At 43.4% G+C, this 122,364-nt stretch overlaps 1 protein-coding gene across 1 annotated transcript; it reads left to right on the forward strand.

Moving 5' to 3' along the window:
* The first annotated feature begins 57,796 nt into the window (after positions 1–57,796).
* ACSBG1 (acyl-CoA synthetase bubblegum family member 1) lies at positions 57,797–121,518 on the forward strand. The gene is made up of 12 exons (XM_030191580.1): positions 57,797–57,985; positions 62,922–63,010; positions 64,386–64,506; positions 68,894–68,974; positions 76,571–76,720; positions 84,300–84,476; positions 87,086–87,267; positions 91,962–92,195; positions 95,588–95,805; positions 101,687–101,826; positions 109,029–109,275; positions 121,442–121,518. The coding sequence occupies exons 1-12, from the start codon at positions 57,812–57,814 to the stop codon at positions 121,516–121,518; spliced, it is 1,890 nt and encodes a 629-aa protein (XP_030047440.1). The 5' UTR covers positions 57,797–57,811.
* Positions 121,519–122,364: the final 846 nt, after the last annotated feature.

Below are 122,364 nucleotides of genomic sequence, written 5' to 3' on the forward strand. Positions count from 1 at the left end.
ACCTATGGTAGTTGTTTTCGGTGGACCTGGTAGCTAGGGATTCCTACATGTGAGAATATGCTTGTCCTTGGAGAAAGCGATGACACATACCTGTAACAGATATTCTCTGAGGACAGCAGGCCATTCATTCTCACATATCCTCCCACCTCCACTTGGAGTTGTCTCTTTTCTGTAGTATGCTATAGTATTGTACAGATGGTCCCGGGCTCTTGTGATGGGTGGGAAGGCACTCACGTATATGTGATGGAGACACTGCATGTGCTCTTAAAGCTCGAGTAGCTTGTTTAAGCTCTGCACCGGATGACGTGGATGACATCATCCACATGTGAGAATGAATGGCCTGCTGTCCTCGGAGAATACCTGCTACAGGTAAGTGTCTTTGCTTTTTCCACTCAATGCTGGTTTAATTAAGTCTATTTGCAAAAGACAGCATCACAATCACACGCTTCTGCATGTGATAAGAAAATCAATTTTCTATGCAATTCCTTTTCTTATTACTATTTAAGAATATAGATATATTTTTATTATGTTTTCTGCATTAATATGATCTCCAGTTACAGGGTGCCTTAAAATATAGGGGCCTTTTTTATTAAGCCACGGTAGGGCTACCGTGGCAAATTGGCCCTACCGCTGGGCTTACTCAGGAGGCCGGCTGTAGTTCCGACTTCTGCCGCACGCCATTTCATGTGCTAGGAACATTTCTTTTTCTAGCGCCAGGGACTTACCTGGCAGTAACTGGGCAGCGCCGCATGCTGCCAGGTTACCACCGGGTTAGCGCGGCAGCCATTACCACTTCTTAAATAGGAGGTGGTAAGGGCTCTGGGAGTAAATGGTCACGCGCTAATGTGCTGACTTAGTGCACGACATTTACGTCCCCTTTGAAAAAAACCTTTTACCTGCTGTGGTAAAAGGGGGCCTTGGCATGTGGCAAACCTGTACAACAATGCCACTGTGGGCCCCATAGAGCATTAAGTACTGCAGCATTATCTGTTCATATTATTCCCTGTATACCTCTGTCCTGTTGCAGATGCTGCAGAAAAACCAAAGGTTTTAAAGAGTTTTAGAAATGACTTCAGTAGTAGTAGTATAGTCCATTTAAGCGGAGTAAGAAATTGGTGTCATAAGAAACATTCACCGTGGCATAAAAAGATTTTATTTTCACCACAGAGCATAATTCAGACACCCGTCTTGGAATTCACTTAAGTTTATGTGTGAATTTGTAATTAGTCATTGTCGATTCGGCATATGATTTGCATTAAAAACAGTTTTATGAGCTCTTTAAATGAAAGTTTAATTCGATCATCTTTGGCCTCTTTGATAAACTTTTATCTTCTTTTTTGTCTGGCCCTCATCTGTCTCTGAATTTTTAGCAGCTTGGCTGTCCCCAAGCAATTATGCATCATAGCCTGATCAGGGTCAGACAGCAGCAGCCCATCAATCTGCCCTTCTTGAAAGGCCTTGATGTATTTCTGCATGTTCAGTAGAAACAATCACAAACCTCCATCACATGTAAATGGCGCAGATCATTAAGAATATCATTGAAATATACCGGATCCTTTGGTTCATTTTCATTGTTTCCGAGGGCATTGCTAAAAGTGATGAGTTTGCAGGGGGCAGAACGACTTTCTTAGGTGCAGCAGATTTTGACTCTTCCAAAGAGTTACTAAGGACATTTTCTTCAAAACTGGGCTCTATATAAAAGTTACGGTCAATGTATATGAATTCAATATCATTGTACACATTTTTTGATTGATATGCCATTTTTGTCTAACAACATAATTTCTGTTAAAGAATACTAATTATGTTGTTAATGAACATATTTATCTAGTATTCTTTTACCCACAAAAATCCCTACAATAATACAGCAAGAAAATGCCTCCCCCCCCCCTATTTTGATACCCTCAAGTCATGTTTACTAAGGTGCACTAGGATTTTTTTATTGCACGCTAATGCTAGAGATACCCATATATTCCTATAGGTGTCTCTAGCATTAGCGCGTGCTAAAATTAGCGTGCCTATAGCACAGCTTAGTAAACAGAGCCCCTAAGGGCATCTGATTTTTAGAGCAGGCTATGGTTATCTCTCCTTTCTAGATTACTGTAATTCCATATATGCAGGATTACTAAAGAAACTGATTTACAAATTGCAACGTGTGCAAAATAGCTGAATGGTTAATTATTTGTAAAAGTAAGTGGGAAATGGAACCCCAATATTAATCTCTGCATTAGATTCTGATGCCAAAACATATATTCATTTTACATTTTTACAAAACCGTATACAGAACAAACCCTCACTCCTTATAGAATAGACTTTTTAGTATTCCCAATTAAGGGGATGTTTTACTAAAGCTTAGCTCGAGTTATCTGCAGCAGGGCCCATAGGAAGAAAATGGGCCCTGCGTCAGATAACTTGAACTAAGCTTTAGTAAAACACCCCCCTAAGGGCTTTATATTCTAGGGCAGGGAAGAGGCTTCATATTTCCTTTGATTCAAGAGATTAGATTGGAATAAACTGGAAGACTGCCTTTCCTAGTGTGGCCTCTAAACCGTACAATCAATTACTCACTCTTTTGCAAGACATAAGACGCTTACGTCTTTCTATCAACAGGTTAATACTTTACTATCATTTCTGTTAATAGGATGCTTTATCTTAATGCATATTTTCTAGCAAAAGAGGTGCTGGTGTTCAAATGCAAAGCCATCTTTCAGGATGGGGTGATCACTGAGGGGCCTGCCCCACAATAGCCAGGCACCTTGCAACTTACCACTGAATCTATGAAAAGGCAGAACTGGTGTTAAGAATTTTCAATAATACATGGGGACTATGAGTCAGTTTTAGTAGGCAATGAAAAAGATGCCATTACTCAATACCCCCAAGTACCCCTGATCTTAACTGCTTTATAAGTTGCTAATTATACTATCCTGTGTTGTTTTAATATTTAAGAATGCAGTGATTTGCTTTGTCCTTATGAGCTGTTAGAGAATATATATAGAAATTAAGTTACATTTAATTGATTGTAGTCATTTATACCTGTCTGGGCTGCCTATGCTCAGAAATTACTGTGGGAAAGCTGCAAGTCCAAAACATTTAACACTTAGAGCTAATCACAAGCCATCAGGAACATTTAGCAAGTTTTAATTCAAATGTGTTTCATCATTTGGGGTTTAATTAACCTAAACTAGAACTTAGAAAGGTAGTCATTGGGTTTGGTAAATAAAAATAATCACATCCTAAGTTTAAAAAAAATGTTCATGGTACTGAGGCCCTGCATATCTTGGAAAAGTTACATAAGTACCATTTCTGCTCTTTTTCAAATGAGCTTGTACTTGGAATTGTGTCATACATCAGAATACACATGGCTTTCATTGTCACTTTCCCAATAGGTAGATGTCACCAATGTCTGGCACTGGCCACAGCCAGAAGGATGCTAGGCTGCATAGAGAGGGGTATAACCAGCAGAAGGGAGGAGTTGATGCCCCTGTACAAGCCGTTCATGAGGCCCCACTTGGAGTATCGTGTTCAGTTTTGGAGGCTGTATCTTGCTAAAGACAAAAAGACTTGAAGTTAAAATTGCTCTCCTGGGATGTCTGTGAGACCAGTCTACTAAAAATGCTGGCTCCTCCTACATCCTAATGGCATAAATCTCAACGTTTTGCACCTATTTGTTTTTTTATTTTTCAAAAATGGACCAAACAACAAAACATCCAAAAGAGAAAACCTTGTTCAAAACAGCATTTTGAAAAAAAAAAAAAGAAAGACATTTTTCTTTTTCGATAATGACCTTCTTTGTGTCAAATGTTCAAAGTTGGAGTTAGATGTCATGTCAAAAATGCCCCTCCATGTTACTTATTGAGCATGCTCCACCTTGTGGAATCAGCTCTAACCAAAAACAATAGATTGCAGACACCATATTGACGCCTTTAAATATGTTTGGAATTCATGCATGCAGTCCAACTCCATAGCAATCAATGGATAAAATACAAATTTTTATTTAATTTGATTGGAATTATTAGCTTGATATTTACACAAAAAGCATCAGAGCAGTTTACAATAAAATTATAACAGACTTCAGAAAACATATTAAAATAAACACATAAAAATAACACATATACAATTACCCCTCAGAAAAAAAAGAAATCTACATAAAACACGAAATATCACTCTCTACAGTTTTCCAAAGAAAAGTCTCACTTATACAATTTCCCTAGAGAATTTACAAAACCTACTAATTATAGATCAGTGCACTACAGATCAAAATGCAGGTGCACATATAATTTCCCAAGCGAAAACACAGAATATCATTCTTTACAGCGTCCCAAAGGAACTTACAAAAAGCCAAGTTTTTAAGGCCTTGCAAAACATCAGGTAACTATCAATGCTTCTAATTTCTTCTGGCAAGGAATTCCACAGATGAGGGCCAGAATAACAAAAGACCTGATTCATAGTGGAAGATAATTTAACCAGAGATAGTGGAGGAAGTTCAAATAAGGTATGCTGATAAGAGCATAACTGTCTTCTGGGAACATACCTTTTGACCAGATACATTGCCCTTGATATGAGTAATGTTGAAAAGTACACACAGGCTTTCACAGTAGATATACTTTTAGCTGGGCTAAAAAGGGATGTTTCCGGGAGTGTGCTTACATCCAGGGGTAAAGAGAGTTCACACATTTACATTTTCAAATGCATGCACATTATTTTTCCCCCATTGGCCAGCCACACAAATAGGAAGGCAGGAACTTTGAAAGTATGCAGGTGCAAAAGTTCTCATGTACTTTGCCCCTGCTGTTTCTGTTGCTATGGTTGTGTTGGAGAAGTTAGACATGTATAATTCGGAATTCTGTTTCACATGCATAGGATGCTCCTGTGACATACAATAGGCTTCAGAATTGCCTGCTTTAACTGCCTAATGAAACTATATGGCAATATTTAGCCACTCTGCATGGGACAATTTTGAACCTGATGGATCTTATTTATTTATTTATTAGGATTTATTTACCGCCTTTTTGAAGGAATTCACTCAAGGTGGTGTACAGTAAGAATAAATCAAACATGAGCAATAGACAATTACAGAAGTAAAAATATTCAAATAACAATACAAATTATGGCGTGGAGGGGCATAATTGAACAAAAACGTCTATCTCCATGGGCGTTTATCTCCGAGAATGGGTCCGTGAAGGGGCGGACCGAACCGTATTTTGGAAAAAAATAGACGTCCATGTTTTATTCGACAATTTGTGAGCTGGGCGTTTTTGTTTTTCAGTGATAATGGAAAATGAAAGCGCCCAGCTCAAAAACGAATAAATCCAAGGCATTTGTTCGTGGGAGGGGCCAGGAGTCGTAGTGCACTGGTCCCCCTCACATGCCAGGACACCAACCGGGCACCCTAGGGGGCACTATTACAAAAACAAAAAAAAAGGTAAAAGAGCTCCCAGGTGCATAGCACCCTTCCCTTGGGTGTTGAGCCCCCCAAATCCCCCTCAAAACCCACTGCCCACAAGTCTACACCATTACTATAGCCCTAAGGGGTGAAGGGGGGCACCTACATGTGGGTACAGTGGGTTTAGGGGGCGGTTTGGAGGGCTCCCATTTACCAGCACAAGTGTAACAGATGGGGGGGGGGGATGGGCCTGGGTCCACCTGCCTGAAGTCCACTGCACCCCCTAACAACTGCTCCAGTGACCTGCATACTGCTGCCAGGGAGGTGGGTATGACATTTGAGGGTGAAAATAAAAAGTTGTGAAACGGTATATTTTGTGGTGGAAGGGGGTTTGTGACCACTGGGGGAGTCAGGGGAGGTCATCCCCGATTCCCTCCAGTGGTCATCTGGTCATTTAGGGCACTTTTTGGGGCCTTATTCGTGGAAAAACAGGGTCCAGGAAAAGTGCCCTAAATTCTCGCTAAAAACGCATATTTTTCTTCCATTATCGGCGAAAGGCGCCCATCTCTGATCGCCCGATAACCACGCCCCAGTTCCGACTTCACCACGCCTTCAACACGCCCCCATCAACTTTGTCCGCATCCGCGACGGAGTGCAGTTGGAAACGTCCAAATTCGGCTTTCGATTATACCGCTTTATTCGTTTTTGTGAGATCCGCTTCAATTTGGCTTTCGCTGTCTTCATTCAACTGAAACAGCGCTTGCTAAAGTCTCCAATGACATGTTCCTAGCCATATCCAAAGGTCTGTTCTATCCTCATCCTTCTCGATCTATCTGCTGCTTTTGACACTGTTGATCACCGCCTACTCCATGATACGCTGTCCTCACTTGGATTTCAGGGCTCTGTTCTTTCCTGGTGTTCTTCTGATCTATCCCATCATACTTTTAGTGTATACTCTGGTGGATCCTCCTCTACTTCTATCCCACTGTCAGTTGGTGTACCTCAGGGATCTGTCCTGGGACCTCTTCTTTTCTCCATCTATACGTCTTCCCTTAGTACTCTGATCTCAACACATGTTTTTCAGTATCACCTTTATGCTGATAACTCTCAGATCTACCTCTCCACACCAGAAATTTCAGCAGGAATACAGGCCAAAGTATCAGCCTGCCTGTCTGACATTGCTGCCTGGATGTCTCACTGCCATGTGAAACTAAACATGAGCAAGACTGAGCATCTTATCTTTCCCCCTAAACCCTGTCCTCTTCCCCTATTCCTCTATCTCTGTAGATAACACTGTCATCCTCCCTGTCTCTTCAACTCGTAACCTTGGGGTCATCTTCAACTCCTCTCTCTCCTTCTCTGCACATATCACCAAAATTTGTCCTTTCCTTTCTGAGCACATTACCAGAACCCTTATCCACACTCTTATAACCTCTAACTTAGGGTATTGCAACTTGCTTCTCACTCTCTCCCCTTCAGTCTGTTCAAATTTCTGCTGCACGACTTATATTCCACCAGTGTCACTATGCTCATATTAGCCCGCTCCTCAAGTCACTTCATTGGCTCCCTATCCGTTTCTGCATACAGTTCACTCTGCAGCAAATCAGTACCTCTCCACTCTTATCTCTCCCTATATTCCTCCCCAGGAACTCCATTCACTGGGTAAATCTCTCTTATCTGCACCCTTCTCCTCCACCACTAACTTCAGACTCCGTTCCTTTTATCTTGCTGCACCACATGCCTGGAATAGACTTTCTGTGCCGGTACGTCAAGCTCCATCTCTGGCTGTCTTCAAATCTAAGCTAAAAGCCCACCTTTTTGATGCTGCTTTTAACTCCTAACCCTTACTCACTTGTTCAGCACCCATATTTTATCATTCCAACCTTAGTAATTCCTGTATCCCTTATTTGTCCTGTTTGTCTGTCCTAATTAGATTGTAAGCTCTGTCAAGCAGAGACTGTCTCTTCATGTCCAGTGTACAGCGCTATGTGCGTCTAGTAACTTATGTAGTAGATTACGTAAGTCACATAAAAAAACAATCAGATAACACTCAAATATCAGCGATTATGATACCCTTGGGCCAGCCCTGGGCTGCACAACTGAGGCAATGAAGGTAGTAGGGAAAGAAAGGAAAGGGAAGGGTTGATGCTGGACTACAGAATGATAGGAAATCTGGACTGTGGATGGGTAGGGAACGGGGAGATGCTGGATCTGGGGCAAAAGGGCCTTGAGCTGCCTTGGTAGGGAGTAATGGGGCACACACAGCAGAAGGTTTGCCTAGGATGTCAGATACCCTTGGACTAGTTCTGTCCATATTCAAATGGGATATCTTCCTGTACCTACAAGAAACAGCTTAATTGTAAAAGGTCCCAATATTTAGAGCGGGGTTGCTGAAAACCGCTTTTAAGCTCCATGCATAATAAAAGCCAGCAGTTCTGTGCTACTGCCCTTACTTCCAGCTCTTATGCTTATAAGTTTGGGATTTTGGCAAAGAACAGCAAAGTCACATTTGAATTGGAACCTAATGGCTGGCAGATGCACATTAGCTGCTGGAAATCTGAGTCATATCCTAATTTCATTATGCTTCATTTTATGGACAGACAATGAGTTTCTTAGAGAAGGCCTGTGAAACAAGAGTGAAGGCATTCAGAGGGCCTCAAACTGCAGCACACTGTGACCCGATTGGCTAAATAACAAAATGCAGCAAAACAATCTGCATATGAAAGAATCATTCCATCTCATTGAAATTCTTCACATGCGTGTTGCAAATGGAAAAAAATCAAGTTTTTAAAAAACTGTTTAACAATGTAGAATTCAGAGCAACTAACTGATGCAGGAGAAATGGGTTTGGTGAAGCTATAGACTGTCTTTACTGCCCTTTTACCCTTTATTTTCCCACAGACTGGGTAGTTAGCACTGGTGTCTGACTTCAGCTAAGTAGCTGATACAGGACTAAACCCAGGATAAATCAGTGGGCTGGAGAGAAATTAGCAGTATGTCTCTTAATACTGACAACACAAAGAAGGACACTTTAGCTACCAAGCAATTGGATTCTGCAGAAAATCATGAAACCAGGTAAATGTTCCTGTTGAGGATATTTTGTACCTTTGCAACTTGCAAAAAAGATAGTGTCTAATTCTGTGACTGCTGGATGGACTACATTGCACAGACTTTTCTTGCAGTGCTGTTTTAACATATACACAGTTTAATACAGATCCCATTAATCTCAGTGGGGATTAGTTACTAATTTATTAAGCTATAAGGGAAACTTACAAAAATGAACTGGCACTGAAAGAAGGTTTTCTTGAAGTAATGGCTTAGTAAATAATATGCAAATCAGAATCATTAAGGGGAATTTCATTAGCAATATCCGGCTAGTGCCATTGAAAATCCACATGTAGCAGACTTATATGTTTAATGGCAGCTGCTAAACTGTTTGAACATTGGGCCCCAATAATAAAAATAATAATCTCATGCCCAAAGAACAGTCATTTACTGATGGCTTAATTATTCAAGTATATGAAAAACTAATCAATCTGTGATGGCCTTTTGATTTAAGTGCCCGCCTGATGTGTGTAGAGAGGGAATATTTCTGTTTTACAGTGCTTGTCAGTAGCCGGTTATTTTTGTTGTTTGGTTTTTAGAAGGGATTTTCAGGTGATTAGAAGGTTTTTTTTTCCTGGGTAGGAGAAGGCTAGAAATAGTGTTAGCATCAAGGCTAGGTGGTGGTACCTTCTCAACCACCCCACCTTACAATCTTATTATATTCTTCCTTTCATGTATGTATGCACCTTAATGCAATACCGAATGTAATTCTGTTACCGGAAATGGCAATCGCCACTATGGCAAATGTAAGCCACATTGAGCCTGCAAATTGGTGAGAAAATGTGGGCTACAAATAAATATAGACTGACAAATTGAGTTTGGTTAGATGGAATTATTTGCCATTAGTTAGAATGAAACGCCCCCACCCCCCCCCCAAGAAATAGGTCATTTATTTCTGAATAATTGATTTTTAGTTGATTTTGCTTTTTGTACCCTAGCAACAAGAAGCAAAAAAAAAAACCCCAAAACTTTTTATAGTCTGAAAGAACAAGGCAAACCATTCCATATCTCATAATAACAAGTAAGCAAGCAAGTTTTGACACTCATTCATCAGGCTTTGTATGCCACAGTTCTGTGGTTACGAGTTTATTGCCCCATATGCTGTTTCAGGTCAGAGAGTGCCAAACAACTGAATATTTCAGCACTGCGCACCATCCGATATGCAGAGACCAGGTCAGCTGCTTTTCAGTAGTCGGTCCATTGTTGAATCATTTGCCAGGGCATCTGTGTCTCTGTGCAAATTTGAAACAATTTAAAAAGTATCTGAAGATGCATTTATTTCTTCTTGCTTTCCCTCCTGATTAAGTAGAATGAGCTGTCCTGATTCCGGGGATGTAGTAGCGTAGGTTGTGGCAGTCACTTGTTAGTTTGTATATATTTGTTTATTTTATGATTATTTTTTACTGTACTCCACTTAGTTGTAGGCAGATTATAAATTTATAAAAGAAATAAACAGGACTACAAATAAGGAATCAAAGTAAAATGTGGAGGGATAGATTTCACAGACAAGACGTTGGTTGATTTGTACCTATGGGACAGCTGTGGAAGGGAATTTGATAGGTCCTCAATTTTTTTCACCAGGATGCTGTGAAAAGTTGTGGGCTCCTTTTGTGAAGCTGCGCTGGCGTCAGTACGTGTTTTTGACGCATGCTGAGATCCTCTTTTACCGCAGCGGGTAAAAGGCAGGTCATTGGGGTTTTTTCAGGAAATACTTGCCGCGTAGCTATTTTTTTTGGGGGGGGGGGGGGGGGAAGGGAACAGCGCCACCCATTGAGCTGGCGGTAAGGACTCCCACGCTAACCTGGCTGCTGCGGTTGCCTGGTGGTACTTCCCTTTTAGCGAGCAGTAAGCCCGCATTGGACTTACCGTCACTTTGTAAAAGGGCCCCTGTGTCACCAAATCTATTTGCCACTGTTATTACTTCTACCTCTGTTCATGCAGGTATTCTGATCCACAGTGAGGACTTTGTTTGGTGTGAAAAATCACAGTTCAAAATAGAGGAAAGAAGAGACTAAAACAATCTTATAATATAACACTTATAACTTACCAGCATTCTTAGTATAATTATTAACAAACAGTTAATTATCTGGCAGAGTATGCTCTCACGGGAGTAAAAAGCCTCAGAACCCTGTTTCCACTGCCTTAAGTGGTAAGACCAGTGGCGTACAAAGGGGGGGCGGTGGGGGCGGTCCGCCCCGGGTGCATGCCGCTGAGGGGGGGTGCTGCGCACCTGTCGGCTCTTCGTTTTCATGCTCCCTTTGCCCCGGAACAGGTTACTTCCTGTTCCGGGGCAGAGGGAGCATGAAAACGAAGAGCCAGCAGGCGCGCGGCACCCCCCCCAGTGGTGTGCACCCGGGGGGGGGGTTCTTTTGCCGGGGGATCGGGGTTCTTTCGCTGGGGGGGGGGGCGTCACGCTGTTCCAGGGGGGCGCTGCACCCGGGGGGCGGGGCGCATCAGCGATCCGCCCCAGGTGTCAGCCCCCCTAGGAACGCCACTGGGTAAGACTATTGGGGTATATTCCAGTCATCGGCATAAAAAAACCTCACATTATAAAGCATTAAAAACCCCACACAGTGGAACTATCCTCTGGTAAACTCAAACATGTGACTGATGAAAAACAACATGAGAGCACTCTGTCACATAATTTACTTTTTGTTAATAATTATACTAAGAATGACGGCAAGTTAGAAGAGTTGTATTATAAGATTGGTGTAAAAAATGCCTATAGGTTAACTCTCTCAGGAAAAAGGAGCATAGCTGATATAGGAAGAGGTGACAAGGCTTCAGTAAGGATGTATATGTTTTTTAAGTTCTGTTATTTTTTTCTACAGTTAATAGCTGCTAGCCTTGAACTACTGACCTTTAGGTTAGAATAAGCACCTGTGTCCTAGGAACAGCTATTCTGTTCTTAGGAAGATAGCAGTAGCCAGTCCATTCTAAGTTGTATCTTGTACATACGTATTGCCATACTAGGACAGACTGAAGGTCCATCAAGCCCAGCATCTTGTTTCGAACAGTGGCCAATCCAGGTTACAAATATCTGCCAAGAACCCAAAACAGTACAATACATTTTATGCTGCTTATCCTAGAAATTTTAAGTCATTTTAATAATGGCTTATAGATTTTTCAAGCTAGCCAAACCTTTTTAAAACCTTGCTAAGCTAACTGCTTTTACTACATTCTCTGACAACAAATTCCAGAGTTTAATTACATGTTAAGTGAAGAAATATTTTCTTTGATTCATTTTAAATTTACTATTTTGTAGTTTCATTGCTTGCCCCCTAATCCTAGTATTTTTAGGAAAGAGTAAACGAGCAATTCACATCTACTTGTTCCACTCCACTCATTATTTTATAGACCTCTATCATATCTCCCCTCAGCCGTCTTTTTTCCAAGCTGAAGAGCCCTAGCCGCTTTAGCCATTCCTCATAGGGAAGTCATCCCATCCCCTTTATCATTTTCATTGCCCTTCTCTATACCTTTTCTAATTCCACTATATCTTTTTTGAGATGTGGTGACCAGAATTACACATAATATTCAAGGCGTGGTTGCACCATGGAGCGATATAAAGGCATTATAACTTCCTCATTTTTGTTTTACATTCCTTTCCTAATAATACTTAATATTCTCTTTGCTTTCTTAGCTGCCACCACACACTGAGCAGAGGATTTCAACGTATCATCAACGATGAAACCTAGATCCCTATCTTGGTCGGTGACTCCTAATGTGGAACCTTGCATTACATAGCTATAGTTCGGGTTCCTCTTTCCCACATGCATCACTTTGCACTTGCTTACATTAAATGTTATCTGCCATTTGGATGCCCAATCTCGTAAGGTCGTCTTGTAATTTTTCTCAATCCTTTTGCAATTTAACAACTTTGAATAACTGTGTGATGTCAGCAAATTTAATTACCTCAACAGTTACTCCCATCTCTAGATCATTTATAAATATGTTAAAAAGCAGTGGTCCCAGCACAGACCCCTGGGGAACCCCACTATCTACCCTTCTTCATTGAGAATACTGACCATTTCACCCTACTCTCTGTTTTCTATCGTTTAACCAGTTTTTAACTCACAATAAAACACTACCTCCTATCCCATGGCTCTTCAATTTCCTCTGGAGTCTTTCATGAGTTACTTTGTCAAATGCCTTTTGCAAATCCAGATGCGCAATGTCGACCGGCTCACCTTTATCCATGTTTGCTCACCCCTTCAAAGAAATGTAATAGATTGGTGAGGCAAGATTTCCCTTCACTAAATCCATGTTGGCTTTGTCTCATTAATCCAGGCTTTTGAATATGCTCTGTAATTTTGTTCTTTATAATAGTTTCTTCCATTTTGTCCATCACCGACGTCAGGCTCACTGGTCTATAATTTCCCAAATCAGCACTGGAACCTTACATTGGGCACCCTCCAATCTTCTGGTACCATGCTTGATTTTAAAGAGAAATTACATATTACTAACAAAAGGTCTACAAGTTCATTTTTCAATTCTTTCAGTACTCTGGGATGAATACCATCCAGTCCAGGCGATTTGCTACTCTTCAATTTGTCAAATTGCATCATTACATCTTCCAGGCTTATAGAGATTTCAGTTTCTCTGACTTGTCAGCTTTGAATACCATTTCTGGCACCGGCATCTCTCCCAAATCTTCCTCGGTGAAGACCGAAGCAAAGAATTCATTTAATCTCTCCGTTATGGCCTTTTCTTCCCTGAGTGCTCCTTTTACCCCTCGGTCATCTAGCGGGCCAACTTATTCTTTTGCTTGCATCTTGCTTCCAATACACCTGCAACACAATCTTTTTTTCAAAATCCCTCTTTGCCTTCATTATCTGTGCTTTGCATTTGACTTGCCATTCCATATGCTATTTCTTATTATTTTCAGTCGGATCCTTCTTCCATTTTCGGAAGGATTTTCTTTTAGCTCTAGTAGCTTCCTTCACCTCACATTTTAATCATAGAACAGCTTGTATACAATTGTGCTACAGAACTTGCATGTAGCCAGCTCCTCCAAAGCATGGTAATGGCAGATAAAAGAGTTGTAGATTGGGAGGGGTTGAGGGAAATGTGCACAGGTCACAGGAAAGGTTGTGGAATTGGGGCACAAAGGGCTCCTACACAGTGGGGGAGGAAAGGTTTTATTAGGGAATACATTGGCACTATTTTACACACTATTTGGGTTTTTGTGATGTTCACAGGGGTACTTGTGATAAAAGTTTCACTTACACACAAGAAATGGATCTGGATGAATTCATTCTTTGCAGCCATTGCATACTGGTTGGCTTTTAGGTATGTAAAGTCTCTGACTTGCACTGCCTGCATAGCCTCCCCCTCCTCATTGCTGTCTTAGTTTACCAGGGTTAGTGCCTCTGGTTCAGGCATCTGCTGGTTGATGGCAAGGTTGTGGAGCACCAGGCAAAAAAAAAAAACAGTAGAGGAAAAAAGAAACTCTCACAGATGGTGTCCAAAATTCTTTTATTTCAATAATCTTCAAGAACAACAAAGGATACGGTGATTCAGCCAGCATTCTGTTGTCCAAGTGCTTCCTTTCAGGAATTACCAGTGGAGACGTTCTCTGATGATACGACCAATTTCTAGACCCCTGATGCAGGCCAGTAGGACTGAAACATGAGTTGTGTTGGGTCTCCTTTGTTGTTCTTGAAGATTATTTAAATAAAAGAATTCTTGACACCATCTGCGAGAGGTTTTTTTTTCCTCTACTGTTTTTTTGCCTGGCGCATCCCATCCATGGAGGTTCTTCCTTAAGGTTCTGGAGCATGCAGCAGACCAAGAAGATATCATGTGCTTTGCTAGAGCTGTAGAGAAGTTCTCCACCTGACCATTCCAGGCACCTGAAGTGAGATTTTAACATGCCAAATGTCCACTCAGTTGTAGCCCTGGTTTTTCTGTGTGCCTTATTATTATCTTTCTTCAGCTGGGCCCTGAGGGTGGACAATGAAGTCATCAGCCATGTCCTGAGAGGATAGCATCTGTCACCTGCAAGGGATAGAGAAGAGGCTAAATGAGCACCAGTTTATCTAGTGTAATGGGGATTGGTACATCACAGCCTTGATGATCCCAGAGGCTCACAGGGCTGGTTGTTGCACATAGAGGGCATAATCTGTTGGGAGAGAAAGAGCAGATAAGAGACAGTAAGATTGTGTGGGAGGGAGTAGTGAGCTCACCAAGCAGCCATTCCCCAGTGATTTTGCCACTCTCAAAGCGACCATGGATGTTAGATTGTGGCTGAATGTAGGCATAGTGATAGAAGGCTGGTTAGCAGGTACAGAAATTAGTTACATGTTGGAGGCATTGAAGACCACCTGCATATTAATGGGATGGTAGAAATTGTAATTTTTCCCCCATTGTTGGGGACATCCTACCATGTAATGTACCTTGAATCTACTATGAAAAAAAGCGGAATACAAGACATATAATAGAATATAAATAGAATAGACATGTGGTTCCTATAAATGGCCTCCTTGCTAGCAGGTAATGTAATGGCAATGTATGTGCAGTCACTAGCTCTTAGCATGAATAGGAATTGTGTCAACTCAAAGAATTCTGTCTAAGTTCAGTGTTTCTTCTGCTCATGATCAGGGAAGAAAGTACATTGAGTGTCTCTCCTGAGAAAGGCTTGTGGCAACAGCTATGCAGTGTGGGGTGGCTAGCTGGCTGGAGCCTGCTGTTGCTCTGAGGTGTGTCTGAAAATTTCCAGTGGCAAAAAATGCTAGTGCTCTGGTGATCTTCAGGTGCACCAGAAGGGCTTGTCCGCTCCATGCATTGGGCTCTATGTCCTCCTCTAGCTGATTGTACAGGTACACTATAGTCTCATTATCAAACTTGAATCCATGGATACACTGCTCCTTTTTCAAGTCCATGAACTGCATTGTGGGCCTGTCCTATGAGCAAAGACCCACATGTATCCTGCTTCCACTCCTGCTTGTATCTGCCATTAGTAGCGCCCAGCAACCACCACCAGGAGCATCCAATAGCCACCACCATCAATATAACCCAATAACAACCACCAGTAGCACTCAGTGACCATCACCAAGGTACAGGATTACACACACATAAACACACAAATCTCCTTGTGACCTTGGGCAAGTCACTTAACCCTCCATTACCTCAGGTATAAAATTAGATTGTGAACCTTCCAGAGACAGGGAAATACCTAGTGTACCTGAATGTAACTGACCTTGAGCAACCACTGAAAATGGTGTGAACGAAATCCAAATAAATAAAATAAAAAAATAAATAAAACATAATTCTATAACATAAGTTGACATCCACACTCCTACATTAGGTGCACCCACTTATGTCATATCAATAGCAGGTATAAAGGCAAGCATCTCAATGAAGCATTTTAGTGCTTAAGTGTTCTGTAAGTTCCATATGTAAATGTTAGTTCTGCCCATGTCCTGTCCATAATCCTTCCCTGTGAATGCCTCCCTCGCCTTTACATGCTTAGCAAGTTGTGCTTGTCATTTATAGAATAGCACTGAGTGCATATCTAGCACGTATGACACTTAAATATAGGTGCAAGATATAGACTGAGGATGCATGGAGGAAATTCTGTATCTGTGCTTTCAATTAGCACAGCTGGCTTTTAAAAGGCCTAAAATATAGGCACTTGAACTTATGCTAAACATCACTAAGGCTTTCTGATCCATCACATTTTCAACATGTGAATTAAAATCCATCAGAACTGAAAGACCTTTCTTATGATTCTGCTAGACAGGCAGGGGAATGTTTGGGACTTGCTTCTGATTGGCCTGTCAGGGGTTGAGCTGACATCTGAAGCAGCAGATGTCAGAAGCCTGATCTATCTATTTAAGCTTACCTCTCCCTACAGGCCATGCTTTAGCGTTTGATTGTCTTCTGAAGCCTGTTCCACATTCTCTCAGTCTGTGCTGTTGCATACTGTGTGTTTGTTGGATTTTTGTCTTCTCTCCTTGTAATTTGTAGCTTCTGTGTTTGCTGGGTGTTCCCAGCGTGAGCTTGATTGTTTCACTCCCCTGCACCTGAGTCTGTTCCCTGCTTGCTGGTGTAGTGTGGTCTGTGGTAAGCTTGTCCCTTGCATCATTCCAGTTCGTTTGTTTAGTTTCCATTTCCTCAGTGTACCCTTTATGTGCTGAATTTAGTATTTGCCTTTTGTAGTCATGCCTCTGTCGGCAGCCTCCCTGTCCTTGTATTTGCTCCTGTTCGTTTCTTTAAGTTTTTCTTTGTTTGCCTTACCTTTGTCTGTCGTGTTTGCCCTTCTTCCTGCTGTTTGCTGTTCCAGAAGCAGCCTTCCCTTAGCCTGTTTTTCCCCCTTGGTTTGCTGAGTCTGTCTCCCTCACTTTAATATTTCCTTATCTCTTGTTTGTCCTATTTGTCTGTCCTAATTAGATTGTAAGCTCTGTCGAGCAGGGACTGTCTGTTCACGTTCAAGTGTACAGCGCTGCGTACATTTAGTAGCGCTATAGAAATGATAAGTAGTAGTAGAAATGATAAGTAGTGGTGAGCTTTGCTCCTTGTCTGATCTGCATATGTTAATCAATTTTCTCTATTTGCTTCCCTTTACCGTTGTGCGCTGTGTGGCACAGCCTTGTGTATTCCTATATGCAGCTTCCCTTTACCCTTGTGTGCTGTAGGGCCAGCCTTGTGCATTCTTGTGTGTGGATTCCCTTTACCCTTGTGCGCTGTATGGCACAGCCTTGTGTATTCCTATAGGTGACTTCCCCTTACCTTTGAATGCTGTATGGTACAGCCTAGAATATTCTTTGAGTGGCTTCGTTTAGCCTTGACTGCCGTGTGGCACAGTCTTGTGTATTCCTATAGTAATTTCTGTTTGTCGCCCTTTCCCTGGTGTCTCTAGCTTGCGTTGTGTGTGTTGCTTGTGCTCCAGTCCCTCAGGGGACCCCTCATTATTCTTTCTCCCTTCCCAGTGTATGGCTCAGTTCCTGTTCGGCCGTGAGGCCCGCACACTTGGGCTCTGTACGAGTGGGTTCCCGTTCGGCCGTGAGGCTCGCCTTAGTGGTCTATCTCCCTTTTTCTGGTGGTGCTAGTTGCTTGTCCTGTGTGTGTGGAGCTTGGTGGCTGGGGTTGTGTGTGGCGCCTGTTTGGTCCACCCCAGGCCTTGGCCAAGATCCTTCCTAGGCCTCGGCCTGGGCTCAAGGGCTCACAAACAGATTATCAATCTTGTGTTGTGGACTAGGTTAGGGTTAGTGATTTTCAGGTTATTGTTTAACCTATGTTTATGTTTTGAAGAAGCTTTTTTTCCCTTATTTTCTGTATGAGGATTTTTGGTTTATATTATTTTTAAATATTTCAATAAACATAAATTAAATAAGATAAAAAACAAAAGAACTGAAATATCTTCAAAATCCATCTGAATACTTAGGATTATGCCAGTTAACTTTACTGAACCCCAGAAGACAATAAACTAATAAAATACCAAAATCAATATGTAATAACATAATTTATTAGACTGCTGTTCAAAAATAATACTGTCATCAGGACACCTTATAATTCATCTAAAACCTAAACACAAGAAATGATGAGGTGCAATGACTTACCAAACAACTCACCTAATAAAACACTACAGGCCTGATATTCAGACCGCAGGAGTTAGCCCGGCTAATTTCCGTAGTCAGCGCTGAGCCTGGGTATTCAATGCTGGGCCATTTCCGGTGACTGGCATTGAATATCCAGTTTATTTTTGGTCAGTTCAAATTTAACCAGTGAAGCCAATATTCAACGCTGGCCAGTTAAGTTTGTACCAGCCACAGATAGGCCTTATTCATGTTTTTGAATATTGGGGGGTTCATTCTTACCAACAAACATTCATAGCAATGAAATATGAGATACATCTAATAGTTTCCTGGACAAAGTAGAAAAAAATCATGGTAAACCAAGGATGCACCCCCTCCCCTTATCCAATCTGGGAACATGTAAATACAAATAATCTGATGGACACTTCTAAGAACCTGCCATTTCCTCAACTGAGGACAGCCATAGATAATTCAATGCTTCTACATCATTAAAATTATGATGAATGTGACATTTGTTGCACCCCCAAACTGACATTGAACGAGACACAATAAAAAGAACAGTTATTAAAAAGCAAAATGGAGTAATAATGGAACCATAGCACAGATGGTATGTAAACATTTATCCTGATGCACCTTTCACCCTCCACCCTTCTTTAATCTATTTTCATATGTCCCTTGACGCACACCCCTATTCCTTAGACCAACACATATTTGACAAAATAACAATTTACCAACCCATTAGTCCAGAACAACCCCAAAATGTATCTCAATATGTGTGACAAAGGACATGCCCCTTTAATGTGCCCACTTAGGCATAGGGTTTACATCTGACTTTTCAGCCTAGGAGAGTGAGGATCACACAGCATGCGGGCAGAGCTACCATCTCTGTAGAAAGACATAGTTCTCCAGTTCCTTTAGCATAGCTGGGACAGCTCCACAGATGATGCAGCAGGAATAGCTTGCCAGTAGAAGGCGAGGGTGCAAAATGCCACTGTTTGCTAAAGTCTGATATCCATGCTAACTGTAGGCTGATAATTCACTAAAATGCGTGCAGAGGGTTTGTTCCCTTTGAGTTGGGCGAACGGTGCTATTACCTATTTAGGGATATGAATACCGGTTGATCTATCTACTGTACATACAGCATGAATTATACTAAGCAGAGATTACAGCTAAGGCACAATTATCCCCTCTTGTTGATGGGACACACTCACCTTTTCAATATGACACTAGCACCAAAGTGGTTATATGTGTTTCAAATACTTCCAGTTTACTTTCTTAACAAAGATGAGAGACAGCTTAACAAGCACATTTCTCGTTTTTTTTTTATAGTGGGGGAACAAGAGAGAATTTCTTTTACTAGGGTGACTATTCCTCTTGATCAAGGTGGCTTGGATATATTAAATCTAAATGGAGTGGAGGAGTGGCCTAGTGGTAAGAGCACCAGTCTTGCAATCCTGAGGTGGCCAATTCAAATCCCACTGCTGCTTCCTTGTGATGCACCTAGTGGCCTAGTGGTTAGGGTGGTGGACTTTGGTCCTGGGGAACTGAGGAACTGAGTTTGATTCCCGGCACAGGCAGCTCCTTGTGACTCTGGGCAAGTCACTTAACCCTCCATTGTCTGCCGCATTGAGCCTGCCATGAGTGGGAAAAAGTGCGGGGTACAAATGTAACAAAAAAAAAAAAATCTTGGGCAAGTCACTTAGTCCTCCATTGCCTCAGGTACAAACTTAGATTGTGAGCCCTCCTGGGACCGAGAAATATCCAGAGTATCTGAATGTAACTCACCTTGAGCTACTACTGAAAAAGGTGTGAGCAAAATCTAAATAAATAAACTGATTTTTTTGGTTAGTGAAATGCCCCACATTAATAACTGATATAAGAAGACCAATGATTTTTCTGTTGCATCAGAGGAAACTACTCTCATCAGGGGTGTACATTTTAGTTCTATCTTGCATGCCCCACTGTGTCAGATATCTCTATTAATATGCAAATTATAAACCATTATGATGTTTGTGGAAACAGCTTTGCAAATGTCATCACTATTGCAGTGAAGTTACTCCCTTCCTTTCACTTCAGGGTAATGTCCACTTTACTCCTGGAACTACTGAAAAGCCTTTTAAATTGTGGGAAGGAAAGGGAATACAATCCCCCTGATATTCAAAACCATTTAACTGGCCAGGAACGGCACCTGGCTAGATGGTACATATCTGACTATCTCGTGATATTCTATGGTGGATAACCGGCTATCTCCTGCTGAATATTGCCAGTTTGCGACTATCTTCTGAGTTGTAAAGCTGTGTAGCGGCCATATTTGGCTGCATGAAAACGTGGGATATCTTTGGCTGGTTAAAGATAACCAGCTAGCACTGAATATCAGCTTAGCAGGTTATCTTTAAGATGGCCAAAAATAAACCAGATATTCAATGCTGATCACCTGAAATGACCTGGCATTGAATATACAGGTTTAGCACCAACCACAAGAGTTAGCTAGTCTAACTCCCGCGGCCTGAATATTGGCCCCCAATGTCTTTATTGAGTTCTAGAAGATACTGAGAAACTTAAGAGTTTCCCAAAATTGTGTACAGAGTTCCATTTGTCTCCTGTGTATGTTCATGCTTATTTACAACTTAATCATTATGTGCAAGCTTTTAGATTCTTAACTGGCCAGCGCTGAATATTGGCTTCGCTGGCAGTGACGTAGGAAGGGGGGGGGGGGGGGGGGAGGTGGGGCGGTCCGCCCCGGGTGCATGTCGCTGGGGGGGGGGGGGTGTCGTCTCCGCTTGTTCACTGCTCTCTCTGCCCTGGAACAGGTTACTTCCTGTTCCGGGGCAGAGAGAGCAGGGGAACCAACGGAGCCGACGCAGCTCCCAGCGACTGCACTCGGGGCGGAGTGGTCCTCTTGCCCACCCCCCTTGATAAGACTGCGCTCCGGGGGGGGGGGTGCTGTGCTGCACCCGGGGGGGGGGGGGGGGGGGCGCAGCGGCGAACCGCCCCGGGTGTCAGCTGCCCTCACTATGCTTCTGTTCGCTGGTTAAGTTTAGATTTGCAATTACCTGTACCATTACCATCATACAGCATACTACAGAGAGGGTCAGAGTACTCGGCACAAGCAGCCCAGATCAAAGCAGAAAGGGCTCTCAAGAATGGAACAAATGGACTTTATTGATGACCTGACACGGGCTATGTTTCAGCGTAACTAACGCCTGCCTCAGGGGTCGATTCCACCAAGCAACACTAGGTATATGAGTTATTGCTCAAAATATAGATATTGTGGCTCACCAAAATAGTAATCTGCTCTTATAAATAAAAAGTGAGTGGCTGGAGCGGAGTGCAGCACAGAGAAATCGCGCCATAACACAGCTCATGTTAGGGCATCAATAAAGTCCACTTGTTCCATTCCTGAGAGCCCTTTGTGCTTTCTTCTGGACTGCCAATACCATTATCAAACATATAAATGACAAGTGACCGACTCACCCGCGTATGCGCAGTAGAGACTTCCCTTTCTGTCCCGCCCTCACGTCAAGACGTGATGACGTCAGAGAGCGGAACAAAGAGGGAAATGGATGCTTCCTCTGCCGCTGGAGCCTGCCCTGGAGACAAAGCAACATCGCCGGCGCACCAACCTCCACGCTCCACCCCCCCATCCCCGATGTCGCCACCGCCGCTCCCGCCCTCCTCCGTATCAGGCCCCCTGCACTGACATGACAGCGCCTCTCACCTCCATGTGGAAGTGCTGCAGGTAGCAGCAGAGCGATCTGCTGCTGCCTGTATCGCTTTCACACGGAGGTGAGAAGCGCTTTCATGTCAGTGCAGGGGGCCCGGCACGGAGGGGGGAGGGAGCGGTGGTGTGAAGGGTAGCTGGACAGGGGGGAGGGCAGGGGGGAGAGAAGAGGGTTGCTGGACATGGGGAGAGGGCAGGAGAGAGAGCAGGGGGGAGGCCAAGGGAAAGAGGAGGGTCTTGGATATGGGGGGAGGGCAGGGGAGAGAGGAGGGTCGGTGGACGGGGTGAGGCCAGGGGAGACAGGAGGGCTGCTGGACATGGGGGGAGAGCATGGGAGAGAGCAGGGTTGCTGGACATGGATGGATGGAGGTGAGAATTATTACATTTTGCAAAACACAAATCTCGCCTGTTTTAACGGGCTTAACGGCTAGTCATATCATAAGTACTTATAGAGCACGCACCCCGACTTAGATTATGATAAACTTGCGCTGAGCTGGATGAAGAAGTTATACCATAAAGTACTTGGGGACCATATTAAATCATGTCTTAGGGGAATTCATGCAACTTCTGTGAACATTCTTCATTGGGAACTTTATATTATACCACGCTGGGCATTTCTGGCTAGATGCAGGGCAGATGATCTTTGTCTTAAATGTTTACAGAGCAATGTTCACATGAGTCATGTGTTTTGGTCATGTAGCAAAATGCAAAGCATTTGGACTTATCTCTGTGAGCATATCTCACATTTATGGCACCACACTATTAAACCTAAACCCTTGTTTGATAGGCCATTGCTGATGTATCCAGTGCTGAAGGGTTTGAAAGGTTTTTTGAAATGAACATCTTTAATGGCAAAGAAGTGTGTTCTACTTTACTGGATGTCTACGGAAACACCCACAGTGTTGCACTGTTGGACTCCTATTGACTTATGAGAAGATAAGTACATAAGTATTGCCACACTGGGACAGACCAAAGGTCTATCAAGCCCAGCATCCTGTTTACAACTGTGGCCAATCCAGGTCACAAATACCTGGCAAGATCCCAGAAAAGTTCAATACATTTTATGCTGCTTATCCCAGAAGTAAGCAGTGGATTTTCCCCAAGTCAATTTAATAATGGCCTATAGACTTTTCCTTTAGGAAGCCGTCCAGACCCTTTTTAAACTCTGCTAAGCTAACCACCTTTACCACATTCTCTGGTAACGAATTCCAGAGTTTAATTACATGTTCAATGAAGAAACATTTTCTCCAATTCATATTAAATTTACTATTTTGTAGCTTCATCGCATGCCCCCTAGGTCAAGTATTTTTGAAAAGAGTAAACAAATGATTCACGTCTACCTGTTCCACGCCACTCATTCTTTTATAGACTTCTATTATATCTCCCCTCAGCTGTCTCTTTTCGAAGCTGAAGAGCCCTAGACGCTCTTCATAGGTAAGTTGTCCCATCCTCTTTATCATTTTTGTCACCCTTCTTTGTACCTTTTCTAATTCCACTATATCTTTTTTGAGATGCGGCGACCAGAATTGAACATAATATTCGGTCGCAACATAGACCGATACAAAGGCATTATAATGTCCTCATTTTTGTTTTCCATTCCTTTCCTAATAATTCCTAACATTCTATTTGCTTTCTTAGCCACCGCAGCACACTGAGCAGAAGATTTCAATGTATCATCAACGCCACCGCCGAGATCCCTTTCTTGGTGAGTGACTCCTAACTTGGAACCTTGCATTACGTAGCTATAGTTCGGGTTCCTCTTTCCCACATGCATCATTTTGCACTTGCTCACATTAGATGTCATCTGCCATTTAGATGCCCAGTCTTCCAGTCTAGTAAGGTCCTCATGTAATTTTTCACAATCCTCTTGCGATTTAACAACTTTGAATAACTTTGTGTTGTCAGCAAATTTAATTACCTCACTAGTTACTCCCATCTCTAGATCATTTATAAATTTGTTAAAAAGCAGAGGTCCCAGCACAGACCCCTGAGGAACCCCACTATCTATCATTCTCCATTGAGAATACTGACTGTTTAACCCTACTCTCTGTTTTCTATCCTTTAACCAGTTTTTAATTCACAATAGGACATTACTTCCTATCCCATGACCCTCCAATTTCTTCTGGAGTCTTTCATGAGGTACTTTGTCAAACGCCTTTTGAAAATCCAGATACACAATATCAACCTTTATCCACGTGTTTGTTCACCCCTTCAAAGAAATGTAATAGATTGGTGAGGCAAGATTTCCCTTCACTAAATCCACTTCCTGGACAACAATTGCAAAGAATTTAAATCTCTCTTATCTGCACCCTTCTCCTCCACCGCTAACTCCAGACTCCGTTCCTTTTATCTTGCTGCACCATATGCCGGGAATAGACTTCCTGAGCCGGTACGTCAAGCTCCATCTCTGGCCATCTTCAAATCTAAGCTAAAAGCCCACCTTTTTGATGCTGCTTTTAACCCCTAAACCTTATTCACTTGTTTGGAACCCTTATTTTATCATCCTCACTTTAATATTCCCTTATCTCTTGTTTGTCCTGTTTGTCTGTCCTAATTAGATTGTAAACTCTGTCGAGCAGGGACTGTCTCTTCATATTCAAGTGTACAGCGCTGCGTACGTCTAGTAGCGCTATAGAAATGATTAGTAGTAGTAATTTGGGAGCCTTTTTGGGTATCCCTATCTCCAATGGCTGACAGTAGAGTACTCATTGTATAAGATGTTGCATTCAGCTTTGTCTTGGGGAAGGGTGAGAATAGAGTGTGACATTTTCAGACAAAGTTTATTGAGTCTGGTTGATAAATATATTTTTTGGTTGTATTTGACTATGTATCTAATAATAAGGATGTAACCATATTGTTTGTATATCATACAATTCAATGTACAAGTTTTTCTATTTTTAATTAATAAAAAAAAGTTTAAACATAAACCCTGGGATTCTATGTATGGTGACTAAAGTTGCATGCTCAAATCAATGTGTATTGCAGATTTGTGCATGCAACTTAATTGATTGATGAGCCAATCAGCACCAATAATTGGCTGCTAATAACCATTTATTGGCATTAATTGACCATAATTGGAATTTACTTGCAGATTGTGTTCTATAATGATCCACGTGTAAATCCTAGGATGCATATTTTTTTTTTGGGGGGGGGGCATGTTTAGGGGGCGTTCCTATGAGTTACACTCATTTTCATAGCATAATTAGCATACCTTAGGTGCCAGCATTTACGCCTGGTTTCAGTTGGCTTAAATGGAGGTCATTTAAGTTAGGCGTGGGTTAGGTGCTGTTCTATAAAGTGCGGGTATCCTTTTTAGAATACGGCTTGGCGCATCATTTTTTCTGTGCTGATTTTTCAGAGCAAATTACTGAATCTAGTCTAAAATGTGTGCTGGCCAACTCTATATAACTAACATTTCTAATGCTTAATTGTTCGTAGCTGTTATGAGTTACTGTAACATGCATGTTTTTGTCAGTCTGTTAACAGGCACAAAGAAGGTGTCAAAGGAGGAAAACATCATTACTGAGCAAATATTGTATGCTGAAATCAATAAAACTAAAGAGGAAGAATCTTCAGGTAAGGAAACAAAATAACAACGCCAGAAGATTCTTACACTTTTGGTTTGCTTGACAAGGATACTAAAATTATACATTATGAGGTAGACATTCAGCCAGCGGCATTCAATGTTTTGCTGATAGCTTTATGCCTGGATATTCAATGCCAGGTCATGTCCAGGCATAAGTGTCCGGCTAAAACTTATTTATTTATTTAAAATATTTATAGCCTGTGCTATCTTACAATTCTAGGTGGGTTACAAAATAAACGTACATAATAAAAAAAACAATACTAAGTGAATGATTTTGTGGAGAGGTAGCAGATGGGACCAGATATTTGTTGTGGTGATATAGTAGGGGTATTGGTTTTTGTATTTTTGATATGTAGTGTGTTTTTTTTGTTATGTTGTGTGTTTGTATGTTTATTAAATTATGTATGTTGTAGTTTTATTGTAAGCTGCTTAGTGTTAAACAGAGTATAAGTTGTTTAAAATAAATAAAAAAATACAAAACACAAGACAAAGACAGTAAACCTTACATAAAACTTAGCTGGTTAAGTGTGATATTCAGCCGGGAGCCATTTCTGGTCATTGTCATCACTTTGAACATTGACTCCTAAATACATACATTTTAGTATTTTCTGAATGTAGAAACATGTGTGGCATTGTGGTAAGAGACGAGGATTTGGGTAATCAGGGACTAGAAAGGATTTGGGGGGAAGAAGATAGTATAGAATGGGATGTAAGGAAAAGGCAGAGAGATGGCATGGTGTGGCGGGAACATCACTGAAAGGTGACCTGAGTAAAGAGCTATAGAGAAAGTATTGGAGAAAAGAGTAAAAAATAAAAAGTACATAGGGGAAGAAAGGGGATGGAGGATTGCGAGAGATATGAGCGAGAGAAGGATAGACAGAATGATGAGGAAAAGGGAGATAGTGGAATGCAACAAAGAAGTAAAATGAGTGAGGTAAGAGATGAGGAAGGATAAAGTGAAGAGATGGTGAAAAAGAGAGAGGCAGTGAAAAGATAAAGATGGCAAAAATGACAAGAAACGGGGGAATCACTAGTCAGTCAATGGCAGCCAGTGTTTTTAAAATGTTGACCACTGCTGGCTAAATTAGACCCTAATATTCAATGTGAGACTGATCTGGATACCTACATTGGATATCTATGTCTTTGGAAATGTCCAGAAGCTATTTATGCGGGCTAACTTGCCCAGTTAGCTATGTGGGCACCCAGTGGCGTTCCTAGGGCGGCTGACACCCGGGGCGGATCGCAGATGCGCCCCCCCCCCTGCGAAACGACACCCCCCCGGGTGCATTTTTACCTGCTGGGGGAGGTGCAGCGTGCCTGTTGGCTTCGCTCGTTCCATGCTCCCTCTGCCCCGGAACAGGAAGTAACCTGTTCTGGGGCAGAGGGAGCACGGAACGAGCAGTGCCAACAGGCGCGTGGCACCCCCCCAGCGGCGTGCACCCAGGGCGAACCGCACTCACCGCCCCCCCTAGGAACTCCACTGTGGGCACCAGCACCTAATATTGCTGGTGCATGCATAACTCTGCCCCTGGACTGCTCTGGCACTAACAGAAATCTCATTGTCCACCTGTGCAACCACGCATCATTTTTAAACTCCTGACCCTTAAAGCCTATCGACTTGGCCTCCCACAGTACCTCGCCTCACTTACCATACCATATTCGCCTCCCCGCTTACTCTGCTCTCTAATTGATCATCATTTAGTTTTACCAGCCCCCAAATTTACCCAATTAAAATCCACAAGACACCATCTTTTTCCTTTGCAGCACCATCTTTTTGGAATTATCTTCTTCTGCATATTTGTGCTGATCCCTCGTTTAATCAAGGCCACCCTCAAAGCCTGGATTTTCATGTAGGCTTTCAATCTGCTCGATTCTGTTAACTAACTAGTGGTGTATCACCACAATTTCTCTCTCCTTTTTGTTAAAAAAAATCTATATTGTACTTTCTGTCTGTGTACTGTGTGGTGTGACTGATTAGCCTTTCCTATCACATATATTGTAGTTCTTTTATCCTGTTTTTAAAACTAGTGTAAGCCATGGAGATCTGCTAGTTAGGCAGGAAGGTATAGCAAATCTAAATAAACTATAGTTATAAACTAGTGCTACAATCATGGGAGTGAATATTCAGCAATGCGGTCCAGTCAATATCAACTTATGACCCACTCAATGGGATTTTACGGGGCCAGAGCCTGTCCTGCCCAGTTAACTTGCTTTGAATATCGACCTCAGAGAGCATAGATACAGAGAAAAATGGAGAAAGACACACTAAGAAGAAGAGGAGACCCAGAAGAAGAGCACTGAGAATAAAAAGATGGTAGCTGACAACTTCTTATGGGATAGCAGAGGTAAGAGCACTTGTGGACATTATTGGGGCTTACAGTTCTGGTGCCGGATATTTTGTGATTTCCCTGACCTGATTGCTCCAAGGTTCTTTTTTAGTTGTGTAAATGTTTGTTGACATCAGACACTGCTGAGAATAAGACTGAATTCAATCAAGATGGGTGCTGTTGACAGTGTTATTGACAAATGGGGACCGTCAAAGGGGATATTTCATATTTCCTTTGTATGCCCTGGTTTTATTTTAATTGAATTGAATGTTAACTTTTATTATGATGCAGAGAAGGGAGATATATGGTTCAGGTAGAACATTGCTGGGTAGGCCTTGTGTGGATAGGTTTCTTGGTAATTTGGTGCCTTTAGTTAGATCACAAGTGATTATAGAACATCCAGCATCAATTAATATATGGTTGGTCTGGCAAACATGTGATTGATTAGATTGAAAGTGAACTTACAGTGAACTTTAAATTTAACAGTATGAGGGTAATTCTGTAAGGAGTTGCCTTGTTTTGGGTGGCAGGAATACACATAAAGGAAGCTCTTGTATGGAAAGATGACCTTAGTGGTAATACCTCAAGACTATTGCTGGGGGTTGCCAGGGCCATTTTGGATCCTGCCACTGGCAGGGCAGGAGTGACTGGGGATTCCTCCTGTCCACCCCCTAAACCACAATGGATATTTTAAGGTATGGGCGAGGGAGAGTCATGGGAGGGTGCAGGGTCTTTCTGAACTTGGGATGCCCTTCAGAATGGCGGCATTATTGAGGGAAACTTTGATGGGGGGCCCGCATGGGGGATTAGTACTATAGGTGCTGCCCCTTTAAGAGATGGCCAGGAAGCATCGGGCCATGGTTTGGCAGCCCTATACTCCTGGGCCAATGGACTAATGATGTATGTGAAGTGGCTTGCAAGAAACATTAGTCCATTACCACAGGAGTCAGCAACCTGCAGTACAGAGATCCATTGAATATCCAGGAATAACAGACGCTATAGAAACCAATAGAAAACTCGTGAGGTTTATGACTACCTATGTGGGTTTTTTTTTATTTGAAAGCTTCCTATACGTAACGGAGGGGGATTTTTTAACCTCTGGGGGGGGGGGGGGGGGGGTTCTGGAGTGTGAGCTGTGGTCCCCGGGTTGCGGGCACTCTGAAGTGGCAGACTTGTTTTTGAAGCTGCAGGAGGCTCGCTTTTTGTAGGGGGCAGCTTTAAGAAAGGCCCCAGCTCTGCCTGAGCTTCAGGGCCGAGTTGTGGGAACCACTGCAGAGGTTAAAAAAGCTCCTTGGGTTACATATGGGAATCTTTCAAAAAAGCTGTCAAATAATTTAAAAAACCACACACACACACACACACATAGGCAGTCATAAACCTCATAAGTTTGCTATTGTTTTCAATAGCATCTGCAAATGTTTGGGGTCACACAATACAGCGGCTGCGCGGGGGAGATGGCTTCAACTTTCTGATGTCATGCCATCTCCTGTCATAAAACCTCCTTGGTCCTAACTCACCCAGATATGCTCCATCTCCAGGCCAACCCAGTGCTAGCTGGATAGCACTGGGGCAGAGAGTTATGATTTTCAGTGATTATCAGAGGCTGGCCCTAGTAAGTAACATTTATCCATGGAAGAGTTTTTCCTATCCAGATAAGGGCTACTGAAACTAGACCCTAAGTTTCTATCCCCCCGATATTCAGCTGCTGATGGTGAGTGTTTTCCTGTCTACCACCGGCGTTATTCCCTGATGTTCAATGCCAGCTTCGGCATTGATTATCTGGATTTTTTTGAGCCAGCTAACACATAGCAGGTTAAGGCAATATTCAACCCTTGACTACGTAAGCCAAACCTCTTAAAGATAGGACTGCTATTTATGCGGCCTGATTTAAGCAGTTTACTTATGCGGTGAGAGGCTGAATGTCGGCACTTAACCTGACTCCTACCCTAGAATGCCCTCAAGTTCACCGCTTTAGAATTCAGCGCTAACTAGTTATTTTCAGCAAAGATAATTGGTTAAGTGCCACCAAAAATGACCAGATAGCCACAAACAAGCAATTTAACTAGTTGGTGGCCAGCTAAATCGCTTTGAATATCATAGAAACATGACGGCGGATAAAGGCCATATGACCCATCTAGTCTGCCCATCCTCTGTAACCCCTATCGTCCGGTATGTTTCTATTTTTCTGCAACTTCAAAGGGCCCACATGGGAATCTCAATTAAAGTAGACGGGGGTAGAATGTACAACCAAGAGTCTCATGTAATCCAGCGTCTTATGTTTCAAAAAAACAGAATTAAAACAGGTTTTTTTAGTATGAAAAGTCATAGACCTCAGTGGTGATTTGCTTTATAAGAGCCAGATCAACACTTAGCTTGCCTTGCCTCTTCACTGGTCTATAATGACTTTGTTTAAACTCATTTTACTATTTATTTATGAAAAAATTCTTTTGAGATATGTATCAACTAATTCAATGATTGGATGTGAATTTGCCTTAAAGTTTTACATAAGTGGGAGAAAAGTATTTTAAAACAAAATGAAAACAATTTATAAATAAATAAATAGTAAAATGAGTTTAAACTTAAAGTCATTATACACCAGTGAAGAGGGAAGGCGAGCTAAGTGTTGATCTGGCGCTTATAAAATGAGTCACTACTGAGGTCTATGACTTTTCATGCTAAAAAACCTGTTTTAATTTTGTTTTTTTGGAAACATAAGACTCTGAGTTACATGAGACTCTTCGCTGTCTATTCTCTGTGTCAAAATTATGCATAAAATAAATGAAACAAGAACAAATGTTGTTGTGGCAATCAATGAGGTAGACTGGAATTGTAATATAGTGAACTCGTCAGTTAAACTCTTCCCTAAAGAAACCGTGTGTGCTAGTCCCCCTCTAGTGGCCCTGGGCTTCTAGCTAGTACTGACATTTTTTTCAGTTGTATAGATCAAATAGAAATGGAGCTCTTTCCATGGTCTGGTTAATTATTTGGCACCTAATAATAAAGGAAAGTTTTGCTGAGGAGCCTATGGAATTTATAGAAGTGCTAGGTTCCCAAAATATTTTTTGATCTTATCCAGAGAGCTGCTACTAGAAAAATTTGTATCACATCTGCACCGTTTCACAGAGTTTGTCTTATTGTATAGTCTGGATCCAATTGAATCCAATTGAATGTTATTGTAAACGCTTTGGTAAGGCACTAGTAGCTCAACATTGTGAAAGAAGCAATGCAGTCCTTTTGGTTCTTTTCGTAAATGTGTACTCAATGCAAAAGCAACTTCATCCTGTCCGTTTGATCCACACTTTCTTCTCTTACCTTAGTCCATGGAAACCTCTGTCTATAATTGGGACTACTCAATTTTTGGCTACAAAAGTTGGAACAAGACTTAGTACATTTTAGGAAGAACCTGAAGCCATTATTTTTCAGAGAAGTCTTTGGTGGACTGCTGAATGATTGAATGCTATCTAGGTTGAAAGACTAGAAACAGCAGGGTAATGGCAAGATGAGATTTATTGACAAGAATAGTGTTTTTAATGGGTTCATTGGGAAATTGGGAAAGGTTTGGGGGTTATATAGAGGGGCATTTTTGATGACGTCTAAATTTAATTTTGGACATTTTACGGAAAACCTCCAAAAATCCAGTAGTGAACATGGCCATTTTCAAACCAGAAATGCATCCAACTTTTTGTTTTGAAAATGGACATTTGCTAGATGTTTTTGTGCTCGTCTATCTTTTTGGACCATTTTTGGAAAAAAAATTTCCAAGGGAAAAACACACAAAAATAAGCTGTTCGGATGTACCGGGGGGGGGGGGGGGGGGGCAGCATTCTTAGTAGACTAGCCACAAAGACATCCAAGCAGAGCACTGAGGCATCATAGTGGTGTACAGTTGGGTACAGTAAGTTTTTGGTGGATTTTTGAGGGCTCACACATTCCACCACAGGTGTAACATTTAGAGTGGGATATGGGCAGTGGTGTGCTGGAGCCGGCTCGCACCGGCTCGCAAGAGCCGGTTGTTAAATGTATTGGCATCTTGCGAGCCGGTTGTTGGTGCCTGCGAGCCGGCTCGCCTCTGCTCCTCCAGTCGTCCGTCTGCAGCTCTGCGAGTCCCCGATAGCCGTTTCCTTCCGCACCCCTACCTTTAAAAATTTTATTTTCCCTCGAGGCGCGCCGGCGTTGAAGGCTTGAAGCGAAGGCAGCAGGCTCAGCTTGGTTCCAGGCCTTCCCTTCGCATCATGGCTCCGCCCTCGCGCAAACAGGAAATACGTCAGGCGAGGGCGGAGCCATGATGCGAAGGGAAGGCCTGGAACCAAGCTGAGCCTGCTGCCTTCGCTTCAAGCCTTCAACGCCGGCGCGCCTCGAGGGAAAATAAAATTTTTAAAGGTAGGGGTGCGGAAGGAAACGGCTATTGGGGACTCGCAGAGCTGCAGAGGGCATACGGACGACCGGGGGAGCAGGGGGGGGGGGAGAAGGCAGATGGAGGGGAGGAGGGCAGGGGGGGAGACGAGGGTTGCTGGAGATGGGTGGATGGAGGGCAGGGGAGAGCAGGGCTGCTGGACATGGGTGGGTGGATGGAGGGGAGAGGAGGGTTGCTGGACATGGGTGGGTGGATGGATGGAGGGGAGAGGAGGGTTGCTGGACATGGGTGGATGGAGGGCAGGGGAGAGCAGGGCTGCTGGACATGGGTGGGTGGATGGAGGGGAGAGGAGGGTTGCTGGACATGGGTGGGTGGATGGAGGGCAGGGGAGAGCAGGGCTGCTGGACATGGGTGGGTGGATGGAGGGCAGGGGAGAGGAGGGTTGCTGGACATGGGTGGAGGAGAGGGAAGGGAGAGAGAAGAAATGCTGGACATGGATGGAGGGGAGGGGAGAGTGAGGAAGGAGATGAGAAGAGGGAAAAGGAAGAGAGGAGAAAAACTGCACATGGATGGAGAAAATAGGCAGAAGCTGAGGACCAGAAATGAAAAAGAAAGGAGGAAAGAAATAAATGGAAAGGAAGCCCTGGAAACGGAGTTAAGAGGACAGATAGCAGCAGAATCGGATACTGGGCCAGCATGATCAGAAAAACAGTCACCAGACAACAAAGGTAGAAAAAAACTCATTTTATTTTCATTATAGACAGTGTTTGGAATATGTTCACTTTGAGAATCAGGTGTTCAACATTAAAAGTTTATATTTATTTACTTATTTATGGCATTTTATCCCACATTAAACATGAATTAGATTGGAACCTGGGATCATTTAATAGTTTTTTCCTGGCGAGAGTAATGCATTGTTCCCCCCCCCCAGCTCTGCAATTTTGGGGGGGCGCAGAGGTGGACAGGGGGGCGCAGTGGTGGTATTCTCTGCAGCCTATCTGTGAGATGGAAAATGCTCTCTGAAGCTGCTGCTATAAGTTGTTAGTTTTCTCTCCCTGAAAGAGATACAAGCCACATCCACAAAGTTCAAACTGTCAGTGGGGAGGGGGAGGGGAGGAAATGGCAGCAGGGTTGCCAGATGGGCGGTTTTCCACAACCCACCGCGGGAAACCTTTGCCTACGGCGGGTTGCGGCTTTTTGGGCTCGTTTTCTTTTTTCTGTGCGGGTTTTGGGCGGTTTTTCGGCTGGCGGGGGTGGGGCTAATGGCGACAGAGGCGGGGTTTGTGACGTTTTGGGCGGGGTTTGGTGACAGTTTGGGCAGGGCGATGACGGTGGGGTGGGGCTGATGACGGCGGGGGTGGGGGTGATGACGGAAGGGGCGGGGGTGATGACGTCGGGGGTGGGGTGTGTGCGGCTTTTGGGCGGGTTTTGAGCGGTTTTGTGTGGGAATTTTTTTGTTTATATGGCAACCCTGAATGGCAGTGCTTGATGAAAAAGAGAGCTCAGTTTGATAGGAGATATACTATAGGATGTCATTCTGAGGCCAGGCAAAGTCTAAAGCAGGAGAAGGTATTCTCTGCAGCCTATCTGTGAGATGGAAAATGCTCTCTGAAGCTGCTGCTATAAGTTGTTAGTTTTCTCTCCCTGAAAGAGATCCAAGCCACACCCACGAAGTTAAAACTGTCAGTGGGGAGCAGTGTTGCCAGGTGGGCGGTTTTACCGCCCAATTGGGCGGTTTTCCGCGACCCGCCGCGGGAAACTTTTGCCCGCGGCGGGTTGCGGTTTTTTGGGCTGCTTTTTGGGCTTCAGGGCGGTTTTTTGAGCGGCTTTTTGCCTTTTTTCGGCCGCGGGGGGCGGGGTTAGTGACGTTTTTAGGCGGGGTTAGTGACGTTTTGGGCGGGGTTAGTGACGTTTTGGGCGGGGCCGATGACGTCGGAGGCGGGGCCGATGACGGGGAGGCGGGGCCGATGACGTGGGAGGCGGGGCCGATGACGGGGAGGCGGGGCCTGTGACGGCGGGGGCGGGGTTGATGACGGCGGGGGCGGGGTGATGACGGCGGGGGTGGGGGTGTCAGGGGCGGGGTTTGTGTTTGGGCGGGTTTTGGGCTGTTTTTTGGGCTGGATTGGGCGAGAAAAAATTTTCCACCTGGCAACCCTGGTGGGGAGGGGGAGGGGAGGAAATGGCAGTGCTTGATGAAAAAGAGAGCTCAGTTTGATAGGAGATATACTATAGGATGTCAGCTTGGTTAGCTTGGCAGAGTTTAAAAAGGAGTTGAACGGTTTCCTAAAGGACAAGTCTATAGACCGCTACTAAATGGACTTGGGAAAAAATCCACAATTTCGGAAGTAACTTGTATAAAATGTTTGTATGTTTGGGTAGCTTGCCAGGTGCCCTTTACCTGGATTGGCTGCTGTCAGGGACAGGATGCTGGGCTCGATGGACCTTTGGTCTTTTCCCAGTATGGCATTACTTATGTATTTATGTACTTATATCCTTATACTGCACAAATCTGCATGTTTGAAAATATAAGTGAGATTAAATACAAATGCTACCAACAATAAAGAGTGACAACGTGGATGCAGCAGCTCATAGGATTGCTTGCTTTGTTTTGAGAGTAGGGCGATGACAGATGTGTGGGGAAGGGGAAACTGAGACTGGCCTAACTGGTTTCAACATTTTGAAGTCACTTGAAGTCTCCTGTCTATTAAACCTCCTTGGAGCTGCCAGAGGATGGACCGTAGGAGCAGGCCAGGGAGATATGTGGCCCCAAGGAAGATGGGGAGTGCTGAAAAAGACCGGGAAGAAGGTTAACGGGGAGAGAGAAGGATACAGTAAATTCTGGACAGGGAGGGAGAAGGACATAGTCAATACTGGACAGGGAGAGGGTAAGGACATTGGAATGCAAAGAGGCAGTGCTGGAAAAAGAAGAAATGGGGATATAGGGGCACTACTGAAAAAGGGGGGGGGAGATAGGGGCTCTACTGAAAAGGAGAGGGATAGGAACACAGGGGCACTATTGGAAAGGGGAATAAAGAGATAGGGACACAGAGAGGCCACTACTGGAAAGGGGAGGAGGAGATAGGGACACAGAGGGGCACCACTGGAAGGGGGAATGGGAATATGGGGAGAATGGTGAAAAGGGGTGAGATAGAGAGAAAGAGGTAATGTTGGAAAAAGGGAGAAGATGGGTACACCAGGAGGGCAGATACTAGAAAAGGGGGAGATGAGGAGACCAGGTAGGCTTGTGCTGAAAAAGGGGGAAGATGGGGACACAGACAGGGCAAATGCTGAACTTGGGAGTAGGTGTCTTGTCTTCACGTTTGTGAGCCCTTAGGTCCCGCAAGGCCGAAAGACCTCAGAGGACAGCCGTGCACCCCAATCTTCACCCGCGGCGACCGCCATTCACCAGAGGTTGAGCCCCCAGCTGCAGGCGGTCAGCAGGACTGCTGGAACCGCGGGGTGGATGGCTGACCTGGCTAGTGTCGGGAGTAGCGGGCCAGCAGTAAACAGCCGACAGGCGCAGGATAGCTCTCTAGGCAGGTGGCTAGCAATCCACGGTCAAAGATAGCACAGTCTCTGGATAAGCAGCTAGCAATCTGTGGTCAAGGATAGTACAGTCTCTGGATAGTGGCTAGCAATCTGTGGTCAAGGATAGCACAGTCTCTGGATAACGGCTAGCAATCTGTGGTCAAGGATAGCACAGTCTCTGGATAACGGCTAGCAATCTGTGGACAAGGATAGCACAGTCTCTGGATAACGGCTAGCAATCTGTGGACAAGGATAGCACAGTCTCTGGGTAACTCCAAACAATGCAACGCAGAACCGCTGCACAGGCTTCGGGAACAGAACCGGAAGCAAAGATACCAGCTAGGTTCTGGGTTTAAATATCGCGCCACCCTGCCCTCGGGAAGAAACTCACCAATCCGGCCCTGGGAGTCGGCAGAGCCCCTTGGATTGGCTCTGCCCGAACTCCAGGCGGAGTCATCGTTCTGGTCCTCCAATCCGGGGCGAGGTAGGCGGAGCTCCAGAGCCCCCCGGCTCTGGAACAAAGACGATGTCGGCTCCGGCGCCGCCATCTTGGGCGGCGCGAACCTCGTCCCGATCTCCCTTCCCCAAGAGGCCGGCGTTCGCTGTCGCCGGCCACCGGTCCCGGCCTGACCTGCCAGTCCCGCGGCAGCGCCGGCTCCTACACGGGACCCTTCTGGCCGTCCTCTTGTGCTGCGGAAGCCGCTGGCTCCCGCTCCCCGCAGCGGGAGCCCAGGTAGGGGCGCGGGACGCGACAGTAGGATAGGGACAAGGGACACAGAAGAGAGATACTGGACAGGACAAATAGTGGTGCAGAGGAAAGAAGGATGGTGCACTTAGAGACATAAGAAATATCAGATGGGCAATAGACCCTAAAGGCAGAAGAAACAGAGAAAAACAGAAAAGAGGCAGTGGGACCAAAGCAAATGAGAAACTAAATTGTTCAAACAACAGTAGAAGAAGGTATTTTATTTTGAATTTGATATTAGGAATATGACTATTTAAAAATGCACATCTCTGATGTCTTCAAATTTGCAGCACAGATTTTGATGGGTAGAATCAGGTACTGCAAATCCCACATGAATTTGGGGTGAGAGTTCACACTAGGACTGGTTGAAAAATCTCCCTTCTGGAACGGGATCACTTGGCAGCTCTATGCACAGCTATTTGATAGTGGGGACATAAAACGAAAGATTAGTGCCAACAGATGTAGAGAAGAAATGGAAGAAGACAAGAGGCGAGAGAAGAAATGGAAAGGCCAACCTGGAAAAGAATTTGTAAGGTTGACTCATGAAAAAAAAGACTGGGACCAGCCAAATTCCCAGACAACAAAGGTAGAAAAAAATTATTTTTATTTAATTCTTTGTTAGGACTGAGATGTACCTGCTTTCTAAAAGGTACATTTTTTTCTATTTCTGTTTCTTTTTTACCAGTATTGCGGTCTGGCTTCCTTGGGCACAGAGGAATGGGTCTCTATTTCAGTTTTTGTTGTTGTTGCTCCCTATTCTGTGTTATATTGGTAGCATGGAATGTTGTCACAATTTGGGTTTCTGCCAGGTGCTTGTGACCTAGGTTGGCCACTGTTGGAAACAGGATACTGGGTTAGATGGTTTGACCCGGTATGGCTACTCTTATGTTATGTAGATGAGGGTCTGTCCATGTTCTGCATGTGTGACTGAGGTGAAGGATTCTGCTAGCATGTAGTGTCTGTGTAGGAATCTGTAACAGTGCAGCTTGTTCCAGTTCCCAATAGTAGGTATATTGGTGCTCCAGAGCCCAGTGTAATATATATGGCACTGTCTTTTCATAAGTGGGTTAGGGTTGTTATGGTGTAGTAAGTTTTGTGTTCTAGAGCAGTGTTTCCTAAGTTGGTTCTGGAGTACCCCCTTGCCAGTCAGGTAAATAAATATGCATGACATTGATTTGCATATACTGCCTCAATTACATGCAAATATTTTTATGCAGATTAATTGTGGATAGCCTGAAAACCTGAATGGCAAGGGGGTACTCCAGGACCACCTAGGGAAACACCTCTCTAGGTCCCACTGTAATATTTAAAGCACCGTCTTTTTAGAGTGTCACCCAAAATAAAAATGCTCAAGACTAGTGTTCTTCATATCCTGTAGAGTCACCACACAAACAAAAGCCCATTTGATTTAAACAAGGTGCCTAACAGTGGAAGGAATGTGTGTGCTATTCCTGAGGTGATGGTCACAATTTGAATATTTTTCCTTTGTAGTTAAGAAGACAGGTTGCCTGCTCTGGCCAGTCCAAGGACCTCTTCTGTGTCCTGCCTCATGATGTAACTGTTTCCTTGTAGACAGGATGCAACAAAGACAGCCTGTATTAATCAATGCCCTCTACAGCCCCTGAGCAACAACACAGACACTGCTGTCTAGCTGATACCAACCGGCGTCTATGTTATAAAAGTCTGCTCCCCCTGAGATCAAAACCTGGCTACGCCTCTGCCCCACGGGTCCTTGCTGACACTTGATCGATCACCAAACAAAGAAAAGACCCAAACACATGATGATACTCAGTACACTGGGAGATTAACAGAGCACCCATCGCTGGCTTGGACCCAACCCCTGGTGAATCCCCATCGGACTGAACCTGGTCAAACTTTGCTCTCCTCACCGCGGAAACAGTCACCCAGGCAATTAATAGGTCCTGCAACTCTCACTGTAAATTGAATACCTGCCCCAGCTACCTAATAAAATCCACACCCCACCACTTCATAGCAGACCTTACATCCCACTTAAACTACATGCTTCAACAAGGTATCTTCCCTAAGGAAAATGGCAACATCCTACTCACCCCAATACCAAAAGATCCCAAGAAAAATTCAAACAAAATCACTAACTACCGCCCAGTAGCATCAATCCCACTGGTGGTCAAACTGATGGAAAGCATGGTAACCAAACAACTTACTGATTATTTAAACAAATTCACAATATTACATAAATCACAATCAAGATTTCACCCCCTCCATAGCACTGAAAAAGTACTAATGTCAGGTTCTCAGGTTCAGAGCCCGCGGGGCCGGGCTCTGGAGCACACGTGAGCCCTTGGGCTGCTGACGAGGAGCGACAGCAGCAGGCAAAACCCACCACCCAACGCTGGGCATGCACACCGACACCGGCAGGGACTGCAGGCACCGCTCAGCGAGCCGGAACACATGGACTGGAACACTGGACTGGAATTCCCCGGACTGGAGGACACAGGACTGGAACCCCGGACCGGAACACTGGACTGGAATCCCCCGGACTGGAGGACACAGGACTGGAACACCGGACTGGAACACTGGACTGGAATCCCCCGGACTGGAGGACACGGGACTGGAGGACACAGGACTGGAACACTGGGCTGGAACACTGGACTGGAATCCCCCAGACTGGAGGACACGGGACAGGAGGACACAGGACTGGAACACTGGACTGGAATTCCCCGGACTGGAGGACACAGGACTGGAACATTGGACTGGAGCACACCGGACTGGTCCACACAGCTTCACCTGCACTTAGCTACTAAGCCCCCCCCAGGAGTTGAGCTCCTGGGTTCGAGTAGCCGGCAGGACTTACTGGACGACACAGGGACCAGGACTAGAACAAGCTGTAGCTGAAGTGCGCCTAATCTCGGCGGCCATTTTGAATCTCACCGAGACCGTCAGAAAGCAGTGAGGAGCACGGAGAGCAGCGCGATGGGCAGGAAAGAGGGGGCTCTTTCCTGCCCCGACGTCACTAGACCACCAGGGAACATGGAATCGTGTAAGTACGGGACGGCGGTCCAAAACTCGGACAAGACGCACCGGAGCACCTAGGTTTTAGAGGAGGGAAAAAGGAAAATTTTTTTTTCCTATTTCCCTCCTCTAAAACCTAGGTGCGTCTTATGGTCCGGTGCGTCTTATAGTCCGAAAAATACGGTACTTAGTTGGATCAAGGGTTTCCTAACCACTAGAACATATCAAGTGAAATCAAGCTCAAACATATCACCACCGTGGAAAGCAGAATGCGGAGTACCTCAAGGATCACCACTATCACCGATCCTTTTCAACCTAATGATGACTCCACTAGCCATATCCTTATCCAACCAAGGCCTTAACCCTTTCATCTATGCAGATGATGTCACAATATACATTCCTTACAAACGTGATCTGACAGAAATCACCAACGAAATCAAGCTCAGCTTGAATATTATGGACTCATGGGCAAACGCATTTCAACTAAAAGTCAACACAGAAAAAACACACTGTCTCGTCCTCTCATCCCAATACAATACGAACACACCCACAAACATAAACACCCCAGATTACACCCTCCCTATCTTAGACAACCTGAAAATTCTCGGCGTTACAATCGACCTTAACCTTACACTAGAGAACTAAGTGAAATCTACAACAAAGAAAATGTTCCACTCAATGTGGAAACTCAAACGTGTGAAACCATTCTTCCCAAGGGAAACATTTCGCAACTTGATACAATCAATGGTACTAAGCCATGTAGACTACGGAACAGAATTTATGTGGGATGCAAAGAACAAATTATAAAGAAACTTCAGACCACTCAAAACACGGCAGCTAGGCTTATATTTGGAAAAACGCGATTCGTAAGAGCCAAACCCCTCCGAGAAAAACTGCACTGGCTCCCAATCAAAGAACATATTGCTTTCAAAATATGCACCCTGGTTCATAAAAGTATCTATGGCGAAGCCCCGGGATACATGACAGACCTCATAGACCTACCAACCAGAAACACAACAGGATCAACACGAACATACCTAAATCTCCACTACCCAAGCTGCAAAGGACTCAAATACAAATCAACCTATGCATCCAGCTTTTCCTACATAAGCACACAACTATGGAACGCATTACCAAAACCCGTGAAAACAACTTATGATCACCTAAACTTCCGGAAATCATTAAAAACTAACCTGTTCAAAAAGGCATACCCTACCGACCCAACTTAAATGCCTGTACCCTACAACACAACGAAACCAAAGCTCGTAATGGTCATATAATAACTATTCCTCTCTACGATTCTCTTCCTCTCTACAATTCCCTAATGTGTCTATACACACAAACCTTATTCTACCACAACATTACTGTATTTGTTCATACCGGAATTGGCGAACGCCTTTACAGTACTATGTAAGCCACATTGAGCCTGCAAATAGGTGGGAAAATGTGGGATACAAATGTAACAAATAAATAAATAATATTGGTCAAACAAGATTTGTGTTCACTCAAATGGGAGGACAATTTACACTCAGTCTTGCCCACATACAACTTGTTCCTCCTTTACATAAATACATAAGTTGTTGGTTAGAGAGTTGATGAACACTAATTCACTGGAATTTTGAGGAAGTTTCACCTATGTTTTTGAAGTGAATTGGATCTGGGTTTTGGATTATAATGATATTCAACATATTTATTTGTATTCATCCATAATTGGTTAAACCTCAAGTCGGCTAACAAATAAGATCCAACACAGGCAGTGTTCACATTCGGCACAGCTAGATGAGCACTTCGCTGTTTGATTGCATTTAGGAAGGTAATAAGGTTGTCCTCATTTTGGTTGGAACCTCCTTTTTATTTACAGGTGCTACATTTATAGGGTCCCCTGGTGAAGGTCTGCACCCTGAAACACGGCCTGTGTTGGGTCTTCTTTGTTAGCCGACTTGTGGTTTTACCAAGTATGAATGAATACAGATAAATATGTTGGACATCCATTAATAGCCTGCTGGCTTCTTTTTAGTTCTGTGGTCTCAGACATTTCGATTTTGGTGACTTCCACTTTTGTTTTGTTTCTCTACCTCTGTTTAACATATTGTGGACCTTATTAAAAGAAATTTTGGAAATGGAATTAAGTTAGGGCCCTATTTATTAAGGTGCGCTAGTGTTTCTAGCGTGTGCTAAAAATTAGTGTGCGCTAACCGTATATACGCCCATAGGAATATTATGGGCATCTACACAGTTAGTGCGCACTAATGCTTAGCATTCGCTAAAAACACTAATGCACCTCTAGTGCGGCTTAGTAAATAGGGCACTTAGGTTGCTATGATAAATGGTACGATGATGTCTGCAGTCAGTACTTTGTGGTTTCACTTTTAGAATAGTTCTATAATTTTGCTTTTATGTTGAAAGTGTAGTGTAGTTCAGTGAAACAAACTCCTGCTTTAATGCATTGAAAATTGAATGTGAAAAATACACAGGGGTGGGAAGACTTATACAAGGCACTGTATTTTTTTTATACCCCACAGGTATGTCTTACTCCATGTCACTGAACTAACTGGTTGCAAACTTATGGTTGCTGAACTTTGCAGATAGCAAACACTGGCATGTTACTATATGATGACAGAGGAATTATTCATTTGATGCTGAGCTCGGAAATTCATTGCCTAAAGTTATCTGCGACTGATTGTGTCTCTCTTATGAAATTCCATCAGCGGTATTATCACTTTGCGAAAGCTTTTGCACATGGATTGCTTTCTCTTTTTAAGCCTTGGGATAATTCTGCATGAACTGTGATGTATGTTCTCATTTTAACTTCAGAATGCTTCCTCCATGTGTCAGAATTTATGGTGGCAGGGATCCAATACAATCAGTAAGTACAAGGCACCTTTGTCCATAAAGATCCCTGCAGAAACTTCTAGAAGACTATCTTATATATATATGTTTAAAAGGCCACAAGAGAAAAAAAAGTGGATTAAACTGACTATGTGCTATTTATTCCCATCCCCCTAAAAAGGTTATTGGTATTAGACAAGTTTGTAACCACAGTGCTATGCACTATCCCCAACAGATATCCCCACATACTCCTAGGCGGGAAGTTATCAAGCAACATTAGGGCAGTAACCCGCATTATGAGCCCCTTAATACGATTTAAAGCACACTAATGCTGGGTGCAGTGCAGTACTAAATTAGTCACCCCACGGTACATGGGAATGAGGTGCAAAACATGCAAATGCATGTGAAGCTGCTTATTACTATACTAGTAAAACATGCCCGTTTCTCGCGGCAATGAAACGGGCACTAGCACGGTTTCCTTCCGGACCTCCCCCCCCTCCCTACTCACCCCGTCGGCATTCGTCCGCCAATGTTGCGGACCTCGGCACGCCACCTTCAATCTGCTGACATTGCTCCACTCTCAACGTCATCACGTTTTGACGCGAGGGCTGGGCCCCAACACAGTGTTTTCGGTGGCTTCACCACCACAAAGGCTTCGAACCAGAAGAAAGTGCCCGGAGGACCTGACAGTGACGTCAGTGTCCTCAGAACGTTGAGGGTGAGTTTTATTATATAGGATAAATAGCATACCATGTTCAAATCCAAAATGGTGCCGTTAGGGAGTCATGTTTCTGTATAAGGGCAGCAAATGAGACTACCGCTAAGGGTCACTAGCACCATTTTGGATTTTGGTGCCAGCAAGGGCAGGAGTGAGTGGGTATCGCTCCTGCCTACACCAATAATCATAACTGATTCCATTAAGATAAAGGGTTCAAGAGGGTGGGGGAGGCATTGGTCAGGTTGTTTCCTTGGAAGGTTTGCCTGGAAGGGACACATCCATTTGAGTCTCACCACTAGAGAATTATTCAGGTTGAGAGTCACTTTTGGGGGTACCCTGGAGGGGTATTTGGTTTGGGGGCCCTATGCTAGTAATATTTTAGGCTGATGCTGACCTCTATGCATTGTGACCTGGGAGCATTAGACCATGGCTTGGCAGCCTGATGCTCCCAGGCTGCTGGGTAACGCTGCTTGTGGGGTGGCTTGCAGGCAGGAGTCAGCAACCTTCAGTACAGAGATCCCACAGGCACTGTTCCCTCTAAGCTGAGTGGGAGTCCTCCAGCTACAGTCCTGCCAGAGGGGGGGGGGGGGGGGTGCTATATCACTATCACATTTTCAGTAGTGAGGGACAGGCAATCTCTGCAGGATTGAAGCACCACCACCCACTTGTAGCATTGCAGTTGGAGGACTGCTCAGCTTAGAGGGAACAGTGCCCATAAACTGGTGACTCCCACAGTAAATGGAGGTGCAGTAAAGGCTCATCTTACTGCACTTTGATAACTTTCTTCTATTGTCCAAGGTACTGCCTACACACCCCACATGTACTGTCCTGCCCTACATACAGACCCCCAGACACACACATATTCCCATCTCCAATATTCACACATGCACACTCTATCCCAGATATCCCAACCCTCTTCCCTCTGCCCCCCCCCCCCCCATGCTCCCTGACTGGAGCTTTGAGAAATGTGGTGTTATCAGCGCGTATTTTTCTTTTTCTACCTAGGGCCCATGCAATCCTAGAAACACCATTGCTCTGGACAGATCTTGTACTAGCTGCACATTTGAATGCCGTTCTCTAAACACATTACAGAAAAAAGTCTTTTATTACTCACCAGCACAGGATCAAATATCAGTTGCAAGTTGTGAAAATAACAAACTTACAAAATCTAACATCAGTACCTCTGGTAGTAATCAGACTAATTATATAAAGAAAAGAAAAATGAGGAAAGAAAGATTCTTAGCTATAGAAAATTAGTTTTTATGAGGGGAGAGAGAGTACCCCCCCCCCCCCATTTGGAAAAAATAGGCCATGGGAGGATATGAAGCTCTCTTACCAGCATGGCTAGTTGGCTAGTTTTCAGAGTTTCTTTGTCTGCAAAGTACTTTTATAGGCCTTTAGTGAGCATTCACGTCTCCTCTACCTTGGACCAATCATAGGTGCTGCATATATGCTGGAGACTTGTAATTGGGTCTTTCATATGTGCTGGAGGCTTGCAAATGGTGTCCTTGCCACACCTCTTCTCAGTAAATTACATTTGTAACAAGTTATACCAGGTAGCTGAGTTGCCCTAGCAACAGGAGGCCCCATCAGAGTCTGTGACCAGCCAGAAATTCCTGCATGTGGCTATCAGTAAAGAAAGATGGGGGATAGGAAGCAGTGCAGCTGCTGCAACAAACTATGGAGATTTCCAGATCTCTTCCAGACACTATCCAGATTCAGATCTCCCAGCTTCTTATATCTGCTCAAGAATGTGCTTTTCATCTAGTAAAAGCCACCTACAATGCATATAATACTACTTCAAGAACAGCAGTGGTAGTTATTGGAGCTCATAGGGTGGCTTAGCTACAGGTGTGGTAGGGCAGTTGTGGGGCACTGTTCCCAGCTGAACGAGAGTCCTCCAACTTCATTGCTGCCAGTAGGGCAGTGCTTCAATATTGTGTTTTCAATCACTAGTGACAGGCAGATTCTCTGGAGTCCTGCAGAGCTTCCCTGTTCCTCATTATTGAAAATGTGGCAGTGAAACAGCACCACCCACTGCTAGGTCTATACATGGAGGACTCCTTCTCAGCTTGCTTAGAGGGTACAGTGTTGTGGAGGAGTAGTTTTGGGGGTTGGGGCAGTTAAGTAGTGGGGAGGTGAGGAAGTTGCAGAGGAATAGTTTTGGGGGATGGGGAGGTTGCAGGATGGTGAGGTAGCTGCCAGGGGGTAGTTTTTGGGCATGGGCAGTATATTTATTTAGATTTTGCTCACACATTTTTCAGTAGTAGCTCAAGGTGAGGTGAGTTACATTCAGGTACTCTGGATATTTCTCTGTCCCAGGAGGGCTCACAATCCAAGTTTGTACCTGAGGCAATGGAGGGTTAAGTGACTTGCCCAAGATCACAAGGATCAGCAGTGGGATTTGAACTGGTCGCCTCTGGATTGCAAGACCGGTGCTCTAACCACTAGGCCACTCCTCCACTCCATAGTATAGAGAGTTGGACGAGTAAAGGGCAGGGGGAGGCACTCCTTTTTCCATAGAAATGTATTGGGCCATTTATTGAAAGGGTTATTTCTCTGGAACCTTCAGTCTGAGCTGGCCTATTTTCAAACCCAATGTCATTTTACCAGTTTTCCTATATGCTAAGTTTCATCCCATTCCAATACATTTTCAGAAAGTTAGTTTGCTGGACAGACAGACATTCTTGATCCCTTTTGTAGACGTCTTTCTAACTTTCATTGGGTTGGAAAGAATAAAAAAGATAAGTTTCAGAAAATGTAGACATTGCAGTCAGGAAATAATGGCAAATTTTATTTTAAAATGTAGAGTCTTGTTCTTGTTACTAATAAACCTGTACTGATTAAGTACCAATATCATATATTAATTACACTGTTGTTCTGAGGGTAGTTTTATGAGGTGGTGCCTACTTAAAGTGCCATTTAAGGTGCCTGTGTGTAGCCCATTTTATAGACAAGTAGGTGTCTCCTTGTCTTTATAAAATACTAGTGTAAGTGGCAGGTGCGGATATTTATTCCTGCCTTAGAGCTGGTGTAAATGTCCGTGCCAGTATTTGTCAAGTATGTTCATAAAGAGTGTTCCCTCTAAGCTGAGCAGGAGTCCTCCACCTATGATCCTGTCAGTGGGGGTTGCTGTTTCACTATCACTTTTTCAATAGTTCTGCAGTGCTTTTTTTGTAGAAAAAAAGGTGCCGGTACACATTGTGGGCGGAGTCACCACACATGACTCCACCCCTTTATAGCCACACCCATGTTTGCCACACCCCTTATACCACCCATAGCGCATATAAACAGACATCATTGAAAATATTAGACTAGTATAGGAGAAAAAATAACGTGATTTTTTTTTCATTATAAATAATTTCTGTAAGCTGTTACAGCTCCAGTATACCCAGCGCAAAATAAGCAGATGTAAATTCTCAAATTGGACATATTCCAGACACTAAAATGAAAATAAAATGATTTTTCCTACCTTTGTTGTCTGGTGACTTTGTTTTTCTGATCATGCTGGCTCAGTATCTGATTCTGTTGCTATCTGTCCTCTTAACTCAGTTTCCAGGGCTTCCTTTCCATTTATTTCTTTACTTTCCTAGTTTCTTCTTCATTTCTTGCCCTACATCCGTAAGTAAAAGCTGGGTCCTCCGCAGACTTGACTGTCCAGTGGATCCAGCTTCTGCCTATTTTCTACATCCATGTGCAGTTTTTCTCCTCTCTTCCTTTTCCCTCATCTCATCTCCTTCCCCACTCTTTCCTTGCCTCCATCCATGTCCAGCATTTCTTCACTCTCCCTTCCCTCTCCTCCATCCACCCATGTCTAGCAGCCCTCCTCTCCCCGCCCTCCATCCACCTATGTCCAGCGACCCCCCTGTCCCCCCCTGCCATCCACCCGTGTCCAGCGACCTTCCTTTCCCCCCTGCCCTCCCCTGCCATCCACCCATGTACAGCAACCCCCGTCCCCCCTGCCATCCACCCATGTCCAGTAACCCCCCTGTCCCCCCTGCCATCCACCCATGTCCAGCGACCCTCCTGTCCCCCCTGCCCTCCCCTGTCATCCACCCAAGTTCAGCGACCCTCCTGTCCCCCCTGCCCTCCCTTGCCATCCACCCATGTCCAGTGTATAAAAGGATGCCGCCACTTTTGTAGAGAACGCCAGACGAATTTCATATTTAATATAAAAAATTTACTCATTTGTTTAGTGTACAAGCTGATTACCATCAATAGGGGTAGTCAGGAAGCATTTCTGTACTCAAAACACATCTACACACACAAGCAATATACAGCAAGCTTAAGGCAAATCAAAAATGCTATAGACAGACAAAGAAAAATTCAAAATGCTTACTTATTTCTTTGTTCCACTCTCCTTATAATCTTCTCCTGATATCACGTGCTTGCAGGCTGTACCATACCATAAATCCTACAGCAGAACATATGCTGCATCTGGTTCCCATTATCGGCCCCCCCTTCTTGCCAGACTTTCTGGAGCCATGCCTTTGGCTGATGTGGGCCCCATCATGTCCCAGGAGATTTAGTGTTGAAACAGCTTGCTCTGCATGTTCTTTGAAGCTTTCCACCTCTATTCTTCCATGCTTTTATTCAACATTTTCATGCTTTCATTCAACATCCTCCCTTTGAGGACTGATATTCCAGGCCTCAACACATCCGTTTTAGCTCCAGTCTGTTTCCTTTCCTCCCTTCTAAATCTCCTCCCCCTTGTTATTTATGATATGCTGTGCCTGCAAGCTCTGCCTTTTCATCATCTTTATCATACATCTTTCAATATTTCAGCTGACATATTAAAGTTCTATTTATTCTTGATTTCAGTTATCATTGTTATTTTAAAAGCATCCTGGCACATCTTTGCAAACATGCTAATACACATGTTACACAGCCTTAAACAGATTCAACTATACTAGGGTACAAAATTTATATCTCTTGAGGTATATAATTTATAGGACAGTGAGCTTCATCAAAGGGAAGTACACTGTCATTCATTCTTACTTTTCATTAGCTGATGTGGCATTAAAAATTACACAAAGTAAAAGCATAACATTCATTGAATCAGTTGTTACAACATTCTGCATGTAAGTGCACTTTATCGGGGGAATGTGTTCAGTTGTCATACTATTAATCAGACACCAACATGATGTCTGTGGGTACTTGTCCATAAGCAAGGCTTGCTTATAAATAGTCTCATTTGTCCAATGAAGTCCCTTACACAGGTATTATTGGGATCACAGTCATGGTGCCCACTCAATTTTATCATTGCAGTCCCATACATCATAGCTGGCAAGGACAAGGATGTGGGCACATATGATACAATCAGTCAAATTCAACATCTTGGCCGCTGTAACAAGTCTATTATCATATGTGTTCATTGTCCATTAACAAACAACAACAGTCCAATACCATCATGTTTATTCTTTGTCCATTTCAGTATTATTGATTCGTTGAATATCTGCTAAATGTATCCAAGAAGTATGACCTTCCAGACGGGCAGCGGTCTGAGTAAGGGCCGTGATAGCAAAAGGCCCTACATACACAGGATCTTTCCATGTTTTATGTGTAAAGTTCTTTCGCAGTACTAGATCACCTACTTTAAAAGCACAAACATCATTAGTAGTCCCTGCCTATGATGCTACATTTGTTCGGATCATATCACTTGTCAGGTTCAACATAGGTTGTAGCTTTTGCCAGTACTGAGCTGTGCTATCAGTACTTGCTGTCTGCATCGGGAAGAAATGACGTCCTGTCTGAATTTGGAATGGGGTCAATTTAGTACGCCCATTAGGTTGGGCCCTTATAACCATCAAAGCTAATGGTAACAAATCAAGCCAGGTATATGGTTTACCTGCTGTTTCCTTGTTTAAAGCCTTCAGTAATACTCTCAATTTAGTTTTTAAAATACCATTGTAGCCAGGGCCGTGCCTAGGGTCTCTGGCGCCCCCCTGCAGACTATCAGTTGGCACCCCCCCCCCCCCCCCCCCCGTCTAGCATAAAATGCCATAAATAAGTAAAGAAATATAAACTTTTAACATTGAGCACCTGATTATCAAAGGGGCCATATTCCAAACATTATAATGAAAATAAAATGATTTTTTTCTACCTTTGTTGTCTGGTGACTGTTTTTCTGATCAAGCTGGCCCAGTACCTGATTCTGCTGCTATTTATTTATTTTAGTTAAATTTGTACCCCGCACTTTCCCACTCATGGCCTACATAAAGAGTTGAAAAAAAATCCTTGGTGATCTCTCTTTACAAATACAGCACCATCTTTTAACACCTGCAGATACAAAAAAACACAAACATTTCAATAGTCCATGGTTATGAGCTCTGTGGGCTCCTGCAAGGGTGGGAGGGGTTGCGGTTTGTTTGTGTGGATGGAAGCAAATAATACTAAAAACTCCCCGCCCCTCAGGAGGCATGTTGCAAACAAAAGACTCTACCCCAGGCCAGGAAGGATCTTGAATCTTTACAGCAACCATTTAAAAAAGTGTTAATAAATCAGAAATCTGAGTCTTAGAGCAGAGCCCCTTCCTACCCGTGCTGCATAAACTTGCTGGGCTGGCAAAGCACGCCCTTGTCAGTGTGTGCAGGCTGCTGCAGTTTTAACTCACCTTGTGGGTCTCAGCTTGACTTCTTTTTGTTGTCCACAACAGCAGGGACACAGTTTGTCACTCAGGTCCGTCCAGTCTGCTTGCAATCCACAGCTCCAACCGGTTGAAAACCGGGAAAACAACCAGGTCTCTTTTTTCCCTGGTCTGTGGCAAGTGCATTTCTTTTGGCCAGCTTTACACTCGCAGGGCTGCTCCAGCTGGATGTTCCTGACCAGATGGCGACCAGAAGCAGCCCTCTTCTCCTGCCCCTCGCTTCTGCCCTGCAGCTGCTTGTAAAAGAAACAAATTTCCTTCTCCTCGTCGTCTTCGTTGGGCCTTGCTTCTCTCACTATGTCCCGCCCTCCTCTGAGGTAACTTCCTCTTTCCGCGAGGGCGGGACATAGTGAGAGAAGCAAGGTCCGACGAAGACAATGAGGAGAAGGAAATTTGTTTCTTTTACAAGCAGCTGCAGGGCAGAAGCGAGGCGCTGCCTGCAACACTGCTTAACCGATTTTTCTTTAACAGCGGGAGCGGAGCACAGCACCCCCGCCCCCCCAGTGACACCCAGGGCGGACCGGTCCGACCTCTCCGCCCTTGGTATTCCACTGAAGGCAGGGCTGCTGTCGGGGTCTGGAGGTAAACGGCGAGGGTAAGCATGGCACGGCGGCGCCCTCTAGAGGTCAGCGCCCTCCTGCCATGCTTACCTTGCTTACCGGGTTGGCACGGCCCTGATTGTAGCGCTCCACCAACCCATTGGAGGTGGGGCGATACACTGATACTTTTCTGTGTGTTAAACCCATAATCGTTGCCATTTCTTTCAAAACACTGTTATTAAAATGTGTCCCGTTATCAGAAATTATTCTAGACGGACACCCATGCCTTGGCATAATATGAGTTATCAGGCATTGTACCACTTCATGTGCTGTCTCCCTTTTACATGGAAATGCTTCTATCCACCTTGAAAAAGCATCCACCCAAACTAACAAATATCTTTTTCCCTGCACTGGAACAATCATATCAGTGAAATCGATATACCATTCTTTTGCTGGGCCTTCTGGTATTGGAAGTGTCCCAGGTGATATTTTAGGACCTCGTTTAGGTATGTTAATATTGCATACCATGCAATTTTGCACAACCTGTTGAATCAGGTTATCAATTTTTAAAGTCCAAAATCTTTGCTCAAATTGTTGCCTCATTGTTTCTCTGTTCCAATGCATGGTTGCACCCAATCAATACCTTAATCGCCTGGCTCATTGGCATACAAGGTAATCCTTCTTCTGCATTAAACCATTTACTTCCCAATTTCATACATCCTCTCTTCAACCATTTTTCACTTTCCTGTCCCTCTGGCTGCCACATTTCAATCTTATCTACATTCGTAAGTGGCCCTTCCTGTGTCTGTCTAGTATTATACAAAATCTTTTCACTTTGCTTAACCACCTCCGTTGCTGCTGCATCAGCCATTGCATTACCTAGTGCTTCAAAGGTTGGCCTTTCAGTGTGGGCCGGGGTCCACACAACTGCAGTTTTTCTACCTTCACGTTCCCTTCTTGCCAAAATTTCAAACAGCAATTTCCAATATGTGTAATGTTGTAGATTTTTACCTGCACTGGTTATCATCCCCCTACGCTGCCATTTTAATATATGATACTGTAGTGAACTTGCAACGTAACCACTATCAGTATATATAGTGACATTTTGAGTCATATCAGTGTGTTGTAAGGCCGTAATAACGGCTAAAAGTTCAGCATGCTGTGCAGTCTGGTCAGGAGGGGTTTTATATTGTACTTGCATTATCTTTCTTAGATTCTCATCTACCTGCACGCAGGCAAAGCCTGCAACAGTCCTTTCACAAGCTCCATCTGTAAACCATATTAATCCATCAGATAAGGGTTCAAAAGTAAGACAGTGAAATGTAGGGATTTCTATAGTATCGATCTCACCCTTTTGATCGACAGGAAAAAGCAGATCTATCTTATTTCTCTGTTCTTTAGTTAATGGTATTATTCTTATATCTTGTCCTAAAAGTACTGCTTGATATTTTCCAAATCTAGTGGCTGTCAATGCCGTCTGGCTAGGGCTCAACAGCGTTTTAATCGTGTGGTTGGTATGTATTACAATAGGAACAAAAGGCATTTGTGCTCTCCATTTACTTACTGCAGCCACTATAGCTGTCAGTAACTTTGGTATTTCTTTCATTCCCTTCTCCACATCATTAAAAGAGCCTGACAAAAAAGCTACTGGTGCATTTACTTCATTATTTTGATTAATCATAGCTGCCCAACTATTTCCCATGTCTTTTACCCATAGATGCACAGGTGATTGGATATCTATTACTGCTAAAGGTCCTGGAGATAACAAATCCCTCACAATCTTAGCCAGCACTATCTTATCCTGCTCTTCCAATACAATGAGTGTATTCTTTGGTGTGGCTGCGGGCAGTTTCAAATGTTTATAAAGTCTCATTACTTTTTGTGTATAATTTGGTATCCATTGTCTGCAGTAATTTAACATTCCCAAAACAGCACGTAACTGGGTAACTGTTTGCGGTACCGGGGTTTCATTTAAAATAGATATAACTTCTGGTATAATGACCTTATGTTCTGCTGAAACATTTTGTCCTAAAAAGGTGACAGTAGACTGAGCTATAACACATTTTTCCCTGTTACATTTATATCCTAACTCTCCTAATAACAAAAATAATTTTCTAGTCCAATCTAGGCATTCTGCTTCAGTCTCAGCAGACAGTAGAATATCATCTACATAGACAAACAATGACACCGTGTCAGGCAATTGACTCCTGAAATCCTTTAAATCCATCATTAGTTGTTTTGAGAATACCGATGGACTATCAGTGAAGCCTTGAGGCATCCTAGTCCACCTGTATGCCTCATTCTGTACTATAAATGACGTCAAATCCCTAGACTCTGGATGAAGAGGTATTGAAAAGAATGCATTAGACAAGTCAATAACAGTGTTATATGCATATATATTCTGGGTATGCAAAAGAGTAGCAGGATTTGCACAAATCGGAAATTGATTTTTTGTAATCTCATTTAGCTCTCTTAAATCATGTACTATCCTTACATTGTTTTCCCCTTTCGGGACCGGAAACAATGGGGTATTATACGGGGATACTGAAGGTTCAATAATACCACATTTCAATAATTTATCAATGTGTTCCAAGGTTTTGGATACTAATTTAGGTCTTATGGGGTAAGGGTCTTGCTTCGGCCCCTTTGCCCCTTCTATTAATTCTATCTTATGGGGTTTTGCATTTACGGCTAGTCCATATGGTGACTCACTTGTACTCCAAATATTTTGTGGTAATTCTTCCATAACCCTTACTTTATTTTCATTATTCAACTGCTGGACTATGGTGAGCAAACTTGGTATTTCTTTATTTCCAAAATCTAAACACAATCCTAATTGAGACAATAAGTCTCTACCACACAAATTTACTGGGCAATCAGGTGCCACTAAGAAGGGTACCACAGCCTCCCTTGAACCGTGCGGTTGGCATTCCAAGCGCACCAGAGTCGGTTCTGTTAGCCTTTTTCTTTGTTCTATCCCCGTAAATCCCACTGTTGTTCTATACTGATTTGAAAGCTTAACTCCCTGTGGTTTTGCACACAATACAGAGGTACTCGCCCCTGTATCTATCAAAAATCTCACAGGAGTTCCATATTTGCCAATTGTCAATGTAATAAAGGGTTCCCTTGTGTCTAACCTGAAAATCATTCCCTCTTCCTGACACTGGTCTGCTTCCAGTCAATAGCATTGGTCTGGAATATTCTGCCAAGTTGGAAAGGCATTTACAGTACCCTGTCTCTGTACTGCAGCCCCTGATCCCTGTAATTGCGTCGCCGGCTGCTGTATTGCAGTCTGCGGGGCACTCGCAGGTATCCCTACTACTTGTGGCATTAATCCTTGCTGCGTCTGCATTTGTACTTGGGGCATTCCTGCATTCTGATAACATTCTGAAGCATAGTGACCAAATTGATTACATATTGTTCAGATGTTATTAAAGATTTTAAATCACCTCTTTCCCTATTAGCCCTACACACAAAACTAGCTAGGACTGTGACTAATTCAAGCCAGATGATCTCTTAACATTGCAGGAATCTCACTTAAAAAAAGAGTCAAACAAAGTTAAATTGCAAAGACATTCCACATAGAGAACTAGAAACAGAATAACACATATTTTAAAATAAACAGAGATCAGAATTCCCTATAAGACAAAGAACTTATTTAAATCTAATCTAAAACAATCTTTTAAAAGGAACAAAAAAAAATTTCAGTTCTTCCTGACCTTTCTAACCTGTAAAGCCAGACACCCGAGAAATCAAAAACAGATGACATTCCTCAACCTTCAGGCTGAACCCAAGGCTGCTTTTTTTTTTTTTTTTTTCCTACATCTGCATCTTGCCCTGTTTGAGCCTTATACAAATTTATACATTTTGTCAAATGTGCCGAAAAATCAGTTTTAGGGTCCCATTTATTTGCCGTTATGGCTGAAAAATCAATCGGGGTTGGATACATCACATGCAGAGCTGCAGAAAGAGCAGCCTTAATATTCCCTACATATACATCCCCATCTGCAGTATGTGACAGCAGACGCTGATATCCACACTGCACTGCCAGTTGAGAAATACTAATACCTGATGCTGCACATAAAGCTTTAAAATCTCCAATAGTCAATTGAGTCCCTGCAGTTGCCTGTTCTATCCCATCTAACCACATACGAGCTCCTTTCACTATACTGGGAATTTTTGCAACTAAAGTTGTCACATCTACAGGGGTGTATGGTTTGTAATGTTGTATTCGATTGCCAGCTGTGTCTAAGCGCGTCATAACTGGCATGTGTAAAGCACTACTATCTAAAGCGCCGCAAATCTCCTGTTTACCTTCCTCTTCCAAATCACGTTTTATTTGGTGGAACCAATTATCCCAGAATTCCAATCCCTCTTTTACAAATGTTCCAGTCCCTATACCCGGGCAATTTTTGTTGACAACCTCTAATAATTCCTGAATGTCCTCATGTGTACTAGGACCATTTTCATCGCACGGCAAAGGGAGCCGTTTTACATCTAACAAGTGTCTAGTAGCCCCCCACCATTCCTCACCATATCTAGTATTATTCAGTCTCATAAGCTCTGCAGCCACATGCGTGCCTCGAAAAATTGGCCTGGGGGGCCCTGGGGTTAAAGATGTTGGCATAGTTTTTGTTCGCTTATGAGTTGGGGTTGACATGGTCATGGGAGGCTCGGAGTACATCCGCAGTCGTCCCTCAATTTCAAATTGTGTTGCCAAGTCATATTGTTCTGATGTAATTAGGGTTTTCAAATCAGGGTAAGTGCCTGATTCTGCACTAGATTTTCCTTTTTCTTTCTGTCTCACCCGTTTTTTCTCCTTTTTCTGTTCCCTAGTCCCCACATCACTGTCCTCATTATCCCCTCCCTTTTCACTTTCTGAATCACTGGGGGGGTCATCAAGAGCCGAATACCCAGCGCATGGCACAGGGCGCTTTGCCTTGGATTCCTTCATTTTATCAGTCGCCCTTAGGGGGCACAACGTGTCCCTGCTAGATTCATATGACGGGGGATTATTTCTTTCTGCCTCTTTTTGTATCCTATCTACATCAGCATGAAACAGATCTGCTGCTAAAGAAAATAAATTCCAAATTGTAAGATGCTTCTCTAAGCTTTTCTTCTGCCTAGTTTTATTTTTATTTTCTTGTAAGTAGCTCAGGAGAGATAATAATTTTGGACGATCAAACGACCCATCCTGAGACCAGCTCAAAACAGAATCTTTTCCTTCATATTTGACCCATTTCTCATGTATTTTTTCAATCTGTTTTTTTTCTAATGGGAATAATTCTATGACATGCTGCAAAGGGGAGCATTTTTTTGAACTATCTAAATCTAAATACATAGCATATACAGGAGGCTTTTCTTTCTTATCTGCTCCTTTCCCTTTCATTGTATTCTGACTATTACAATTTCTCCTATAAAGCCACAATCTACAAAAATATACTAATGCACTTAAACAAAGAAAATATACAAAAAAGAAAACTACAAAGCTAAACAAACTCACGCGTCTTCTTATTTCTCTTTTTAGCAAGCCCAGGAGTTATCACCTGTATGTCCACGTCAGTAGTTTGATCAATCCCACATCAATGGAGCACAGAAATCATCAGGTTTAAACAACGCTTGCTTTGCTTTCAATCCTGTAAAAAACTTCATTAACAACAACTTAATTTGTCCTTCGTCTCGCCTTCTCTTTTCCGTGTGCGGCCTACTCCTGGCTGGCTCGCCACTTTTGTATAAAAGGATGCCACCACTTTTGTAGAGAACGCCAGACGAATTTCATATTTAATATAAAAAATTTACTCATTTGTTTAGTGTACAAGCTGATTACCATCAATAGGGGTAGTCAGGAAGCATTTCTGTACTCAAAACACATCTACACACACAAGCAATATACAGCAAGCTTAAGGCAAATCAAAAATGCTATAGACAGACAAAGAAAAATTCAAAATGCTTACTTATTTCTTTGTTCCACTCTCCTTATAATCTTCTCCTGATATCACGTGCTTGCAGGCTGTACCATACCATAAATCCTACAGCAGAACATATGCTGCATCTGGTTCCCATTATCGGCCCCCCCTTCTTGCCAGACTTTCTGGAGCCATGCCTTTGGCTGATGTGGGCCCCATCATGTCCCAGGAGATTTAGTGTTGAAACAGCTTGCTCTGCATGTTCTTTGAAGCTTTCCACCTCTATTCTTCCATGCTTTTATTCAACATTTTCATGCTTTCATTCAACACCAGCAACCCCCCTGTCCCCCCTGCCATCTACCCATGTCCAGCAACCCCCCTGTCCCCCTGCCATCCACCCATGTCCAGCAACCCTCCTGTCCCCCCTGCCCTCCCCTGCCATCCACCCATGTCCAGCAACCCCCCTGTCCCCCCTGCCATTCACCCATGTCCAGTGACCCTCCTGTCCCCCCTGCCCTCCCTTGCCATCCACCCATGTCCAGCAACCCCCCTGTCCCCCCTGCCATCCACCAATGTCCAGTGACTATCCTCGTTTCCCTGCTCCCTCTCCCTCCAGCCACCCATACCCATCTGAGCCCCCCTCCCTGACCCAGTCCCCAGCTGCCTACCAGCTCTGTGCTGATGACCCTCTTCTCCTGCCACCCGGCACCGTGATGACCCAGCCTTTAAAAAAATGAACGAAGCGGCGGAGCGGTGCCCCGCGTCTGCCTGTAAAAGAAGAAAAATCACCTTGTCGGCCGGCCTTCCCTCACCGTGTTCCGCCCTCTGACGTAACTTCCTATTTCTGCAAGGGCGGAACACAGTGAGGGAAGGCTGGCCAACGAGGCGATTTTTCTTCTTTTACAGGCAGACGCGAGGCACCGCTCCGCCGCTTCATTGATTTTTTTAAAGGCTGGGTCATCACAGTGCCAGGTGGCAGGAGAAGAGGGTCATTGGCATGGAGCTGGTAGGCAGGTGGGAACTGGGTCAGGGAGGGGACCTACAAAAAAGGTGCCGGTACGCTGTACTGGTGCGTACTGGCACAAAAAAAGCACTGGTTCTGCAGGACACCAGGGAACATGCCAATCCCTAGCAATTGAAAGCACAATATTGAAGCATTCATCCCTCTGGCAGCAATACAGTTGGAGAACTCCCGCTCAGCTCAGAGGGAACGGTGGGCAATTTATGAGCAATTGTAGTATTTAATAATCTTCTGTCCCTCCTTCCCCTTCTCAAATGTAGTCCCTTCTTCCTTTTAGCCTCTTTTGTCTCCCCCCTTTTATTTATGTTGCGCTCTCTCCTCCTTGGTCTCTCTGTTTGAGTATTGTATTGCTTTCCTGTCATATTTTGTAGTTCTTTTCCTTTTTGAAATTTGTTTTAAACCATTGCAAACCATCAGACACTGCTAGTCAGTCATGACAATATAGCAAATTTTGTCCAATCTCTACCCCTGTGCATACCGACGGGCAAAGTATGCACCATCATTTCAAAGCTCATACTTATGCACTGGTCATTATTTTATAAGATGTCATTTATTTTTGTTACATTTGTACCCCGCGCTTTCCCACTCATGGCAGGCTCAATGCGGCTTACATGGGGCAATGGAGGGTTAAGTGACTTGCCCAGAGCTGCCTGTGCCTGAAGTGGGAATCGAACTCAGTTCCCCAGGACCAAAGTCCACCACCCTAACCACTAGGCCACTCCTCCACTTACTTAAAATATTACAAAAGTAAGCACATACTCATAAAAATACCCTCTGTAAGGGCATTATATGGTACAATCTAAAACAATATCAATATTCTTTGCTCCTTTAGATGCTTTATGGACAACACGTGCTGATGGTCTGGTCAAACTGAGAATGGATCACTCATGTGCACAAACTCCAATAACAGTTCATCAAATGTTCCAGGAAACTTTGGACAAATATGGATCTCTGAATGCTCTGATTAGTAGACAAGATGGAAAACTGGAACAGGTCACATTTTCAGAATATTATAAGCTTTCCCGAAGAGCTGCCAAAAGTTTCCTGAAGGTAAAAAGCAGAAACCAAAGCAATATACAGTGCACAGCTAGTGTGATCTATAATTATTTAGCATATTTAAATACAATTCTACATACATTAGCTAGTATAGACTTGGTTTACTCTGATGTGCTAAAGGTTTATATGTGCTTATTTTATTTCAAGTAACCTAAAAGGTTCATCCAGTTTTGGAGTCATGGCTACTCATCTGTGAATAATTCTTCTGAGTTACATGGAGCAGTTATAACAGAAGCTGTACCGGTAAAACAAATGGTAGTTCAGGCACCAGTTAAAGCAAACTTGTAACTAACATTCTAATCCTGAGAAAATAACCCCCAAATTCTATAAAAAATTGCATGCAAATTTGGGTGGGCTCCATGCCTAACTTTTACACGTAGCCCAAAAAAGGGGGCACAGAAATGGAAGGGTCATGAGCGTTTCAGGGTGGATTGAAGGTGTGGTTTTGAGTTACGCACATAATTATAGACTATGGGTGCTCCACGCGTAAATTTAGTAACATAGTAAATGACAACAGATAAAGACCTGAACGGTCCATCCAGTCTGCCCAACATGGTATATAATACTTTATATGTATATCCGAGTTTGATTTGTCCCTGCCTTTCTCAGGGCACAAACCGTAGAAGTCTGCCCTGCACCGATTTTATTCTCCAAATACCGGCGTCGCCACCCAATGTCCGCTAAGATTCCATAGATCCATTCCTTCTAAACAGGATTCCTTTGTGTTTATCCCACGCATGTTTGAATTCCATTACCGTTTTCATCTCCACCACCTCTCACGAGAGGGCATTCCACGTATCCACCACCCACGGCCGCCGAGAGACTGGGCCGGGCCAGGGGCAAGGCCGCCCCTGGGGCCCTGCCCCACCCCCTGAGGTCGTTGTCGTCGCCGCCCCCCTCCATCCACCACTGGGTCGGGCCCCCCTGAATTCAAATCATAGCGCCTCACCTCGACCTCGCTCCGTGTGAAAGAAGCGCAGCAGAGGCAGTCTGCAGATCGCCTCCCTTCGGGCCTTCCCTCCCTGTGTCCCACCCTCGTCTGGCGTAACTTGCGCGAGGGCGGGACACAGGGAGGGAAGGCCAGAAGGGAGGTGATCTGCAGACTGCCGCTGCTGCACTTCTCTCACATGGAGCGAGGTCGAGGTGAGGCGCTATGATTTGAATTCAGGGGGGCCCAGCCTGGTGGTGGACGGAGGTCGGCGAGTGGAGGGGACTGTGGCGCCGGGCCCCCCCTTGGAGGCCCGGGCCCCGGGGAATTTTGTCCCTCCTGCTCCCCCCTCTCGGCAGCCCTGAAACCACCCTCTCCGTGAAAAAATATTTCCTGACATTACTCCTGTGTCTGCCCTCCTACAACCTCAATTCATGTCGTCTAGTTCTACCACCTTCCCGTCTCCGGAAAAGGATCGTATGCAGATTAATACCTTTCAAATATTTGAACGTCTGTATCATGTCACCCCTGTTTCTCCTTTCCTCCAAGGTATACATGTTCAGGTCAGCAAGTCTCTCCTCGTACGGTTTGCAATGCAAATCCCATACCATTTTTGTAGCTTTTCAGTCTTTTTACATCTTTAGCCAGATACGGCCTCCAAAACTGAACACAATACTCCAAGTGGGGCCTCACCAATGACTTGTAGAGAGGCATCAACACCTCCTTTCTTCTGCTGGTTATGCCCCTCTCTATGCAGCCTAGCATCCTTCTAGCCACAGCTGTCGCCTTGCCATATTGTTTCTTCACCTATTTGCACCACATTTTCATTGGTGCAAATGGCGGTATCTAAATTTAAACGCAACTCCTGGGCGTAAGTGCTGTTCTACAAACCTGCCTAATTTTAGGTGCGGTTTATAGAATAGCGCTTTTTCAGCGCAGATTGTTTTGGCACCATATATAGAATCTAGCTCTAAGTGTTCATAACTGTTAAAATTTTTCATTTTGATATCCACACGCACAAATGGTTTCAGCCACGGATTTTGTCCTTGTTGAAAAGCTGATTCACAGTCCATGAATACTTATATACATGTACCGTAGCAGGTCCCTTCAGTTTCAAAGGGAAAGACCATGTAGGGGTTCCCTTTGAAATGTGCTTGCAGTCCTGCGGCTGCACTATATTTGTGGAACTGAAATTTCAATCTGACAAACAGAGCAGTAGAGCACCACAGTTGGTATAATTAACTGACTTGCCTGTCCTTCACTATTGAAAATGTGATAGTGAAACAGCGCCCCCCCACTGGAAGGGCTATAGGTGAAAGACTCCTGCTCAGTTTAGCGTAGGGGTAGGCAACTCCGGTCCTCGAAAGCCGCAGGCAGGTCAGGTTTTCAGGATATCCACAATGAATATGCAGGAGATAGATTTGCAAGCACTGCCTCCATGGTATGCAAATCTATCTCCTGCATTTTCATTGTGGATATCCTGAAAACCTGACCTGCCTGTGGGTCTCGAGGACCGGAGTTGCCTACCCCTGGTTTAGAGGCAGATGCAGCAACCAAACGTAAAAAAATCTAAATCGTTAAAGTCCCTAACGATTTTAAAATAACGAAGAATGCACCAAAAAACAAAAGTCACACATGCTGAGATCGGTATTGAAACGTACAATGTATCAAAGAATCACAATACACATCGTTAATCGGCCCCCAAATCATGCGCAGAGCAGCCAAGCGTTATGTTAGCTGCTCTGCGCATGCCACAAACAGTCAAAACACAGTCAAAACACAAGCACATGGCTCCAAAATCAAAACAAAAATAAAAAAAGGGTCGGGAGGGGGCAAAGGCGCTTGTCAGGAGCGTCCTGTATGGCCGTCCTTGCCCCCCCCCCCCACCTGAGGTCGCCGTTCCCCCCTGCCCCACTTCCCCCTGCATTCTAAATTAAAAAGCAAACGTACCTTTAGCAGCCCCGGCCCCCCTCCCTTCCTCACTACTCTGTCTCCCCTCAGCTCCGCCTCCCGACATCCTCCGCCCTGTGCCCCGCCCCCTCTTGGGGGTCGTCGCCGCCATTCCCCTCCTCCACCGGGCCCCCCTCCCTCTTACCGGGCCCGTGCAGCGCCTCTCTCCTCTGTCCGAAGGCGCTGCACGGGCAAGAAGAAAGCTGATGCCTGCCTTCGCCCAGCTTCTGTCGCACGTCTCTCTCCTCCTGGGCCCGCCCCTGTCTGACGTCGGTAACCTACGTAGGTTACTGACATCAGACAGGGGCGGGCACAGGAGGAGAGAGACGCGCGACCGAAGCTGTGCGAAGACAGGCATCAGCTTTTCTTCTTGCCCGTGCAGCGCCTTCGGACAGAGGAGAGAGGTGCTGCACGGGCCCGGTAACAGGGAGGGGGGCCCGGTGGAGGGGGGGAATGGCGGCGACGACCCCAAGAGGGGGCGGGGCACAGGGCCGAGGATGTCGGGAGGCGAAGCTGAAGGGAGACAGAGTAGTGAGGAAGGGAGGGGGGCCGGGGCTGTGCGAAAACAGGGTTGAAAGATCTTGCAAAGAGTGGCATGAAGTTCTGGGGACCATTTCTTCCTCCTGCCCCTGGATTTATTGCCATGAAAAATGTTCTCTGTTGCTGATCGAGAGACAGATGATGAAGCCTTTATTTTTTCTCCTTCTAAGCAACGTGTGTTTTGTTTGCAGTCTGAGGACGGGGATGCATGCCTAGAAAAAAAATATTTTTGAACTCCTTGGGGCTTGTAGAGGCTTCTGTTTATGGATTGTGCCTTTCAGTTTCCTTTTGACCAATCACAGCGCTATTAGCTCTGCTAATGCGCTGGGATTGGCTCACAGTTTGTTTGTTTTTTCACTTTACTATTTTTCCTGGCACAGAGCTGTCCTAACGAGAGGTCCAGACCTCTCGTTAGATTTCCTGCCTTTTTCCTGCGTAAAGGCAATCGGAAAAGGTTAGTGCATCTCGTTTCAATGGGGTTTTCACACTAATTGCTCATCTCCATTCCGTTTTCGTTAGCTGCTGGCTTCCTCGGTAAAAGCCCTTTGATGCATGCAACGGATCAAATTTTCCTGGTTGGAGGGTCATTAAAGGCTCATTAAGCTTTAGTGCTTCTGCCTCTAAGTGGGAACAGTGTGATTGTGGTGTTCTACAGCTCACTTTATGAGACTGAGGAGACTAATTCATAAACCCTGAGGCAGACAATCATTTGCTGAAACACTGGCTGTTTCGGGTTCTAGTTTTTTAATAAACATTGTCTCCAGCATCAGTTCTGGCCTCTGTGCTTTGTTTTGCATCAAGAAAATAGCACCAAATCCAAAAGTAATCCAAAAGGTGAGATTCCAATAGATTAATTGACATATAAATGCCTACTTTGTATTTGGTGCTATTTTCTTGATTTCATTGTTGGTGGTAAAGCACTTGCCCCTTTGTTTCAGTGACTACTTTTGAGTATGTTTGTCGAACTGTTTCCCCCTCCCCCTTTTTGGTAGCACTTTTATTGCATGAAAACTGTGGGTGTGATACACCACCTTACCAGACAATTCTGCCTCTGTCTGTGACTCAGATTCCTGCAAACATCAATGGATAGATGACACTGGAGCTCAGAAGGGTGACATGATAGAGGAGACCTTTTTTGCTGCATCATATTCTGACTGTATTATTTCATGTTGTAATCTGTCTTGAGATTAAATTGCATAGGCAAACTATAAATTCGAGATAAATAAATAATAAAAACATGTTGACAAAAGGACTGCTAATGATGACCAAAAGAGAAAATGAGTTTAAAAAAAAAAAACCACATATCCTGTCTAAGCATTCTCAAAGAGGCAATGTTAATGTTTCAAACATAAGCTTTCTTGTACATTGAAGCAGAGAGAGGTTTAAATTTCATTATTTGGCCCTCTTCCAATCACCTGTACCCTCTCTCCTTCCTGCTTTCCTTTCCACAGACAGATATAGATATTTTCAACTCATAAGCTGTTTCTTTATTTCACTTTTTCTGATCCAAAGCTTGGGCTTGAAAGATTCCACAGTGTCGGGATACTTGGATTTAACTCACCAGAATGGTTCATTTCAGCTGTAGGAGCCATCTTTGCAGGGTAGGTTTATAGTTTAGAAATATTGACTCTTGTATTACTTAATGATGCCACTGCTATTACTGAAGAAGATATGGGGAAGGGGGAGAGAGAAGAGAGAAATACGCTGATGGAAAGCAGAGACGCTATGCTAGTCCTAAACTACAGTAAGTGTATGACTTTATATTGGAATTACTGTTATTGAAAGTCAATCTTTTTATACCTATTTCTAAAGAGTTACTAAAGACAGGGGCAGTGGAATATCTTGTTGCCTGGGAAGACCAAATAAACCAAGCTCTGTCCCTGGCTCCTTATCTCCCTAGCTGAAGATGCTCAGTACATAAGTTTTGCTATACTGAGACAGACCGAAGGTCCAACAAACCCAGCATCCCGTTTCCAACAGTGGCCAATCCCAGTCACAAGTACCTGGCAAGATCCCAGAAAAGTACAATACATTTCATGTTGCTTATCCTAGAAGTAAGCAGTGGATTTTCCCCAAGTCCATTTTAATAATGGTCTATGGACTTTTGTTTTAGGAAGCCAGCCAAACCTTTTTTAAACCCCGCTAAGCTAACTGCTTTTACTATGTTCTCTGGCAACAAATTCCAGAGTTTAATTACACGTTGAATGAAGAAAAAGTTTCTCTAATTTGTTTTAAATTTACTACTTTGTAGCTTCATTGCGTAGGCAGACAATTTTTACAAGGGTTGTGTCTCCCCCCATGCCGTGCCACCCCCTGTCCTTGGCACCACCACTGCCCCTGTCCCCATCTCCTGCCCCCCTGTACCTTAAAATCCTGTCTGCAGTGCTGCAGTCTTCACCCGGGCAGTGGCACTCTTTGGCTGCCTTTGTCCTGCACCAGGACTTCCTCCCTGAATAGTCAGGGGCGGGACTGTTCAGGGAGGAAGTCCCTGTGCAGACTGCGTTCGATCTATGACAGGATTTTAAAATGGAGGCGGGGGCTGAGTCTGACAATGGATGCGTATGCCACTGACATACCTTGTTTAAATACGCCACTGCTCAACAGCACTGTGCGGTTATGTACATTGAATATCTGAGAATGACCTGCTAAGAGAGGTTAATTTTGCTGGTGTTCTCAGTGATTTAAAATGACAGCACATTCCTTCCTTGAAGAATGTATTTTTCTCTTTCACTGCTAAAATGAAGTAAATGTTGAGAATATTTGGAAGGTTTACCTACTTTGCCAATAAAATAGAAATCATTCTAATGCATTTTTTTTTTTAATTTGAGAGTCATTTACTAAAGGTTAGCACACTATCTGCCACAGAGTTCAGCTTATTCATATGGGTCCCATAGCAGACAGCACTTACCAATGCCGTTAGCGCCGTTAGGCACCATTGGTAAACAACCTTCTTTATCTTGATCTTTGCGCTAACAGAGGAATTACAACAGGAATCTATACAACCAATTCTCCAGAGGCCTGTCACTATGTTGCTGATGACTGCAGGGCTAATATCATCATGGTGGAAAATCAGAAGCAACTGGACAAAATCCTGCAGGTAGGTGAGGACCATTGTGCTTTATGATATAGTCACTGTTGTGCTTTTTAACCCTGATCTTATTTCCTCTTTCCATCGGGAGCAGTCAAGTTTTAAAAGTCATTGACCCAGGCAAAAGGGCTGCCTGAAAATGACCTATCCTGGCTTCAATTACTTGTGGGTTTCACCTGGCTTGCACTGATAGTTGAGTGAAGGCGAGGCATTCCTGGGTGAGATTATTTATTTATTTTATTTATTTGTTACATTTGTATCCCACATTTTCCCACCTATTTGTAGGTTCAATGTGGCTTACATAGTACCGGAAAGGCGTTTGCTGACTCTGATGTGAACAAATACAAAGTGATATTGTGGTAAGATAAAGTTCATGTGGCATAGCCAAATTAGGGAATCGTATAGCGGAAGAATTGTGTTATGTCCATTCCGTACTTTAGTTTCGTTGTGTTGCAGAGATCAGGCATTTAAGTTGGATCAGTAGGGTATGCTTTTTTAAACAGGTTAGTTTTTAGGAAATAGTACTCATACATTATTGGGGCAATTCTACAACTTGACGTCAACATTGGGTGCACATAGTGCCAATTCTGTAATGGTAATTATGCACCACTAAGCCATTACTGAATACTAGCTGAAAGCTGCCTTGGAGTGCCAAAATGTATGTGTGCCCACTTTCAGCAGTGGAATGACAGTCTTTCCCCCAAAAATTCTATATATGGCACTTTAAATTGTGTGCACTAATTTCACTGCACAGCCAAAATTGTGCGCACAACTTAATTGATTAACAAGCCAATCATAATTGGATGTTAAGCAATTAGGGGCACTAATTGGCATTAATTAGAATTTATGCGCACTACTTTCTAGGTGTGTTCTATAATGTGGTGTGCATAAATTCTAATGCGCACAGTTGAAAAGGGGGCATGGCCATGGGCGTGGAATGGGAGGGCCTTGGGCATTTCACAAAACTATGTGCACTATTATAGAATACACTCGATCTGCGCCAAACGTAGGTGCAGGTATTTAGGCCTGGTTTTAGGTGTCTAAATGGATGTGCCTAAATGTTAGGCGCAAGAACAGCGTATTATGCATTCTATAAAGTACGCCTAACTTTAGGCATACTTTATAGAATCAAACTAACAGTGTGATTTTACAGCGCCGATTTTTAAGGCGCCATATATGGAATTTCCCCCTAAATGCACTATGCAATGTGCACAACTGATAGTACTCTATAAGAATGTGTGTTGCTTGGTGACACACCCATAGCCTGCTCATGTGTACATCCCCCTTTCCAGTTACATGCTAAACAACTTTGGCGCATACTCTAGAGCAGCGCTTCTCAACCCAGTCCTTGGGACACACCCAACCGGTCAGGTTTTCAGGATATTCACAGTGAGTATGGATGAGATAACATAATACAATATCTTATAGTCCACTATCTACCTTTCAGTTCCGTGTGGATTACAAAGATAAATATGGAAATTACCAGAGATTAACAACAGTCCATTATGACAAAAAATAAAATTACCTTTAAAATTTACAATAAAGTTAATGACAAGGTAATAAACGAACACTAATTGTTAATTTACAGAATTTAAACAGGTATGTCTTAATCATGTGCCTAAAATGCCTGTAATCTATAGCAGAAAGCATAAAATTCAAAAGTCTTGGTGCTTGGAAAGCTAAGAGATTCTCCAATAACTTGAGCCTTTTTCTTCCATTTGAAATGTGATAACTGAATAAATTGGAAGTTCTTGTGTCTCTCACTGAAGTTGAAAAGACAAAATGACTAGCAAAATATAAGGGAGCTAGACCAAACCGTCATGTCCCCTACCTCAACGCAAGCTGCGCAGGATCCCATCAACACGCACACTTGACTGGCACTGCCCTGAGCCATGTGTGTGTAGTTCTTCTCTGGGTTTGTTCAGAGAGCAATGGTTACAGGCTCCTTAATTGCTTTGCTTCCACCCACCTGGGTCTGCTCTCCCTCTGCCTGGCTTCCCTTGCTTCTGTCCTATTGGTCTTCCAGTTCCTCCTTCCCCTGCTCTTGTCCTATGGCTGTGCTCCTTCTCCCTGCTGGTTCCTGCTGATGTCAGATGCCAGCACTTTATCAGCTGAGCTCTTCCTGGACTCCTTGCTTTGGCTTCTACTTTGGTAGCTGTTACTTGCTCAATAGTTTGCTTCTTATCTGCTTGTCCCTCATTGCTGACTTTGCCTGTACTTGGATTACTCTCTTGCCTGCTGCCTGCCTACTGACTTTGCCTGTACCTGGATTACTCTCTTGACCTGCTGCCTGCCTACTGACTTTGCCTGTACCTGGATTACTCTCTTGCCTGGTGTTTGCCTATTGACATTGCCTGTACCTGGATTACTCCCCTGCCTACTGCTTGCCTGTTGACATTGCCTGTTCCTGGATTACTCCCCTGCCTGCTGCCTGCCTATTGACTTTGCCTGTAACTGGATCACTCTCTTGCCTGCTGTCTGCCTGGCCGATACGTTCACCACCCCGCTTCCAGCTCCGTCTCGTAAGTCCTGCAGGCAGCCCGCACCTAGGGGCTCAACCTCTGGGGAACAGCAGTCAGCACAGGTGAAACCCGGGGTTGTCCGGCCGCCAAGCAGTACCTGGTCTGAGTATCGGGCTCAGCAGCGCTTTACTTGGTACAAGAACTCACAAGTCTGACACAAACACAACCTTATAAGTCAAACACAAAATCTGAATAAGATTCTGGCATATATTGGTAGTCAATGAGCCTGCATATATATTGGAGACATACTATCAGATTTTTTAGAGTAAATCAATCATAATGCCGTGTTTTGAATAGTCTGTAATTTTCTTAACAGCCAAGATAAATAGAGTAATCCAACAAGCTTAGTATCAATGCTTATACAATTAAGCAAAATTGATCTTTTTAAAGTATTTACATACTCTATGATGTTTGTGCATGGTAGTCTCTTGGGTCTCAACAGTCTTGCGAGACTTTTACAGGGAGTCTCAGCCACCATTTTTAAAATACAGCGGTGCTGGGCAGGGGGAATAGCGGTTGCACAACGGGCAGGAAAGAACATGTTCCCCCCCCCCCCCCCCCCGCAGAGGCCACTAGATCACCAGCAGCACACCTTTAAAGGTAAGACTGAGGAGGGCTGTAGTAAGTGGTGGGCATCCAGGCAGAGCCTCTGGGTTCCCTAGAGCCTCTGGGCCCTTAGGCACTGCCCGGTTGCCTGAATGGTCAGTCCACCCCTGCCACCAGGATTCTTTATCAGTCCAGACAAACAGGGCGAACAAACAATTATGTTTACTCTCTTAAAAAATATTGAACAATGGAACAAAATAGTTCAGTTGGCAAGCAATAACAGGCACTTTACACAGGGGCCTTCAGGGTTATCTTTGGTGTGGTCGGTGTGCCAGACTTCCCGTTTCTATCCTTTAGAAACCAAGAGCATATGGAGGTCTGGGCTTGCTAAATATACGCTATTCAATGGTGGCATGTTCCATGCGCCATATCAAAGACTGGTTCCGTGATAGGAGCTTCATCTCTGCTACCTCACTAGAATTAGTTTTTTGGACATGAACATTTCAGCTGGCTGTTTCATACATTGCCTCGGCGCTCTCCCTCAGCCTTGCATTGGAACCCCTTTCTTCACTTGGCTCAAGCTACATGGAGGTGGCTTTGTAAATGCTATTATTTCTCAGTGGCAGTGACACCCTACCTTTCAATTCTATACAATCCCGGTTTCCTCCCTGGTTCTTATTTGCCTGTGTTTTGAAATATGGATCAATTATAACACTAAATAAACACTTGCATACTTCCTAGAAAGTACCTGGGGAGATCAGGGCATATATCTGTTCACAGAACTTCAGCAAAAGAGATCGCTCTCACCTTCTTTCAGGCTGAAACTGGAGCAACAGTCAGCATCTGCTGGGTAATTTCAAAATCCTAGGCCAATCAGAGCCCAGAACAGTCAAGTTTCAAATAAAAACTGGTTACATCACTGCAAGGCACTTCCTATTATTTGTATGCCAACTAAAAGAAAGAGAAATCAGTCCTTTGTAACAGCTTTAAGCATAAACATGCCCCATCTGCTGGCAAATATAAAAAATATTTTTCAGACACGCGTATTGGACACGCCAAAAATTAAATTACCGCACGTGCCACACAGTAGTGAGGCGGTAATTCCATTTTGACACGTGTTGGCCGCGCCTAGACTCTTAGTAAAAGGGCCCCACTGTTTCTTCACAATGTGTTATTATCAATGTGTTTAATTATATGCAAGTATACTGTCACAGAATTTTAGAATAGCCCATTTTCTACATGTAAAAGAGGTTTAAAGACAGAAAAGCCCTTCTAAAATGACCTCCGTAATGTCAAATATAAAATAGCATGCTTTTCTTTTTCTGCAGATCTGGAACAGGCTACCTCACTTGAAAGCTGTTGTTCAGTACAAAGGATCTCTGCAGGAGAAACATCCAAATCTATACACAGTATGTAAATATATTTTTAAATATTTAAAAATATTTTTAAAAAGTGTCTTAACACTGCCCTTAAGCTTCCCATTGTCTCCTCCCAATGTCTCAATGTTGATGTCCCATTGTGATTTTCCTAATGATAATTCGATTATCTCGCATAACTTGTACAATATAACTCATAACCAAGTTGCAACAAATGTATTTTCATTATTCTTATCTTATTGTAAGCCACACTGAGCCCGCAAAGAGGTGGGAAAATGTGGGATACAAATGCAAACAATAAATAAATAAATAAATAAATAAAACTCAGTTTTCCAAGAGTTCGAGAAAAATGACAGTGAAGATTTTGAAGTAGGTATGGAAAGCAATAATCAGAACTTTGTACACTGGTAAAGCCTCACTGAAAATTGCGTTCCCCTTCTATAAATGAAAGCATACTGCGAGCTTGCCTGAGCTTGTAACGACTGATCAGGTTGGCTTTGTTCACGGCCGCCAATCAATTGTTAATGTCTGAAAATTAATATTAGCCATGCTACAGAGTTTGCATGCATGAGCCTCATTGTTGGTGACCAGATTAGATGTGGAACGCGCGTTTGATCAGGTTCACTGGCCCTTTTTACTCCAAACATTACGCCATGTGAAGATCCAGGGCTGGTTTTATTTGGCAATGCTCTCGCTTTATTCAGATCCCCAGGCCTCTTTGCTGGTTAATGAAGTCCACACTCTTCCTTTTTCTGTGTGCTGTGGTACCCACCAGGGATGCCCCCTCTCCCCTTTACTCTTTATTTTCTTTAGAATCACTGTTATGTTGCATGAGGCTCTGGATTTGTCAGGTGTGTGTATGCAAGGGGGCTCTGTTAAACTGTTGGCCTATGCGGACAACCTGCTGTTAATCTTGAGCGACCCCCCAGAGGTCCTTGCCTGCTATGCTACAAATTATTGAACAATATGGGAGTTTGGCTAGCTTCCGGCTTAATCATCGGAAGTCCCAGGCACTCCCGTTTACCCCCGAGGTCCAAGCTGAGTGGAAGGAGGAATTTTCCCTTAAATATTTAGGTGTGGATATCTCTGCTGATTTAATCCAATTGTATAATTGTAATGTATGACCACTCTTGCAGGAATCCATTCGTCTGCTACAGCTCTGCTGTGCCTATCCTCTTTTCCTTCTTGTTTAACATGATATTAGCTCCCCAATGGTGTTATGTTTTTCAGATGCTTCCTTTTTATTTAAAGGTTCGAGATGAGTGCACTTTACACAGGGGCCTTCAGGGTTATCTTTGGTGTGGTCGGTGTGCCAGACTTCCCGTTTCTATCCTTCAGAAACCAAGAGCATATGGAGGTCTGGGCTTGCTAAATATACGCTATTCAATGGTGGCATGTTCCATGCGCCATATCAAAGACTGGTTCCGTGATAGGAGCTTCATCTCTGCTACCTCACTAGAATTAGTTTTTTGGACATGAACATTTCAGCTGGCTGTTTCGTACATTGCCTCGGCGCTCTCCCTCAGCCTTGCATTGGAACCCCTTTCTTCACTTGGCTCAAGCTACATGGAGGTGGCTTTGTAAATGCTATCATTTCTCAGTGGTAGTGACACCCTACCTTTCAATTCTATACAATCCCGGTTTCCTCCCTGGTTCTGATTTGCCTGTGTTTGCCTGCTGGCGCTCCCTTGGACTATGTTATTTGCACCAATTCCTGACTGATGATGGGAAACTGCAAACTTTTACGGAGTTCCTTATGACCTTCTCGCTCCTGTCTACTGACTATTTTGCTTATTTACAGCTGAGTCATTACATTGGGAATTTAGGCTGGGTGAATCTTAGTGAAGGTGTCCATTACACCTCAAATGAAGCGTTGACACTTGGCTCACAGAATCCTGTTCCTTTGGCATACCATCACCGCTATCTGCAGGACACCACAGAAGTCTCGGATTAAGCATGGCTGACCTCTCTTGGTCTGATGATTTAGTGGTAGATATCACAGCAGCTCAGATCCAGGATGGGGTCTTGGGTATAAAGTGTTGGTTGTGGAACGCTGTGTTGTGGGAATTACAATATAAATTTATCCTTCGGTTGTTCATCTCTCCCTCTCAGGCTCACAGAGCAGTGCTTTGCCCATCTGTGCCAAATGCCATGCTTCTACAGCCACCCTGAGCCACATTTTATGGCACTGTCTGGCCATACAGGCTTTTGGTCACAGATGTTTCAACATGCTATATCTCATTGGACCTATCGTTTGTCGTTGACCCCAACTCTACTTTTTGACTTACTTCTCCTTTCTGCTCCAATACCCCCAGGATTACAAGGATTCCTACGCCTCACTGTGCTCAAGGTGAAAAGAATCCATATTACTTTGTTGGCTGGACTCTGCTGCTCCTACGCTTATGCTCTGGCGGACATAGATGATTTCTTTATTACTATGGAAAGACTAATATCACTGACATTTCTTCACCTTGGGGGGAGTGGTTTCAGCATATTTGTGAATGATTTTGAGCAAATGTTGCAGCCAGTTGCTGGTAGTGGATTAATTAATCAATAAACCCTGGCCCATTTTGTTGTCTTTTGTGCCTTGTTCTCGGTTTGCAGTGTAGGGGGTGGGTTAGGATGGGGGAGGTTTAAAAGTAAGGGGGGAGAATTCATTAATGTCCATGATTGTTTCTTTGAGCAAGTTATACTGCTAAACTGTTCTGGATTCTTGAATTGATGTTTGTAGCAAGCTCATCTCTATGGGGTCCTTTTTTGATATAATGCTAATGCTGTTCCTACAATGCAATGAAACATCTTACTATGTAGCCAAGGGGCCAAGTGCAGATATAAAGAAAGGGACAGGGACAAAGTGAATTGGGATAAATACATGGAAGACTAAACTCAAGGCAAGTTATATGTACAGTTAAACGAGATATGAGGAACTGATGTGCAGTCCAGATGCAGAGTGAGTGGATAATCAGTCACCTGCTTCCTGAAATAGAGGTAGTCTTGATTTAGATGTAGCCCCTCTGGGAGTAAGTTCCAGAGTGTGGGGGCTACTCCTGAGAAGGCTCGTTGATGGATATGACATCATGCAATTTCTTTTGATGAGGGTATAGAGAGCAGGGCCGTGCCAACATGGTAAGCAAGGTAAGCATGGCAGGAGGGTGCCGTCCTCTGGGGGGTGCCCCACCGTGCCATGCTTACCTCGCCCTCCCGTGTCCCAACTGCCCGCCCTCTTCTCCCCCCCAACAAGATCCCTTTGAAATTTACCTCCGTCCGGCAGCGAAGGCGCACCGCAGCGTCAGTGAAGGAGGCGGCGCTCCCGACGTCTCTACTAGTCTTCCCTTCGCTCAGTGTTCCGCCTTCTTCTGACGTCAAGGAAATGACATCAGAAGAAGGCGGGACATTGAGTGAAGGGAAGACTAGTAGAGATGTCGGGAGTGCCGCCTCCTTCACTGACGCTGTGGCGCGCCTTCGCTGCCGGACGGAGGTACATTTAAAAGGGATCTTGGGGGGGAGAAGAGGGCGGGCAGTTGGGACATGGGAGCGGGAGGGCAGCAATCATTTTCACGGAGGGAGGGGAGGGGAGGGGGGCGCACTTGCGCCAACTGTTCATCTGCAAGGGGGGGCGCCAACTGATCTCCTGCAGGGGGGCACCACAGACCCTTGGCATGGCCCTGATAGAGAGTGAGGATCCTTGTGAGGACCTTAGATGTCTCATTGGTGTGTGGAGGGCTGACATGTTCTTAAATACTCTGGTCCATTTTGTCTGAGGACCTTGAAAATCAAACAGAGTTTTATGTATTTGTTTAAAACATTCATAACCCACACAATCCGTAGAGCTCTTTACAATACGTAAACTCATAGTGATGAAATTACAAATCATAACAAAAATATAACCATCACTTACATACTACACCAAGGACTCCACACACAGTAAACAAACTAACATCATACCTAAACAGAGGCTTTCTGGTAACCAAATGCATCTAAGTATAACAATGTTTTAAGCTCCTTCCTAAATTGATATAAGGCCTTCAAAGACTTTATGTACATAGACAACTCATTCCATAATTTTGGCCCCTCAGCTTTACAAGAAGACCTACGATATTCATCTAGCTTGATAACCTGAAAAGATGGCACTTCCAAAAGATTAGAGTTAGAAGATCTCAAAGCTCTTGCAGGTTGGTATGCTCGTAAGGAAGAGGATAGAACAGGAGAAACCAGATTATTTTACACTTTAGGGAGCCAATGTGACATTTTTAAATTTAGCCCTGTAAGGCACTGATAACCAGTGTAGTTTTTGCAGGAAAGATATAATGTGGTCACGCCAGTCGCAGCTCTCTTTCTTAGGGGCCCTTTTACTAAGCCATGGTAGGGCTACTGCACGGGTAGCACACGGCAAAACAGCACTACCGCAGGGCTCAGGTAGTAAATTGCTGTACACCAATATTTTTATTAGTGCATGGCCATTTATTACTTCCATTTAAAATAATGGAAATTCTGGCTGCGGTAACTAGTGGCCTTGGCACGTGGCAATTTCATTCACCCACACTACTGCAGGCCACTTTTTACCGCAGCTTTGTAAAATGAAACATGTCAGAATGGAATCACTGAGATAAGAACTTCTTTGAGAAGACTTGCAACTTATTTGCAACTTTGTGCAATTAATTATTTCAGTTTTGCTTTGAAGTGAATTTTATATGCATTATTGTAAAAAGTGAGATGTCTTTTGAATAGAACAGAGCAATGATTATATACAGTGAGGCCACCAAGTTCTTGATTATATCAAAGCTTGACGGCTTGATTGGGTTGTAATTCTAATGATTATTTTGAGCATTTGCAGTGCATGATCTTTTGAATGGTTCTGTTCCAGACAAGTTTTGATGGGGGTGGGGGTGGGGGGGGGGGGGGGTTAACTGTTTATACAAGTAGGCTTGTATAATGTTAACTAGTAGTGATCAAATCATCTAAGACAAATTTACACCTGCTCCAAAGAAGGTATAAATAAATGTTTGTGTACCTCTATGTGTGTAATTCTGTAACTGTGTGTGTGTGTATATATATATATATATATATATATATATATATATATATGTTTGTGTGTGTGTGTGTACGCACATATTCTATGAAGAAAAGTAGGCACCTATTTTCCTTTATGTACATACATATGTGCTTAGGTAAGAGCACAAATGCCAGCTATAGAGCTGGTATAAATGTGTGTGTCTATATTCTAGAGATACACATGAAACATATAGAGGGGCATTTTTGATATGACATCTAAATCTGATTTTTGACATTTTGCTGAAATCATCCAAAAAAAATCAAGTGATGAACATAGCGATTTTCAACGTGTATCTTTTTTGTATCGGAAATGGCCATTTGCTAGTTGTTTTTGTGTTTTTGGATCATAAAAAAAAAACATTCAACAAAAAAACGCACAAAAACAAGCCATTGGGATGTAGGAGGAGCCAGCATTCTTAGTAGTCTGGCCACACAGACATCCCAGCAAAGCAATGGGGCACCCTAGGGGGCACTGCAGTGGACTTCACATAAAAGGTCCCAGGTATACATCTCACCTTATATTGTATAGGGAGCCCTCCAAAACCTACCAAAAACCTACCAAAAACCTAGTGTACCCCTCTACAGTCAGCCTTTCTGACTGTAGGTGTCACCATAATGTAGGTTTTTGGTAGGTTTTGGAGGGCTCGGATTTTCATCCACAAGTTAGAGTGGGATATGGGCCTGGGTCCCCTTCTCTACAGTGCACTGCGCCGATCACTAGGCTATTCCAGGGACCTGCTTGCTGCTCGAAGAGGACTGGCCATAACATCTGAAGCTGTCAGAGAGTCTGGTATGTTCCTTTCACATCTTTGGGGGCTGGGAGGGGATCAGTGCCACTGGGATAGCAAGGGGGGGCGTCATGCCTTAATCCCTCCAGTGGTCATTTGGTCATATAGGGCACCTTTTTGTGACTTAGTTGTGATTGAAACCGGTCTAGACCAAAACATTTAACTTTTAGCCCTGGACATTTTTGCTTTGTGAAAAGGGCAGACCATGTAAAAAGTAAAAGCAAACCTCTTGCTAGTTTCTTGAACTGTATTAGTGAGTATTTAACTTTTGTTATGGCATTCCCCTTATGCATCTGAGCTTTTTTATGGGACTGTTTTTTTTTTGTCTTTAGTTTTGTTTAATTAAGCAAGTATTCATATTTATATTCTTAGCAGTAACCAGACAGGAAAAACATTGGACTGCTCCTGCTGGGTATGTAGTTCTTTCTTTAGTTGTATGAAATGTCTTTCATATTTAGTTTATTTTAAGTTGTAGGTGTTTTGATAAATTACTTTATCTAATGGCCTTTTATGTATTTATTTATTTACAATTATTTGTTTAGCCCAGTGGTTCCCAAACCTGATCCTGGAGGCACCCCAGCCAGTCAGGTTTTCAGGATGTTCACAATGAATATTCATGAGAGAGATTTGCATTCACTACCTCCAATGTGTGCAGATCTCTCTCATGAATATTCATTGTGGATGTCTTGAAAACCTGACTGGCTGGGGTGCCACCAGGATTGGGAACCATTGGTTTAGCCCTTGATGCAGCCCTTTTAGGGTGAAACATGGCCATGTTGGGCGATTAAAGGAAATTGTTTGCTGTTTTGATGACTTGGAGATAAATATTCTTTTACTTTTTATGTAGTTTGCTTTTTTTTTTCTGTTGTCCTGGATCTTGCAGATCGTTTGCCTGTTAGTTTTTTTGGGACCATTTTTTGCTTTGTTACATTATGGCAGAAAAACGTTCAAGCTTTGGCAATGTCCATATCCCATCCCCAACATGTCCTTGACACACCCCCTTGTGATATGGATGTACTGCTTATGAACCACATAAAACAACTTCTTCAAATGGGTTTCGAAAATAGCAGTTTGGATGTTCTGCCAAAAATCTGTTACACTTGTGGTGGAAAGTGTAAGCCCTCCAAAATCTACCAAAAACCTACTGTACCCACATATAGGTGACACCTGCGGCTTTAAGGGCTATTGTAGTGGAAAAATCTTCTGTACCCACATGTAACTGACACCTGCAGCTATTGTAGTGGTGTACAGTTGGGTACAATAGGTATTTGGTGGGTTTTGGAGGGCTCCCCATGCAATATAAGAGGGCAACAGTGAGATGTCTGGGACCTTTTATGTGAATTCCGCTGTAATTCCCTCGAGGGTACCCCACTGCTCTGCTGGGATGTTTGTGTGGCCAGTCTACTATGAATGCTGACCTCTCATACATCCCAACGGCTTTATTTTGTGTGTTTTTCCCTTGGACTTTTTTTTTTAGTGGTCCAAAAAGATAGACGCATTGAGCACATAAACATCTAGCAAATGACAATTTTTTAAATAAAAAGATCCTTTTCTGGTTCAAAAATCGTTATGTTCATCACTTGATTTTTGGACGTTTTCAGTAAAACATCCAGAATTGGGGATTTAGCCGTCATATTGAAAATGCCCCTCTACATGTCTTTATAAAATAGACTGTAGGTACCTACATAACCTTCATACATAAAATTACCCTCTTAATGTAAAATAATGCATGTCTTTAATCTCTTGGTCCTGTATATCTTAGGTACTTTTTCCTCTTTTTTTTTACCAGTGGGAAGAATTTATAAATTTGGGAAATGAAATACTGGATTCTCAACTGGCTGACATTCTTGACTCCCAAAAACCTAATCACTGCTGTGTGCTGATCTACACCTCCGGAACAACTGGACAACCTAAAGGTGTAATGCTGAGTCATGATAATGTATGTGCACTTTTACATAGAGTAATTCATCAAGGTATGAGACTGTTGCTCTATTTGTTTTTCTATATTGAAAAATACGTTGGTGAAGTTCTTCAAGGTGACCCTGTCCAATTCATCACAGCTCTTTGCACATTATGATGTCTCATTCCAGGAAATGGTGACTTTCTGTTAAGAACAATAGTGAAGCAGTTCATTGAACCATAGTATCATTGAATCATATGCAGTCAAATAGAAACTTTACTCATGCAGTCCTTCAACCTTACTTTACGCCCTTGTGGGATTCTTGTCTAGCCCTAGTTTTTGTCACTTTGTCATGTATTTCATTATTTAACTTGTCCTATAAAAATGCTCGGGGTGAGATGCATAAAAACATATATTTAATTAGTTTAGTATAGCAACATAAACCATATTACAAAATGGAGACATTGCTCAGCAGTGGTGAACTAAAATGGCTCAATAGACCTCTACATAATTTATCAGCAGAAACAAAGAAATTTTCCAAATCTTCCCAAATTAGTACAGATCGTCTAATAACAGGAAAGAAGTAGGCAATTTTTTCCACAGTGCAGGAGCAACACATGAAAAATCTTGACTGAGTCTTTGTTCATCCTCTTGTTTGTTGAAAACAACAAACAGCCCTCTACTCTGGGAATGTAGCAAGCAAGTAGAAAAATATTGTATTTATTAGCACGTAGACAGGTCTCATTTGATGCAATCCCTTAAGAGCCAAGAATAGTATGTTAAAGTGAATACACTGGACCAATGGCAGTGAGTGGACTGCACACAAAATACAAGTCATGTGATCTCTCTTTCCTGCCAAAGCCAGAAGACTTACTGTAGCATTTTAGATTCTCTGCAATCATCCTATACTCTAAAGCAAGGTTGTCCAACCTTGGTCCTTCAGGGCCACAATCCAGTCGGGTTTTCAGGATTTCCCCAATGAATATGCATGAGATCTGTTTGCAAAAAAACAGGAAGGCAGACGATCCGCAAAATCCAACGTGGAAACAAACAAAGCAGATCAATCAGTAGTACAGTTCAAAACTTTATTATAAAGTAATGGCCCGACACAGATTGTGTTTCGCCCAAAAGGGCTGCGTCAGGGGCTTGAATGTGATGCAAGCTAAAGCAAAACAGCAGGGCAAAAAACCAGAAAATAGACTTCCTCCAAGACGGAATCTATAGACAAGCTCCAAAGAATGACAGCATATGGTCATGCTCATCAACTACTTGTGGGCAAAATACAGTCTGTGTTGGGCGATTATTTCATAATAAAGTTTTGAACTGTACTATTGATTGATCTGCTTTGAGATCTGTTTGCATGCACTGCCTCCATTGTATGCAGATAGATCTCATGTATATTCATCGGGGAAATCCTGAAAACTCAACCAGGGCCGAGGTTGGATACCCCTGCTCTAAAGTCTACAGTATAAGACATTGTAGATAATAGTTGCATACAATATTCTTGTAAAATGCATGGGTGAAAAATTGATAGATTTTGCATAACTGCCAAAGGTAATAAAAACCGACCTGAAACATTTGATAATCCAAGGCCAAACTAACATTCAACTCCACCCACAAACTTTGTACCCAGTCTTTAACCTGCCTCCTCTGGGAACCTTCCCAAAATGGCGGCATTCTGCCCTGTCCGGTGCATCCACTATGGAGAGGTAAGCTGCTGGGGGGAGGGCAGGCTAGCTAGCTAGTGGTCCCTCTGGACCACCAGGACATTTTTGATCAATGTGGGGGTGGGGTGGGAGGGGGGAAGGGGGAAGCTAGCGGTCCCACTGGACCACCAAGGTTTTTGTGCTTTGGAGGTGAGGGGCCTGGAGGTCCACCGGACCTCTAGGTCTTATGCTTGTGGGGAGGATGGGCTTAGGTTTGATATGTCTGGCAGAAAATCCTGAACCTGTCAAACCTCTTCAGTGGGTCTTCCTCATTCCTCCCTTGCTGGCAAACCCTAACACCAGTTCCGAGCTAGCGTAGGGTTTGCAATGGTAGCAGTGCCCTTGTTTGGCGTTCTGCCTGCTGATCATGAAGGAGGAATGCGGGAGACCCTTGTTTACATGCATTTGCATGCAATTAGCGTTCAGAAGTGGCAAGCGATTTGGTACACAAACTCGCCAGCTCTGATCATCGGGCGGGAGCAATGGCGCTATTGGCCTATAGCGCCTGTGTTTGCTTCTGATTATCAGCTCCTCAGTCATCAGTGCATACTTTTACCTTCAGGAAGAATGTGCAGTTTTCAAATAGCTTATGTCCCCTTGTAAATGACTTTTGGAAATTGTACCATTATACTTATATTTATAAAACAAAGTCAATTTTATCAGGCTGTCAAATCTTGGAACATTCTTGTTTAAGATTTCATAAATTACTGAAGTCCTATTTATTTAGGGAATTTTTGAAGGTCTAGTTCATTTTTTACACACTATTATTTTCTATGTTTCAACATTTTTTTAATGATGAAATTGAAAGTGAATAAGCAACAGGCTCCACAAATTGCATGTTACAAGGCCAAATCGTCCAAACATGAACATAAGAACAATCATATCATCAACAATTTAACTTTTTCCTCCCCACCCATGACCCTCCCTACCCTCCACTGCTATATACTGAGTACACGTGCTACACACTATTATTTTCTAATGCAGATTTTACCGTTGTATTATCATAGATGTCTGTTCCCTTTTCTTACTAAAATGCACTAAGGGCCCTTTTTACCACAGTGGGTAAAAGGTAGGTCTTTCTTTTTTTCAGGAAACAGCTGTGCAGCAAGTGAAGCACTTGCCACGCAGCCATTTTGTGGGGGGAGGGGGAACCCTTACCGCCACCCATTGAGGTGGCAGTAAGGGCTCCCATGCTAACCCGGCAGTAACAGGGCAGTATACGGCACTTCCCAATTACCGCCAGGTACACACCAGTGCTACAAAAATTAAAATATTTTTGCAGCGCTGGATATGACGGTGCACTGGGGGTGGGAACTACCACCAGGCTGCTAAAGTAGCCCGGCAGTACTTCCTTTATAGTGAGCAGTAAGCCCACTTTGGGCTTACCACCACTTTGTAAAAGAGGCCTAAGCCTTTTGGCAAGTTTGGAAGTGTTACTGTTTGTGATTTTATTATGCGTGTTTATTTTTGTATCCCCACTTTGGATAAAGGTGGTATAGAAATAATAAATTCTATTCTGTTCTTTAAGATGCGGAATAGAAGTTCCTTATATTATATTGTATTGTATTATGATATTTTAAAGTACGATGTCCAAATATCTGTTTTTATAGGATTGTTCTAGGAGCCACGGTATTGAGATGATCATGGTTCTTGAGTGTCATTATCAAAATCTTGGAGGGTGGGGGTTGCTAGGAGTATAAAGGTTGAAATTTTGTCTAGGACACCTAATAGCCTTGCACTGGCTCTGCTAGAACTGAGCACATCCCAACCTGGACATCTCCATTTCAATCTCTGTTGTCAGTCTACTCCTCCTGTATTTATATTGTGTATGCTTTTACTGTAAACCGCCAAGGATTTTAGATTGTGCGGTCTAGAAGTCCTGAAAATAAAATAAATTAATTAATTGTATGTAAAACCGGGCGTCACACATTTAAGCACTCATATTCGGCACTTCTACATGTACTTATACATATGAGAGCAAATATTCTAACTTCTATGTGTTCCTGCATTTAGCAGCACAGCTATCTATACTTGTAAATTTAGCAGTGTTTACTATATGAATGGCACCACTGAATATATTAATCAGTTCAAAACATCTAGATTAGACATTTCAAATCCTTCCCTTGCAGCATTTACCTGATGCAGGTCTATGGCTGGTGAAACTCAGGTGTGTACCTGTAAGTGCACTGACGCCAGGTCATTCTAGTATTCTCTAATGGAAACCGGATGCTCAGATGCCATTAAAATAAGCTCTCACCACGCAGTATGTGGGTGCCAAGGAGCTGCCCATAGTGGCAATATTCAAGTGCTCTTTGTTTAAAGGTATTCAGATATGTTAGCCAGATGTCTTTAAGCTGCAATATTTTTTTTTAGCTTGTAAATTTTATTAAGCTCAGAATCAGAACAAAATATAGCAAAAAGAGTGGAGATGAAATCAGTAATGGAATTTAAACGTGCGTGGGATAAACACAAAGGAATCCTGTTTAGAAGGAATGGTTCCGCGGAATCTTAGTGGAGATTGGGTGGCGACGCCGTTAATTGGGAAACAAAATGGGAGCTGGGCAGACTTCTACGGTCTATGCCTGATTGTGACTGAATAGATAGGGATGGGCTGGGGTGTAATTTTAAGACGCTTCAACGTTAGCTTCAGAACTTAGTACAAGTGTACTCTCTCCCCTGCCTCCCTTCCCATCCATGTCCAGCGATTCTCCTCTCTCCCCTGCCCTCACCTACCATCCATGTCCAGCATGCCTCCTCTCTCCCCTGCCTCCCTTCCCATCCATGTCCAGCGATTCTCCTCTCTCCCCTGCCCTCCCCTCCCTTCCATGTCCAGCGATTCTCCTCTCTCCCCTGCCCTCCCCTCCTATCCATGTCCAGCAATTCTCTCTTCCCTGCCTTTCCGCTCCCTTCCGTTCGTGCACCCGTGCTCCCTGAGTTGAAATTTTTGTTTACCCGAAGTCGCGGCGAACCGGCAGTGAAAGCAGCAGGTAGGCAGGCAGGCTTGTCTCCTCGTCGCTTCCCTTCCCTCTCAGCGCGTCCCGCCCTCACGGAAAGAAAATTACATCAGAGGAAGGTGGGACAAGCTAAAAGGGAAGGGAAGCGACGAGGAGACGAGCCTGCCTGCCTGCCTGCTGCTTTCACTGCCGGTTCGCCGCGACTTCAGGTAAACCAAAGATTTCAAGTCAGGGAGCACGGAGCACAAATGGAAGGGAGCGGTCAGGTGAGCCGGACGTCAGAAAAAAAGGTGCCGGCGCGTACCGTCACAAAAAAAGCATAAAATCTTCTATTGTGGGTATGTGTGTGGTAGGATGTGTATTCATGAAATACAAACAGCAACAATAAGAGATATACATAAAGAGAAGACCATCTGCTAGTAGCTCCGATTTAGTGTCCAAAAATTCCCGGAGTCTGGACCACCTCTTGCCAAACTTTGCTACCACACTCTTCTGAATGGAAGTCAGTCGCCCCATCATAATCACAAATCTCAGTCTCTTATACCACTTCCACAACACTGGTAGAGAGTGTCCATGTTGCAGCAATAACACATTTTGCAGCCCCATTAGTAGTAAACACAATTTTGGACTACTCAAATAAATAAATAAAATAAATAAAAGTTCCAACCCCAGTGCCTCCTTAACAGCCAAAATGTGTGTATCGAAAGACAGGATCACCAGATATGGAGATATGAACCCCGCTCCATGCAGCCCCCTCCAGCAAAATCCATATCCCCCACCCTGAAAAGACTGCAACCAGACCGGGGTCATATACCATTGGCATAAACACCTTAATACTGGTCTCCTGCAGCTGAACTGATATATTTGTTTTATAGACCAGACCAACCACCTCTTTCCACTGCAGGATATTAAAAGATTGATGAAGCTCACTGTCCTAGTGTGTCATAGAAGTAAGCTTCTCAAAGTGATATCCCCAAACACACTTACAGTGGTGGAAATAAGTATTTGATCCCTTGCTGATTTTGTAAGTTTGCCCACTGACAAAGACATGAGCAGCCCATAATTGAAGGGTAGGTTATTGGTAACAGTGAGAGATAGCACATCACAAATTAAATCCGGAAAATCACATTGTGGAAAGTATATGAATTTATTTGCATTCTGCAGAGGGAAATAAGTATTTGATCCCCCACCAACCAGTAAGAGATCTGGCCCCTACAGACCAGGTAGATGCTCCAAATCAACTCGTTACCTGCATGACAGACAGCTGTCGGCAATGGTCACCTGTATGAAAGACACCTGTCCACAGACTCAGTGAATCAGTCAGACTCTAACCTCTACAAAATGGCCAAGAGCAAGGAGCTGTCTAAGGATGTCAGGGACAAGATCATACACCTGCACAAGGCTGGAATGGGCTACAAAACCATCAGTAAGACGCTGGGCGAGAAGGAGACAACTGTTGGTGCCATAGTAAGAAAATGGAAGAAGTACAAAATGACTGTCAATCGACAAAGATCTGGGGCTCCACGCAAAATCTCACCTCGTGGGGTATCCTTGATCATGAGGAAGGTTAGAAATCAGCCTACAACTACAAGGGGGGAACTTGTCAATGATCTCAAGGCAGCTGGGACCACTGTCACCACGAAAACCATTGGTAACACATTACGACATAACGGATTGCAATCCTGCAGTGCCCGCAAGGTCCCCCTGCTCCGGAAGGCACATGTGACGGCCCGTCTGAAGTTTGCCAGTGAACACCTGGATGATGCCGAGAGTGATTGGGAGAAGGTGCTGTGGTCAGATGAGACAAAAATTGAGCTCTTTGGCATGAACTCAACTCGCCGTGTTTGGAGGAAGAGAAATGCTGCCTATGACCCAAAGAACACCGTCCCCACTGTCAAGCATGGAGGTGGAAATGTTATGTTTTGGGGGTGTTTCTCTGCTAAGGGCACAGGACTACTTCACCGCATCAATGGGAGAATGGATGGGGCCATGTACCGTACAATTCTGAGTGACAACCTCCTTCCCTCTGCCAGGGCCTTAAAAATGGGTCGTGGCTGGGTCTTCCAGCACGACAATGACCCAAAACATACAGCCAAGGCAACAAAGGAGTGGCTCAGGAAGAAGCACATTAGGGTCATGGAGTGGCCTAGCCAGTCACCAGACCTTAATCCCATTGAAAACTTATGGAGGGAGCTGAAGCTGCGAGTTGCCAAGCGACAGCCCAGAACTCTTAATGATTTAGAGATGATCTGAAAAGAGGAGTGGACCAAAATTCCTCCTGACATGTGTGCAAACCTCATCATCAACTACAGAAGACGTCTGACCGCTGTGCTTGCCAACAAGGGTTTTGCCACCAAGTATTAGGTCTTGTTTGCCAGAGGGATTAAATACTTATTTCCCTCTGCAGAATGCAAATAAATTCATATACTTTCCACAATGTGATTTTCCGGATTTAATTTGTGATGTGCTATCTCTCACTGTTACTAATAACCTACCCTTCAATTATGGGCTGCTCATGTCTTTGTCAGTGGGCAAACTTACAAAATCAGCAAGGGATCAAATACTTATTTCCACCACTGTATACAGTGCAGAGATCAAACCTCTCAAGGTGGGATGCTCGGTCCAAAGAAACTCCAGGGCCCCTAGGCCCTGCTTAACCGTTCTTATAGGGTGGACCTTCAGATTTTTAAGCAAGTAATCAAATCCCCTAAAGGAAGGCATTACACTGAAACGTGGTTATATTGGGTTTTTACAGCACTATTTTTTGAATGACTGGAGTATTGTTTCACATAATTTATTGCTATTTATTAGATTATTGAGTACAATGTGTTTTGATTGTTAAAATTTTTCTATATTACTTTGTACTGGGTTTTACACCACCATCTCCTTCCTAAATGATTTACTCTATGGTGGTTCCTACCTCTTATTTCAAAATTATATTTTATATTACCTGAATAGATTACCTGGACAGCAGCCCATGCCAGCAAAGCAGGAGAAATGATACCGGCAGAAATCCATCAGGAGATCATAGTCAGTTATCTCCCTCTCAGCCACATCGCAGCTCAGATATATGACCTCTGGACTGGAATCAAGTGGGGGGAACAAATCTATTTTTCAGATCCAGATGCTTTAAAGGTCTGCATAAAATTCAGCTTTTTTCACATAATTCCTACATGACAAACCCAAAGACTCTTCTTTTTATTGGGATATGTTTTCGAAGTTAACTTCTGTTCTTTTCTGATTCTAAGAACTCAAATTCAGCAACCAGCATAAGATTTGTACTGCCCTTATATTATTTTAGGGGTCGATATTAGCTGGTGGTGGCAGGGGCAGGCCAAGACAGTCTGCCGCCTGACATGAGGGGATGTCTGCCGCATCTGCTCCACTCTGCTCCCTGGTTCCACTCTCCCCCCTCCCCCCCCAGTCTGACATCTTCCCCCTTCCTTCCTTTCCCAAATTTACCTTCTTTTCCGGCTTTCCAAAAGTCGGGACAGCAGCAGTTCCCATATGCAGCCATGCCGCCGTCCTCGGCCTCTTCTCTATGCTGCAGTCCACCCCTCCTCTGAGGAAACAGGAAGTACATCAGAGAGGCGGGCCATAAGAGAGAAGGGCTTGACGGTAGGGCAGCATATGGGAAGTGCTGCCGCCATGACGTTTGGAAAGCAAGAAAAGAATGTAAATTTGGGGAAGGAAGGGTGGGGATTGATGCCAGAGGGTGGCGGGCATAGGACTGGATGCTACTCCAAAAGAGTACCGCCTGAGGCCCCCCACCTCAGATAGCCAAATGTTAGGGCTGCCACTGGGTGGTGGTCAGCATTTTGCTGACTGTTGCCAGCTTTATTTCCAGATATTCAATACTGGGTCATATCCAGGAACCTGCACTGAATATCAGGGCATACTCGGGTGACTAAAATGTAACCAGTTAAGTGCGATATTCAGTACTTAACTGGCTATGATGAATCACATAAAGATAGGATTGTGTTCTAAGCAGTCCTATTTATGCGCTATCATAGCTGGTTAAGGGCTGAATATTGGCACTTATCCATCTAAGTGCCATTTCTGATCACGACAAGCCCATAAAGTAGCCGCTTTCAGCATAGGTGCTAACCAGTCATTTTCAGGGGCACCATCTGGTTAAATGCCACTGAATATGCCCGCTAAACCCTCAGACTAGTGATTTAAATGGCCAGGAGCCATTTCTGGCTATTTATCACTTTGAATATCAACCCTATTTTTATTTATTTAAGGGGTTCTTTTACACAGGCATGCTAGCGGTTTTAGTGTGCGCTAATGATTAGCACACACTAAACACTAGAGATGCCCATAGAAATATATGGGCATCTCTAACATTTAGCGCGTGCTTATTTTTAGCACATGTAAAAAATGCTAGCACGCCTTTGCAAAAGGACCCCTTAGTTATTAGGATTTATGTACCATCTTTTTGAAGGAATTCACCCAAGGCAGTGTACAGCAAGAATAAGTCAAACAGGCAATAGATAATTACAGCAGTAAAAATATTCAAATAATAAATATGGCATAGTATGCTACATTCTAATGTCAACACTATACCCAATAACACATTTTAATAGACAGCATAAGGTGCTAGCAAAGATGAAACATATAGAAACAGAAGATGGAGTAACATGAGTTAGAAAATAAGGGGACTAATTTAAGGAAAGTTCCATGTGAAGTCAGAAAGGTGCATGAATACAATCTCAGCTAGGATAGGAGTGGATAAGCAAGTCCTGCTACAGTATGTGCAGCCGGTGTCACTCCTTGTGTGTGTGACTAGCAAGTTAGTTACTTCTATTAAAGGCCTGGTTGAAGAGCCAAGCTTTCACCTGCTTCCTGAAGTGGAGATAGTCTCGTGTTAAGCAAAGCTTTGCAGGGAGTGAATTCCAGAGTGTGGAGGCTACTCAGAGAACGCTCGCTGGCGGGTATCACATCGTGTGATGTCCTTTGGAGAGGGTGTGGTTAGGGGTACTCCTTGGGAGGACCTTGGAGGTGTGTAGAGGGAGATTCTGTTCTTCAAGCACTCTGGACCATTTCCTATAAGGGACTTGACGATCAGACATAGTTTTAAATTTAGCCCTGTACTGTACTGGTACACAGTGACGTTTTTGCAAAAATAGTGTGATGTGGTCACATCGCTTGCAACCTTCTGTTAATCTTGCTGCAGAATTCTGAATCAATTGAAGCTGATGCAGACCCTTTGTACTCAGACCAGTGTAGAGTGCATTACAGTAATCTAGTCTTGATGTTATCATGACATGCACAACTGAGACAAGACTTGTCTTCTCAATGTAAGGAGAGAGGCAGCATAGTTGTCGCAAATGATAGAAGCAGCTCTTGAAGGTTGCTTGGATTTGGGGGATCAGAGTGAGTGTTGAATCTAGCTGTATTCCAAGGTTCCTGACTTGTGATTTGAGGGGGAGTTCACATTTTCCAAAAGAGATTTTGATATCAGGTATGTGCCCACTTGTGCTGGGGACACATAGAAGCTTGGTTTTACTTGGGTTGAGGCATAATGTATTGCATTCTCTTTTCTTGTTAACCAGAAAACAGTAACTAATAGCTTGGTGTCAGCAGTTCCTGGAGCTTCCCAGTAGTAATATATATATATATATATATATATATATATACACACACCAAGTATTATGTCCTGCATTCTGTCTGATCACTGGGGACAGAAAGCTAGCAGTGATCAGCTGGAGTATTTAGAATCTGTTCTCTTTCTTTCATAGGGAACTTTGGTCAACACTTTGAAAGAGGCCCAGCCAACATCTCACATGGGAGTGCCACGGGTTTGGGAAAAGATCATGGAGAGGATAAAAGAAGTATCTGCGCAGTCTGGATTTTTTAAAAAGAAGATGCTCTCCTGGGCGATGTCTGTTAGCCTAGAGAGAAATCTCAGCAGTCCAAGGAGGTACAAACGGAGTATAAAAAACAGAGTCAGTATAAAAGAGATAGCATCCTCAGAGTCTCCAAAACAGATCATTTCCATGAGGCTCAGCAGGTGCTATAACTGGATGTAGAGCTACACAGGGCCGCCGAGAGGGGGAGGCAAGGGGGCAAAATTTTCCAGGCCTGGGCCTCCAAGTGGGGCCTGGCACCAGAGTCTCTCTCTCTCTCCTGCTTCTGACGGGACCCAAGTGATTGACAAGAGCAGGAGAGAGAAAACTGGCACCGGACCCCCCTTGGAGGCTGGGGAGGACCCGGAGGAGCATACATTGCAGGTCTTCCTCCAGCACTGCTCTTCACTGTGCCCATTGCTTGCTAAGTGGCTCCTTTTCCTTTCAGGCGCACCTGCTCGGTTTTGAAACCGAGCATGCCCTGAAAGGAAAAGCAGCCACAGGGGCAGGCAATCAGCAGAGTGAAGAGTCAGCGCTGGAGGAAGACCTCTTCTGCTGGCGGGGCCTCGGGATCCCCGCCAGGCAAGGTATTTGAACTGCAGTAGCAGCAGTGATCCGAGGGGGGCCACAGTGGTGATGATCGTGGTGGGAGGGCGGCAGCATCGACAATCATGAAGGGGGACGGCAGCGGTCCTGGGGCTACATTAACTGAAGTGCAGTAGTGCACACTAATGGTGTTAGCAAACACTCCCCTGGTGCCTAGATTTGCATGCCAGAATTTGGGCATGTTCCTGAGATGTGCATGCAAATTAATTGGCTAACAAGCCAAAGACATCAATAATTAGGTGCTAGCAATCAATTATTGACATTGATTGGCACTCATTAAAATTTGCCCACGCATCTATTCTATAAAGCATGATGCCTAACTCTAATAGTGCATAACTCAAAAAGAGGTGTGGCTATGGGTGTGTCAGGGGCGTTCCAAAAAGTTACGCACTAAGCGCAATTCTTCCTTACTAAGCGCAATTCTATATAGGGCACATGGCTTTTATAGAATTGTGCTTGGTGCCAATTTTTTTCCAGTGCTGAATTTTGAGCACTATTTATAGAATTCCCCCCACTATTAATAGATAGGTCCCATTACATAAAATGGGCCCTGTAGTAAATAACATAGTAACATAGTAGATGACGGCAGAAAAAGACCTGCATGGTCCATCTAGTCTGCCCAAGATAAACTCATATCTTGAATTTGTACCTGTCTTTCAGGGCACAGACCGTATAAGTCTGTCCAGCAGTATTTCCTGCCTCCCAACCACCAGTCCCGTCTCCCATCACCGGCTCTGGTACAGACCGTATAAGTCTGCCCTCCCCTATCCTAGCCTCCCAACCACCAACCCCTCTTCCCCCCACCTGCTCCGCCACCCAATTTCAGCTAAGCTTCTGAGGATCCATTCCTGCTGCACAGGATTCCTTTATGCATATCCCACGCATGTTTGAATTCCGTTACCGTTTTCATCTCCACCACCTCCCGAAGGGAGGGCATTCCAAGCATCCACCACCCTCTCCGTGAAAAAATACTTCCTGACATCTTTTTTGAGTCTGCCCCCCTTCAATCTCATTTCATGTCCTCTCGTTCTACCGCCTTCCCATCTCCGGAAAAGATTTTTTTGCGGATTAATACCTTTCAAGTATTTGAACGTCTGTATCATATCACCCCTGTTCCTCCTTTCCTCCAGGGTATACATGTTCAGGTCAGCAAGTCTTTGGTCATACGTCTTGGAACGCAAATCCCATACCATTCTCGTAGCTTTTCTTTGCACCGCTTCCATTTTTTTAACATCCTTCGCAAGGTACGGCCTCCAAAACTGAACACAATACTCCAGGTGGGGCCTCACCAACGACTTGTACAGGGGCATCAACACTTCCTTTCTTCTGCTGATCACACCTCTCTCTATACAACCTAGCAACCTTCTCGCTATGGCCACCGCCCTGTCACACTGTTTCGTCGCCTTCAGATCCTCGGATACTATCACCCCAAGATCCCTCTCCCCCTCAGTACCTATCAGACTCTCCCCGCCTAACACATACGTCTCTCGTGGGTTTCTACTCCCTAAATGCATCACTTTGCATTTCTTCGCATTGAATTTTAATTGCCAAACCTCAGACCATTCTTCTAGCTTCCTCAGATCCCTTTTCATGCTTTCCAATCCCTCCCGGGCGTCCACTCTGTTGCAAATCTTAGTATCATCCGCAAATAGGCAAACTTTACCTTCTAACTCTTCGGCAATGTCACTCACAAATATATTGAACAGAATCGGGCCCAGCCCCGATCCCTGAGGCACTCCGCTACTCACCTTTCCCTCCTCCGAGCGAACTCCATTTACCACCAACCTCTGTCGTCTGTCCGTCAACCAGTTCCTAATCCAGTTCACCACTTTGAGACCTATCCTCAGCCCATCTAGTTTATTTAAGAGCCTCCTGTGAGGAACCGTGTCAAAAGCTTTGCTAAAATCTAAGTAGATTACGTCTATAGCACGTTGATGATTCAATTCTCCAGTTACCCAATCAAAGAATTCAATGAGATTCGTTTGGCACGATTTCCCTCTGGTAAAACCATGTTGTCTCGGATCTTGCAGCTTGTTGGCTTCTAGGAAATTCACTATCCTTTCCTTCAGCATGGCTTCCATTACTTTTCCAATAACCGAAGTGAGGCTTACCGGCCTGTAGTTTCCAGCTTCTTCCCTATCACCACTTTTGTGAAGAGGTACCACCTCCGCCGTTCTCCAGTCCCTCGGAACCTCTCCAGTTTCCAAGGATTTATTAAACAAATCTTTAAGAGGACCCGCCAGGACCTCTCTGAGCTCCCTCAATATTCTGGGGTGGATCCCGTCCGGTCCCATGGCTTTGTCCACCTTTAGCTTTCCAAGTTGTTGATACACACTCTCTTCCGTGAACGGTGCTATATCCATTCCATTCTCAGGTGTACTTTTGCCAGTCCCTCGCGGTCCTTCTCCAGGATTTTCTTCAGTGAAAACCAAACAAAAGTATCTATTTAGTAAATTGGCTCTTTCTTCATCATTATCTACATAGCGGTTCGCTGTATCTTTTAGTCTCACAATTCCCTTTTTAGTCCTTCTTCTTTCACTAATATACCTGAAGAAATTTTTGTCGCCCCTCCTTACATTTCTAGCCATTTGTTCTTCCGCTTGCGCCTTCGCCAGACGTACCTCTCTCTTGGCTTCTTTCAGTTTCATCCGGTATTCCTCCCCGTGTTCCTCTTCTTGAGATTTTCTATATTTCTGGAACGCCAACTCTTTAGCCTTTATTTTCTCAGCCACTTGCTTGGAGAACCATATCAGTTTCCTTTTCCTCTTGCTTTTATTTACTCTCCTTACATAAAGGTCTGTGGCCCTATTTATTGCTTCTTTCAGCCTTAATAATGCACATTAATGCATGTTAGTGCACAGTAACATGATAGCACTCTGTAGTAAATCTACATTGAATGGTGTGGAGGCAGTGAATGCAAATCTTTCTCATGAATATTCATTGTGGATATCCTGAAAACCCGACTGGCTGGGCAGTGGTGTTCCTTGGTCGGCTGCCACCTGGGGCGGATTGCCGCTGTGCACCCCCCCTGGCACATCACCTCCAAGCCCCCTCCCGGGTGCATTCTTCTTACCTGCAGGGGTGCTGGGAGCATCCAAGCGGCTGTTGGCTCCGCCGGTTCCCTGCTCCCTCTGCCCTGGAACAAGAATTAACAGCAGAGGGAGCCGGCGGAGCCGACAGCCGTGCAGCTGCTTCCTGTACTCCTCCTGCAGCGTGCACCCGGGGCGAACCGCCCCGCCCTCGGTACGTCAATGTGGCTGCCTCCAGGAACAGGTTTGGGAACCACTGCACTGAATTTAAGTAATAGGTAATATAATGTAATGTAATTAATGTGTATGCAGCAGGATGGGGTTGAGACCCCATGCTATGTGGAACATCTTTGCTCTATACAGACAGTGCAGGGGTTCTCAAACCAGTCCTTGGGACACACTTAGGCAGTCAGGTTTTCAGGATACCCACAACGAATATGCATGAGATCAATTTGCACACAATAGAGGTAGGGCAAATCTCTCCATGCATATTCATTGTGGGTGTCCTAAAACCTTGACTGGCTAGGGTGCCTCCACGACCAAGTTTGGGAACCACTGACCTAACCTGTAATGAAGGAAAACTATGAAGAAACGATATAGGGATTTACACGCATTGGCTATCTGAACATCACTCTTTCTTATTATGACTGAAAGGCCACTTGTTTTTCTCACATGTAGGGGAAGTGTTCCCAGGATGTATTTTGGATGAGGTTGGAAAAGAACACATGCAGATCATATTTTCAAATCTCCATATGCCATTTTCCAAAAAAAAAAAAAAAAAAAAATCTACTCACATGAAAAGCAGGTACAAATGTACTTACCCATATTATTATTTTAAGAACGTGCGTAGTGCATGCTGCCAGTCCACTCAATATATCAGTACAGTCCGTGCAGTATAATCCCAAATCCTGTAAGTGTAATAGGTAAGTAAGATCCTACCTCAAAGAGCTTGGAGTGTAAGTGGAAGAGGTATGCGAGCCTTTGGCAACTAAACTAGAAACCTGAGTGCACAAAACATTCCATTCCAAAGGAAGGGTTATTATTTCACTTTCCCACTTTGAATTCACGTTATTATGAAAATTCAATTTGCTTTCTAATAATCTGTTACTGTATCTTTTAATATTTCCATTCAGTGGCAATCTGAAGCCTTTCCTGACTACATTAGCTGATTATTTAGTGCTTTCAAAAATCCGCAGTGCACTGGGCTTTGCTCACTGTGAAAAATACTTTTCTGGAGCTGCTCCTCTCATGACAGAGACACTGGAATTCTTCCTGGGCCTTAATATTACGTTGTATGAAGCATATGGAATGAGTGAGACCGCTGGCCCACACATCATGTCTAGTCCACAGGTCCACAAGCTTGGAAGGTAAATACTGTAAGAATAAGGATGGTAACAAAAAGCATCAAAAGAAAGATAACAACCCATTTTAATATAATTTGAAGAAGGAGAGATGGATACTTGGCCTTTTAATGACATGGTCTACTTCGGGGGTAGGCAAGCTATTGTACAGTGTGTGCCACTTTTGCCAATTGAATGACAATAAATGATCGTGTGACATCATGCATTTCCTCATTCTGTCCCGTTCTCTTCCCCACCGCTGCCGCATTAAAATTAATACCTTGAGTGGTGGGGGTGCCCAAGCCCCGTCAGTTGAAGATTTTATCTGCTTGAGCTCCCCATGCTGTCGGAGTGGGGAAGTCAGCGAAGCATCTAGCTGCTGATGCCAGCACGCCCTGGGCATGCTCAGTTAATGAACTGAGCATGCACGGGGGTCCTGTGTCAGCAGCTAGAAGCATGCTACTGACTTCCCCTCTGCTCTGACAACCACCATGCATGCCACACAAAATCTCTTGGCATACCACCTTGTGGCACGTGGTAACATAGTAAATGAAGGCAGATAAAGTCCTGAACAGTCCATTCAGTCTGCCCAACAAAATAAACTCATTTTACATGGTATGTAATAATTTATATGTATTTCTGAGTTTGATTTGTCCCTGACTTTCTCAGGGCACAGACCGTAGAAGTTTGCCCTGCACTGGTTTTATTCTCCAAATACCAGCGTCGCCACCCAATATCCGCTAAGATTCCATTGATCCATTCCTTCTAAACAGGATTCCTTTGTGTTTATCCCATGCATGTTTGAATTCCATTACCGTTTTCATCTCCACCACCTCCCGCGGACACATGTGCCATAGGTTGCTGACCCCTGGTCTACTTTATGGCATTCTTTAGGTCTATGCTCAATTTTTTTTATTTTTTTTTTATTTATTACAATAAGTAACATAACAAACTATAACATCTCTGAAATACATTTCACTCTGGAGAACAAACTCTACAGACATTATTAATAAAAGCTTTCTGTACTGTTAATTACACAAAAACATTTCAGCCCACATTATTTTCATCCTTGACTGATACACCCCTCCCCGATGCCCTCAACCCCCCCCCCCCCCCCCCCCACTGCCCCTCCTTGGCTCCCAGTCAGGTGAGAAACCTCGTTGTAGTAGCAGCTGAAGTTGTGGTGGTGGCAACACATCAACACATCAGGAAAGTTCTTCTATTTTTCAGTATGTTAGACTGGTACCTTTGCCCTGCATAACAGACATCCAGGTGCTCCGTTTCCTTAATCCCCAACATTCTAACAATCCATAACTTATTGTAACATTGTTGTAGCCATCTTGTCCCATGTTGCTTTGTAATACTTGATGTTGTCTTTCCCCTCTATTGATAATAGCACTAAATCTCTGGAATGCCCTTCTGGTAGAGCTCCTGTGTCCTGGGACTGGGTTATCTTGTTAATGCAATCACCAGGGTCCCAACAGGAGCAAGAGGGAGACAGACGCCGGCACCAGGCCTCCCTTTGAGACCGGGCCCAGGCAATTTTGCCCCCAGTCCCCCCTTTCGGCGACCCTGGAGAGGGGGCCCCAAAGTCCGCATGCAGGTTATTCTTTCTTCAACTTGAGTCAGGCCTGGGGGCCCACAGTAATGATCCTGTTTTCCACCCTCTAACGCCTGCCCTGCTGATGGGGAGCTTATTGTATAAGAGCACCTGGGTGCCCAGATTCTGTTATAGAACACTAGCGTAACCTAGTGCTGGCGCACCTTACCTTTATGGCCTGCAATTACACTACCATACAACGGAGAGGGTCAGAGTACACAGCACAAACAGTCCAAAAAGAAGCACAAAGGGCGCTCAAGAATGGAACCAGTACACTTTATTAATGACCTGACACGGGCCATGTTTCGGCGTAAACCAACACCAGCCTCAGGGGCCAATCAACCAAGCTTGCTGAATATTAAAGTTATTGCTCACAAAATAGGGTTCATCACAGTGGAAGTCTGCTCTAAAGATAATGAATTCATAGTGCGGAGCTTGGTTGATTGACTCCTGAGGCAGGTGTGGGTTTATGCCGAAACACAACCCATGTTGGGTCATTAATAAAGTGTACTGATTCCATTCTTGAGAGCCCTTTGTGCTTCTTGTTAGACTGCAGTTACACTAGCCATAGATGTGGCCTAACTGTGGTCACTTTAATGTGACCGGGATGTGCATAACTTATAGTATTCTCCAAGTCCCACATATACTTATGTACTGCCCATACTCCATAAGACTAAGTGTGGGAACAGGATCAGGCTCTTCAAATCAGACCAAAGATGTTCAATGTAAATTGCAAATTTTTATTGAGGGTGACTCAACACTGTACCACATTTTGGCACTGAACTTGCCTTCTTCAGGAGTCTTAATAAATGTGTCAGACAATCGCTATTATTTTGTCTTCAGTGATGGATGTTTTAAATATAAAATATAGTGGTCTTTAAAAAGGCCATGAGTGTTGTGAGTAGTTTCGCTTCTGGACGCCACTGGAAGGCTAGAAAGAAATATGGTACCGTGTTTAGTCACCCTCAATAAAAGTTTACAATTTACATTGAGCGTCTTTGGTCTGATTTGAAGAGCCTGATCCTGTTCCCACATTTCGTTTTATTGTGTGATTCCCTGTGGGACCTTGGTGTTCTTTCCACTCTTGTGGTTTTCCTGCATCTGCCCATACTCCACCCATGTGTATGCCCCCTTGCATCGATATGCTACAGAATAGTATTAGAATAACTTAGCGGGAACAATGCAGAATACTAGCACTTATGTGCATAAATGCAAACTTACCCATTAAAGTGCCAAAAGGGCACCTATGCACTATTACATAGTAACATAGTAGATGACAACAGAAAAAGACCTGCATGGTCCATCCAGTCTGCCCAACAAGATAAACTCATATGTGCTACTTTTTGTGTATACCTTACCTTGATTTGTATCTGTCATTTTCAGGGCACAGACCATAGAAGTCTGCTCAGCACTAGCCCTGCCTCCACCACCGGGGGCAAGAACAGTTTCATTTTTGTCTTGTTTGTAAGCTCCCTCTTTTCCTGCTAACTCCCCTATCCTAGATCTCATACCTCTTTAACCTTGAGGGATGTCTTATTTGAGACAAACTCTCAGCACTGCTTTTTAGTCTGAAGAGACTACAGACAACTTTTTCTCCTTCTAGAACTTGTGTGCACTGTCTGAGCAGCATGCTAGAATCCGACTGACACCACCACACAAGAGAATTGATGTGCAATTTCCTCTTCTATATGGCTGTGTGATCCCTGGGACTTGCTGAGACAAAGTTTCATCTAAGACACGACTTTTAATATCAAAATACATGTAGCTAAAATATATGTCCTTTGATTTCTGTGCACTTGATTCTGTGTTTTTGTTTTAGTTGTGGCAAACCAGTACCTGGCTGTAAAGTGAAATTATCTAATGAAGATTCGGATGGCAATGGAGAAATTTGTTTCTGGGGGAGAACTGTTTTCATGGGATATTTAAATATGGAAGAAAAAACAAGAGAAGTTTTTGATGACGAAGGCTGGCTGCATTCAGGGGACTTAGGAAAACTAGACAAGGAAGGTTTCCTGTATGTGACTGGAAGAATTAAAGGTAAAATATGAGGCCAACATGCCACTGAGATTAATAACTTATTCCACAACAGCTCTTTGCGAGATTTGCTTGAGAATATCTGAACATGAATTTCCTTTTGGGTACCCAATCTGTTAGAGATTGTACCTGTCCTATGAAATGATGGGAAGGGAGAAAACTCCAAAATACCACCATGCTGCTGGCATTGAACATATGAGTGTCTCAAGGGTGAATTAACTAATTCCTCAGTACACAAAACTTTACCAAGCAATTTGGTAACAACATGACTACAAGTGAAGGAGTAACCAGTAGCCAACTGGCTAGAGTAGTAGGTTGAGAATAGGGAAAACCAGGATTCAAATCTCATGTCTTCCACTGGTGCTCCTTGTGATTTGGGGCAAGTCACTTCACCTTCTATTGCCTCAGGTACAACTTAGATTATAAGCTGTCCAGGTAATAAAAACAAAGCAACTATTGAAGGAATTGGGAATGTCCCGAGCTGGACGTCTCAAATTCCATCTCAACATTCCATGTAAAACAGACCTTTGAATGGTTCTTATTTGCCACCATTATTTGGTATGTTTCCATGTTACATTCCTGTGCCCCTCACCTAGCATTTTAATTAGAATGTGGCTATTAACCACTCATGTTATTCAAACGTTTCAATTTCACAGAACACCAGGACTTTGGCTAGAGAAAAACATATGATTTAGGGCTATGAAAAGTAGCACCGAAATAAAACGTAGGTATTATAAGCCAACAGCTGTTACAAGAGCTGGTCCAAGTCTATTCCCCAAATTGTTATACACAAACTAGAAGTTAATGAGCATCAGTCAGTCGAGAGAGTGACCGAATACTACTTTGCTATTCATCTTGGAAATGTCAATGTTGGGTCTTCATGGGGTAATTTTATAAAGCATTTGGGAATGTAAAAGCATGCTTTTCATGTGGAAAATGGTTATTATAACATTGCATGGGAGTGTACACATATATAACTTTGCATGCCGACAAAAGCATTAGGGGGTCTGTGTAAATCTGGGTGAATTGTGTCCCCTGCTTCTTCAGAACAGGTGTATATGTATGTGAGAAAATTTGTGCAATGTGGGAGTAATTTCATAACATGGAGCTTATGTGAAATGTCAGAAAGCACATATTATATGCCTGATTTCTAAAGGCAAAATAGGGTCTGAGCACTCACCCCAATAGTGTGCAAATTCTCACTCAGATTTATAGCTGCTTGAAGAATGGGTCAGTATGTGTGTGTTCTCTGCTAGAAAGGGAAATGGGACTTGATACACTGCTTTTCTGAGGTTTTTGCAACTACATTCAAGGTGGTTTACATGTATTTAGGTACTTATTTTGTACCAGGGGCAATGGGGGATTAAGTGACTTGCCCAGGGTCACAGGGAGCTGCAGTGGGAATTGAACTCAGTTCCTCAGGCTCAAAGTCCACTGCGCTAACCACTAGGCTACTCTTCCACACCTTCTACTTTTTGGAGCCTTTTCTACAGAATGCCTTCCCCCTGACCCTTCGCACAGAGCAATCTTTCAGCATATCCAAACTTAAATTAAAGAGTTATTTTTTTTACCCTTGTGTCAGTGATGGGGGGTGTCTGCATTGGGCAATGCAGTGGCCAATTGCTATCTTGTAGTTTGCATGTCCCTTCGGAATCAATGATACCTATTCTGTATCTTATGGTTTTCCTTTCTGCCTGCTTGAACTTTTATTGTAAATCACTTTGATTTGCTTTGTAACTAATGACGATCCATTATGTTAATCATATAATCTATTATGTAATCCATGTACTCCATTTAATATCAACTGTACCTTTTTACTCTGGAGTGGCAAATGCCATGAAGGAACATTGTAGGCCACATTGAGCCTGCAAATAGGTGGGAAAATGTGGGATACAAATGCAACTAAAGGAGATTTTATCAAATGTCAATAAACCACAAATCATATGGTGGCAATTCTCTAAATTGGTGCCATAAATTAGGCACCACAGAAAGCCACACTTAACGCTTATTCTATAATGGCGTTTAGGCATACCTAAGTATTATAGGATACAGTTATAAGGTGACACTGGTACGCAGTCCCTTGTGTCAACTCAATGACAGGCATAACTGGGCGCACCTAAGTACACCGTGCCACATACACATCTTGTATTATTCTATAAGTTGTGCATGACACTAGGCGAAATGCCCAAGACATACCCGTGATCCACCCACATTAATGGAAACACTACAGCAGATAAGAGCCAAATGGTCCATCCAGTCTGCCTATCCGCACCATCCACTATCTCTTCCTTTCCCTAATGGATCCCACATGCCTGACCCACGCTTTCTTAAATTCAGGCACCGTCTTTGTATCCACCACCTCTACCGAGAGGGAATTCCACGCGTCCACCACCGTTTCCATGAAAAAGTATTTCCTTAGATTACTCCTGAGTCTTTAACCTCTTAACTTTATCCTATGCCCTCTCATACCAGAGATTTCCTTCATTTGAAAGAGGCTCACCTCCTATACATTAATGCCACAGAAGTACTGAAATATCTCTATCATATCCCCTCTCTCCTGCCTTTCTTCCAGAGTATACGTGGGGGGGCATTTTCGAATGGGGACGACCATCTCTAATGGCGGCCATCTCTAAGGACGGTGCCGCGAAGGGGTGGGGCAACCCGTATTATCAAAACAAGATGGACGCCCATCTTTTGTTTCGATAATACATCCGGGGGATGCCCAAATCTTGACATTTAGGTCGACCTTAGAGATGGCCGTCCTTAGGTCGTTTTTGAGATGGTTGTCCTCGGTTTTCAGCGATAATGGAAACCAAAGACATTTATCTCAAAAAACGTCCAAATCCAAGCCCTTTGGTTGTGGGAGAAGCCAGCATTTGTAGTGCACTGCTCTCCCTCACATGCCAGGACACCAACCTGGCACCCTAGGGGGCATTGCAGTGGACTTCACAAATTGCTCCCAGGTGCATAGCTCCCTTACCTTGGGTGCTGAGCCCCCCAACCCCCCCCCCCCCCCCCCCCAGGTCCGCCTGCCTGAAGTACACTGCACCTACTACAACTGCTCCAGGTACCTGTATACTGCTGCGATGGACCCGAGTATGGCATTTGAGGCTGGCATAGAGGCTGGCAAAAAAGTATTTTAAAACTTTTTTTATGGTGGGAGGGGGTTAGTGACCACTGGGGGAGTAAGGGGAGGTCATCCCCGATTCCCTCCGGTGGTCATCTGGTCAGTTCGGGCACCTTTTTGAGGCTTGGTCATGAAAAAAAAATGGACCAAGTAAAGTCGGCCAAGTGCTAGTCAGGGACACCCTTCTTTTTTCTATTATTGGCCGAGGACGACCATCTCCTAATCACGCCCCAGTCCCACCTTCGCTACCCTGCCGACATGCCCCCGTGAACTTTGGTCATCCCCGCAACGGAAAGCAGTCGAGGGTGTCCAAAAATCGGCTTTCGATTATGCCGATTTGGACGACCTAACGAGAAGGACGCCCATCTCCCGATTTGTGTCGAAAGATAGGCGCCCTTCTCTTTTGAAAATAAGCATGATAGTGAAGTGTACAAGTCTGTCCCCATACGTTTTATGAAAGAGACCACTGACCAATTTTGTAGCCTCTGCACCGACTCCATCCTGTTTACATCTTTTCATAGGTGTGGTCTTCCCACCCATTTGTGCACTAAAGCTTAGTGCACATTAATGGACATTAGCACGTGCTAAGTGTCATCTGACCCATAGATATTAAATGGGACACACAGCATTTAGCGTGCACTCATTCCATTAGTGCATGCTAAGCTTTAGTAAACAATCCCCTAAGGGACTCAAGTGTGCATTTTAGAGAATAGCACCCAGTGCTTGTGTGTGTAACTACCAGTTATTGGTGCCAATCACGAGCATAAGAGCTGTTATTATATAAATATATGCATATGATTGGCATCTAACTTTAGCCACAGCTTACAGAATTGCCCTTTATGCCAGATTCTATATGTCACGCCTAGCATGCCGCGCCTAAATCGAAGTGTATTTCATAACAATGCGCATAACTTAATTGGCTTAACAAGCTAATCAGTGTTGATAACAGCACTTAACAATAATGAGCACTACTTGGCAATAATTAGAATTTATGTGCATAACTCGCTAAGCATATGCTGTAACTCACTGCGCCTAAATTCTAATGTGCACATCCAAAAAGGGGCGTGGTAATTGGCAAGGTGTGGGTTTCCCCAAATTTACATGTATTGTTATAGAATATGGCCAGTCCACGTAAATCTATGTGAAGGGATTTACACCAATGTTTTTGTTGGTGTAAATGGATGCGCATAGTTTTAGGTGCTGGGATATCAACTAAGCTTATTCTATATACCGCGCCTAAATCTTATAGAATACGCTTAGGTGAAAATTATTTCCCTGTAGATTTTCCAGGCGACATATATAGAATCCTCCCTTTATGTGTACATGTGATGTACACCCATGTTTTATAAAATATACAAATCCACCCCAGCTCTGCCCAAACTATCCTCCTAGGAATGCCCTTCTCACAGATCATGCAAAAGCACATGTGCTCTTGGCCGCATGTGTATCTGTACACATAGGGCTACATTATATATATGGTGCCTGAAAAATCAGCACTGAAAAATGCCCGCTTAAGCAGTATTCTATAAGCCACGCCTAAAGTTGAGCACAGTTTATAGAATAAATGCTTAAGCGGAGAGGTCACACACACTCTCTCTCACAGACACACACTCGCACACAGTCTCACTCACTCTGTCACACACACACACTCGCAAATTCACTCTCTCTCTCTCATACAGTCACTCACACACACTCTCTCAAACATACACACTCCGAGGAAAACCTTGCTAGCGCCCGTTTCATTTGTGCCTGAAACGGGCCTTTTCTAATTTCTACTAGTATAACATGAATTTGAATTAAAGAAATAAACAAGCGATTAAATCCTAATAGGCAAAAACAAATATTAATTATTTAGTCCACAATTACTGATCCAAGATCTAGGAAATTTAAATTTTAAACTCAATAAATTGATTGAAACAATTGCAAACTAGAGCAGAGGGAACCTGAGTGAAGCAGCCGAGACTAAGCGCTACGATCAAGAACTGTTACAACATTATTCTTTAGAAGAAGTAAATTCTACCAATTTTCCTGGGTCAAAAAACATATAATTTGTAGAATTCAGAGAAACATTGCATTTACAAGGAAATTTTAAAAGGAAAGTCCCTCCTATTCGAAGAACTCTTGCTTTTAATAATAGAAACTCTTTTCTTCTTCTTTGTGTGTCTCTCGAGAGATCCAGAAAAATCTGTACTTTTGATCCCAGGAATAGTGAGTTCATGTGGCGGAAGTAAAGTCTAAATATGTTATTTCGACCTAGCTCCAGAGCAAATGTAACCAACAGTGTTGTTCTTTCTGTTATGACTTCCATAGAGTTCTCAAGAAAATCAGCTCCTTGTGACTCTGGGCAAGTCACTTAACCCTCCATTGCCCCATGTAAGCCGCATTGAGCCTGCCATGAGTGGGAAAGCGCGGGGTACAAATGTAACAAAAAAAAAAAAATCAACTGTCAGGGATTGGCAGGGTCCCTCGAGCTACAGGTCTCTTCTAAAATCACCAATTTCAGTAGAAATCAACACTTACTATAGTAGTCAGTAACACTCTCCTCGTTGCTTTACCAGGGCTTATTGTTCCAAGATGGCGTCCTCTATTTTCAAATAGATGTCATCGCGGAACATGTTCTGTACCATCATTCATGGATTGCTTAGAGGCCCATAAGTCCCAGAATTTTGCATAACTTGTGTGATTTTTGCCCCTGAAAGCTGAAATAGCGGTGGAGATATGAACAACAGCAAACTGTTACCTCTGTTTTATGCCTAGAGTTAATTATTACGGCTGGAGGGGAGAATGTGCCACCAATTCCCATTGAAGACAAAGTGAAGAAGGAGCTGCCTATTATCAGCAATGCAATGCTGATTGGAGATAAGAAGAAATTCTTATCCATGCTTCTGACCCTGAAGGTACCATTTCTCATCTGTTCTTTCAGGAGTACTGTGATTTTTTTTTTATTTTCACTACCAGCCCTCAAGTTATCAGCACTATCTTTAAAGGAAGACAATTAAAAAGCTTTAGTATTGAGGAGCCGATGCAGAAAGCTGTCTGTGCGGTTACCGCAGGTTTAATACACTTTTACTTTGGGATAGCAATGGAAAAGGTTTCAGCGTGAGTGTTAATTCACATGGAAACCCTGACCACACACGGTATTAGAATGACTGTAAATGCAGTGCATTTCCTGTCCCGCGGCATGCAAATTTAAAAAAACCAAAAGCTTTGGCCACATGATTATTGCAGGAAAAATTAAACCAGGGTCTGGGGCAGCATAGAAGGTTTATCCATCCTTTCTCTGCTCCACCAGGTGTTCGGCATCACCACTTCCCTTCCCTACTCCCAGGTGTTCAGCATCACTCCTTTCCTTCCCATCAGGTATCCAGTATCTCCCTGACCCTCTCCTTCCTTACCTCTCCAGGTATTTAGCATCTCTACTGTCCTTTCCTACCCCCATGTCCAGCATTGCTCCCTGCCAGACCTATCCTTGTCACTGCTGTTGGAGCTGCATCAGCACTAAAAAGAGTCAGGATGGCTAGTGCAGGTCCTTGAGCACACATATGCTTTCAAGGTCTGCTGCTTTCTACCCTTTCTGCACATCCTATTTTCGAGGGGGCAGAGCATGGCAGACCTTGCGCATGTGTATGTGCTTAAGGCCTGTGCTATCCACTCTGACTCTGATTTAGGGCTGCTGCTAACTGCCGTGCCTGCACTGCCACAGAATTGTGCCATACTAGGTAGACACCTAGTCTGCCTTGTGGTTGGTCCAAACTTGTTCATATCAGCTGTTCAGTGCAGTCTAGTTTTATCACATGTGTATTTTTCTTTGCATTATATACATGGATCCTCTTATGGAGACATGGAATAAAAATATTAAACCATCATAAATAAATAAATGAAGGCCATTAGGGGAGAAATCATGAATCTGACTTTCTTTGATGCATATGGGGCAGAAGGGTTTTTGGAATCCTCAATGACAGGGCCACACCAGCCTAATATTATTGCTGTTGCAGCAGTCAGAAGAGGAGTCAAACTATGCCATTATGATCAGTAGGATTGTTGTGGAAGATCCTTGGTGATGCTTGAAGTGATTCAGTATCATCTTAACCAAACAGCATTGAAAAGTAGCAAGGGTTTCACACATCTTTGATGGTAAGGTGTGTAACACATGAAACCAGGCTATTTTAGTACAAAATTAGTTCCTAGACCAAGATTTCGCTGTTAATCGAGCTTTCTTTCATTCTATAGCATGCTCCTTCTTTTCACCGAGTTCTGAACATTTGATTGGGTGGTTACCTCCAGGCCAGAGTTATTTTGATCTAAACCAACTTTTCTTCTCTTTTGTTTTTCATATTCTCCTTGCTGGATTTGAGCTTCTTCCGGAGAATTTCTATAGCCAAGTGAAGATTTCACTCTGTGGAACATATTACACACGTGTACCAGATCTATCCAGTCCTGTACAGAGACACATAACAGACAGTGTCTACTCTACTTTAGGGATTCTGAACCCAGTCCTTGGCCGCCCTTGGGATATACCTAACCATTCAGGTTTTCCGGCTACCCATACTAAATATGCACGAGATACAATCTCCATTGTAAGCAAATTTATCTCATGCATATTCATTGTGGATATCCTGAGAACCTGACTGGCTAGGTGTGGCCCGACAACTAGGGTTGAGAACCCCTGCTCTAGTTATTTATTTATGTATGCATTCTTGTATCCCACTGTCATCCAAAAACAGGTTTTGGTTTAAAGTGGCTTACAATTTACATTTTGATGAGTTACAATAATTGTTTACAGTTGGGGCATGGAAGAAAACTGTAGTTTTACCAGTTAGCTGTAGAATTTTTTAAAAGAGGTAGGTTTTCAGTTCTTTTCTGAATTGGAGATAGTTAGTGATGTTTCTTGTGGCTTTTGGTACTAAGTTCCACCATTTGGAAGCCATGTAGCTAAATCCTTCTGTGTAGATGGTTTTGTAGGTTATGTTTCTGCAGTTGGGTAGATAAAGAAGTAGGTATTCCCTGTTTTTCAAGCTAGCATTTCTTGGGGTAGTTTTATCAGATCTAGAATGTATTCAGGTGCTATTCCAAATAGTATCTTGTAAATGAGTGTACATGCTTTGAAAAGTAGGCATGCTTAGATTGGCAGCCAGTGTAGTGTTTTGAGCAGTGGGGTAGCTCTTTCGTATTTTGACTTCTTTGAATACAAGACTTGCTGCCTGTTCTGGACAGTTTGTAGTGATTTTAGTGTGCTTTCTTTGCATCCTACATATGCTGCGTTGCAGTAGTCTAGTTGTGATAGTATTGTCGATTGAACCATTATCCAGAAGGATTGTTTGGAAAAATAGTCTCTTATCTTTCTCAGGTTCCATAATGTTCTGAAGCATTTTGAAGTTATTGCTAATATTTGACTGTCCAGTGATAGGATTCCCAATATATTTAGTTTTGATTTGATTTGAAATGTTTGTCAGTTAATTGTGAAATTTTGGTGGGAGGTGGGATTGTGCGGGCTGGATAAAACCAGGAATTTGGTTGTCTCTGTTTAGTTTGAGTTTGAAAGTGGTTGCCCATTCTTCCATAAGGTCCAGTCCTTTTTTTACTCTGTCCAATATTTCAGTGATGCTGTTTTTGAAAGGTATGTAGATTGTGACATCATCTGCGTATATGTATGGGTTGAGATCCATTAGTTCGAGTTTTTTGCCAAGTGGTGCCATCATTACGTTGAACAGTATTAGTGAGAGTGGGGAGCCCTGTGGTACCCTGCATTCCGAGCTGCAGGAGGCTGATGTCTGGTTAGACATCTTTACGATATAGGATCTGGACTTTAGGAAACCACTGAACCATGTTGCCACTGCTCCACTGATTCCCATGTTGTTGAGCAGGGCCATTAATTTTGTGTGGTCTACTAGGTTGAATGAACTTGACATATCGAATAGTAATAGTACTATAATGTGACCTTTACTTATTAAACTTCTCAACTTCATTATATGGAAGATGGGTTTTGCCTGGGTTATGTTCAGCAGGGCTCCTAGAAATTGCAGTTTAAATAGCAGGTTATAGTGAGATTTGGGATGATCTATTATGAATCTTTAATTTCTAATGATTGGATGGTTGTCTTCACTGATTATTTCACCTTTTGAGGTGTGTTTTTGAGTAGCCAGCTGTCCAGATAGAAAATAACATGCTCACTTTTTGGCTGCGAAGCGAAGTCGCTTGTTTCTGAGGTATTGGAGATCTGTTGCCAGCTGGTCCTGTTACTTATGTCTTCCGTGAACCATGTCCACTGCAGTCCACTTTAGAGGCTCCGCTGATGGACCTCCGCTGGTCCAATCCAGCTCTCACTGCAGGGCTGTGGATTCGCTGCCTGTCTGCGATCGCCTCGTGGAGCATCCTGCTGGTTCATTGTTTGCTTGTGCCATGGCCGCTGTTTCCTCCATCGGAGCGCTAATCTGGACCGTGCCTTGTCTCCACAGCAGCACTTACGCTCCGCTGTTTCCACTCAACACACGAGCACAAGCCTCTCTGCTCCAAGAGGCGATTGCCGAATGGCCGTCCATACCCCCCCCGGCACTGGGTGTCCAGGCTCCACCAGTCCCATGTGGTCGTTGGCTCAGGTCCAGCGCTGGGATCCGGTTGAGGCGTCAGCTGTCAGCCCAGTCCCAGGGACAGGGCAAGAGTATGTCCATGGCGCTTGGCTGCACTCTTTCTCTGGTGCTGGCCCAGTCATTGGCCCGGTTCGCATTGCTGATTAGATTCGATGGGCTCACAGGTGATGTAAAGCCTCTGATCCTTTGCTGCCGGGTTGGAGCATCCTGGAACACAGTGAGCCGGCTCCAGGTCTCTTGGTTAGATGCTCCGGTTCTGCTCCAGCGGGAGCTCAGGGTCTGGTCTCCTGATGCTGGGTCAGATCAGGTGGCAGCAAGGCCCAAGCTTGGGTCCACTCCCGACATCACAGTCGAAACCCAGGCCAAAGTCTCGGCCTGCCTCTCAGATATCGCCGCCTGGATGTCCAACCGTTATCTGAAACTGAACATGGCAAAGACTGAGCTCCTTGTCTTCCCACCCAAACCCTCCTCTCCTCTTCCCCCACTCTCTGTCTCTGTTGACAACACCCTCATCCTCCCCGTCTCGTCAGCCCGCAATCTCGGAGTCATTTTCGACTCCTCCCTCTCCTTCTCTGCCCATATCCAGCAGACAGCTAAGACCTGTCGCTTCTTCCTCTATAATATTAGCAAAATCCGCCCATTCCTCTCTGAACAGACCACCCGAACCCTCGTCCACTCACTCGTTACCTCTTGTCTTGACTATTGCAACCTTCTCCTTGCTGGTCTCCCGCTTAGCCACCTATCCCCCCCCTTCAATCTGTCCAAAATTCCGCTGCACGTCTTATCTACCGCGTGAACCGATACTCTCATATCACCCCTCTCCTCAAGTCGCATCACTGGCTCCCGATTCGCTACCGTATTCAGTTCAAGCTTCTCCTAATGACCTTCAAATGCACTCAATCTGCAGCCCCCCCATTACCTCTCTACCCTCCTCTCCCCCTATGTCCCCACCCGTAACCTCCGCTCTCAGGACAAATCACTCCTATCTGTACCCTTCTCCACCACCGCCAACTCCAGACTCCGTCCCTTCTGCCTCGCATCACCTTATGCCTGGAACAGACTCCCCGAGCCCATACGCCATGCGCCCTCCCTGCCCATCTTTAAGTCCTTACTTAAAACCCATCTCTTCTCCCTTGCTTTTGGCACCTAACCACCTTCCCCATTCATGATACACTGACTACACTGACTACATAGTTTGTTACCTTTAGATTGTAAGCTCTCTTGAGCAGGGACTGTCCTTCCCCATGTTTTAACTTGTACAGCGCTGCGTAACCCTAGTAGCGCTATAGAAATGCTAAGTAGTAGTAGTAGACAGGCACCGGCCTCCTAGTCTGCCATCCAGGCAGATCTTATAGACTAATTACCACAAAACATATAAGGGATTTTAATATAACACAAGGCCATAACGGAGAATAATTAAGACAGGTGGTATAAGTGAGATAGTCAGAGGAACAGTTAAACGAACTAAGTAAAGCTGCACAGAGCCAGGCCTTTAAGAGAATTCCTTAGAAAAAAATCAGAGGCTGGGGACCTGGGGGAACCGGGTTCAATTTCCTCTGTAGCTCCTTGTAACCCTGGGCAAGTCACTTAGCCCTCCATTGCCCCAGGAACAATATACTACATAGACTGTGAGCCCATTAGGGACAGTGCAAGTGCCTGTACGATTATATGTAAACCACCTTAACTCATGCTCAAAAGAGGTAGTATATCAAAATTAATAAAGCAATAAAAATATTTTAAAATACATAGAATATGGAATACTCACATAGGAAATGCAGACACAAGTGCTTGATTGGTTTTCTTTTAAGGAATTTTATTTTTAGTAGATATTTTGTGTCCTCTGTGGTATGGGAGAAATGCAAAGCCTCTGCAAAGCTGGTCTTTTCAAGACCTCCTAAGTACTGAATCACACCACTGGGTGGCAGTAGCTAGCCACTCACTACCAGGAGCCTACACACCAGTAAGCGCTTTTAGCAAGCTGTTGAGGAAAAGCACCACGTCTAAAACATTCTTCTTGAAAAAGTAGAGGAGTGTGGTAGCCGTGATTTCTTGAAAAAGAAAACCTATTCTGAACCAGAGTCTAGTACAGTGTGTCTGCACACCTCAAAGGCAGGGAATAATCGCTGTGTTAGATAATTAGAGCTCTGAGGTGGGCAGAAACTATTGCAGAGGTTTTCAACCTTTTTCATCTCACGGCACACTTACACACTGTTAGCAGCCCATTTGCAGCCACCAACACTAGCACTGCCCCACTCCAGGCTCCCGCACATGCGCGGGGATGGCAATTGAACTGATCATGCGGGGGGGGGGGGGGGGGGGAGAGAGTGCCAGTGTCGGCAGCTAAAAATGTGCAGCTGACTGCTCCGGAGATGAGACTGTAGAGGGGAGGAAACTGTAGAGAGGACTTGTCAGCTGGCAGGGCCTGGGGATTCCCCCCCCCCCCCCCCAGATACACTAATGATGTGCGCTACCACTGGGTGGGCCTGAAGCAAAACTGGATGGGCTCCTGCCCACCTGTGGCTACACCACTGTTGTATGCAAATCTATTTCATGTATATTCATTGTGGATATCCTGAAAACCTGACTTGGTAGGCATGTCCTGAGGACTAGGTTGAGAACCCCTGTAATAGAGGGCTAAGGGACTTACCCAAGATCACAAGGAGCAGCAGCAGGATTTGAACCAGGATTCCCTTGTTATCAACCCAGTGCTCTAACCACAATGCTGCTCTACCACTTAGGAATGTTCATTCTAGATATCGTGAAATCTCTGGGGTCACCAGTAGCAGTTCTAGAAGCTCTCACATAAGTACCACAATCGTTATCATAAAAACCTGCAGTTAGTTGCAGCATGATGGTGTTAACATTGTTCAGTTCTCCTCTGACTGCTATTATACAAGTGGTAAGATGTGAACTTACCATAGTCATATTACAGTCGTTTTCATGAGAAAATTATGGCTGAGATTACAACTTTTATGGGTAAACAAATTTTTTAAAATTTTATTTTGTGCTGATATTTATCACCTGATCCACATTGATGCTGGCAGGCTGCGCCTGTGCTGGTTTTAACCCAGGGCATTTATGAAAGTGTAGCTCCAATTTCTGCAGGAAAAGCAGGATACAATGGAGCAAAGTTAAAACTAGATCAGGTAGCAAATGTAAAACATCAGCATGCCTTAAACTCCTGTGAATGGATAATTACAGAACAAGATCAAAGATCACATATACTCATCATTTATGGAACATTTTATCTCTTGCATTTGGTTGGAGGTTGATTTAATTTTTTTTTTTAAGAAAGAATTGACAATGCATTTATTCACTTCACTTTTTCTTCACAATTAACTGTTTTAGACAGACACTAGATATTGATATGACATTTTGCTCCTTTTTCATTAGCAGAAACTTTAGTTGTACGCTTTATGTATTGAATTGATTATTTATTGTGTTTATTGTGAATGGCTGAGAATTGTAGATTAGCAGTATATACAAGTACGTACTTTACATTTATCTTTTAGAGTACCTTGGACCTAGATACATCAGATCCTACCGATCATTTGACTCAAGAAGCAATTCAATTCTGCCATGAAGCTGGCAGTAGAGCCACAACAGTCTCAGAGATAGTGAGAAGTCGCGATCAGGCTGTATACAAAGCCATCCAAGATGGAATCAATAGAGTCAATGCCAATGCAACTTCTAACGCTCAGCGCATCCAGAAATGGACACTTTTGGCAACTGATTTTTCAGTTTTAGGTGGAGAACTTGGTAAGACTACTTTGCCCTGATAACAGATGGCTAGAGAGTAATAGATACACTGATGAGAAATAAGAGCACACACACTTACTAGGACATTCTAGTGATAACATTAGAAAGCTTAACTGCAGCATAACAGTTTATGTATCTAAAGCTTTTTTCACATTTTTATTTATTTATTGCATTTGTACCCCACATTTTCCCACCTATCTGCAGGCTCAATGTGGCTTACGTAGTACCGTCAAAGGCGTTTGCCCAGTCAGTGGATACCAAATACAAAGTTGTACAGTGATCGTATGATGTATAAGTGGAGGGTCGAAATGGATGAAGATTGCCTGTTGCGTTTTAGCAGTGTTATCCTAATCAACATTCAACAAACTGGAAATATTTAATGGACATCCTTAAACATGGTGGCAGGGAAGCAGAGAGGGACCCTGTGAAACAGCCTTCCCTAATACGTGCCTTATTTGCAGTAGAAAACAGTCCCTCTTATTTCAGTAAGCAAGGCAGGAGCTGTGTTGACCCTGGGGGTAAGGGAGACAGGAAATTCAGGTCCCGGGTGGGCTAAACCAAAAGTCTGGGCTGGATTTCCAGGATCTGCAGGGGAGGGGAGGGAAGGCCCAATCAATTTCCCTGAAATCTCAACCAGCATAGACTGCGCCCCAGACCTCCTGTCTGCTTCCGGGTTCCAGCCAGCAGAGCCTTAGCAAAGGAAGGAGGAGGACCAGCCAGCTGCTGTTTCAGGGAACCACACTGGGGAGATGGGCCCCTCCTGCCACTGCTTTTAAAAATAACTTTGAAGCTGTTGGACTGGGGAGGCATCCCACTGGGCTGTTTGGGCCTAAGGGAAGGAGTTCCATGGTGAACACAAATATTCCCGTCAGGTCTCTTTACCATTCTCCAGGTGGCACGGCAAAGCCCAGAATTGCTCTGACTGCTTGATTTTGAACTCTCTGCTTTAACTTTGTACCAATGGGGACATTTTGAAAAAGGAACGAGAAGGGAGAACAGCCCGAGTTGGGACCTCGGACTGCTTTTTCTTTTCTTTTGGAAGCAGCAGTGAAGACCTCCTTCTTCTTGTCCCTAATTTTTGTTTTGCCCCAAGAGGGACAGGAGGCTTATTAGGGGTTGTTTTCCTTTTGCTGTTTTAAGAATGAGAGCAGTGTCAAACTGGGGATATATGCTTATTTTGATGTGCATAAACTGTGCTGCTCACTCTGGGCCCTGCCTGTTGGTCCCTAGCCTATTCTCTAGCCCAGCAGTTCCCAAACTGCAACATGGCACCTTGGTGTGCTGCAGCAAACTGTCAGGGGTGCTGAAAACATGCCTCACCTGCTCCTCTGGCTAGTGTCTCTCTCCCTCTGCTCCCGGCCCGGCAAACCCCCATCTCTGAACACCCCCCCCCCCCCCCGTCTGCTTGTAAATGTGTCTCCCTCCAGAGGTAACCAGCAGCAGTAGTATTTCTCATACTGCTGCTGGCGCCACTCCCGTAGTCTTCCTCCTGCTGTGTTCATCCCCTGCGGCAACAGGAAGTTACATCACAGGGAGCTGAACGCAGCAGATGGAAGGTTTCAGGACTGTCGTCGTCGGCATTGTGTAAAATTCTGCCACTGTCGGGAGATGCGTTTCCAAGCAGACATGGTGAAGGGGGTGTTGAGAGAGGAGGAATCTCGATTTGGGGATGGAGAGAAACATGCTTGGAAGAAGCAGCATCATGGCAGGGAGCCTGAAGTGGAGCTGAAGACTGCAGAGAAGCTTCCCCCCCCCCCCCCCGGTTGCTCCAGGTGAAGGTGAGCAGTGGAAAAATATGTGTGGCGGGGAGGGGGGGGGGGGGAGAGGGGCAGTAGAGACCTGTGTGGCCAGGGGAAGGTGGAGACCTGTGTGGCCTGAGGGGGATGGTGGTGCTGCAAACAATTGCTCGAACATAAAGGGTGCCGTGAACCAAAAACGTTTGGGAACCACTGCTCTAGCCTGCTACAACACACCTGTTTTGACTTTGTATTTGTTTGAGAAGCCTGCTGCCCTCAGAGATTAAGGACACCTGGTAGACAGATACAGAATTGTGCCACTTGTATTGGGCACAAGGAGGTTTTATGACAGGAGACAGCATTATTATTATTATTTATTGCATTTGTACCCCACATTTTCCCACCTATTTGCAGGCTCAATGTGGCTTACAGAGTATTGTTATGACATAGACATGAGAGGATATTAGATACATTCTGTGATAAGCCGAAGATATTAGAAGATAGCGTAGGGGGTGTTAGATAGGGTGGTGAAGGAGGTATATTTATATGTTTGGGTGGGTTGTGTGGTGATTTGTATCTTTAAGGGTTCTTTTTGTAGGCTCTATTGAAGAGATGTGTCTTCAAAGATTTGCGAAAGTTGCTTAGATTGTCCATGGTTTTTAGGGATGTGGGTAGCGCATTCCATAGCTGTGTACTTTTGTAAGAGAAGGTAGTGGCATATGCCTGCTTATATTTAAGTCCTTTGCAACTGGGGAAGTTCAGATTGAGGAATTTGCAGGCTGATCTCTTAGCGTTCCTGGATGGTAGGTCCAATAGGTTTAACATATAAAGTGGTGCATCTGCGTGAATGATCTTGTGTACAGTTGTGCATATCTTGAATTCGATGCGTTCCTTGAGTGGTAGCCAGTGAAGTTTTTCTCTTAAGGGTTTTGCACTTTCGTATTTGGTCTTTCCAAATATGAGTCTAGCTGCGGTATTTTGGGCTGTTTGGAGTTTCTTAATAGTTTGTTCTTTGCAGCCAGCGTACAGAGTTTTACAGTAGTCCAGGTGACTTATTACCATAGATTGTACCAAGATTCGGAAAATGTTTCTCGGGAAGAAAGGCTTAACTCTTTTGAGTTTCCACATCGAGTAGAACATTTTTTTTTTTGTTGTGTTCTTCACGTGGGTAGAGAGAGTGAGGTTTCGGTCTATGGTAACTCCAAGAATCTTCAGGTTTTCTGAAATGGAAAGAGTGCAGTATGGGGTGGATATAGTGGAGTAGTTGTTTGTGTTGTATTGAGAAGTGAGTACTAGGCATTGAGTTTTTTCTGCTTTGAGTTTTAGCTGGAATGAATCTGCTCAGGTGTGCATGGTTCTGAAGCTTTGGTTGATCGTGTTAGTGATTTCGTTTAGATTATGTTTGAACGGGATGTAGATCGTGACATCGTCCGCATATATGTGAGGGTTAAGGTTTTGATTAGCTAATAGTTTGGCTAGTGGTGTCATCATTAGGTTGAAGATAATTGGTGAGAGGGGGGATCCTTGAGGAACTCCGCATTCTGGTGTCCATGGAGGTGATCTTCCCCATTCTGTGGGCTGAAGCCAGTGGGCAGTTTGCCTCCATATTGTATGACCCTAAACATTCACAGATGCTATTGAAAACAGTAGCAAACTTGTGCGGTTTATGACTGCTTTATGTGTGTGTTTTTTTTTACAGCTTTTTTAAATTTATTTGAAAGCTTCCCATATGTAACTCAAGATTTTTTTTGTTTGTTTTTTTTACATCTTGGAGGTCCTGGGGCGTGAGGCTCAATTGTTGTAGGTGCAAGCTGTTAAGAAAGGCCCTGGCTCTACCTGAGCCTCGGGACAGAGTTGTGGGGACCCCCCCAGAGGTTAAAAAACACCCCAAAACCTCAGGTTACATATGGGAAGCTTTCAAATAAATAAAAAAGCCATCAAATTTAAAAAACACACACACACACAGAGGCAGTCATAAACCTCACAAATTTGCTATTGTTTTCAATAGTATGTGTGAATGTTTGGGGATCACACATAATGGCGGCTGTGTGGAAGATACAGCTTCAACTTTTTAATGTCATGCCGTCTTCTGTCATAAAACCTTAATTTGGCACTACTGGCAATATTAAGGCAATTTCCAAGCACACATCTTGAGTTCATGCTGCACCTTGTAGACTCCAGAATGAGGCTTCTTTTGGCACAATGCAAGTGCTAAGACAAGTACAAGCAGTAAATATGAGAGGGTGGGACCTCCAAACACAACTCAGTTTAGAAATTCTGCAAAACTAATCCATTCAAATACACTGTCCCAGATAAAACTAAGCTCCTCCAGTCAGGAAACAGCTGGAGTGGAAAAAAAACACACTAGGTAGTTGCAAATGAAGGCTTATGCCTCTAGATTCCAGCCCTGCTTCCAACCTAGCTGGAAGCCTAAGCAGCAGGAGGAAAGTTCTGAGTAAACAAATGACCCCCCCCCCCCCCCCCCCACACACACACACATTTTACCTGATTTAGAAAGTGTTCTTAACCTTACACTGCTTTATGTATGACGCTACAGTCTGATACAATTTAAACACAAGGAATATCAATGGAACAGTGGGATATAGAAAGTTAAGATTTTCCTCATTTTATCTCACTATTTAATTCCTCAAATATCCTTCATAAAAGATCAATAGCCAGGCATACTAATCCATTTACATTAGATTATTAAATCATTCATCTAAATGTGATGAGCCACAATGGAAGAGCAGTCTAAGTCAAATATGAATTAATGTAATGGATCTTCTATGAGGAGATAGAAGCTCCACTGATAACAGACAGCTGTCTTACATTAGATTATCATAAAACATTGCAATGTATCATTAACAGTTGAGCTTCTTGGACTGGGATTGTAGCCCAGTGGTTAAAGCAAGAGAGCTGCTTACACTTAAGCAAAATTTTGATTGAAAGCTCATTGGAAGAAGTAAAATTCATAAGTCAGGTATCTTTTGCACATGTTCACTGAAATGCAGAATTATCAATCTGGCTATTGGAAAGTATATTCAGTTGGTATTATTTGTAATAGGATTCTACCATTTTGGATCTTGGTGGCGTGCAGGGCACAGTGCGAGAGGTGGCGGTGTTGGGTCCCCTGGGAAACAGTGAACTTAACATGATCAAGTTTGAGCTACTATCTGGGATGAACCTGCAAAGGAAATCTACTGTAGCTGCATTTAATTTTTGAAAGGGCAACTATAATAAAATAAGGAAAATGGTTAAAAAGAAGCTAAAAGGATCAGCTGCTAAGGTTAGGACACTAAACCAGGTGTGGACATAATTCAAAAATACTGTCTTGGAAGCCCAGACCAGATGCATTCCAAGTATTTGCAAAGATGGGAAGAGAAAATGACAACCAGCATGGTTAAAAGGTGAAGTAAAAGAGGCTATTAAAACCAAAAGATTATCCTTCAAAGAATGGAAAAAGGACCCGAATGAAGAAAATAAGCAGCAACATAAGCACTGGTAAGACAGATGCAAAGCATTAATAAAGAAGACTAAAAGAAAATATTAAGAGAAACTTGCTGCAGAGGCTAAAACTTTCAGTAACAACTTTTTCAGGTACATCAGAAGCAGAAAGCCTTTGATGGAATCGGTGGGACCGTTAGATCTCAAAGGAGCAAAAGGGGCACTCAGGGAGGACAAGACCATAGTGGAGAAACTGAATGAATTCTTTGCTTTAGTCTTCATGGAAGAAGATGTAAGAAATCTGCCTGTACCAGAAATGGTTTTCAAGAGTGATGATGCAGAGGAACTGAAAAATCTTGGTGAACCTGGAAGATGTACTGAGCCAAACTGACTAAAGAGTAGTAAATCACCTGAACCGGATGGCATACATCCAAGGGTACTCAAAGAACTCAAGCATGAAATTACTGATCTGCTGTTAGTAATATGTAACCTGTTGTTAAAATCATCCATAGTACCTGATGATTGGAGGGTGACCAATATGACGCCAATTTTTAAAAAAGGGTTCTAGGGGTGATCCGGGAAATTACAGGCCAGTAAGCCTGATGTCGGTGCCGGGCAAAATAGTGGAAACTATTACAGAACATATAGACAAACATGGTTTAATGGGAAAGAGTCAGCATGGGTTCAGTCAAGAAAATCTTGCCTCACCAATTTGCTTCTTTTCTTTGAAGGCATGAACAAACATGTGGACAAAGATGAGCTGGTTGTAGTGTATCTAGATTTTCAGAAAGCTTTTGATAAAGCTCCTCATGAGACACTCTGAGAATCATGGGATAGGAGGTAATGTTCTGGTGTGGATTAGGGATTGGTTATTGGACAGAAAACAGACGGTAGGGTTAAATGGTCATTTCTCTCAATGGAGGAAGGTGAACAGTGGAGTGCAGCAGGAATCTGTACTGGGACTGGTGCTATTTAACATATTTATAATATGGAATCAAAATGACAAGTGAGGTGATTAACTCTGCAGATGACACAAAACTATTCAAGGTTATTAAGACATGTGCGGACAGTGAAATATTGCAGGAAGACCGTAGGAAATTGGAAGACTTGGCATCCAAATGGCAAATGAAATTTAATGTGGACATATACAAGGTAATGCACATTGGAAAGAATAATCCAAATCATAACTACCCGATGTTAGGGTCCACCTCGGGGGTCAGCACTCAAGAAAAAGATCTAGGTGTCACTGAAGATAAATCGCTGAAATCTGCTCAGTTTGCGGCGGTGACCAAAAAAAAAGCAAACGGAATGCTAGGAATTATTAGGAAATGGATGGTAAATAAGAACAAAAATACTATAATGCCTCTGTATTGCTCCATGGTGCGACCACACCTTGAGTATTGCTTTCAGTTCTGTTCGCCGTATCTCAAAAAAAAAGACATAGTGGAATTAGAAAAGGTTTGAACAAAAGCAACCAAAATGATAAAGGGGATGGAACTCCTCTTGTATGAGGAAAGGCTAGCGTGGAAAAGAGATGGATGAGAGGAGATATGATTGAGGTCTACAAAATCCTGAGTGGTGTAGAACGAGTAGAAGTAAACTGATTTTTTTACTCATTCCAAAAGTATAAAGATGAGGGGACACTCAATGAAGTTACATGGAAATACTTTTAAAACAAATAGGAGGAAATGTTTTCACTCAACGAATAGTTAAGCTCTGAATCTCTTTGCCAGAGGAGTGGTTAGCATATCTGGGTTTAAAAATGATTTGGCAAGTTCCTGGAAGAAAAGTCCATAGTCTGCTATTGAGACAGACATGGTGAACCAACTGCTTGTCCTTGGATTTGTAGCATGGAATACTGCCATGATTTGGGTTTCTACCAGGTACTTGTGATCTGGCTTGGCCACTGTTGGAAACAGGATACTGGGCTAGATGGACCATTGGCCTGACCCAGTATGGCTATTCTTATGTTCTAATTTTTTGGCAAGTCTTTGAGCCCCTAGTAGGGTTTTTTTTTTTTTTTTGCATAGCAATGCAATGAACAGATAAGTGCATATTACAGATCCTAGCGAAGGATTTCTCTTCTATGGAAGATTACGTCTATAAGCGGGGACTACAATTAAATCTATCAAAAATGACTGAACTATTTCAACAATCAAGAGGCTAATGCTCAGCTGAAAGTTTTGTTTTGTAAGAACTTTATCTAGAATGAGAAGTGCCACGGATATTTAGACATAAAGCTTTATATAAAGTCTCACTTTCTGGAATCATACTGATAAAAACTGAAAAAAATAAAATGTGAGATCTTACCTTCAAATGAAACCCACTGAATGGCTGGCTGCAATTGCTCTTATGTATTCTAGCCCAGAGCACTATACTCTAGTTTAAGCATCAAGCAATCAAGTTAAAATTAGATGTCCAATTTAATTATATTCTTTGGTTGATAACATTCATACTGTAATTCACCTCAATACTACTACTACTACTACTACTACTACAAATCATTTCTATAGCGCTAGGTTATCTGTTCTAGCTAACATCTTGCCTGCCATTCTTCATTGATACATGAAAATAGTACAAGATAATTCAGCACCACCCAGAATTTGTTCTTATTGATACTATCTTGGGAGCATGCAAAACAACCTCACTCCCCAACTCTGACTGACTAAACTAGTTGTAAAATGTAAAAAATCCTTGTGCCTCTCGCAAAGCCCCTAGATCCCCATGGCATCCATAGTCACTCATGTCCTGCCACTACACATAACACTGGCTGACCTGAGCTCAGTGGATCTTGGATTATGTATTTCAAAACGGCACTTACGCTGATTTGGCTGCCACAAGTTTGAGGTAGGATTAGGACCTCACAGGAGGATCCATAAGGTTCTGGGAGAGAGGAGATATTAAGAAACCCAGGAGACTTTTTGAAATTAAGGGCCCCTTTTTACTAAAGTCCAGTACAATTTTGTAGTTATCGCACATTAAAGGCCAAAATTAATGGTTGAGGATTATTCAGCATCACCTCATACAGTTAATGCACTATTAAGGTCCAATACATAGGACAAAAATATTAAATGTGCAGGGACATGTATAATCCAGTGATAACTTCCCAGCAACTTCTACTTAAACATACCTCAATTAACACTGTCAATATCACTTCAAAATCCTATAATACTTTCAATGATTTTCATAATGATAGCAGTAGGATAATCAGAATTCACAGCCAACAACATTGCAATCATTTTGTGCAATGTTGTGCAAATCTTCATTGATCCAGTATTTTAACTTTTTTTTTTCTTTTTATAGAATTCTATAGAAAATGTTTTGTAAACATATGTGACTAGCACCACTTAACTTGCAGCAGCTTCCAACCCAGTGAGAACCTCCACCAACATGGCCAAGTTTTGTTACTTCCTCAGGAAAGAGGTTCAATTTTATGTAACTTATGACATGGCCAAGTTTCATTACTTCCTCAGGGATGAGGTTCACTGAAACCAAAAAGATTAGGCTCAAAATATATCCAAATAATCTGTGAACTCTTTAAATAAAATGCTGACAGATAATGAACTACTCTAAATGACAGCTTACATTCTATGTAACTTCTATACTTTCTCACATAGAGAAAAGATGGTTGTAGTGTTTTTTTTAAACACCATTGTTTAAATACTAATCAGCTGACTAAAAAAGCACAGGTGATTTCTATTAAAGTGGCATGAGCTGCTCAACATTATCTGCTGTGTTAACAGGCAGTGCTATACCGTACTTTAAGTGTAAAGCAGTAGTTTTCAACCCAGTCCTCAGTGATCACCTGGGCCAATTGGGTTTTCAGGATACCCACAGTAAATATGCATGAAGAGAGGTTTACATGCACTGCCCTCTTGGTATAATCTCTCTCATAGCCAGTTCCATGTGTCAGTTAATGTGGGAACCATCGCATGCAGTCAAGCAGCTGCATTAACTATTAGTGTAAGGTGTGAACTGTGCACACCAATCTCCATATCTATGACCTCAATGTGCAACTTTCTTTAACTTAGTCACCTTATTTTCTAACTCCTCTTACTCTTTCACCTATCTATATGTTCCTTCTTTGCTTGTACCCAACACTGTCAATTAAAATGTTCTATTTTGTTGACATTGTAGGTAGTATACTATGCCATACTTTGTATTGTTGTTTGAATATTTTTACTGCTGTAATTGTCTATTGCTCATGTTTGATTTATTCTTACTGTACACCACCTTGAGTGAATTCCTTCAAAGACGGTAAATAAATCCTAATAAATGTGATTGATTGGACACACATTCATTAATAGGTTATTGTACATTAAATTCAATTTGTTGATGGGGAAGTGGCCAAGATGGCGGCTAGATGCTGAGGTGCATTTGCTGCTCGGCTTCTGCTGGGAGCATTCTTTTTCCTCAGTTTGACTATGCCTCACACTAAGAGGAATGGGACAGTGAAAGCTTTGCCCTGCCAAATGGAACAGCGTCTCTGATTCAGTAGAAGCTGGAGCGCTATGTATCTAGACCACAGCCTGATAACCAGAGAGGGAGCCCTACTTTGAGGCCTGATGGAGCATCAGACCTCTTAAGGCATGACACATCGTTGTCTCCCCTACTCACTAACATACGCCTCTGTGTTCAGCTGCAATGCAGGATTGGGCAGCGGAAGTCCACCCAGTGGATATGCCTAAGTCTGGAGACTGTGGTGGCGGGACCCCCCTCACAATGGAGGTAGCTGAGCTTGGAATAATTGGGGATGCCAAGTCTTGGAAGCCTCCATGGCAGTTACATTGGAAATGCTTTGGACGGCTATAAAGGATATGGATGAAATTTATCAAAAGATCTGTTGAAGAAACAGTCTCAACTTTATTCTCACGATTCACTCAGAATCGTGATAGTTTGACAGGAAGGTGTTGAACAAATCTCACAGATGCAAAGAGAAATAACTCTTAAAGAACTGTGTCAACAAAAGATCATAAATATATGCATGGAAAGTTTGAGCAACTAGAAAACTTCAATCGGAGACTGAATTTAAGAGTGCTAAATTTCCCTAAGGTTATGGGAGTGACTCCTGTTGATGTGTTTAAAAATTTTCTTAATGAATGTTTAAAATTTCCTCCCTTGCCTCCTGTGCAAAGAAATCCTACAGGAGTACTTCCTAACCTTCAAATATCAGAAGCACAATTCCAGTCTTCTGCTAAAAGGGGTGATCTGAAAGATCTTTCAGTGATTCTGGAAAGTTTTTTCAGAAAGTCGCTTTTGTGTTTGAACAAGATTTGAACTCAATTATGTGGCTTAAGAATTCCGTTTTTTTTTTTTTTTAAATAGACAACAGGTATTGTTATACCCAGATGTAACTAAATCTACACAAGAGAAACAGAAGGAATTCTTAGCAATGACAGATGAAAATAAAAAATGAGGTGTTATTTTCTTAATAGCATATCCATGTAAATGGGTTGTGAGATATTTGGTATGAAATATGTGTTTGCTCCAGAACATCTCAGATCTTTTCTTGACATGAAGAAGGGAGCTGTTGCCTATGGTTTTCTATTAACAATTGAGATTGCTGTTTAATGTAGTACTTTCTTATATTTGATGGAAATAATCACTGTTTTTTCTTGTGCAAGCACATTTAACTTGTCAGTCTGTTTGAAATTATAAATGAATAATTTTAAAAATTCAATTTGTTACACTCAGGGCCCTTTTACTAAAGGGCATTAAAACAGTTAATGCAACAAATTGTTAAACCACTGCAGTAGCAGTTAATGCATGCTAACATGTGAATTACCCTATAGCATGCTAAGTGCACTTTACGTTAGAGAGAACTAGGCAAGGGCAAACAAATGGGCATGGATAGCATACTGCAATTAGCATGGGGTACATGCTGCCATTTAGCATCTCCTCAGCATCCATTCTAATTTCAACCAGAGCTAACATGCATTACTGAACATTTCTGCACAGGAACTTCAGAGGACATGGTGGGCATACCCCCAACAGTTGTCATGCTGTCTTTGCACTTACCACATTAACCTCACTGTTTACGAAGCCACATGGTAATGCTGATACAGTCCATTCAAAGTGAATGGGCTGTGTCGACATTAGCGCACAGCAGCCGCTAGCGATGCTTAGTAAACAGAGGGGCAAGTTTTTGCTCTTAAGGCACTTGATGGGGTTGTCTGAGGGTTTGTTTAAAAAACAAACAAACAAAAATACAACAGACTACAGAACATGGCTGCTCGTTTGATCTATGGCTTTTTAAAATTTGAATCAGCTTCCCCTCTTTTGAGGACCTTGCACTGACTTCCAGGCAGAGCTTGGATTATTTTCAAGCTCTGTACGCTGACGTTTATTTTACATGGTGCATTTCTTAAATATTTGTCTAAATTGGTTAACTTACCTCACAGAAAAAGGGATTGTTCTGATAGACTCCCTTTGTTACTGCTTTATCCTTTGCCCTAAAAAATGTGTGCTACAAAACAGTGTTTAATGGATTTATTCTTGTATCAAGCCACCAAATGATGGAACGCTTTGCCATTAAGTTTAAGGAAAGATAAATATAAAGGGTTGAAGACCCATCTTTTTAAATTGTTTAACAATGGTTGAGTGATTTCTGTTAATGTCTGTACATTCCTGCAGATTGTCCAGCTCTCTTGAATTTGTAAGCCATATAGAACTCTGGAGGGATGTTGTGGGATAAAGCCTTATTGTAGTGTATAAGTGCAAAAATTCACACACTTTAGTAAAAGACCCTCTACATTTTTTAAGGCATGCTAACAAATCAAATGCAGACTAATGAATGCACACCCATATCATCATCAGAATTGGTTTTCTATTTTCTCACAGAAAAGTCTATTTCGGGATTTGCAAGACATTTGGAAGGGAGTAATATGAGAGGCATTTGAGTTATGTGATTTTTTTTATATATAACACTATATAATGAATAGTGATTAATAACAAACCTCAAACATATTTTCTTTGCTCATTCTTAGGTCCATCCATGAAACTGCGACGACCCATAGTTCTTGAGAAGTACAAAGAAGATATTGAATCATTTTATCAAGAATAAGATATCTTTCTCCAAGAACTGTCCACCCCAGTCATGATTAGGGTACTTACCGGCTCTTTTCCCAAACTTTACTATTTTAGGCCGCTACAGATGAGGAAGTGACCTTGATTCTCGCCTGTGAGAAACGATTCTGTTAATTTTACACTCATAGGTAAAGCATTGAAACTCCTGAGAATAAGAATGCTGCCCACTAAGAATTGACAGATACAGTTCAAAACAGGTGTAGGAAGAAGCAAGAAGTCTCCTTTTCTACAGGGGCTGATTGATTCAATGGGTTGGCACAATGGTACAAATTTTTTCACTCATCACCAATTTAAATTACAATTTGCAATTATGGAAGGAGCTGTGCCTCAGTTCATGCCAGTAATGCTGCTGCCACTACCACTAATTAGCAGGCTTGGAAGAGAGACAGGCATGGAGAGTAAATCAATTCTCTCACTTTGGAGATTTTTCTTATAGAGTTCAAGGTGCATTAGAAAGGTGGTATGAGCGAACGTGCAATACCACTGTGCCAGTTCAGTGGATAAATATTCAATTTTTTCATTTTATCAATTCAAACTAGATGGTTTAAAAGTCCTATTAGTGAATTAGCAAGTTTCACTGGAAGAGGGAGAATTGGTAGTGGCTGGTCCTACCATTTTCAGAAAAACAGCATGAATCAGCTCCATAGGTTAATCAGAAATCCTCGAATATGCTGAATTATAGAACAGCAGGGAAACTAGAATAAATCTTTTTGTCTAACACCACAGGTGTGCTTCTGTTCAGGATGATATTTACAGCTTCACAAGTGAGAATTTTGCTCTATGAAACTTTAGAAACAGATTCAACAACCAGGGCTTGAATTTT

This window comes from Microcaecilia unicolor, chromosome 1 (genome assembly GCF_901765095.1).
Source record: "Microcaecilia unicolor chromosome 1, aMicUni1.1, whole genome shotgun sequence".
In the NCBI taxonomy this organism is placed as follows: Eukaryota; Metazoa; Chordata; class Amphibia; order Gymnophiona; family Siphonopidae; genus Microcaecilia; species Microcaecilia unicolor.

Bases quoted from the DNA above. Each gene is read 5' to 3' on its own strand.
- ACSBG1 (XM_030191580.1), top strand. From the start codon at position 57,812: ATGGATCACTCATGTGCACAAACTCCAATAACAGTTCATCAAATGTTC. The intron at 101,827-109,028 runs GTACCATTTCTC...TTTATCTTTTAG, and splicing joins CCATGCTTCTGACCCTGAAG to AGTACCTTGGACCTAGATAC. The intron at 109,276-121,441 runs GTAAGACTACTT...GCTCATTCTTAG, and splicing joins AGTTTTAGGTGGAGAACTTG to GTCCATCCATGAAACTGCGA.